Genomic DNA, 121896 nt, shown 5'->3' with positions numbered 1-121896 from the left:
CTCTCAGGTTGATATTATTTTTAATTGGACCCAATACATTGGAAATTGGGCCATGAGAGAAGGGAATAATGTTGCGGCAACTGGAAAGATGAACTTTTTGTCATTTTCGGCTGGGTGAAAAGGTGTATTGTAAGCAGGATTTTTCGGCTTAGTGATTGATTCCAGACCTCACATTTTGGGAGATAACCGATGTTGTACCAAGCACATGGACACCTAGTACTCAAACACTGACATTACTACCAGTGCAATATGACCAGACTTTTTTTCTGGTAATGAGTAATCTAACACATGACTATTTCATCAGATTAAAGTTTCTTAACCAAGTCACTGTGCGTTACTGGCGCCCCGCAGGATGAGTGTCTTGTCTGTAAAGCCGCGACGTTACTGAACAGGACACAGAGATTACTGTGATTGCTTCCATTTATGACAGCTGGTTTCAGATGTGCACAATGAGAGATCATCTGTAAGTTTAAGTAAATCAAAGTTATGCTCGTTATCAAATAGTTTGCCATTAGAGATTTGGACGAAAGAGAGACACTATTTAATAATATTTATATGGAAATTGAGCATTGAGCATTATAAAATCCCTACCTTTAGTTGATGTGGCAGTCTCAGGCTCCAGGTTTCCGCGAAAGGCCCGGGATGAAGTGTTTCGACTTGCCAATATACTCAGAATCAGAGGCCAGAGGTCTTATTACATGATACCTTAAATGGCTGTATACCTAAATGACATCCTGAAGACCTGTAAAAATGACCACAAACATATTCAAACATTTGTCAGGGTACTCAAGGGGCTAAATGTGTATTCCTGAGAGAAAAAGTGCCGTTCCTGTGTGATGAAGTGGATGCTCCAGGAGTGCATCCAGTCCATAATGAAGTGCAGGCAGTCAAAGATGCACCAACCCCTTGAAATGTGACAGAACTGAAAACTGATCTTGAACCGTTGAATAATGATAACAGGTCTTTAAAGAGCCTGTTCACTGTTTTGGCTTCAGTGCACAAACTGTTACGGAAGGATATCAAGTGACAGGAGGTTGAGGAACAACCGGATGCTTTTGAAAAGTCCGAGAAGAATATGCAATAGGCAGATATGTTGGGCCATTGTGATCCAGAAAAAAAAGACATTGTGTCATCCTGTGAAACCAAACAGCATAGAGGATGTGCCGTCTCGCCATATGCTTGGGTGAGAGAAATACATTGGATTCATGGCATCAACTTTAAACACAAGGACTCTTGCACTCTCAAGAGTACGAGAGCTGGAAGTCAAAGGACGGTCATCATAGCTGAAGGGTGCAGAACTTTCAGCTTATGAAGTGAAGAAACATGAACTCGATATCAAAAAATGGTTGTGTTGTGGAGATCTAATTGTGCCTAAGTTAGGGGAGGTTTACTAATATTTCTTGGCCAGTATAGAAAACCCTTAAGGGGTGAGGGATGTTGCATACAGTGTAATCACACCATCAATTCATGGGATGTCTCCTTCCTTAATTTGGAAATAAACAGGTTTTAACTGCACGACTTGTTGTCTATCTCAAGTCACCACAGTAGATATTTGTTGTTTTGGATAAAGTCTCTATGCTTCGCTCTTCTTGGAGTGGTTGTCTCCAATTCAAACCTGCATTAACCTTTAACAATTTATTGAACATTTTCATCCCCTCTGTTAAATACTTGAGGTTACCATTAAAAAGTACTAGTACGTACAGTTCTACTCCCATTGTATTAAGTTTAAGCACAATCACAATGAAGACAAAATCAAAAGAAGTAAAACAAACTTTTTCAACCGATTCAGACACAAAATTCGAACGAAGGCTTTAAAAAAAACATTTATTGTTATTTTCACATTAATTGTGTAGAGGCATGTACTTCATTCACAAAATAGGAACAGTAAAATTAATCAGACAAGAAAAATATATATGTCGTCTTTTTCTTACATTATCAATATATATATACACTCATTGTAAAATAGGACATTGTAACAAAAGAAAACCAAAATGTAATAAGCAAGTTATGATCCATTCCACCTGCAATGTGAATACAGATGTAGCAAGTTGTCGGTGTAAAATAAAACACAACAGAAACGAGACAGAATTTTTCAGATCCTTCTTCCATCTTCACAAGAGTTTTTATGGCTTCATTTATAAAGTTGAGACAGACGAGAGTAAAGCTAATTCAAAACATGACACCCCCAGCTATGGTTGAGAAGAAGAAGGAAAAAAAAGCTTTGTTATAACACCACAATCCTCATTATTACGGTAAAACACTTTTTTTTCATTCCCCCCATAGAAGTGAGGCGCCATCTTTCAGAGCATTACTCAGACAGTGGTGTATGTTCACAGACATGTAAAAAAATCTCATGGTTGCACAGAAACATTTCTCCCAAGACAACAAGATTACACCCCCCCCCCCCCCCACCCCCCCCACAAAATAAACAAACAAAAAAAAACACACTCACTTAAGCATTACAAAAAACACGCACACTTTAGTCTCAGGCCCAAATGACCTGGAGAGAGAAAATATAGGCAATGTGTAAAACAAGACGACGGGGCCCATCGTTTCAGAACCAGAACGAACCCGGGCCTCAAACATAATTAGATTTAACCGTTTCTTTAAATTAATGTTGATGTGGGAGCGTTAGAAAAACCTACATAATCTGAACAAAACGTCTGTTTGTAGAACAATCTGCAACAGTGATTTAACATCCTGCGAACGACAACTATGATCCAATCACCCGTTGTGGGGGGGGGGGGACGACAAGTACCTTCGAGGTGACGTGATTGGAAAGACGAGAACAGAGTTCTGTTTTTAACACTCCGTTATTCAATTACATTTGCCTTCCAGTTCGGGATACATCCAGCAACAACGGCGATTACTGAGAAAACAGCCACACCTCACAGCACCACCACAGCACTCACTCCACCAGACGGAAACAGCTGTAAACCCGCCAGTCATCACAGTCTGATGTGACCTAATCAGCCCGCACCACTCAGGATGTGATCAGAGATGTGAGTAATGAAGAGACATCAGGGTTTTGTTGCCGAGTCATGCTCCAGTGGAAAGCAACCTTCGGCACTGGTGAGACATTCCCTTGCGTTTCTTTTGGTTTTACTGACAAATCGGTCGATTATGCATATGTAATTTTCACTTTTGAGCAAAGAAAATGTCGTTTGCTTTTGCAGATTTTGTCACACAGGCTGTTTGACAGCGACCACGAGACAATTCACTGTGACGTTTCACAACCTAAGTTTCTTTTGAACAGTTCAAGGTCACAACACTGAGCCGATTCCACATCACACGTGTGTGTACAGTGACAAGGCGAGCAGAAGCTGCAGGTGAAACCGTTATTTTACATTTAGTCAGAGGGGTTCAATTCACTTTCATGTTCAAATCAAACGGAAATGAATTCTCAGAGGAAAACGGTAATGCATAATTGGCTGTTGAGAAAAACATCCTTGGTTTTTTTTTTGGAGAAAGCTGCACCTGCAAATCAGACTGAAAGTGAATTGAGCCCTGAGTCGGATGATGCAGCAGGAGGGGAAAACTCCCGGCTGAATGAGGGCAAAATAGCAAGAGACATGCATCCACCTGCTGGCCAGCACGAGTAATTCAAGACATCATGACCCAGGTAAGAGAGGCAGATCGATAAAGAAACTATTGCGCCGCAAACCACCGATAAATACGATTTGGTTATCAGGACATTGGCCAGTGAGGTTAGATAAAGCTAGGATGCTGTAAACACTTCAGAGGTCAGAGCTCTTGACAGGCCAGCCCTTATTTGGCAATGAGTGTTGGTCGTCATAGTAAAAGTTGAGCCGTAGAAAAAACACGCCGCGTGCGGAGAACGAGCGATGATGAATGCTGCATGTCGCCTTGTGTGAAAGACATCTCCCGGGTGAACCTGTCGGGAGCAGGTTTGAAAAAAAAAACAAACAAAAAAAATGTACATAAAGCTGATTTTTTTTTTTTTTCTTCTTAGTGTGAGTTGTTTTCATACATAGATTTTTAAAAAACCATGACTGCCACTTTAACTGCTACATACATCCCTTCTCACACGAAACTCTACGAATCACATGATCATCCAGTCATCCCCCGTCATACTTGGGATGAGTTGGGGGGGGGGGGGGGGGGGGGGGGGGGGGTTCTTTTAAAAAGCAGCACTTTTTTTTCTGATGGACATTGATCTACAAAGTGCAAATTCCATATCGTTGTGCTCCAATGTCCAATTTCTCACCAACAACCTAGCAACAGTCTACCCTTCGAAACACTGGTGGCGTGCAGTTCACCGAACCAGGAGTCTTCTGGAAGTTTCCAGGTCAGGTTTTGGTGTGAAAACATCCATCTCAAAAAAGTACGGACCATAAATACTATATCCAAAAAAAAAGGCAAATACATGAACACAACAAAAACACTCACATGGGTAAATAGATCCAACTCCACAGCATGTGCTGCCTTTCAGACAAAAACACAAGGGTGAAATGTTGAAACGCAAACGTACTGCAATAGTCCAGCTTGTCCCCAGATATTCACAGCAGCTTGACGCCGAGAAGACACGGTCTCAATTGCAGCCAAGAGGAGCTTTTGGCACGAAACAAATGCTGCCTGAAACCAGAAGTAGCTCTTCCTTCCCTCCGGGATTCTTAAGATCCATCAATAACTGCGTCGTTTATGAGAGGAAAAAAAAAAAGAAAAGAAAACAGCAAGAGGAAACATGTTTACAGCTAAATGTGTGTCAGCATGTGTGTGAATGTGCATTAGTTTGTATCACAGAGATTATGATGGGCGGTGTGGGATGTGCTTATGAACCTGCATGCAAAGAAATAAAAGAACCTAATCAAAATCAACGCCAGCGCCATAAATGCAATCCTGTGCTGCGAACCGCACTTCCATAGTTACTTTGAATGAGCCTGAAGGGGGGGGGGGGGGGGGTACAGTTGCACTGGGGGGAGGGGCTGTTGAGTTGCTTAAGGCATCGCAAGAGATGACTGAGACATGTTTATCCTGCGAGAGAGAGAAACACAAAACAAATATGTCACTTGAGTGTATTCAAAGGTGAGGAATCGGTGCACAAAACTGTGTGCTACTGTGTAACTGTGTCCATGTGGCCCATTAGCGGGGGGGCCGACAGCCGCCCCGGCGAGGTTAAGTGGCTCTGATTACCTGGTTAGGACTCGCTCTCCATCGAGATTGTAATGGTTTCACTTTCAGCTGCGGGAGTCAGACAGAGTTGAGGTGAGCCGTGAGTGCTCGTTTTGCCGGTGGGATCTTCACACCCCCGCTGGAGCGCACCTGATTTCAGGGTGTTATTAGCCAGGTGGTCGCCGACGTTGTTGGCGTGCTGCTCGTTGCTCAAGAGGCGATTCTGGGAGTCGCTGAGCGGGCTCACCGGGACCTCCGCGGCGCTGCGAAAAAAACCCAACATCCGTCAGCAAGCCTTCCCAAAACTCTTTCGGGCGTCACATTTGCTAACCAGGCAAAGACGGGTCACCTTTTACTGGGCTCTGGGTGCAGGTTGACGGTGGCCTGCTCTGGGTCCGCGTTGACCAGCCGAGTGGGGAAGGTGAGCCCGTCGCCCTGGCTGAAGTGAACGAGGAGAAAAGAAAAACATCGGAGCGGATTAACATTTTCAGCTCGACGGCGCTTTACGACGGCGAGGTGTCTTATTGACGCAAATGACATGAGGGGGGAAGAGGCTTCAACCTCCATCACCCCCCCCAACCCCAAACCACAGAGCTCCCTCTTCCCCTTCACAAAGGAAAACATCTCCGTCTCCAACAAAACACCGAGCACCCGCCTCACCCGCTCAATGGAAACAACCTCCGTCATTCGGAAGTGATAACGGCGTGCACAAAATGATATACAGTGATATACGTGCAGGATTGAAGGTTTTTCATCCATATCAGTTATAATTGATAATAGAAAAAGAGCTTCACATCTTAACATTCTGCCAAATGATTGTTTGTTTTTTTAAATATTCCAGACTGCACAGTCTCAGACCTGCACAATGTTGGTAATCACTCTTACACACCCCCGGTACAAAATAAGATAATTGATGAGTCTGAAATTGCCCGAAGACGCAACTATGACTGTGTGTAATTGCCTATATCTGAGTAATTAGTTGTCTTTGGTCTGAGATGGTGACTTTCTTTCAGTCACAGTCAGTCGAGATACAGAGGATGAATGGATTTCAGGTTGAAAACGCGGCAGCGAGTATTGAGTATTGCATTCTGGACTTCACAGACCCAGAGGTGTTTGCACTCATCTATTCCTCTTCTCACACATTTGTCACTGCGAACAAAAACATGCAGTGAAAGAATATGTGTGCTTCTTTGTTTGTGATAAAGCTCGTTTTGTTTGAGTTGCTGCAAAGTAGTTAAGTAAAAGCACAAGCTGAACTGAGGGAACAGAAATTCAATAGAAACAAATTAAAAAATAAATAAATTAAAAGAGGTGTTTGTGCTCGCGTCCCTGGAAAGCATTAAACTGTCCAACAGGCATCTTAAAATGTTTATATCAAGTAGCCAGCAACACCGTTCCTGTTGGGAAAATTAGCCCTTTATTGACTTTCACTTTTTTGTTTTTGTACATTAAACAGCTATTTAAAATCATGTTTTTCTTTCTGATTGAAAAAAAAAAAACCAAAACAGTGATTATTCAGATGTTTATGTAGGTAGAAAGATGAATTATCCAGCTGGTGTTAATTTATTTGACATCTGCGAGTTCATGATTCGCTCAGGGGACTTTCATGTTTGTGTGGTTTACCTGGTGAATACAGGGAGCAGCCAGTACTTCTTCTGGTCGCCGAAGACCTGAGTGATATTCTTCCGGAAACCCAGAGAGAAGCCGTTCTTATCAGAGCCCGTTCTGAAGACCGGCGCTCTGAACGCCTCTGCAAGGGAGGGAGAAAGTGAGGCAATACAAAATGCAACATGAATTCACAAGGATACAAGATTATATGTCAGTGGAGATTCTTCAATATTTCAAGCGCGTTCAGTAAAGACCATTTTAATTGACGGAAAAAGGGTATTAAGTTGTTGTTCTTCTTACTTCTTTATAGACATGCATGGCTTTGTTTTTGTTTCGATTATCTGCTAAATTGTCTCGCTATAATTCATGAAGTTCTCCCATATAAATTAATGTTTTAATTTCTTGCATATTCAAAATAAAAAAGGTTGTAAAACTTTATTTTTTTAAACTAAAATCCAAGAAGGAGAAGAATGTCCATGTGATTTAAAAAAAAAAAATTATTTCAACCTTTCTAAAAACAATTATATTTGACTAATTCCTCTTACCGAAGTTTTTGGAGGTATTTATATTTCATTTAAGATTTTGTCTTTTATCTTACCTTCAACGCAGCTTTTCAAAATTCCTTTGTCATTTTAACATTTTATGGATTCATTCGTATTCTGAAAGGTATTTCACATTGGAATCTCGGATACTGAGGCACTTTGCCTTTTCATAAAAACTTCAAACTTCGCAGATGCACAAGAAGCGAATGCTATCCTGTATATTCTCACAGCGGAATAGAACAAGTCAAGTTGAACCACATACTTCACAGCACTGAACAACAACCCGAGACCATACCCGATGGCTTTCAGCGAGGGTAAAACGACAAAACCATGTGAGGAACGTGTGTGTGTGTGTGTGTGTGTGTGCTTGTTTTACCTATCGTAGACCTGTTCTTCCCTACGAGCCACAGGTGGTAGCTGAAGAGGGACAAGATACTGATGCAGAACATGGCCGCCACGAAGAAGAGGAACAACACGTGGAATTTGGCAGTGTCGGGCAGGTCGTTCTGGGGAGGAGGCGAGAGGAAGTGGAGAGCGAGGCAGAAATCAATAACAATTCCGGGAGGGGGGGTGAGGGGGGGTGTTTACGGAGGACGGACAGGAGAGGAGCAACACTGACGAGAGCTTTGGGGGATGGCTGCGTTACCTTCGGGCAGTTCTCTGCCGATTTCCTCCGGCAAAGCTTTAGTACAAACAGAAATAAGACTGGGGTTAGCAACACCAGCAGAGACGGAGAAGGACGGGAACTGGCAGAAGCGTTTTAGAAGCCAAGGCAGGTGAATGCAAGTCAAGGAGAGAAGGAGAGTTGTAGCGAACGGGGGAAAAAACAGTGCCGGGAATGGAGAGAACAAAGAATAAAAGAATGCGAGAAAAGAGGAAACGAAAGTGGAGCTGCAACAAGACAGAAAATCGGGGGGGAAAAAAGGAGGAGGTGTTTGAGTGGTGAGAGTGATGGATCTGATAGTAGAGAGAGAGAGAGAAGAAAGGGTTCGGCAAACAATGAGCCAGTGTGTGAGAACTGGGGAAGACGGGGGGGGGGGGGGGGTAACAGAGAGGAGGCCAGAGGGTGACGGGTGAGAGAGGACAGAAAAAACAAAACAAAAAAAAAAAGACAAGAGGAACGGCACAGCAGCAGGGGAGGTCAGCGCCGTGCACAAACATCTCGAGTGACGCTCATCCCGGCTTCTGACGAACAAGCGGGATTCTCACGCGGCGAGCGGGCAGACGGTCTCCGGGTCGCTACTCACTGTCCAGAACTTGATGAAATACTGCAGAACCGTGGCGGCAATGAACAGGCAGTACACCAGCGAGTAGGCCAGGAAGAGGATGAAGAACTTGTAGTTGGAGAAGCCGACGCAGTTGTTCACCCTGCAAAGGCACACAGAGACGAGGCAGAACGCTTTATCGCGCCCGGCTGAACAGAAAGGGTGGAGGCTTGGCATCACGGCTAAAATGCTTTCTTTTATCCGTTAATATTTAATATGTGGCAAAAGGTGGTACCGGTGAATAACAGGAAAGCACGAACGTTGAAATTGAAGTACTCTATTTGGAAATAGAGGATTGTAATTGTATTGTGAAGATTGTGACATTGTGGAGTCGGTCTTGAAAAGCACGTAAAATGTTATTTATTTGTAATAAATATCTACTATGGAAAGCGTCAAACTGAATAAAAACAATACAGTATTTAACACTTCAAATATGCCTCATCCTGATCAGCTGTTTTTAAATCGGAAATGTGATGTGCTTTGTATTTCTTATTAAGTCCCAACAGTTGGTTGCTGCCATGTTGTTAAATAATAATAAAAAAAAAAACAACCCACTGAAACAATATTCAGCCTTTCGGTTGTTTGCGTTATAAAAACATTCAGAGTATGAAGACCAAATTTCAGTACGTGGGTGTAAACATGGATAAGCTCATTGCGTCTCGTGCAAACATTGCTCAGCATGAAGTGCGAGTCATCCCAACACGTCAAACAAGAAGTGAGGGTCTCACGCACCAGGGACAGTGGTGGTCCATCTTCAGCACACACCTGCCAGAGAGCAGCAAACAAACATTTAAAAACATACACTCGGGGCAAAGAGAAAGTCTTTTTTTTTTCCAAGAGAGAGGGAAAACATCAGCAGGAAAATTCTCACAGTTGTTACTCAAAGTAAATCGTCTTACATGTCACATGCCGAGCAGTGATGGCACCGGTCTGGCTTGATGACTTGACAGCGGTCGCAGTAACGGATTGCTGCATCATGCAAACAGAGCCGTGGGTCAGTTTTGTGCACAGGTGCAGTTCAATCCGCTCACGTGAATAGCAGTGCTCACAAGTATAAACCTTTGCATCCAGGTTGAGTTGCAACTATCGTCACTCCCAAAAAATCCCCACAACAGCTCTTGCGACACATATTTTGTGACCAAAGATCCACAACAACGCTGCGATGTTCAGCTGAACCAATGTGTTGGGGGGTGGGGGGGGGGCACACCGACGTACCTCCGGCACCTGTGCGGGTGTAGAGAGGCAGGCTGGCAGCAGCTCGCCACAGGATCTCCTGTTGAGACTCCGGTCTCTCCTCCTTCTCATAACGCTCCTTCTCAGCCTTGGGCAGGCAAAACTGGAATAAAAAAAAAAAGAAAAGAAAAGAAAGAGGCCTTTTATTGAAGCAAAATACTTCGTAAGCGGACTTTCTTGCAGCCATGTGGCCAGCGTGGGCTTGTAGTGCAGAATCAGGGTACTGTACCTCTTTGGAGGGGTTGGCAGGCTTGCTGAAGATGGTCTTCCAGTAAGACCATACGAACATGATGAAGGAGAGGTGGAAGAAGATCAGGTACACAACTGGAGGGTGTGAAAAGCAAGCGTGAGGATCAACAGTCCAACATGGGCGATAAGAAGGAACTGAGAATGAAATAAGAGCGTCAAGAAACTTTTAATCAATGAGAGAGGAGAGTTAATAACTAATGCAGAATGAGGAAGAGCTGCTGGGTCTGAACCATTCAAGCCTCAGCACTTTGAGAAAAGACATGTTTTCTGTGCCAGCCCCATTTTTTTCTTCTTCTTTTTTTTATAGACAAGGCCAAAGACTACATTTCAACAGACCTCGGAGATATTAAACCCAATAAGAGGGAAAAGTGGCTCAATTTAGGAAACCTCTATATGGAATAAATTCAGTAAATGTTGTTTTCAACCCCCGGGACACTTACTCTGTTCTCCTATACTGCGGATGGTGACTGCAAGAGATAAAAGAGAGAAAATACAAATGTCAGACAGTGAAATATCCTTTGCCAATTACAGGGACATTAAAACTGAATGTGCCTACATTTATGGATCCAACAATAAAATGAAAAGAGAGCGTCATGTAATATATCTGTATTGGAGGTGCTCGTAGGTGTGTGTTAAAGATTTGCAGCCTGCTAAATATTCACCTTGTCATACGTTTTACCAACTGGAGCTCATGTGACTAAAAACATTTGTTCGCAGATCTTGAAATGTGTAAAACAAAGTTATTTCTTAATGGTCTAATGTGGATATTTCTTTTAATTTTGACAAATGATTACAGGTGCATCAAAAAAAAAAACATTCACTGAGAAATTATATGTTGAAAAGACTGAAAAAGCTTCAAGATTAATGTTTATTTGGATTGTATGTATTAAGGCCTCTTAGAATAGAATAGAATAGAATAGAATAGAATAGAATAGAAATATCTTTTTAATATCTTTTTAATCCCAGAGGGAAATTCCTGGATTGAATTTATCACTACAAGTTGATTCTGAATGTGCAAACATTGTTTCCGATAACAACAAAATGCTTGGAATGAAAAGAGAGAGGAAAACCAGAGTTGATAAATGATTATATCTGTATATCTATATTTTCTGGATCTCTGGGTTCTCCCACCACTTCCGAGCCTGGTTCTGTGGGTTTCTGGGAATGGCTTTTTTTCATACTGAATTAAATATGTGGAGATTAAAATGATTAAATATTGTATTCGATCTATATTTTAAAGATCTGAATGTATTAGAAGTGTAATTTAGACAAATTAGGACTATAACACAAGCTTGGTGCAAAACACCAGTTGTGACTTACAGCCTTTATGAAGGCAATATGTATCTGAGGGTTTTTGTAACAAATAATTTGAAGTGCACGTTTATAACCTGGCATAATATGTGACCTAAATGAAAATAAAGTTTTAAAACGTTTAAAATATCCAAACTGCCGCAGATCACGTCCTGTCGTCGCTCCTTTCGAAGAGCGCTGACTCTCACTAGTAAAGGGGGGATATAAACCCAAATAGGAAATACATATAAAGGAAATTACAGATCTCGATCGTCCAGATGTAGAAGAATTTACCCGGCTGAGGTGGAGTTAGACCGTTTTAATTCTCGGTTCAGACCCCAGTCATTCATTTCGACATTAACCACAGAGAGGGCAAGATGCATTAACGGCGGAGGCGGAAAGTTTCCCTTCAACCCAAACAAATCGCCTCCTAATTACAGGCACCGAGGCGATGACAGCGGTGCAGACAATTATCTGAATCCAGCTGTGGACACTGGACAGGCTTGCCAACACCTTTGTTGAGCTGCAGTCCATTTACTTCCTGTGGACAGGCACAATGACAACAACAGCCGTTACCGGGCTTTAAAGAGCCCACAGCCGGCGGCAGCGCGTCTACTCACATATGCAGAGCTCCACCACGTAGGCATAATATGACCAGCAGACGACCAGGGCGATAAAAATCACGGGAATCCATGCTAAGCCCCGTTGACAGCATCTCAGGACGTGTGTGGGCGCCATTTTTCTCCCTCTGCTGGGGAAAAGGGAGTGTCCACCGGTGACGTCACTCCGTCAAGAAGAGGCACGAGGGGGGTCTGAATATTTTGATTAAAAACAAAAAACAAAAAAACCCCAATACAAACAATAATGTTATGATGGAAAATAAGTGCCGATAGTGCGGGTTATTAGCCATTTCAAATGTAATAAAGCAATGATGCAATTAGTTGCTAATACGTTATTTTATCAAGAGGTAGCATATTAAATAAATGTTATACTCTCAAAATGTAATAAGTGCATTAAATATTGTAGTAATACATGAAAAAAAGATGCATAGTTTGGAAATACAAGGAGTTTTTTTTTTTTTTTTTTTGCACGTATTAGATAGTATAGCAACCAGTAATGAAATAATGACCAGGAAAGTAATATCTACCAATAGGGTAATACATTTTCAAATGACATAAAGCCAATAATATAAGAGCTTTCCAATACTCATTACATTAAGAAGTAGCTATATATTAAAAATAAATCCACTAAAAATGTCATCTAGGTGTAGCCAATATTGTAGTAATAAATGAATAGGGCTGCATTTCTTAGAATTGGATTGTGTTGCAACCAGTAATGTAATAATGACCAATAACCTAATACGTGCCAATAGTTTCTGCTTGATGATGGGGCCGAATTAAAAGTTTTTTGTCGTCCGTTAGATCTTGTATTATTACTTTGAAAACAAGGGGCCATACAGTGGTGTAGTGGTGAGCACTCATGAAGAAGTCCCCTGGCTTTTGAGTGTTGAGGTGACGGTTATGCTTTTGTTCACTGGGATTTATTGGTTGGTCGGTTGGTCTGTCTGTCTGTCTGTCTGTCTGTCTGTATGTATGCTACCAACTTTTCGCAAAAACTACTGCCATCAGCGCGCCGGAGTGTGAGTGTACACAAGAAATTGTGGAAAAAGTGTGTACATCTGTGTCAAACAGTGATGACAACAAATCAAATGACCGTGACAAATGATGGGAGGAGTGGTGTGGTGCATCATATAACCTTGTAATCCATTGGTTTCCATGGTGACAAATGGGTCAAAGTATGCACTCTTCCAAGTACAAGGTCTGCCTATTTGGATGTTGGACAGAGTCCATCTGATATCTGGAACTTATACAAGCACTGAGCACCTTGGCCCTTTCCAACACTGCACTATAAAGTTTATGAAGGCAGTGCGAGTGATTTCTTTGTAGATGGACGTAGGGGAATATTTGTCTCGAATAGGGTTCGAACCCGGACCGGGGCCCACTCTGGAGACGCTGCGGTCCCTCCACACCCGTCACCTGCTTTCGGTGCCGTTCGAGAACCTCACGGTGCACAGCGGCGGACTGATCCGCCTCGATCTGCTTCTGCTCTTCAACAAGATAGTGAAGCAGCGTCGCGGCGGCTTCTGCTACGAGAACAACGGCCTCTTTTCCTGGCTGCTGGCGGGACTGGGCTTCCAGGTGACCCTGCTGTCCGGCCAGGTGAAGAACGGCTTCACGGGCTGCTACGGGCCACCTTTGGACCATCTGATCCTCATGGTGGTCGTCGAGGGGCGGCGGTGGCTGTGCGACGTAGGGTTCGGGAGTGCGGCTTTCAGTTCCCCCCTCTCTTTGGACACGGCTGACCCGCAGGAGCAGGGCCACCGCGCGTACCGCATCAGGGAGGACACGGGGACGTTTTATCTGGAGTGGCAGGGCGATGAAAACAGCAACGAACATAAGGACTGGGATGCGCTGTACAAGTTCACCTTTGAACCCCAGAGTTTGGAGGACTTCAGTGAAATGTGCGTGTACCACCAGAGCTCCCCTTCTTCCATCTTCTTCTGCAAGTCCGTCTGCACTTTGTTAAAACCGGAAGGGCGGGTCAGCTACGTTGGCCGCAGACTGATCACCAAGACCTTCACTACAGGAGCTACAGGAGGCGTGATGAAACACAGCAGAGATCTTAAAGATGAGGAGATTCCACTGGTTCTCCAAGAGGTTTTTGGAATTGTACTTCCTTCGCCTCTTACACCAAAAGATGAGGAAATCACACTGCCCCAGGTTAAATATTGACCATATTTAGAAGGAGAATGCATGATCAGTATCATACCATGATCTGAGGCCACTCATAAAGCTTGATCCAGTATGGCTGAATGATTTTTTTTTTATCTTTTTTTTTAAATAGCCATTCCTGAGACACACTACCACTTTACTTGTATATAGTCTGCAACCGTTTCTAAAAATCTCCCCGATCCACAGAAATTTTTCTTCTGCACCAAATGTGACAAACCATGGATCGAGGTGACAATTACCGGTACCCATGTGCAATTATTGTATTGTATATGCACCACACAGGCTGATCACGGACTGGTGTGGTTCAATTAAACATCAGCTTAAGTCTGAAAGCAGGATGAAAAGAAGTCTAGAGAAAGCAAGCACAGGAAGAGTTGGATCTCGAGGTCACTATTTTGTCATCTCTGTAGAGGTCAGCAAGTTCTGAACTGGTAAATATTCCACTAAAACAGTTCAAAATGGATCTGAGAGAAAACAAGTGTGAACTCTGCTTAAATGCATACAAGTATCCATGTAACCTGATTGTCTGAACAACACACACAACGAAGGAGATAAATTGTCATTTTGATTTAATAAATTATACATACACTTTTAAGATGTACAATGGTCATTGCATTAATCCACATCTGTCCATTTTTTTTATTTTTTTTAAGACAAAGTCTGCGTTCAAAGTATTTACACATGTACAATTATCAGGCAGCACTTTACAAAGCAAGGCATGAATGACAATACAGATGTTGAGCTCCAAATCAAACCTTTAATCCTCCAGCCTCCTCCATGCATTTGAGGGGATTACTCAGCTGTCCCGTGAATATAATACATTTTCCCATTCCATCCTCGGTGGGCATGACAGGAAACTGATAAAACATCCAATCCACCAAGATCCACAGAAGATTCGGGAGGATTATAGTCACATCATCGAGTTGGAAGTTGGAAAAAAAAAAAAAAAATGGGATGAGGAGTGGACAGGATGTACGCAGGGCAACAGGTGCAAAATATGTGGCAACTTGTGACACAAAAATTCACTCTGCGACTGGGTTGGAGGGGGGAACCGAGCTCGGTCGGCCAGCTTTCCGCTCATAGTTGACAAGCCTCTGACCAACCAGGTACCTACAAAGGTAAATCATTAGACGTTATGGGATGATGTAATGCTCCCTCACTTCCCAGTTATACAATGACAATATTTCTACGTTGAAGATATGTACATAGAATTGTTCATTTTGGGAAAGACATGATTTTTAACTTCTATAGGACACAAAGTAAAACTCAATTAGAAATTGTAAAAAAACGAATATGTTAACTCTGACATAAGTGCGTGTTAAATATCCTTACTTGTCATTCTTGATGTGTTCGTAAAGGCGTTTGAATTGTCTGATCTGGAAGGAAAGGATTCCAATAAGTGAGACAACCATCAGAAGGAAGGGATAGATCCTCCTCTGCATCAGTATCTCCATCTCAGGGGTAACTCCTACAAAATAAAAAACACAAAAAGCACAAACTTAGCTTTTTATAGCTTGGCAACATCGGTAAACAAACACACTTGACAGTGGAATGGTGGTTCTCTGGGGGAAATGTTGAACATCTTTAGCCAATGAGCTTGTAGTGGGAAAAAAAAAAAGGTGTGATGCTTCCGTTTGGATCTGAAAAGTCTTTAAATCAAAAAAGTGAAAACTTTAGACGTGATCAGCAGGTTCTCAGATACTCACCCACAGCAGGCACCACCCCTGCGGCAATCACATACGGCACGCACAAAGACAGCAGCAGGACAGAAATGACAGGAGCAGCCAGTTTGCGGATGATGAACTGGAGATCTATGTTTCGAATGCCATTTGCATACACCTGTAGAGAAGTTTACGGACATTACATTGGAAAGTTATTGTATCCATCCAAAAACAGTGACTCTTCGAGGACAAGCTGTCACTAGAAAAAACAATTCTGCACAAGGAGGCAAGGCAGAGATTTATTATCAAACGTAAAGCCATCTAAGCTCAAAAGTAAATCAAACAGAAGTGTATTGATATATGCCCACTATACAACCTCTCTATGCTTAATAATGTAGTAGATTTTCATCTATCAAGAGTCTGAATTATTGACGGTGCGTTTGTAATGGATGCTTGGACATGAAGGAGATCACACACAAAAGAATGTGTCCGACATCAATATAATGCCAACCTGCTCAATAACAGTCTTCAGCCACCACTGAGGGCCCATGAGAGTGATGGCAGCAATAATTTTGGCGTGGAGCACTCCGAGAGCCCAATCCTGCAGATAGAAATCGAGACTTAAGTGTTCCTCAATAACTCATGATGCTTTCCAACATCCTGCAAGAAAATGACTCACAGGGACACCGTGAGGTGAACGAACACACACACACACACACACACACACACACACACACACACACACACACACACACACACACACACACACACACACACACACACACACACACACACACACACACACACACACACACACACACACACACACACACACACACACACACACACACACACACGTACCTGCCACGGATAGAAGAGGGGTGTTTGATCCAGTGGGACCCTCAGTGGAGCCACAATGACCAGTTCAAAGAGCAACCCCAGGAGCAGTGGGATGACTCCGGCCACCAGCAGGGCCACGACCACGGTCTTCAGGATCTAAACACACACAATGAACATTATTAATGGTTGTACTGTCAGTGAAGTGAATAAGTTGTATTCCTCTGTGATTGTGGAAGATTTGCTTCTTCATGGGGGGAAAAAAATCTTCAGCACTTATTGATTTTAAGATGTAAAAAAAAAAAAAAAAAGTGACTGCAAAACAAAATAAAAGACAGTAAGCTCTTAAATACGCTGTTCTCAGGTCCAGCTCTACAGCCTAATGATTAAAAAGAAAGGGATTAATCACCACCATCTGAAGCCCCGCCATTGTGTTTGTGGAGTAACTGAGACGCAATAATGCAGTACTTACCATGAGTGTCCACTCCTGGACTTTATGCATGATGACTGTGCGTCCCTGTGGCATCCAGGCCAGCAGAACAGTGACTCCGCGTATCGACAGCCAGCAGACATACAGACCGCATGCTGCAGTGTACAGCTCGTGGATTTTGGAATTGCCCGTCCAGAAGGACATCAGCCAACGGCCAGTGAAGACTGAAACATGGAGGATAGAACGTATGAACACAGCTTTGACTCTTTTTTACACATTTAGATCACGGTTTGAATGATGTGTTGGTTTTGCTGTATGACGTCTCACCTGGGAGAGTTAAACACACCAGGCTGGCCACCAGTAGAGTAATGCACATGAAAGCAATCAGTAACACAATCTGGGGAAGAGAAGAAGATTTTTTTAGGAATAAAACCTCCCCGATGGGACGAACCGCAGAACATTCTTCCATTATTTGTAACAGAGTTGAGTTGCAGAGGCTCAAATGTACAGTAAGTGGTACCTCGAGTTTAATTTGGCACAGTTCTAAATTTGCCTTTAAACCTCAAATAACAGAGGACCATGAGTTGTTACTTTCTTTTTAAAGACTTCTGTTAAGTATAAAAATAGTTCTGTTTGATAATGTTGCGTATTCAAGTAATGCTGAGATGAGAAGTAACCTTCTGAGTGTATGACATTTTCCCTTTGTGTACTACTCTCAGCCATTCCACATCTCTGCCGTCTTTTTTAGCGGGCCTGAAATGTAAAAACTGCAGTCCGGAACACACTGTGACCATCTCACCCTAAATGGGAAGCGGAGGGGTCTGTGGTAGGGCTGGAACCCCACTGGTCCACCTTGCTGCAGGATAGCCTGATGGGCTGCGTGTAGCCCTTCGCCAACAGCCGGGGCGGGGTTGTTGTTGTTGTTGTGATGGCCATGAGGGGGGTTGTTGTTATTGTTGTTGTTCACGGGCTGGTTGGCATCATTGTCTTCCTGCTCGCCAAGGAGGTAGGAGTGAAGATCCCTGGAGATGGAGGCGTTTCATTTGTTTAACAGGGCAAAGAAAACACGGGGCCGATATGAAAACTGCGACGTGTGCGCACAGATTGTCGACTTACAGTAAATATCCAGCGCTGACAGTCCAGGCTCGAACTAAGCCTTTGAGCCACTGGCGAGTGTGTCCCTGCTCCAGCAGAGCTGGAAGAACAACCTGAAGTAACAACAGCTCCAGGGACAGCTCACTGACGGGGGCATCGCTGAAAGAGTGGAGAAGGTTGGGGGGGGAAGACACGTCAGCTGTGTTTTAATCACAAGACTCGACAGAACAGGTGTGATCCATGTTTCTGGTCTCAACTTAATCGAGACAATCAAGCTTCAGTTTTCTCACAGCAACACATGGCTATGTTGACTCCATGTTTTCACTCCTTATCATTTCCTTTCATTATTGTACAATAGTGTTTTCTTTAGATGGTTGCCAAGAGACGGAGCCACAGGTTGCACGTGGTTAAGTGTCCTATAACTGTGTTCCGCCTGCTGGTTACCTGTAGAGCATCACGTTGTATGGGAGGAAAGTAGGGAGCAGTAGTTTGATCAGCCTGATAGGCAGCCACAGCATCAGCAAGACGATTGAGCCAAAGACGACTACAGACAGAATGAACCGCCGCAGGTGTCTGTAGATTGGCAGGTGAATCATCTCCTGCACCGGGTTAAAATCTGGGTCATTGAGGTTTCTCAGAAACCACAGAACTCCAGGTCTCAGCACCTGATAGAGAAAGAGCCCAAGAGAAAGTGCTCAGCATTTTCATCATTTACAAGTACCTCAAACGTTGGCGTGCGTTTCCTAAATCATTCCAGGAAATGGGAAGTCTACTAGTTGTCTTACCTCTCGCAACAGGAGGATGAAAGAAGCAAAGTAGAAGACGTAGACCATCCCCACTAGCCAGTGAAGAAACATTGTCGTACCAGGTGCCGATTTAAAACTTAATTCTCTGTCTTTCAGCGAGGCATCAAACATTTCCTGCGAGGGGAGGGTGCACAAAAATGTGATTTGAGTTCAGTGTCTGGGTTTAGATGCTAACTTCCCCTTACATATATAGGTGATCAGCTTTATGACACAAAATGACAAACACTATAAAATAAAACTGAACTCCCGTGATTTACAGCTTAAAATACTCCACTAAGAGACATTTCAGAACCTGTACATATACAAATGTGAAAACGCTGAAGTATTCAGGAGGACACCAGCTTAAGTGGCATTTAAGCGCAAAGTGCTGAACGATGAAGACGACTTAATCCACATAGTCCCCTTTACACATCAATCAGCCTGTGTTCACAGAGCAGGAGACATGCTTATGGCTGTGTAAGCTGCTCCATATGGTCTGAGAGAGAGTGGCTCAATATGAACAGGCCCATGGATAATGACAGGCTGGATAACTGACAATTTACATGTTGGCAGAAAGGGGAGTCGGATCGCTGCAACGGTGCTTGTAAGCTTTGACGCATACAAACACCCCGACACACAGGAGAGCGTCGCAAACAAAGAGCTGGCATCACAACACAGAGCCATATGGCGCTCTCGCTCTCGCCGATCCTTCAACCCAGACGCCTCTCTGTTTTTCTGGGTGTTAATGAACGTATGAACTGTGTAACCAAGAACATCTGCTTTTGTCCATGTTGTTGACAGTGCTGCTGAAAGCCATATAAAGTGTGTTATGAGAGGCGCTCATGGGTAGGCATTACCCTGCTTCAAGTTAACACACTGGCGCACAAAAGAGCTTCACATTCACGCTGCCGGTCTTGCATACTATTAAGACTTGATCACATCACAAGCAATACAAAAGCAGTGTCTTGAAATTCCTTGTACATGCAGAAGACATGGTGTCAGACGCAGAGCACCATGTTCACGAAATAGGGACGCTACACAGGGGGAGTGTGGTAAATTGAAAAAAAAAAAAAAAGATTTGGAATCAGAGCCAACTAAATTGTTAAGAAATGACAAATAGAAAAACTCTGATTAATAAAACACAGAACACACATTTTAAAGATGGTGTTTTGTGGAGCAGTGACTGCCATGTCTGTATAGAACGTCTGAGTTTCATTCACTTTTTAAATGGGCTCTTAAAGCATATCGCCACCACGTCCAGCTCAGAACAGCAAAGCCCGTCTCACTTCAATGACATAAAAGTCAGATAAAATGTCCTTTCAGACTAGGATTGCTTTGAAACGCATCATATAATGCGTATCGGCTTTAGGACTACATATGAACGTAGTTGTCCCGACTGTCATGAGGAAATCTGACATGGTCACATATGAGCAGAAATTGGCAAAATCTATCAATTATTACTGTTTGGAAGAAGCATTTTGCTCCTCAGGGTGTTTTGTTGCACGATTTCAATTAGTATGCATTTTCTTACCAAGCAACTGAGAGGAGCAAGAGTTTTAAATGAGAGGACTTTGATAATATAATACAGATATTTAAAACCGGATTATGAAGAGAAAGCAAGGGAGCCTTACCAAAGAGCAGATGTCAAGCCACCAGCCGCAGATCAGAGGAAAAACGCCGATCTCCACCACAACCAGGAGAGAAACCTGAAGAGAGAATGGAGACCAACCAGAAAGACTTTATTCGCTATGTCAACGGTACTGCATGTTAAAATCCCCCAAAAATGTTGAAAAAGATTACACAAAAATGTAACATGTACATTTGTTCTTGGTGTGTTTATATTGCTGTACAACAGAGTTGCATTTTAAATCTTCGTTTATGCTTACTTGAAATATAGGAAACTATGAAATAGAAAAGACTGTTGATGTGTCGATGATGATGTAACCTATACATGACTCTGTGTTGCTTTTTTCTACTACCCTCTAATAAACACCAAGTCAAATTGTCAGATGTTCTCCTCGGGTAATAAAGGAGTGATAATATCTGTGTGTATTTCCGCCAAAGCCAGTGGATGAGTAACAGAGTAGGAATGGATTTCTGGAAGTTACCTTGACAACGATGTAGCAGACTCCCAGGAGACGCCGAGAGCGCTGGAACCTGACCAGTGCAGCCAGACCCTAAGGAACTTATTAAGGACCAATACTGTGTCCACATGCAACGGCCAAACACAATTAAGGAGACCTTATTATGCTACAAGACTACAGTCCACATGTATGAAACTGAACAACATTGCTCAGAGGTGTATGAGCTATTCATGCTGTGAGGTAGAAGGATACATGGCACAGGATGAGTGTCATGGCCAGCAGTATGTAGCCCACGATTGTTGTAATCAAGCCCTCAAAGTGAGAAGCTTGCACCTACAGGATACAAAATTGAAGTGAGTACATGTAACAATATTTCATGGTATATACATGTAATTGCAGTATCAAAATAAAACGATGCCATTCTTACATATTCCTCAAAGCCGAGACCAACAACAGAGAAGTGTCCGATGTGATAAGGACAGAATGCTGTAGACAAAGACAACAGAAGACTATTTCAGAACCAGGAGCATTCAAAACTGAACTTTTAATTGTGTTTGACTCGACAAAACTATCACGAGTGTGCAGCATTTTTTTTAATGCTTTATTGTTTAAATCTACTCACCAAACACGAGGATGAAGAGTGTGTTAAGAGACACAACCCAAAACACATGTTCCTGAAAGACAAAGACAAATCATTTGCTGGTAAGGTTTTAATAGAAAAATATCATGAGACATGACCAGAGAGTTACAAACGATTAATACTTACCAAAAACACCAGTGATCCATCCAACCCAAGCATCTAAATAAGAGATGGAGATATGAAGTGTGTGAAGGTGAACAGCAATGGCATCACATACATGTTAGAATGTAAAGCATGCATTATGAAGGAGGATCTTTGGACATCAGTAATATGAGTTACCCTTTCCCAAGTGAGCTCCTCTGCTGCTCTATCCCACTCCAGAGCATTCCAATTCATGTCATCTACGGAGACAGAAAGAAGCACGACATTAATTTAAGTACATTTGTAAAATGCCAATGTCTGTGGTTGATATTCTCCACATTTGCCCTGTGATCAGAAAAGACAAAACCTGCTGTCCAGACCTAAACCAAGGCCATTCTCCAACCAGGCCAGTGTGCTACCCCCAAGTTCGTCATTTAAAAAGCACAAACATAAAAAACAAAAAAAACAAAACTGTATTAAACATGTCTATGCACATCTTCATATGTCCAGGTAAGAAATCGAATCAGGGCAACAGGACTTGTTCTGACAAACCAGCCAAGTCAAGTAAAGAGTATGAACTGATGAAGCCAACTGGATAAGTGGCAGAACGTTGTTTTGGACACGTGACCAAGTCCAGAGGACCTGATTCAATTGCTTTGACATTATTCATCATAATAAAACAGAGTCTGTGTTGGAGTTTTTTTGTGCCCTTTGTTAGCAGTCAAGAAGCTGCAGTCTTGACTCAATGGACTGCAATTAGTGCTGAAAAAAATACCGCTTTAATTTAATTAATTGATTTAAAACGTTTAATTCGCTAAGCACTTTTACGTAATTAATGCAGTTTTGTTTACTTCCGTTTAGTTTTTTTTTACTCCCTCACTGGAGCAGCAGCATCTCTGGATGCAGCACTGTGACGACAGAGCAGCATAATACCAAGTGGAAAAATATTAACATAGAAAGTTTCTCTTTAAAAGTTACATGACGGCTGATTGAGAAAGTGAAAGTCATCAGCTTTACTTTGAAAAGCCGAATTTAACGACCACGGAAGTAAGTCTACAGCAAAACAGCAGGTTGCCATGTTGGCTGACCAGTATCCACCAAACTGTTCAGGCTGGACGAAATACTTGCAGGTGAAATATTCATTTCTCTTCTTTCTCTTGCTCTCCTGTCTGTGTGTGTGTGTGTGTGTGTGTGTGTGTGTTCGCGCTCTCTCTCTCTCAACTTTCTCTCTCTCCGGATATTACAGTAAATTATTGCCAATTTCTTCATGTAATAAGTTCAAAACCTTGTTTCTAGAAATATTCAAATTGTCAAAGTGCACTCTAACTAAACCCAGACTTATGTTTGATGTTTAATAATTAATTTATGTTGTGATTATTTTGCTGATCTTGCAGAGAAACAGCATTCACGCAAAGCTAAAAGGACATTCTAAAAATAGTCTTGGAATTTAAATATCGTCTTTGTGTGTTGAGTCGATATTAATTCCGTGGTTTTCCCTCATTTAATCTCATTACAAGCTTCAGTCTTCAGAACATAAACAATGCAATTAATTGCAACTAATTACAGAAAAATATGCATTATTTTTTTTTTAATCGATTGACAGCACTAATTGCAATACATGAATGAATACATGAATTGTGATTTCCAGGGTCTTCGGTAAGTGAAAGGAGTAGATCCCAGAGCTTTAATGTAAGTGATGAAAACAACACTGAGCAACAACTTTGATGTGTTAATTTAAATTCAGATTAGTATCGAGGGTACAGCTCACATTTCTGTTAAGCCACGTGATATGAGAGTGTGCCAATTTGCAATCAGCTGCATTGCTCTTGCATTGAGTATGGACTGATTATGATAGTTACGACTTGCCCTGTATTTCATTGTATTAAAAGCACATTACTGTCAACAGAGCTAAACGTGTATCTTTCTGCTCATAGGATATGGCCACAGCACCGCAGTGAACAACAATGAGACAAGGCATATTGTCATGTCTATGACCAGGCAATGTGATTTGATTAATGCTATATTTCTAGCTTGTTGCAATGGGCAGCTAATGCTACAATATTAATGTTGTACTTCCAGAGAACTGTCAGCTCCGAAGTGAACATGCTATTGTGTGGGTATTTTGTCTTGGTTGCATTCAATTCACATTACCAAACACCCTGAAGCAAGAACACTGTATACCAAAAGCATAATTTCTTATCAAGCTTTTTATGTCTTGCAATAAAATAAACATCATTGTTCATTTCAGCGCTCGAGGAGGCTTCTGATACAGTGTTATATGATTCAAAGAACAATTTGGATGTTTTGGCAGAGCACATAGATAGTTCTGCTTAATCTGTAAGTTTCGTTTTTGTTGAGAAAGAACTTTGTATTCTGTGCAATAAATGTACTGCCTCTATAATCTAATGGCTTGAAAACAACTGTTCAATGAAATCCTAAATCCTTATGCTCCACCTTCAGCCCGTTCAACACATGGGTCGGCAGTACAGACAAAGCTGTTTAAACTAAATAGACAGTTCTGTTTTATTCACCATAAAAGTGGTGATAATACAATGCAAACTCCAACCTTGTGCTCCATTGTTGGGGTCTGCATCTTCAGCAGCTGCTCCCTCTTCTTCCTCCAGCTCTGGGTCATCGCCCTGGTCTGGGGGCACATCGGGGGGCTCAGGCTCTGCCTCATTCTGGGCAGGCGGATCGGCAGGGGCAGGCTGGGCGGCAGGCGGCTCATCAGCTGCTGCCTGACCTGCAGCCTGTGCCTGAGGGAAGAAGATGTACGGCTTTAATAAAGGTAAAGCAGAACAGTGGACAGCAGTCTTATGCACTAAGGTGGTATTCAATATTAAAACACTGCATATTGCATTTTCAATTTTTTTCTCTCTCTGAAAGAATAGATTGATTGATGCATGCAATATAAAATTAAATACATTAATTTGCAATGCCTTTGTATCTTGAAAATGTATACCACATATTTCTAAAAATCACAAAGTCATGTTGTACCTCATTGGCTTGCCCAGCAGCATTGGGCGGTGGTGGTTGGTGCTGCTCTAACCACTGGGGGGCGCCACCATGAACTATCTGCTCCCTGAGCCACACCAGGCTGATAAATGCACACAGCGTGCAGGTAACAACAAAGCAACCCTGGAGACAATCTGCAAGCAGGTTCTCTCTGCAAACAAAAAATAAAAGGGGTTGTCCTCTGTAACTGACAGGTGCAGGAAACTATGTAGGAAAAACAGGTGTTCACGAGTATTATTTTGATAAGGGTAGCATAAAATGTATTTGATTAAGTGTGAAGTCTGATGGATGCGACTTACGTAGACAGCATGTCCAGGGGCAGTGTCAGAAGAGAGCTCACAGAGCCAGTAAAAAGACACTTGTAGATGCGACCTGAGAAGTGAAACAAGATAAGGCTTCATTGTGCACATCTTGAATGGATTGTGCACTTAAAGGTTACCTAATATCTCATATGTGACAACTTACATAATACGCACAACTGAATAGATCTGCTGGACATTTTTCTTTCTTTTTTTGGTTACCTTGACCACAAAGAGGGATTTACATATCTTGGGACACATGAGGCATTACTTGTTATGTAATAGTAGTAAAGCTGTACCAGTAATTCTCTTGATCATGTTAAACAACAAACACGAGCTAGTATAGGAGGATTACCTCATTGATATTCTATCAATAACTGTAATATAAACACCAAAAAGAGAGAATTGAACAAATAGTTTTTTCAATACGTGTGATCACAAGTGTATTTCTAATTTGGGTCAGCAGATAAAGATTACCCATCTGCTCTATTGAGCAATATTGTGAACTACACCAAAATAACAGAGTAATTCCGACTGCTTGGGCTGAATGTTCACTTCATCAAGAACAGATACCACATGTACATGTGCTGTGGAAGTAATCCTTGTGACTTTGAATATGGTTTGTCATTGTATTCTCTTTGGTTAATACTTACATGCAGTGAGAGGAACCACTCCGAGCCATGCAAAGGCCACCAGTGTGTAATGAAACCAGTAGCGAATGGCCGTGCCCACACTGGTTAGCAGGCCAGCACAGATGTCCTGAATGGGCAGACGTGAGGGCATATCTGGAGAGTAGACTGAAGTGGACAGATATTGATACATTATAAAAGTTGCCTATCAACAAAAGAAATCCTTAATTTCACTAATAACCACACTAAAAACTTGATTAGGTCAAATAATGACTCAAATAGAAACATCTGCAGAGTTAAACTCTGAAGCTGTACAATATATATTAAAGTGGATAATCATCGCAATTACAAGGACTTACTTGGTGTGAAAGCAAATCTGTGCTTGCATAATTCACAGTACTCCTTCCTGCTGTGTTTCAGCCACTGGACCAAACTGAAAAGTCAGATTTGAAGGATAAACATTAAAATTTTTTTGTTGAAAGTGAATATGCTTGCTAAAACAGGGTTCTGATTTGATTTTTTTAATCTCATGAGTTAAAACTCAAATTAAAGAAACAGTTATATAACAAAAAGTATCCAGGGTATATATATTTTCACACATTCAGGTTTGGTAAACAGTCCGAGAGGAGTTTTGCCAGTTTATTAAATGCTGACTAACAAAGAGAGATTAGCTTTCATCCAATACTAACAAACAATGCAACCCCATGTGTTTAATATTTAAAAAACAATCTGAGATGTAGACTTTGTCCCAGAAAGATCTTAAGAGTTGAAAGAGCACTCTTTATGGCACTTCTGCCATCACTAAACAATGTCACCTGTGATGCTTCGTCACAGCTCAACTGCGCACTTGTTCTTGGGTCATAACAAAACCCTCCTAATCTGATTAATAAACGACTGTATTAGCTCGTTTTCGATGTTGACAGCCCATAAAAACACCATCTTGGCACACTATTACAGAAGAGTCTCTGGAAATAACAACTGGTTACTTAAGGACTCATTACACATGCTGATTGCGACAATATGAAAACAAATAGAACTGCACTGAAATTGTTCCCTTATTCAAGCTGACTTTACATAAATATAAATTTCACAAGGGATGAAGTTTGAAGGTTTCCTTAGAAATCCAGGCTGCTTCATGCAAAGACTTACCAGAGAAGATAAAAAGCCCTTCCCAATTGCCTAGGAATTTCAATCCACCCCACTCAATACTCCTTTCTCCAAATACCAGGAGAGACAAGTAGTGGTGAGTAGTGGACCTGTCACTGTTAATCATGGGAATTTCTCAGTAGGTTGATGTATTTATACTGTACTGTAAATCTGTGATTACAACACTCTTTGACCAGTATTCACGAATGCGGGTTTCTCTTTCAAGGCTATGGATTCAAGTGTCACAGAGTCACAGCAGGGTCAGCTGGAATAGTGGTTCCATGAAAACCTCTGGACAATATCCCAGCTTCCAAAAAAGTAACGAGGCAACCATCATTTATTTCTTCCAAGTCAATAACAATAAGGAAGTATATTAGTGTTCTTTTGCTTGGTTCATGTGTAAAAGAACAAGACAGTTAGAAATATGTGTTTTATGTTGTATTATTATCCTAACAAAAGACCAAAACATTGGTTCAGAGAAAGCATGAATTAATGTGTCAAGTTAATCTTATATTGTTATGGTAACCGGAGTGTTTTTATCCAAAAGTAAATGCTTAGAAAGTGGGGTGAAAGAGTGTGTGTGGCGGTGGGGGTGGTGGGGGTCTCAGGAGAAAATGCAACTGCACAAGGTCACAATAATAACAGCTAGCCTTCAAAGGTGCAGTGCCAACCAAAACACACTTACCATTCCTGGTGGATGAACTTGATACTGCCTGTGCAGACACACGGGTGGTACAGGGGCTTGTCCGGGGTCCCCTCGGAGCGACACACGCGACAAATATCCGCTGCAAACAGGAAAAGAAAAACAAACAAAAAAAGAAACACACGCAACAATTATGTGGCTGTGTGTCACGTCCGGGGCCAAAAGTTAAGTAAAGACGTGTAGAAAATGACCGGGCTTGTGGCGATCTGAGGAGGGATATATTTAGCACTGAGGAATGTAATAGAGAGGCGTCGTATCGGTCACGTTAAATACTCATACCACCAGCAGAGTACACAGATTGAAGAGAGGTACGGGAGAAAATTCGGGCATTTGAACGAGCAGCACACAACAGGAGGCGAGAATGACATCAGCGGGCAACTTCTGGTCGTTTCTCCGCTCGTTTCGGACACATTGCTGCGAGTATACGCAGAATACCCTCACGTTGAGCTCTAACTCGGCAACATCGACATCCAACAAGCCCTGTCCCGTCCTCTTGAATTAACCTCTCACTACGATAACAGGCTATATTAAGCAACGCTATTAAGCTAAGTTAACCATTAGCAGGCCAGCTCGTCAGCAGCAGCAGCAGACTCGGCTAGCGGCGTTGAAGCTAACGCTGCACAGACAAAATAAAAATAAAAAAAACAACCTTAAAAGGGACGCATTCAGCCTCCTACCTTCCTCCGCAGTGTCCATCTCGTTTCCTAAGCACGGGTCGCCGTTTCTTCCAGGAGTTTCTTGCGCAGCGAACCCATCCACGACAGACAGCAACGTTTAGCCAGCCAAGTTAAGCTAGCGGCACGGCTGGATCCTTCTGTCTCTGATGCATCGGCTGTCATAAAATGGTCACCCCGCAGATTAACACTTGTTCCGCCGCGTCCTCTCGCTCCCGGCTGGTGCTCGCCGACAGACGGAGCGTCCTTATACAGACTGAGGTGGTCACTGTGAAACAACAAACGGTAGAAATTTCACATCCTCTGTGTTGCTGAGACGACACTTTAACTGTGGGAGACAGACGGCTAGGCTAGCAGTTAACCCCCGCGAACGCATGCGTCAACGTCACAGCTCGCTCTCGCGCAACCGTTTTACGGCAACACGGAGGGAGTCAACAACAAGGGCTCGGTTATACTTCTCTACCGTACGCACAGCCCTATGTGTAGCTTCTGCGTCGACTTTCTATGTGCCGCGAAGTAGTTTGCCGAGGAGCCAACGCGTATGGAGTATAAGTGACACTTGAGACGTAATATTGTAGGCGTTGTATATTTGACACGTTAGATATCATATAACTATGTTTAAAACTTACATTTTACATTGAGTATAATCTATAATATACATGAACAGTAATCCTTATCAAATTTGGAAACACATAGTTCAATTTTGGAGAGAATGTCTTCTCATAGTAATCTTTGCACCTTGCCACTGAGGCAGGCACAAGAACTAACTAACTTGAAATTCAAATCAAATCCCAATAAAGACACTTTTCAATTACTTCTCTGCAGATCTTCAGTTTATTCATCAGGCATCTTTTGATAATAATAATAATAGTCCCAGGTAATAATATTTCTTTCTTTTCATTTTCAGAACATACTTATTTAAAAAAGAAAGAAAGAAAGAGAGAGAAAGAAAGAAAAAGTCAAGTTCAAACATAATGCTCAACCCCAAAATATTTTGTCTCTTTGGAAGTACAAGAAAAACTTTTTTATATATTGAAAGGCAATGATGAATTAAAGTCAACTCACCTTTTATTATTATTATTATTATTATTATTATTATTATTATTATTATTGTAATGAATGCATTTGCTATTGTTATTGATCCTCTGCTGATAGGCTTCTCTATTTATTACAGTAAGTATATTTATTCATACCTAAAGAATCCCATGTGAGGAGAAAAAAAATAAACCCTTAAAAAAAACATATAAAAAAATGCTTAGAGGATACCATCCAGAATAGCAGCGCCCATAGGTTATTTGACACCCAGCATCTTATTAAGTCATTTTTAACTTTGCCTCAGGAGAAATATATTAAAAAAATGTCTCTTAAGATTGATCATCCGGATATGATGTGATCTCAATAAATTCCTGCGTTTGTCTTGTGTGTGGGAATGTTTTTTTTTTTTTTTTCTTTGTGTCATAAATTATATTAACTGCTCAGACGAATTGGATACATTTATGACCATAACACCAAGCACCGACTCGTGATTGGATTCTTAATATTGGACCTGGCCTCTCACCGGCGCCGTGGCTTAGTTGGTTAAAGCGCCTGTCTAGTAAACAGGAGATCCTGGGTTCGAATCCCAGCGGTGCCTTTTGAACGGACTTGATTCAAAGGCGTTAAAATCTGACCAGGCATTGCGAATAACCACAAATCGAGTAAATCAAGAATGTAACGATTACGAGAAATTCTCTACACATAAGTTATGTTAGGGTATAAGAAAGGCATTGTTTAATGCATTACATTTGCACACTCACAGTAAAAGACCAATTAATTTGCACCCACTAATCACTTCAATATCATGCAAAATGTCTTATTGTGGCCTCTGAAACTCTTACTTTCACTTTGTAACGTTGTCTGCTTGACGTCGTTTACGTCATCTTGACGCACACCGACGTGCTCTGCAAACTTTGCCAGACTTCGAGGAGCAACGTTACATTTGAACTCTGCACGGTATGTCTGATTTCTCAAAGTTCAGGCAAAACGTGCACGCTGCGTCTGTGATTTATCAAACTGAGGCACATGCGCCGGTTTAAGGCATAAAAAAAGTTAAAAGTATTAAAGGAAAAATGCTTCGTCACGGTGTTGCGCAAATGACCGTGAATATAATTTATATCCACCACATACACACGGTTAAATAAAGACCAACAGGAGATATGCTGCAGAACTTTTATTCAAAACTGTTAAATATGTTATTAGAGCGCTCTTATTCTCTGTCTAAAAGAGGTTCTTATTTTGAAGACTCATACAGGAAGTTGTTCTGGTGTTCCTCATGCGCTCATGGTCACGGCTGCTGTTCTCCCGTGCTACCAAGTTGTCCAACAAATAAATATGCCAAGCAAAGAGGCTGAAGATACCAACGTGAGAGCATCGTTTATTTTACTTTGAGTCATCTCCTCGACCTGCGCGCCTTAACAAAAACAAATAAAGAGAAGCTTCAAAGAGACAGGTGAACAAAGTGTAGAACGGCGAGGTGTGGCCGTGACGACAGAACAGGTGTAGAACAGCAGGAATCGGTGAGTGTGTTGGTGTGTATGTGTGGTAATCTGGAAGGGAAACACAATAAAATGTATATTAATAAACATGTAGGCAGACTGTGGTTACATACAGGTGTTTGATTGATGACGAGTACCAACGAAATCCACTAGTGGGCGCTCTAACTATAAAATAACTTACAGATTCAATAACTCCAAATTGTGGAAATAATGCCAAAATGGGCAAAATACACGTTAAATATAAGACATATAATTATTCAAAAGACCATAACTTAACTATATACAATGGATGGCAACTTTAAGAGCACATAAGAAGCACCGACGCAAACCGCTACAGTATACATTTCAGCAGAGTCTTCTTTAAATAGTGGAAAACGGCTTTGAAAATCCAGATTTATTGCACCATGATTTCATCTTAGAGCAGTGTCTTATTATCTGCACTTTTACATGTACAATTCACATAATGTATCCTTTACTTATCTGAATCCACTGGCGAGTGTGGCCACAGTGAGAATTTATATTCAGATCTTTTGTTCTGTGCTTTTGTGGTCACAAATTCTATTCATTTTAGACTGTCAAATTCCTCCTTTATATAAAAATTTTTTTGTCCTTTTTTTATATATACGTGTTGTTAATAAAAAATACTTCAAATGTAGATATTTTATACAGGTATACTGAATTCGTACAAGTGAATAAAATGCAGTTATGTAGCATGCGAAAAAGTACCATTTACTTTTATTTGGGTACTTTGACATGTAACTGAAGCTACGCAACAGTAATTGTATTACAATAGAGGTTTTCAGTATCCTGTCCACCTTTGATTGAAACTGCCAGTCTTTTCACTGGTAACTATAATATTTTATTGCCAACTCTCAGATCCTTCATTTGTTTTTGGTTTTGTTTAATGGAAATTCATTTAGATATTTGTCAGAATTAAAAAAAATATCAAGAACATAGCTACTGCTATAAGCAACACACATATTAAAAGGATACTCTCTCTTTCCTGTGCCATTATCAAGTTTTGTTACTCCAACTGCCGAATCTTACGTTCAGAACTTCCCTGTTCATCTTTCAAACGCTGCATTGATTCTTCCTTCTCTTCACGCACTCTGAAAAACAGGAAACAGCAGCATTAAGAAGAAAAGTCAGTGACACTGACAAGGTTGTAACTACATGATTTAGATTTGTAATCACTGTTCAAGACATGCAAGAATAACAGCGTGATAATAACAATGTGAGCGTATTGTGGTCGTTACCTGGCTCGTGCTTCTAGAAGGTTTGCAGTCCATCGCATATCTTCTGGACAGAGGTCTTTCAAACAGATGTCACTCTTCGCTTTGCTGTTGTCTGACATCGCCTGATGAATAGTAGTTGACAACACTGATGTGTTATTGGCAGAGTAACTGGCAAAAATGTATACTTTAGACTTCTCTCGGCAGAGCCTTCATTCCACACTCACATCCAGGAGAGTTGAAGACAAAACACAGCCTGGGCGACTGGGTGTCTGGGATTCCGAATTGGAGATTAGGTTTGTTTTCGTTGAGGCGCTTCAGCTTTATCTGTCGACCTTGAGTGTCTCTGGTCTCCAATGCTGCTCCAATTGTGGCAAAATTTTAGCTTCCCAACCGAGTTCGAATATCCTCCAAGATCGATCCAATTTCGCGTAAATGTTCAAGAGTCGTACTCTTGAGTTCGTTTATCGCACAGTCCTTCAGTGACGATAGGCAGCCTTCCCAATGCCCGCGTCTTCTCAACTTTGCGATAGATCCCCAGATTTCTCTTGCGGTTGTTGCCTCAGCCTGGCTCTTACTTTGAGAATTTAAATTGTAACATAAAATTATACTATTCAAGGCTTACCAAAGCTTTTCAAGGTAGCTTGTGGTCGAATATTTGCAGGCTTGAATCCCGCCGCTCAGGTCGAGGCCCTTGACCCCAGCAACTGTATGCGTATGCGTACTTAAGGTTAACTATAAGTAAGATGAGCCCAGCAGTGAACTCTGGTTCCTCGATCGCTCATTGTGCTGGCATTTTCTGACGGTAACATTTACGTCCTACTACCGACTGATGATCACACACCTGGGTCTGCCTGAGTGGCAGTATGTCTTCACACCATTTGGCCCAAGCCCCCAGGCGAAGGTACCAAAATGGTTGATTGTCTTAGTTTCTGTGCTGAAGAGCCCTACACCGTTTATATTTGCAGAGAATGACAATGTCATCCCCCTGGACCAGGTTATTATTCGTTCTATTAAAATTGTAGTATTCTGTTCCACAGGGGGAAAAAACAAAAAAACAAAACAAAATCAAAGATATGACACCAACTTCACTTCAAAGTGTCAGGGGGTAGTAAATGACCAGAAACATCTTCTTGGCTTTCCAGGTGAACGTCCTTGATGCCAAGTTGAAGGAGGAATGCAAAGTGGATTATCAGGTGAAAATATTTCCCTGCCAGACTCATGGGTTTGTTCACCGCAAGAGAGAAGACATCAACCTTCAAGACGAACCCAGCATCCAGGAGGCCAGGACAGACATGATCAACTGGCTCAACAAGTGCATGTAGCCCAAAAGGCCAGAGGCAGCATGTCCACATGTATGATGAGCTGAAATGAAAACTGGCTTTATTCACTAATCAAAACTTTTCCACAGGCGGTGATTGATACTCATTTGATTGACATTCCAAACACCGGTGAATGTTACATCTCACTGTAAATTTGTATTTTAAGGAACTGTGATATTCACATGTGCCAAATGTTTAATTTTTGTTTTGTTTTTGCAGACCCTTGATGCAGTACAATGTTTCTTGTTAATATAATTAAAGACTAAAAGCATTAAAAAAGAGACTCTGGTTAACCTTCTTCTTATGCATGTTAATTTACAACTTAATAGTTATTCAAATTCAGCCTTCATGAAAGCAAAAGTCAAGAGTGTGGAGATTGCAACAGACCAACATTTTAATGGGGACTGATAGAACAACAGCTTGAACATCATGTATCAAATGATAAATAGCAGTACACAGTGTGCTTTGAACACTGAGCTCAGGGAAGTGCTGCAAAACCTCTACCATCTGAGCCTTTATGTGGTCAAATCAGGCTTCAGTCTTCGATCTCTCCAGGGCTCCTGATGTCGTCTATCTTCAGGATCATCTTGACTACTTGAGTAGCCAGAAGGATTTGCTGCTTCTTGCCAATCAGGGTCTCGATCACATGCTGCTGCTTCATATCTGTGTGGGAACAAACAAACCGCAATCAATGAATGATCGAGCTTTGGTACAAGACAGGTGCACTGCTGCCGAAGAGATACCAAGTTTCTTACCATTGGTGTTGTTGTGCAAGCAGTCAATGCCAAGGAAGGCGTTGGCCTCTCTGACTTGTCTGGCTCTGACCTCTGTCATGGTCTGGATGGGATTCAGACCACTATTCTCAGCAAGCGCCATCGGGATGACCTCGAGAGCATCGGCAAATGACCTCATGGCGTACTGCTCCAGTGATGGGCACTAAATGGGAACATTCAAGCAGCGAATTAAAAAGAAGAAGAAAAAAACAAAACAAAACAGGTTCATCCTAATGTAAAGTGAAAAAGAGCCTTTTGTGGTTCATTACTTTAATTTCTCTCACCTTATCTGCAGCTTGGTTGACAGCCAGAGCACAGGCTATCTCGGAAGCGCCCCCTCCGTACACAACGCGGTTGTCTCTGACCAGATTACGAATTACGCACAGCGCATCATGCAGAGCACGCTTGGCCTCCTCAATGATCTATTGGAAGATGAAATATAGTTGAACCCAACAGGCAACAGTTGAAACACATCAAAAAGAAAATCGCATCTTTTGTGTGTGCTCACCATTTTGTTGCCTCCGCGGATGAAGATGGTTACCGCCCTGGTGTTTTTGCACTCCTGGATAACCAGCATGCGATCCTTGGTGGTGCCGAAGGAGATCTCCTTCACCAAGCCAGCTGTGCCGAGCTTCTCCGGTGTCAGCTCGCAGAACCGAGGAACAATTCGGCCTCCGGTGGCAATGGCAATCAACTGATGGAAGAAGGTAATAGCAGTGATTGAATAAAAAAAAGATCCAATAGAAATCATACATTCATCAGCCGACCTTCCTCTCTCACCTCAATCTCAGGCCCTCCGACCCAACGCACAGCAGGCAGCTCATTTTGTAGCAGAAGGTGGTTAGCTTCATCATCAAAGCCCCACTGACAGATGGCCAGATTAGCACCGTTGCTCTTGACCTAAGGAACATTTTAAACGGTGAGTGCGTACCTGCAATTCAATTTCCTCGCTGCTCTTTTCATGCCGCTCAAGTAATTCTTGACTGAAAAGCTCCGGTCGCCAAACCAACCTGATGGATCATCTCCTCAAACTTTTCTTTTTCATACTTCTGAAGGGCCTTGTAGTCCTCCACGGAGGTCACGTCCAACTTATGCTTGGTCTTGGGCTTAGGTGGCTCGAATGGGCAGGTGAGGATCGCAATTTTAACATCTTTCAGAACCTGAGTTAAAACAAAAAACCTTTCTTTTTAATAAAAAAATTGTTTGAATTCTAATTCAGTCATTACACAAAGACAGTCCAACCAAACATCTCGAGTTAAAGTCCACACAATTATCCAACACTAATTTTCTTCAGTCAGTGCAGTATTTACAAATAATTTCTCCTACATAAGAAGAAAAGAAATACACACAAGCCAAGTGCTGTGGTATTAAATGCCAAGGGATATGACACACTTGTCATTGGCCTTTCTGAACTGTGTGATCTTTTACTCCAATCATTCAAAAATTTAAGGGGTGACACTTCCTCCTGGATCGCACCTTGGGCATCTGAGGGTGGCTGAACTCCTTGTCGACGATGACTCCCTTGACGAGCTGCGTGTCCTCCAGCTTTCCTCCCACCTTGCCCTCCATCTTGATGAGCTCAAAGTCAACATCCTTCCTCTCCAAGTCAGCCACGGTGAGGATGGCGTTCACTGCAATCTCTGCCATCTGCCTGTGGCACCGGTTGATGCTGCAAGGCAACAGAATCTTTACATGATGGATTTTTTTTTAGCACACCTGGCTTTGTCTCCCAGGAGGAAATTAATAAAACTGGTCAATGCCAAATATAGATACTGGAGACAATTTCAACAAGCCTCCTAAAACATATTGGTAGCATAATTATTCTTGACTGCACAACAAACAGATACACACACACAAAAAAACAGCGGTAGTTTTCCCAAAAGACTTACACTTTAGAACCCAATGTGGTCATGGCTGTCTGAATGAGTGGTTCTGTGTTGTTGGGGTCGTAGGGGAAGGTTTCTGCCATTTTGTCCAGCTGCTCAATGGCAATGCGTGCAGCCTGGTCATAACCGTCAGCGATCCTGATGGGGTGGATCCCGCGGTCCACCAGGTGCTCGGCCTGCTCAAGCAGAGCTCCAGCCAGCACTGAGGAGGCAGAGGATAAGTGGAGGTAATCAATTTCTGCTGGAATAATGTTACAACTTTGTCAAAGATGCAACAGTCCTGGTGATGTTAAAAAGACGACATTTTCAGTAACACACTTCTCTTTTAATGTCTGCCATAGGTGGGGGTTCTTTCAATACTCACGGCAAAGGGAATAAAAAAAAAAAACACACCATAAGTCTCCCAATGCAGTTTACAATTTCAGTATATAAAGACTTAAGATGAAGTGCAGAGTATATAAAATGTTTTATCCTGAACAGAATACACCATTTGATCTTATGAATGTAAAATCGTACCAGATCTACTAAAAGTGATGTTTAGTGAACCACAGAGATTTAGAATGCAAGGAAACTCCTGGTATTAAGAGGATGAATGTAGCAGGAGAATATAAAATAGTCACAAGACTCTGTCTTTAAGAAAAAACTCTTACATGCAAATGCAGCTACATTTCACTGTAGACACTGTCATTTTGTAATTATGTCTCTCGTACCAACAACTCCAGTGGTTCCATCACCAATCTCATCATCCTGGGACTTGGACAGCTCCACCATCAGCTTGGCAATCTGATGGTCAACATCCATCATGCTAAGAATAGTGGCCCCATCATTGGTGACAGTAACTTCTCCATCCCTGTCCACCATCATCTTGTCAAGACCTGCATGCAAGCACAGCACAATAATCATAAGTTGACAAAAAAACGGTATGTCGAGGACTGCAAGTGAAAAAGATGCACACTTTATTCATTTATACTCACCATTTGGTCCCAGGGATGTTTTCAGTGTTGACGCAACAGCCTTCGCTGCCATAATGTGAGACTGCAATAAAAACACATTTCCATGTCATCTTACGTAGATTTAGGCACTTGCACTTCCTCTCAAATAGCAAAAAAAGAATACAAAAAATGCAATGAAGAAAATTATAAAACTGGACTGAAAAGATGTTCATCGCAGATGACCATTTGGGGAGCAGCCCCGGCAGAAACACCCACTGACGGGACGCATTAGAGGAAGCACATGGGCCTCTGCTAGCACGACGAGCTAATCCTGGCCCGAAAACCAACGTGATTATTGTAGAGACAATTTAGTGTTTTGGTTGAGAAGACGCTCATGAATCATAACACCGTCTAGAACACCTATCGCGTCGACTTTACGTATTCAACCCATGCAAAGAGCAAGCATGTTAGCGACATGCTAAGCAACGTGCCCAAGTTGCAGTTGGTGAGCTAGCCCATTGTACCTTCAGTGCGTCAATGCCCGTTAGCCGTGTCTTCTTATCCTGGTCTTTAATGATGATGAAAGGCCTCCCATACTCATCAAACGCGAGTGTCCCTAAAGAGGACATGTTGACCGAGGAATCGAGATGGGTAGTCGATGTCCGGCGCGGAGATTGTGAGTTTTAATGATGGAAATCTGGAGTGTTGCGAAGCTGCGAGCCGCACGGATCTGCCGGCGACTTCTGGAAGGCTCCACGGGCGGGGAGGGCGGAACCAAGTGCAGTTAACTGTATCCTATTACACAGTTGCACTTTTTTTTTTTTATTCACGTGGACAGTCAAGTAGTCACAAACATATTATTAAACTAAATCGGAAGACAGTTTTAACACTTCCATCCCGTGTCTTTTCAAGATTGAAGTGAAAACATTTTTTCTCTGCCATATGGATCGTTCCGTTCACGTTCAATCTCGGCGCGTGCAGCGGTTATCGCGAGATTTCAAGCAGTCGTGAATTTTCTCCGAGTCGGAAGGAGTTGGACTGTGAATCCCCAGAATAGACATTTCAGGTAATGTTTCACAAACGCGATCCACTGTAAATAACTTCTTGTTGTTTATGGTTTTGAATATAAAACATTTCTGCTGGAGAACACCCCGATTTATGTATTAGAAGCGTGAAAACGTCACTTCGCGGGGTAAGTCAGATGTAGTCGGTAACTTGTGCAACGGAACTATTCTTATGAAGTGTTTGCGTTTAATTTTGATTCATAAAGAGATCGCATTCACATGTTGTTTAATGGTCATCGCTGTCTACTCAAAAAAATGACGCAACGTCGGCGTGTTTAGACAGTGGCTTTAAGGGCTGCTGCTCGAGGCTATCCGTGTGGTATTTGTGACTCCTACAAGTATGGAGGTGAGAATATGTTGTGATACTCACTATTAATATGTTACTTACTTCAGCCAATTCCCCATGTTGTGTAAATTCAACGATTTACCGATTCCATGTTGCAGTATCTTGGGATCTCTACTCTGTACCTCCAGTGCATTGTTGAAAGTTATGACAGCAGAACAATTCTTTCTTCAATATATTAATTTGAGGGTGCATGTAAATGCCATATATTACCTCGTGTCTTTACTTCATTAATAAGGTGTGGGTACATATTTATGATTGCTGGTTAGTTAAAAGAAACAAATCTGTACAGATGAATTTCCCTGTGGAATTACTTTTTATATTAGATTAGGGAATCTATTCTATTCTATTCTATTCCGTTCGATTTTATTATAATCTGTTCCACAACATCAAATCCCATGTTTGTTTGCTATGTTGTATCGCGGTTCGTGTGCATTGTTGCATTCCTCACGCAAGACATTTTGACATGTGACAGCAAAGGAAAAACAAGATTGTAAACAGCAATGTGTGTGTGTGTGTGTGTGTGTGTGTGTGCGTGTGCGTGTGCGTGTGCGTGTGCGTGTGTGTGTGTGTCCTAAGTACTTAACATTATCTATAGCTCAACAAGTTTGTTTGGTTAACTTGTGACTTCTAAATTCCCTAATCTGTGGAAGATGTAATTTGAGATTCACTGATGGTCAGCTGGGATCAACTTTAGAATTCCCCAATCCTATGCTGAATCAAGAGGTTATAAAAAAATACATCGATTTTTATATGGAGGGATAGATTCAGGCTTCAATTTCAACTACATTTTCTGAGTCCTGCTTGTATTTATATCTGACAGGAGCAGTTGCACAGACGCATGAAGCTAAATATGTTCTAATAATTAACAGTTCTGCTCCCCTCTTTTACATCTGTGAGACAATTACAATATGTCATAAAGTACTTAAGTTTGCAAATTCCATATTTTTTTCTGTCATTTTCTAGCATGCCCTGTGATGTAAAGCCTCGGTTTCTTGTCCTGTATGGATCTCAGAAGGGACAAGCCCAATCCATAGCAGAAGGTATCGCTGAGGAGGCAGAGGAGCGTGGCCTTGTTGCTGATCTCAGCTGCATGGATCAGGATGAGAAGGTAAGTATCAAGAACTATATTCACATAGAGTTGTCGATTAAGAAATGCATACCCAAGGAAACATCAGGCTCAGGAAATAGGATATTGGCTTATGATTGTGTCTATATACATGCGGTCCATTTTTGGCTGGTTGGTCAAAACAGACACTAATTATTCATACAACTGGTTCCAGTACAATTTGGAGAAGGAGAATGCCCCAGTGGTATTTATTGTCTCTACCACTGGAGAAGGAGAGCCGCCCGACAATGCCTTACAGTTTGTAAGGTACATCAAGAAGAAGACCCTCTCCAATGATCACTATAAACACCTATGCTATACACTTTTAGGTAAATCCTTCTACGAGGGTCTGTATTGTTTTTTATTTTCATGGATTTTCTGTTAACATGGGGGAATTTTCTTTTCTTTCTTAACAATGTAGTTGTTTGTCATTATAATACACAGCAGAGCACATTGTTTACTTTCTGAGCAGTTGCTTAAGAATCTTCATCTGTTCTCCTCTGTCTGCTCCAGCTTTAGGAGACACAAATTATGCAGATTTCTGTAACTGCGGCAAGACAATAGAGAATCGTCTGAAGCAACTTGGAGCCAAACAATTTTATGCGACAGGATATGCAGATGATGGCATAGGGTAAGTTCTGCAGAGAGTTAACTCTCAGATATCCAATTCAAATCGGTTGATATTTCAATTGTGCTTTTTTTGTTATTGTATTTACTATGATTTTTGTCATTGAGTGAACACTTTTGTTTTTGTGTGCAGTCTCGAGGTGGTTGTGGATCCCTGGCTTGAAGGATTGTGGACTGCCATCAAAGGAACCTTATCAAACATGGCATCTGATAGGACTTCTCACTTTAAAGGGAATGGACCGGAATTACATGTGGAAACCTCTGATTCAGCCACACCGGATGACCAGCTTAACCTCTTAAGCATCGCTGACCATCAGAAGTGTGAGGCAGTCAGCACATCTGTGGACAGGGACTCCAAATTTGCATCTGCTACTTCATCTTCAGCGTCTGCTGTAACTGATCTCAGGCCAGCAATTTCTACAGAGAGCCCTGATTTGGCTTCTCCACCCTGCGTCGGTGCCAGCGTTGCTACATCAGCACCAAACACACAGAGCCAGGATGCTGGAGTTCCCCGTGTGGCATTGGCAGCCTCGCTGACACACTCCATGCTGCCACTGTCAGAATCCTCGCTTAATGTTCCCGTGCTGCCTCCCCCCTACTTGGATGTCTCTCTTCAGGAGGGGGATACTTTGGAACAGGTGATGAACGTTTGCTGCTGATAAAACCCCCCCCCCCCAAAAACACTAGTAGTAGTACACTTCACTATTCATCTCAATAATGTTTTTGTTTCAGATGGCTGGACCTCTGAACAAAGACACTCTTCATCACGTGCCCATTTCCACGGCAGTTCAGTTAACCAGAGGAGATTCGGTCAAGACGGCACTGCTTCTCGAGCTTGACATTTCTGTACGCATGCCAGGATAACGTTTATTTTAAAACAAATATTGATTTGAAGCAGCGACTTAAACGTTATGTGTTTCTCTTTTATCCCAAGGCTTTCCCAACAATGACCTACAAGCCAGGGGATTCCTTTGACGTTTTCTGCCCAAACAGGCCTGCAGAGGTGGACGAATTAGTCCAGAGATTGGGCCTTCAGAACCAAAGAAATCATCGAGTCATTGTGTCTCTAAGAAAGGACACAAAGAAAACAGGCAATACTGCAGTGATGAAATATATTTTAGCTTGTGAGAAGTACATTTTACCAAAGCAGAGCTGACAAGAAAATATCTCCATTTTGTGTTCATGAATATGTGCATTGTTAAGAAAATCTTCCAAAGTTTTTATTTTTATTATTCTCTGTTGAAGGTGCCGTGGTGCCACCCCACATCCCCGAGAAAGTTTCTCTGCTCTTCCTGCTCAGCTGGTGTCTCGAGATCAGAAGTGTTCCTAAGAAGGTACCGTTCGTCTGAACTGAGCCATTCACTTCTTTGTAAATTGCTTAAACCAAACCACTTTTTAATTTGACACGACTTGTTTTGTAAATGCGTCAATTTAATAGGAAGGGTATGTCATCCCCCCCCCCCCCCCAAAGCTGTTTTGGTATGTTTTATCAAAGCTTGGAGGAAGAGTATTGTTTTTTATTATCCCACATATTTCTTTTTACTGAGCAAATCGGCTGGCATTAAATAGTGTTTGTCATCACTGGGTCTAAACCCAGCAGATTCACTATGGGTTATTTTCAGTTTTATTGAGTTCAGGATAGACTGAATTTTCAAAGTCTTGAGTCTGAGGTTGCATAATCATTGAACTTAATCGACGCTCTGAGGAAATGAAGAATGAACGTCAAATTTAAGGTGTGAGAATGTAAAATGTTTGCATACTGATGCTTTAGCAGTCCCAGAGCTTTTACCGCAGCTACACCTCCTTGAGATTCACCCGATTCTTTGAAATTTGCATAATTACCAGTACTGCACGAGAACAGTTTTGTATAACAAAGCTGCCCTGCTTATGGTGTATTCTCTCAAAGAAACAAGCAAAAGCACCAAAACCCAGCCCATGTATCCAGGCTTAATACAAATTCTGGGCCACATTGGCCTTCATGACGTCACGTGAAGGCTGGGTACACCTCAGACCAGTCCATCACAGGACAACCACACAGGGATATGAGGAAACTCATTCACATTTATATTTAAAAACAGTTCAGATGAAGAAGTTAACATCAATTGTATGTATTTGAGCTGCAAGGAAGCCATAGTACTTCGTAAAGCCAGATTCGCACCATCAGGACATGCAAATTATACACAGACAGGCTCATTGTGAGAACTACTCCACCGTAATGCAGCCTATAAACCAACTCGCTATATGATTTTACAGCCCGAGCCATAATCCCACAGGGGAAGTCTGACATGTGAGTGTTTTTGCCCTCTGTGAATCTTTTATAGCAACTATTTCAACTCTCTCCCTTTATTAGTACCTTAGTTAACAGCATGTTGGCATCACAATGGTAGGACGACTCTGACCCCCGTTTCTTACTGTGCCATTTAAACAGACAGTTCAGCAGAGCAAAGGTGCACCAGCCCAGCGATAAAGCAGTGGGAAAAATCCATCTGAACCTCTCTGCAGTGCTTGTCCTCCTTCTAATTGCTCTCTGAAGTAATTTTGTCACTCAATTTTGATTTATACCGGAAAAGCTCGCTTTCCCAAAAACATTACAGTGTGAGTTGGAAACCATCTGGCGTAAGCTGCATCAGCAACTTGCGCTTAATTGTAAACTGCACGCTAAATGGCAAAATGAAGACAATAAATGGCAAGGATCCAACAGCTCTAATTAAAACACTATTTGAAAAGCTCCGAACAGAGTGCACTATTGTTTACAATCCTAAATTATGCAATATTTATGACACAAGTTCTTTTGAGGATAATTGTGCACAGGATGGGGCCATTTTTGAATTGCATCACACTTTTAAAGTCATAAAAAACGTCTATCCGCACAACAATCTGGTGTGCTGTTAGGTATTGCTCAGTGAAGAATGATAAATTAAAAGGCATTAGGGGAATATTGGGCTTGATTGCCACAGATTTTATAAAGGGAAACTTTTGAGATGCCAAAATCCAATTGTTAATGCATCTGAAACAATAGAACATCAAAATTTTAAAGGCTCCATCAGCCTGGTTTCATGAAAACTCCCCATAAATGGCAGACGTCTTTATTAAATCCCTGCACAGAAATGGGTTGTTTTGAGCCCAACTGTTATCTGCAGATTTACACGGTGATAACCGTTTTATTTTACAACACCTGCCTGTGTAATCTGGGCAGTTAAATTGTTTCCGTCAAGTAGTAACAATGCCTATAATTTATTTATTTATTTTTTAACACCATGTAGTTTTTAGGATAGTGAAGTTGAATCACCCCGTTACCTCATAGTGAGTATAATGCACATTCATATATGTGGCAGCTTCAAATATAAGAACACCCTGACTCGAAATCTCTACTGAGATCAATATTCCAGACTTGGATCGTGACAGACTTGGGAACAGGTTTTTTTTTTGTTTTCAAAGACGGTTGTAGAGCTGGTAACACGGGAAATACTAAAAGATGGAGATAATTGATTGAGTGTAAACTGCTTGGCACCAATCTTTGAAAACATGCACACAGACTAATGAATTGCTGAGATTAAACAGAACATTTATCAATGACAAACATTCAGAAGTTATGATTAGCATATTGGATTGAGCCAAGTTAACAGAATAAAGTGGAGTCGCTCTCAAAAGTTAAGCATTTTAATATTCGATAGAATCCTTTTAGTCTTCTCATTTAAATCACTGTCTGCCATTAATAAAAAAACCCAAAACAAAACACCCAATCAGTCGTTAATAGAATACCAATTCAGCTGCAGCGTGTCCTCTTTAAATTCAAACATTAATTGATTGTGCTATTAGTGGTTGATGAATTTGCTTTAAAATGAAATGATTGCCTTTGCTAATTTCCCAGCAGCGTTTAAAACGTTCAGATACCAAATGACTTTAATAGAGGCACAAACTGCATTCTGCATGTTAAAATAGCTGCGTTACATAACAGAGTTACAACAACAAGGTTTATCTCCACTGTTTTCATGAAGTGAGACCTGCCATTCTACCCCGTGGACGGTGCGGCATTGAAACGTGTCTCACCGCAGAGGCTGAATATGTCACTGGCCCTTTTGTCCCGGTAGTTCGGGGAATGGAAAGTTCGGAACACTCCTGACCACAGCTCCCACAGTGACACCGCCTTTGATATGTGTCTCCCGGTCAGGCTCTCGTGCGTGCGCTGGTGGAGCATACAGGGGACGGCGCACAGAGGAGGAGGCTGCAGGAGCTCTGCAGTAAACAGGGCGCTGCGGAGTACAACCTGTACGTGAGAGACACCAGCCTCGGCGTTCTGGAGCTCCTCAAAGCCTTCCCGTCCTGCTCGCCTCCGCTCAGCCTCCTCATAGGTCGGTCTCTGCCGTTTGCCCGCTCACTCGCCCAGTTATGAGAATTTACACGGTACATACAGATGAGTGCCGCGAAATCAATACTTGTGAGGTGTATTGCAAAACAAGAACTCTGAAAACCAATCTGGAAATCGGGTCACATCTTCATCACCTGAATTTATGCTTTGTTTGAGTCACATTGCCACATTTTGTATGTCACATTGATCTTGGAGTGCAGATAAAGACTCATATTCTGGCATATTTGTAAAGATGTTTTGTTTAGTTTTTTTCCCCTCATTTTGCTTTTAATATGATAATGAATGCACACTTAATTAAAAGCGGATTTTTTTTTATGTTGCCTGAAGCAGCTGGGGAATCACAATGACAGGCACAAAAAGTAGGACATGAATGCACCTGTGCCAAAATCTGAGTAGATTAATTAACTTCATAACGCTCTATTTTACTTTTCACGAAGCATAAACGGCTCACGTTATAGTGCGTGTCTCGTGTGTGAGTGTGCGTGTGTGTGTGTGTGTGTGTGTGTGTGTGTGTGTGTGTGTGTGTGTGTGTGTGTGTGTGTGTGTGTGTGTGTGAGAGACTCCAGTAGATTTTGTCCAGTAGGGGTCACTGCAGCCTTTCCAATGTGCTAGAGCTCCTGGGCTCTTTGCTGAGTTTGTCAAAGCTTTTAATTACCCAGAATGGTCAGGCAACGTGCAGCAGAAGTCCTCCCAAAAAGCCAACATTCATTTCCTCATTGTATTTTTGAGTCCATGCAGCTCTGACAACGATTGTAAATATGATGTCACCACGGTAGTCCTGGGTCAAAATCTACTTTGCAGTTCATTCGAGCCTTTGCTCACTATGAATGATATTATTGATCAGTTTTTGCCGTTGTCTTTTGTTTCCCTGACCCTTAGAACCAACTTGAAAACTAAAATTTTCTCTCACCTCATTAAGCTTGTTGGCTTGCCATTCACTATAGATCTAATAAGCTTTGACTGAAACTTACCAGACAGTGAAATTAGTTGGCTTCAGCTTTACATACAAGTGGACTTGTCCTCTAAAACAGCTGTGTCACAGCTCCTGGCCTTCCCCAATGTCAGTTATTTTAGGCCCACTTGCCAACCACAGCATCTTTTTTTTTTCTCATTTTTTTTTTTCCTTCCAATGGTGAACTGATGCAGAAATTGGCAACCCGGACAATCGCGCCCTCGTGAAAAATGCAGCGTTGGAGGCCCTTTAGGGTAGCAGCTGTTATCTGGTTTACTGGTGAGCCACCAAGGTCTGCAAGGACAGAAATGTGCAGGGTCAGTGTGGATCGTAGGTTAATGGTGATCTCTGACTCAGTGAGTCACTGTTGAAATGACAATGCTGCATTTTTGCACAGTTCTTGGTTCATTACCCCGGCTGAAGGGGAGGTGTTTGCTGATAACGGGTTTAGGCTGTTAAACACAAACTGTAAATAATGAGGCGCGATGTGTATGGACCCACATGCCTTTGGCCAAGTGCAGACTGGGTAATAAAGTAAAAGCTTGGTGTGTATTGAGAATGATGGCTGATTGTTGGAGTCAGCGCTCTTGTTACATGATGCATTATTTCATATAGAGTGTCAGACGAAAAACTTTGGAGTCATAGCTCCAGGGAAGTAAATGTTGTCCATGAACATCTTTTTCAATTTACTGTCCTAGTGGGCTTAATAAACCTTGTGCCATGTTGCAGTTTTATTATTATATTTTTAGCTTGATTGTGACTTGTGGAAATAAGTAAATCAAACTAAAGTAAAGTGGATTTTCACTGTTTCCCGTGTGGCCAGAGCTCATTCTGTCTGAAGGAAAAGCATGAAATTTAAAATGAATTTGTCCTGGTCGGAGAGAAAACACTGCATATAACACATTTTGACATTTATCTTAAAGATAAAGCCGGAACGGCCAGGTTGAGATCGCTTTGTACATGTGCTGAGGAGAGATAGTGGATATGGTGGACATGAAGCTGGGAGGCAGGAGGAGGAGAGGAAGAGGAAGAAGATTCATTGATGTAGTGAAGGAGCACATGCTGTGGCTGACACTGAAGGGAAGACAAATGGAAAGAACATTTATCCATCACCCATCTTCTATACCGCTTTATCCAATTCAGGGCTGCAGCAGGATTATGGGACAAGGGTTACACCATGGGTGGGTTTCCGGTGCATTATGGGGTAAACACGCAGAATAACAACTGCATACATGTTTACACGTTGGCCGCAAAGATGTGTCTTTGAGTGCGACAGGAAATTGGAGTACCCGAAGAGAACGGGAACACCGTTTCAAAAAGAGGGATTATTGTACACAAAAAGATTTTGTAATTTATAGAAATATTTAATTAGACTGTGATGTGAGATTGGTATTCACAGCACCATTCCACTGTAGGTTCAATAAAGCTAAATCAAAATGACATGGAAAATGTTGAATTGATGCAGCAAATACAATAAGCGTGCAGGTCCTTTTCTCAGACGAGAAAGAGGTTATTAAAAATTTGTAAAACGTCCCCACAGAGAATTATCACTTAATGCCTTCATGCTAACTGCCACCCTAATTTCACGCGAAGGCAAAAAACTATCCATAAATCACAAGAAGTATATAGTTTTATATTCAACTCTATTGCTATCTTATTTTTTTCCCATCTAAAAATGGTACCTCTGCATATAAATTGCAGTAGAGAGAGACTTTTGAGATGGAATAGATTATATTGTTTTGCAGTATGATCGATGATACCCCCCGAATATGATCATTTCTGAAAACACAGTGGAAATCTTAAAACTATTTCCTTTTTTTTTTGCAACAGACAGATTTTTGGGAAATACACATTTTAAGATGTGCCCTCAAACCCACCGCAGTAGAAAAGAAAAAAGAAAAAGAAGAAGCTTTAAAAGTGATATATCCTTTGTATCTAACAGCAGTATCATCATGGTGCAGTGATGTGAGAAGATGGATTGATTGTCCTCTGCTTCAGACATGTGCTGTCACTCTCTGATAGAAAGGAAGCAACCTGAGTGCCGTGCAGCCACAGCGGATAGCGTTGCCATACATGATACACCTGCAGATGGAGAGGCGTTTGCGCTCCCACTGATGGGAAATCTCACCACACACGTTGTATGTGATTATCTGTCCGAGGAGATTTTGCGCCTCGTGCGACGGTTCGCTGCTTGTCCTTTCGGCTCACTTTGAAAACATGAAATGTTATTCTTTTTTTGATCCAGTCGTTTGCGGCACACCCTTCATTATTTCGGAAGACTTATTTACAAATGATTCACTGTGAGAATGCACCTTCAGTTAAAGCTTATTGATCATAGCAAAGCAAGGCCAGCTTGTAATCTTTGCTCACATTGTACATTCTCTGTCTTTTTTTTCCAGCCTGCAAGCCTGAGTATTTGTACTTTCATGCTTTGCCATCATAATTAGTTGTCATTTCTATGGAATTCTGAGGATTATAACCACCCGACAGAGGATTATAAGACATTGCTTTTCATCAGACTTCACCAGAAGCATTTTAAATACCTGTACGTATGTATATTTATTTAACAATGAGCATAATTCCTAATGAGTTCAGCTGGGTGCCTAATAGACATCCTAAAAGAAAAAATATAAACAAATGTTATAAAAAAACATGTGTTTCGTCTCTAATATGTAAGTAATGGATAGAGCAGCTAATCAACATAGACAGTACTATAAAAGAGTTGGACTTAAAATTAAAACATGAACAGTCCATTTTTTTTGTAATATGTTCTGTCAGTAGCTAAATTCTTGTGATTTTATATATGTGGCACTTGCAATCTTGCAATTTTTTTTTTCTCAATGCAATATTTCTTGATGGCACGTCGAGGTAAGGCTTGACCTTCAGTGTGGACAGTCTAGGTTTGAATCCATGGTAATGCAGGTAGAGCATGTACTGTGTCATTCACTGGCCCAGTCCACAGTGCAAGTTTGAATGATTTGGTGTAGTGACCCCTGAAAAAAAATCATCATCATTAATCATCGTCATTATTTCTGGAAAAGTTTAGAGATGTGATATTGTTAGATATCTTATGATCCGTATTATTATTGTTGGTGTTGGTAGTAAGTTAGTTTTTAAAGAGCGATTTAAAAAAACATAATAAAGAAAAGACAAATGTGGCTCTCGATTTCCTCTAGCAGGTCATTCCAAGTCATCTTGGCCTTTATAGCAAAGGCCCAGTCACTATTGGTTTTTAATTTAGAACTTGGAATCATTACTGTGGACCGGCCAGAGGAGCAAAGGCTACATTTAGGGTCAGAAGGAATCAAACATTCATTGATGCACTCGGGGGGAGGGGGGGGGGGGGGGGGGGGGGAGTCTCGTCCTCAACTGAGGAGTGGTAATTAAAGTCTTAAAGGATTCTAATATGTACAGGCACCCACTGCTGTAAAGTTACAGTGAATGAGATTTCCTTCTTTTGTTAAAAGCCGTGAGCGGTAGTTCAGCTGAGTGCTGTTCTGCTTGTTTGGATTATTTTAATAGCCACAGTATAAGGAGTTACAGTAATGAATGATTGGATAAATGTCAAAGATCATGGTGAGATTTCTGCTGAAGAGAAAGAAACTGGAAGTGTGAGCTAAGTTGTGAGGCGACATGGTGATGTGCTTAGTCTGAGCAAATTATGCTCCCTGTAGATTTAGTTTGTACTTGGCTATATTAAAGGCATATCACTGTTGAAGCTAAATCTTCATGATTGTTAGAAAAGGCCACCGCATTACTGTAAATAGTCTAAAGATACTGATGCATGGTTTGAGTTGCAGCACGCTTAACAGATGAGATAAAGGCATGGAAAGCACACAATTATATTAAATGAAATAAAATAAACAAAAAAAACTTAACAACATTTTTATCAGAAAATGTATTTTCAAATGACCACTTGAGACAAAATATATAGAAATAGACAAAAGTTGAATGTCAGTATAAGAAAAAAATATAGGGTTTTTGAAAGCCATGTTTATTTGAAAGCTAATTTAGCCTTTTTAGTTCTGCTGCTCATTCCCATGACGTATATTCCTGACAGATCTGGTACGACAAACAAGCACACACATTCACAATCACAACTGCCGGCCAATTTAGGCCAAGTCACTCAGAAAGGCCCAGCCTGGATTTCACCTCCAACCTTAACCCACGTTTTGCAAAGTGTGTTTGCTGGGCTGGAGGTGGCTGAGCCGAACATATTGAAGTTTTCACTGGGAGTGGATGGGGTTAAGTATGAGTACCCGAGACAGACCGCTCATGTCGGAAAGTTCAAGAGATGAGGTTGTTTGATGGCGATGCAGTTAGAAAGATGCTGAGGACGGAGCTGCACGGTGGAAGAAAACGTGGAAGGTCAGAGAGGAGGTTCACGGATGCAGTAATGGACATGCAGGTGATTAGTGTGAGACAGGATACAAGGACACAAAGTGGACCGGAACAAGATGAATCTTTAATGGGGAAAATATCTGAAGAAGAAGTAGGTTATTTTCCACGCGTGAGCCACGATGAACAAGCTGGTGTTCGAAAGCGAAGCTCACTGTGACCATGGTTTAAGTAAATGCAACATCTGAAGAATGTCTATATTTATTATGTTCATTTCATTACCGGTCAAAAAAATTTAATCAGACGGGAACTTTATTTGGCTTTGGCACCTAACAATAACACAAATAGCACCATTGTAGTTTAACTCTGTGTTTATTTTTGTTTTGTTTTTTGGTATCTGGCTACTTGCATCTAAGAAAATAATTGTTCTATCCCACTGAGATACTTGAAAATCCTCTTTTCTTCTGTCTGTGCTCACCATCACACTGGCTTTATTGAAACATGGTAAAATCCCAAATCTCTGCTTTACTTCTTCAGAAATGTTAAAATAACACTATTGTTCCAAATGTTGTAGAAATAGCTCTTCTAACCTTCCGCAGTCTTTGTATCCTGTCTATTATTGTTTGAATTGGGTGTGATCGAATGTTGCCGTCTGTTGCTATAAAAAATGAGCAATAAGTTTGTAGTAGGAAACTGCTGTGTCAGCGATGTCTGTTTGCCATCTTTCTTTTCCTCCCAAGTTGCCTCCAGCATTGCCATTATTGAGTAAAATGACAAAAATCATTTCATCGGGCAACAGGTTCACACTTTGACGATCATTTTATCTCCGACACCGTGAGCTGTTTAGTTATCAGAGAAATGGAGAAAGAAAGCAGAGCTCGGAATTTACTCCATCTGTTTGAGTCACAAACCAGAAAAAAAAGTGTTATTGTGAGGCCTCAGCTGCTACATATGGTGCAGCTTGTCTTTTCCAGCCTCATCTATCAGCAAGGCTACGATCACACTGCAGGGAAATGCAACTTTTCTTGCCCATGTGTGACCAATATCAGATTATATTTTTTACTACGTTCTAAACCACACAGATACACTTTTATTTCTACACCACATCCAGTTCCTACATCAGATCCTGTTCCGATCATTTTCAAAGCAAAGTCATATAAATTGAAATTAGGAGTGGAGACCTGCACCGCGAACATGTACGGGCTCCGCGGGGCGGGGAACCGATTTCCAACTTTTCTTGATTTCTTCGACACCTCCTCCGACACACACTCGCCGTATTCCCCCAAAGAGGGCACCTTCAGGGCTGGCATTGAAATAAGGTCTGCATAGGCAATTTGTTTCCTACTGGCTCCACATCTGGACACTTGGGAATCCATAACCCTGAGTTTGTAATTTCATAAATATAGAAGTGTGTCCTAGAAACAAGACTGTAACCTGGGTGGGAGTTACTAAGGATAGATTGGTCGGTAAGGACGTCTCATAGGACCAAGATGACTTTCAGGTGCTGCGTCTCCTCTCTGGCATGGGTGTCTGTGTTACCAAGTCTCGGCAACATGATGATTGACAGTTGTGCTTGCCTTTCAGAGCACTTGGCGAGACTGCAGCCCAGGCCGTATTCAGCAGCCAGGTAAGGTGGCAGGGAAACATGAGCGAAGACTCTCTACCGCTCTAAACTCTGTGCACGTGTGCGCCATCATTTAACTGGAATAACAAGTTTTCATGAATATGGATGCCTTTGTATTTCTGTTTGCATGTCTGGAGGCTTAACTGTTTCCCAAAAATTTTTCTTTGTTTTCCGAGCTGAAAAATAGGTGAAAATCAAGAGATTGCACAAAGGTGGAGTTCACTTATGCTGAAGATCTGAAACTTGAAATGTGTTAACTGTGCAAATGTGGGAAAAAATGCTGATAAACAATATGACTGTAATCAGTACTTGGATGTGGAAATGAATGGAGTCTTTTTTTTTTTTAATTGTGCCATGTTTTTTTATATAGTCTGGGAACAAGACTGTGATTATCATTCTTCTACTGCAATGGAATAATGACCTTTCTTTACATTATTTCCTCTTAATTCCAACCTGAGGGAACTGTGTTGGATTTACACTTCGGTGTGCATGTGGACATACTGTTAAGCCCTAAAGATTTTATTAGGTAGAACAAGACAAGGACATCTCAATTTGCATGACAACGTATATATTGATCTCATACTATTGGCGGTGGGATAATCCCAAGTCGTCCTCTGGAGATCTGCTATTTTGCCATTTCCTCCACAGAGATGGATTTTTAAAATTATCTGACATTCAACAGAGTTAACGTGGGATTTCAGAAATTAAATGGGATCAAATAGAAGCTCTGTTAAGTTTATAAAGTCTGACGTTTTCATATCTGTTCAGGTTGTTCGAGGTATTTAGCGCCACTACTAATAAGACAAACTCTGTTATATAGACCTCACAGTTTTAGTTTGTGGGATTGAATGTGAATTCTCTCCACACTCCCTTTGAGAGCCGTGTTTATTTTTGTTTTTACCTTTTGTTTAAATGGGCACTTGTAGATGTCATTTCCTCATAAGCTCAGCGCAGCAGGAAACTGCACTAATGAATGGACTGTAAATATTGTATAGCCTTTAGCTGGTTGCGCTGAGTTTTAAATAGGCCTTGTGTTCCTTCTTTTTGCCTCACTTAGCTAGTCATTGATTTGCTCTTCCTTTTAAGCTAGCGCCCATTAGGTTGGCTTTAAAGCGCATGTGGAGCAGCAACATCTAACGCAGTGTCAAAACTTATCTGTTCCTCTCATTAGTGTCTCACTTAGCGGCGTGTGTGCGCACGGCTGTGCTTACGTATGTGTGTGTGTGTGCACTCGCGGAGAGACGAGGGACGGACAGCAGAGACGGAGCCTGTAGTTTATCAGATGGTGCAGAGACATTAGAGAGCTGCATTATTGATGCTGTGGTCAATAGAGGTCTCTAGTGGCCCACAGGAACTGGAGAGTGAAGGATGAGCGAGCGTGTGAGTACTTATACTGGCAGGGAGGGAGGGAGAGAGCGGCGCGGAGCGGGACGATTTCTATTGGAGCAACGACGACACAAACTTTTATTCATGGGGGTATTGGTGGGAGATGCTTGTAAGGTTGCCACGATGCATGTTGAAGGGTTGTAGGATTGTGGAAAAGCTCCAATAATTATACCAGATGATAATACTCCCTGGGGACAAAAAATCACCAATTTGTGTCATAGTGTTAAAACAGTCAATGTGTCACACGAATCCTATAATGATCAGAAGTTGCTTATTTTGGCAGGGAAGCATTTTAGCCATCATTAGAATTAATTAGTAAAACAGCGGGATGAAAACATGAGGCTGAACAAGCGGCTCATGTGGGCTCATGTGATTTGTACCCTCCAGTACAAAATACATTATACAAGTACATTAAGTCCTTTTACATTTCCGTGCCCACGGATTCCGAAAATGGAGTGCATGAATGTCAAACGTGTAGGCATGAATTGAAAAAGTAAGCGCATGGTGTACAAATCTGAGCACACACATGGCTCTTTTAATTTTTTTTCTTAACTGGCACAATGGAAGCTCAGTTAATTTTTTCTTTTAAAGGAAGATAGTTTATGCTGTTGACAAGAACTTGGAACACCTGATGAGTTGTTATTAGAGGCATGTGGGGCTCAGATGTCTTTCGATCCAACTGTTTCTGGTTTGAGTTCCCCCAACTTACACTGACGACGTGCCCTCGGGCAAGACACTGAACCTTAAGCTGCTCACAATGCTTCCTTGATGTGTGTGAGTGGGTGAACGTGACTGATCATGTGAAAATACTATAATGTGCAATGTATGTAAAACTGCTTATGCTGTCATGCCATTAAAAAAAATATATATATTTTTTTCACCAAGATGTGGTAGAAAAACAAATCATTACATGGCACTTTAAATCTTATGATGAAATCCTTTAAGAATAAATTAAGACTGAGACATTTGCCCAGTTTTACCTGGCATCCTTGATCCTGCTCAGGATAAAGCAAGCCGTTTAGATGCGATGGAGGATTTTGACTCTTCCAGTGCAAATCGGTATGTTTTGATATCAGGACCTGGCAGCCGCTGTTGCACTTGAGAGCTACTGAAACTGAAGTGTGGGTATGTAGTTTTAGTATAATGGGTGTGTAAATTAAAAAGGGTATAACAGGTGGTTTTGTGTCAGAATACTTGAGCAAAAGTAATAGGGCATGGGGGACAAAATAAGATTAATTGCAAATATAGAATTTGCCATTAATGCAATGAACCGTGTCCGTGTTATTTAAGTCGGTCGAAGCAAATCTAAATCTCTATGAAGGTGATCTTTGTTGTAGCCATATTCTTGAGGATTTATTTTCCATCACAAAGCTCCTTTTTTTTTTTTTTTTGCTTACTTTTTGCCTCCATGTGTCTGTATTTCACTCATTTTCAATTTCAATGCCTATTTCTATATGTATGCCTTTCTTTCACTCACACTGTGATGCACTGATGTCCCCCCCTATCTATGTTTTTTTTTTTCCCATCTGAATCTCTCTGTGGTCTCAACTTTGTAGCTCCTGCCTCAGACACCCAGGAAAGCTACGTTTCGTCTTCAATGTGGTGAACTTCCCAGCATGCTCTGGGCGGCCTGCAGGGAGGAGAGGCTTGTGTACCGGCTGGCTGTTTGACCTCATCAATCCCGGCCTGGTTTTTCCTGGGAAGGCTGACTCCTCCGGCAGCCCTGCTCTGCCAAAGGTAATGAGTAGTGCGAGAAAAAGAACACTGAGAGTGGATTGCGAACTTTTGTAGTCTTGGTCCTGTTTGATGCATTTTTAAGGGCTGGTATTTGAGTGTACAAGTGTTCGAGTTCTGTAGTGGATGTAACCCAATATGCTTGACTGAGGGGAAGAAAATTGATGCATCCCTTCTGGCTACACTCGTGCTGCACATTCCTCCGCTTTTCCTACATTGTCTTTGTTTCGATTTATTTTTTTTTCTCCCAACAAGTGGACGAGAGAGTGGGAGTGCTCATTCTCCTTGAAAAATACAGTTCAAGAGGTTCTTAAGTTGAAGAGTAAAGCACATTGCTATAAAATCATGCCGTGTCTGGCAGCCAGGATTCAACCTGATTCTAGTGCATGTTTTATGCTGCTCTGGATGCTCAGCTTTCATGTATCAGACATTTAAAACCACAAAAAAAAAGAACAAACCAGCTTTGGACCAAGCTGTGTGTGGTTAATTAAAGAATTAGCTGAGGCTACAGCAAGCAAATCCCCTGTACCACAGACTATAGATTCCTGTTGAAGCTCATGGATTTTCTCATTAGTATGTCTTCGTCCAAGTCAATCAATAACAGATTTGCGGGCCCACGGTGGACTGTAAGCCTTGTGATTACTCTAATTTCTTTTCTTTTTTTTTGTGTTTAAAATCCTTTTTATTGGCCTTTTAACCCTAGATCCATGTAAGTTTGAGACCCAGCTGCTCGTTCCGGCCTCCCTCTGACCCGTCTGTGCCTTTTATAATGGTTGGCCCAGGCACTGGAGTGGCTCCATTCATTGGCTTTCTCCAACAAAGGTAAGGCAACGTAGGTTTTTACCAAGCGAGAGACGCAAAGTCGAAGCTGATAAGGTCACGTGTGTGAAGTAATGTACTCAATCCTCTGCCAATGTTGCCTGCTTCAAGATGTGTCGCTCCAGTAGAGCAGTGGACGGACTGTGTCTAGCGCCATGTGGTGCGCTGATTGCTACCACAGATTATCCGCGCTAAACTTGTGCCCCCCGTAGTAAATATTCACAATTCTGAAGTGATATTTGGAGACCTAGCTTTAAATTTGCGGAGACAATTAAAAAGACCTTCCTCAAAGCTGATGAAAGTCCGTGTCTTGTAGATCACATAAAAGGTAATAAATCTGGCAGCGAGGGCTATGATCACGTCAGGGATTATTTCAGATGCTCTCCTCATCTCAGCAGGAATAAATTAGACAGTCTTAAACACTCACATTTTTATGAGTTCTGTAATAAAGAGCCAAGAGTCATGGCAGCACATGGGGCGTTATTGATTTGGAAGTAAAGAGTCCAGTAGGTGGTGGTCATGTTGTTGGTGTAAATCTTTGCTTGTAATTGCTGAGGAGGTGGTGTGAAGATATTGACTGCTAACGAAGTAGTTTGTAGTTAAGGACTCGCTGCAAGTCGGCGATATGAAGAGCGCTATCATGCAGAAGCAATCGTGTTTAATTTCCTGGCGCTCTGAAGTGACGGCTAAATCTCGATGGCGGGGAGATGACCTGCCAAAAGGATTTAAAGTGAGCGAGGCTCGTGTTCGTGTGTTTGACCAGGCTCAGAGCCACAATGACATGTCAGAAAGCGGAGGGTAAGCCTTTTTAGTCAGACTGACATGTCTAACTCTTGGGTGGCTTTGTGTAAATGAGGTTGTGCCCCAGTCAAGTCCAATTGTCTCTAAATCCCCCGGATGTCTGCTCTGTTGTGGCGGGTGGCATCCATGGGTGATTGCTCTGAGAGGTGACATGACGGCGGCTGAAGTGGTAGCCATGGTGGATTGTCTGGAGCAGTTTCAGGGAAGGATGAGTGGTCATCTGGGGCATGGTGGTATTTTCTACCTTTTGGGACTGAGGGACACTGACTGTAGTAAATGTTTCTGAACTGCGCTGGTCACATCATTGGCCCTCAGACTCCTGAACAGTTAAGGTCCATCCAGAAGCAAGACTCTGTTTTGAGGCTATTATGGGAACAAATCTGTTATAATTCCATTTGTAAAGCCCAGCGCAAATATCACTCTGTAGAAGTGGAGATTAAATTATACACATGGAAGTGTTTTATCAAAACAACCACACCGACCTTGTTCGATTTGCAAGGCATTGTGTTATATTTTACAATAACCACAGCCTCTCATCAGATGCCTCCTTGAAACTTTGCTTTAAATTTCTCCATGTTTTACAATTTCCCCTATTATGTCTTTCTCTTTACTTCAGGGGGTTCGTCATTGTTCCAATTTTTAACTTGCGTGAATCAATTCATCAGCTCAACCGCTTCCTCGCTTTCCCTTCCCACTTCTGCGTTTGCCGTTCCGTCCCCCGCCAGCTGCGCATTGTGCTGGAAGATTGTAAAAAAAAAAAAAAAAAAAACCTGTCATGGTGTGTGGCATTGTGAAGGATCTGACTTGAGATTCCAAACAAAGCTTTTCGGGCTGATGCTGCACCGCGATGGGAGATAACAATCACCCGCTTGTCAACGGGACGCCGTATCTGCCGCGAGGCCCGAAAAAAGGGTTGTGTTAACAACAAAACGACGCGGGGACGCTTTGATCTTGCCACCTCTCCCCTCTCCCACCCCTACTGTTAATCGATGGCTGTTTTCAAAAATACTTGGCACAAGATTGTAGTGCTGGTAACAAGTGGAGGAAGACTCTCTAAAGGTCAGAGGCTCACTTGGTGGTAGCAGGAGATTTTAATAAGGCTCTCTAGTAGCCTGGTATTGATTGCTGGGGTCTGTGTGGATAGATTTTCTGGAGAACGGGATTCCCGGTGTCTTTTTGGTTAGCTGTGACCAGTGACAGTTAAGCAAATATTGCATCCTAACTGAGTGGTTAGCCTTAATCTTGTTAGCTGTTCTAATAAGGCTTCCTTTTTTTTTGGGGGGGGGGGATCAGTTTGCTCAGTTTAATGCTTAGGTATGCCAGTAGGCAGACATGGCACAGTCGGTGTGACATCTCGTATTAAAGTTTGTGTGCTTGTGCGAACAAATACATTGCTTCCGTTTATCAGTCTAACCAGACGGCTGACTACAATTAGGCTACTTCGTCTTGCTGCTGTGTTATGAAACCATTTTGAATTCAGCGTCTTGAATGTATACGGGTGTAATTCTGCAATGCAATTTCAGTGATTAAGCCTGGGGCTGTTGTTGGATTTAGGATTTTATTTGTTTTGGTTGTGTTTGAAAATGTAAAAAGCTACTCAGCACTGCTGTCATGGAGTTGCAAAGATGAAAATGAGAGATACGAGATAATTGTGATGTTTACCCAGTCTTAACCTGAGCGTCTCCCACAGCCCCCCCCCCCAACCCCATGCTGATCATGCGAATGCATCTGAAAGGGAACCGCTTCTGATTTCGACCCCAAATGGAGTGCTCTGTGGATGCTGCCTCCCCCCTGGGATTGTATTGCAGGCAGTTATAGTGTGGGGATGTGATGTGATGTAATTTGTATTCAGGGAAAGGCGCCGGCGTGGTCTACTCAGAATGGAATCCAGGTTTTTCATATTGGTATTGATCCCTTTAGGGCAGGCAGCGAGAGGAGAGAGACGAGCCCACTAAAATGAGTTTACTTGAGGCTGTTTGCAGATCACAAGATTCTCATCCAGGATGCTAATGGATGGGATCTAAGCGGTCAAATCAAGTCATCGCCAAATCCTGTTACTGGGCCTCATTCACAGAAACCTGAATCATGCTTGTTGAATAGTCAACTTGGCATCTCAATAATATGAGCAAAAACTTTCCATGCTAAAGACTTCACTCTTCCCACTTACTGATTTGTTTGACCTCAGAACTAATCGACATTAACGCACAACAAATGATGGTTAAAACTGGTTCTTATATTAAGAAGAAACACACGATGAGTCAGGTAAATGACTTTGTCGTCATTTGTATGAAATCTCCAAGGGGATATTTTTGCATTGCTTATTTTGCCCATCCAACCATTCAGAGCCTGAAAGTATTCATTATACATTGACAAAAAAGCAGATTGGTGAAGAGAAACCAAATAAACTTCAAAGTTATCCCTTGAAAAATCTGCTTAAACCAGTGATTTACACATTCTTTTTTTTTTGGGGTTACAATTCCCTTTGAAGGGAGAGAACACAGTCCTGTCCTTGATTCTCTTGTGACTTAATTAAAATTGTTCCCAGCATGGAGAATATTGGGCAAATTATCACATGAGCAACATGGTTGTGATTTAAAGAAGACATGGTCTGTTGGAGGTCTTTTTTTTTATCCTGACTTTGGGAATATCTGACATGTTTACTTATGTTTGATGGATGTCACCTGTTTCATGTTGTTTTTCTTGTCAAATACTTTTCCGTGTGTCTTTCATCAAATTGGATAAACACTGTCTCAGTAACCTGAATCTTAGGAGCTGTACCCATTCAACAAACGATCTTGTTTACGCATTGTGGCCTCCAAAGGTGCCTTATGCTCAAATTTAGAACTGCTAACAAAGTCTTTTTCTTTACTAAAATATGATTTTGCCATTGTTTCTTTAGATGCCTGGAATTAATTTGGATTCATTCACAGACTTCTTATTCATCAACTTTTCTCCGTGTTTCACGTGAATCTGCAGTGATTGGGGAAACCCGTTGTGTTTCAACAAGTGGAAAGTTGCAGCCCTCCAGCATGGATCTAGACGAAGGACTCTATTTAAGGAGGAAATGTCCTCTATCTTGTAGTTGTGGAGGAAAAAAACTAATTATACCATTTTTGGAGGTAATCTTGTATTGTTGGTTTCTCTTTGGTAATTCATTTCTGTGACTCCCAACTATTCAATTAATCAACAAATTGGTTTCAGACAGAATCGGTGTATTAGAAAGTAATTTTTAAAGACTGTCCAAGCCATTAAGCTCGATAGTTAGGTGCTGTTTTAATTTTGCGATAGCTGGAAAACACGGCAGGATTCAGGCTGGTAATAAATATCAAAGTTGGTGATTTTTAGGGAAGCAGCACCTTATTTCTAGTTTTCTCTCCCTCTCTGGTATTTCTCGACCTGTCGTTGTGGCTGGTGACTTCAAACTCCCACAGCCACGCAATCGCCACACCCCCAACGGCGGGGAGAGCAGATCCTCCTGGGCTCTTTAGACAGTCAGCTGACTGATGGCATCGTGAAAGGTTGGAGGTCAGCTGCTGCTATCAGGAAGGGAGCTGTCACCTTTCCAGCAGGTGTATGGCACAGATAGCGATGGCACCCTCAGACCTGCTTTGTGCCGCTGCGTTACCGGTTCTGGCAAAGGGTTCTGGGAGGATTGCCAAACTCCAGAGCTACAAGAGGAACAGTTTTGTGTGTGTGTGTGTGTGTGTGTGTGTGTGTGTGTGTGTGTGTGTGTGTGTGTGTGTGTGTGTGTGTGTGTGTGTGTGTGTGTGTGTGTGTGTGTGCGTGTGTGCGTGTGCGTGTGCGTGCGCGTGCGCTGAATGACAGACGGGGGCATTAGTAGAACATGCACACATACACACACCAACTGCCATTTTCATTCCCGGCTCCCTTTTTATAGTGACGCAATCTATCCTTCTGTTTGAGTGAAATCTAATAATACACGTAATGTCATTGCTTCTACACACGCAGTCGCATCCCCACATTAGGCAATTGCGGTACTCCGTGTACTGTCACTGCAGACAGTGCTTAATCGTGTCACTTCTTTCCTTTAACCTCCGCCGCGAGGAAGGACTTCCTGTCTTCCATCTGTTCTGTTGTCTGTTAGTATTGATTGACCGCTCACATCCACCATTTGACTTTCAGGGAGAACGAGAGGCAGAACGACTCCAAGGCCGCATTTGGTGAGACTTGGTTGTTCTTTGGTTGTCGCCACAAAGACGGAGACTATCTTTTCAGGTAAGCAGGGTGTTTTGCCTTTTCAGTTGTGCAGTTATTCAAAGTCCATGCACTCGTACAGTACACACTATTACAAAACGCACTTTTCCTCACCTCTTGTGAATCGGATGTCTCAGTACCCACATCCCTCTTCACCTTGCCACAGCACTTTGTATGTATTGGAAAATGTGACCTCCATAATGAACGTCTCGGTCTGTGCGCACAATGTGGGTGTCCTTACTTCAATCCCATATATGAGTATTGTGAGCATTGCATATTCACCACTCTGCTCAAGGATATTTTTGAAGATGTATGAGGCCTCACACTCTTCTGTTGTTGGTAATAACCATCACCTTGTTGTGTTAGCATGCACTTGTGTCTCAAGGCAACATATGGAAATCATAGAATTACTGCGACGGTGACTGAAAACATTTTACATTATGACTACAGTACTGAATATAATGTGTAATGTAAGCAATATGGATATACTTTTCTAGATTCCAGATTTTCTACATTTCCACTCAGTTCTACAAGGTTTTTTTGTCCTATATTACTTTGTTGTATTGGCTTTTGGGTCAAAACTTTTGACGTTGACAGTTGTAGAACATCAAGCCGTCCATCTTCAATACCTCTTTGTCTAACTTCAAGGCCATAGGTGCGGAAACCAATTCCAGTTTACGATGAGTAAAGCCTGGATATACCCGAGGCCAGTGGTTCCTAACGTTTTTCTTTAGGGACAGTAATTTTAATTAACCTCATGCATGTTTATGGACCGTGAGAAGAAACTCGAGAAACCGTAGGAAGGTCAATGAATACATACATACACACATGCGAGTGTGAAACCAAACAATAGCCATCAAGCTTCTTGAAATCCACTGTACACAAGCTGTACAGCACAGATGTAGAGGGAAAACAGTGGGCAGTGGAGCATGTAGCAGCTAACAACCTAATATTTTGCTCAGAATGCATGCAGAAACCAAACAGAGCTGAAACTAGAGATAGTATAATGCTTCATTCTGTCAGCTAGACACGGGCTCCACTCCAAATAAATACCATTGTAGCTAAATATTTTATGGATTTAGTTTTTTTTAATATATTTCCATTATAATTTTGAATGTCTGCAGTGTTCACAGCTGCGGTTGTCGAAATGTTGGGCCTAAATAAAATCTAAGAATGTAATCCAAGTTTCACCAAATTGAGGGCCTGCTGATTATCAGTGGGTGTTTGGAGACTATATTCTTGCCGTCTCCCCCATGTGAAGCTATATAATATTGTGGAAACATAATATAATAAAATAATAATAATATGGTGACACTATTGTCACAGTATAAGTTTCCACTTTCTCCACCTTTCAAATGTTTTCTTTATGACTGTTAAGTTAATTCTGAATTAAGTATTTTAAAAGTTTATCTACCCTTGTTAGATTGTGAGTTATTGGTAACCCACATCCACCTGCGAGTTGATACGCACTCTGATTCGTTTGCTTTGGCTTCATTCTCTCCTGCCTACCTATTAATTGATCAGCAGTGGACGTGTTCTCAGCAGTGGACGTGTTCTCAGCAGTGGACGTGTTCTCAGCAGTGGACGTGTGCTCAGCGCTGACGCCTTGATGGAGCTCGTTTCCAGGATCAAATAGTGCGAATGGATTAGCATCCTTAATCACATGAGAATAGATCACAGAGGATGTTGTTTGTTCCCCTTTGTTTCCTCTATCCCTTATTTAAATACCAACTTCCAGCCAGGTAGTAGGAGGTGTTTGTTCACAGTGTGGGCTTCTCTGATGAATACCCCCACCGTGTTGACCAAAGTGATTAGTCTGTGTTTTATGAGCCACCCATGAAGAGCTGTACTCAATTTAAATAGGTTAGCAGGATGAGAACAACATACCTTCAGCTCAATTGGCTGCTTGCACTCCCCTCTGTTGGATTTCTCTTAAATTAACTAGAATCTCATGTCAGGCAGAACCTGCTCATAACACTAAGCTGTATTTTTCTTTTTTTTTTTATGTTATATAATTCTTGAGAAAGGATTTAATTTCAAAAGTAGGCACAATCGTTGATCTTGTCTAAATGCAGCATACATGTTATAGTCCTTATTAACATTACAAAATGTCAAGACTGGACTTAACCAGCTTGTCTATTGTGCTATGAATCCAAAAACAAATGGGGCTTTTAATGTGCCTCAGTCAGCCACAGTTTTTAAGATCTTCTGCAGAGATCCCCCGCCTGCATGTCACATCCAGCTTCTTACGTTTTCTGTTACTCTGATTCCTTTACCTCTTTATGGCATGGGATTTCACACGACTGAAGGTCTGCTGGGTTTACATCGGGGTCCAGGGTGCTGCCACGGGCACGTATCTGTACAAACACACCAAGGAATCTGTCGGGTTATGACTCTTCATAAACTCCTGCCTGCTTTTGTCGCTCTGAGAAGTCAAGTGTCCTTTATTGCCCGACAGATTCAGCTCACACGGTTATCAGTCTGAAATGATTTATATTCAAGCGTCCGACAAACACACATTCTCCTATTTAATTCACGATGTTGCTCTTGTGTTGAAACAGAATTCGTAATTACCCATCTTGGAGAAAAGAGTTCTTATCTTGAATGTCTCCAATCAAAGGTTAGATGGTGAACAATGCATGAGATGACAATTCTGGACATTTAAATAAGAACGGAGACAATGTTGGTTTATCGCTGTCTTTGGTATTCACACCTCATTGTCTGCGTGTTATCAAAGTAATACTCTATTTTACTATTGGGGTTACTGCAAAACACAGACCCCTGAGGCGGAGACCTACACCCATGATGCTGGAGCCAGAGCTTGTTATTAGTGCATGTCTGTGTGAGCCTCGACTCAATCCGTCTGCTTAACTTTAAAGAAGATGCTCTGAGCCACAGTAAACCGTAGTCCCTCGCCTCTTTTCTCCTTCCTTCCCTTCCACTAGCACCCCAGGCCCTGTAAAAACACTGTGGCAGAAGAAGGAGTAGCTGGCAAACCAAACACAGATAGGGAGCGAGGTTACACTAAATGCATGGCTGGGAGGATTGATTGTAAAAAAAAAGTTGCTTATAACAGTGACTCGACCTTGCTTATGAAATCCATTTTTTTTATTTTTTTTTGTGCTTCTCTTGTTAAACAAGATAAATTGGTTGTCTGGCACAATTTTGCTTAGACCTTTTGCCCATCAGTGTTCAATTTTATCGAGCTTGACAGGTCTTTTTTTTTTTTGTTCGTCGGAAATGTTTGGGGAGTTTTGTGTCTGGTGAGGTGGTTCAAACTACTGCTAAATATCTTGAGGGAGGGTTGGATGTGAGACGATAAACAACCTTAATATAAACTGAAAATCTTGTGGAATTCTTGGCATTTTTGGTCTGCAGTTTCTACTTTCAGTTCAACACAAATATGCATTTTCTTTCAAACAAAGCCATGGGTATCGTACAAAGATGGTTTCTCGGTATCACATTATGTTTGTCTCAAAAGACGGTGCCTGCACCAGGTCTCCTGACTAATCGTCGGGCATGCACATCCATATGATTCACCTCATCGGATATTCATCCACCAACACTAGAGCTTGACCATCCATCTGCATTCTGCTTCATACAATTCCAGGTGACTCTGTTTGTACACCCAGGACAGGTCACCAGTGCATCTCAGAGGAAGAAACAACCACACACATGCACATTTACTTAAACTTTGGGGCAATTTGGAGTCATCAATTAACCTCATGTTTCTTTTTTTGGTCTGTGGGAGAAACCAGAAGAATCCAGGTTGATTAAAAAAAAAAAATAAATCAGCACACAATCTTCCCCCACAATGGCTCCGAAACAGATTTGAACTGAAAAATTCACTGGCAACCAATCTTTTTGTCTCTGAACAGCCCATGGTTGGGGTCTAAAATTTGATTTTCCAGAGCATTAATATGGTGCAAAACACTGGCAGATATTTGACATTTGCCTGGATAAAGCCCATGCATGCACAGGGAGACCATACAGACTGGAACCTGGAATTAAACTTTTACATTCTCTCAGTGGGCCAAGAGTACTCTCCACCGCACTACTGTGCGACTCTAAAAACAAACTTGACACACATTTGTGTTGTTGTCACAGAAGCAGCAGGCCTGGGAGGCATTCTGCATTTATACTGCGATCCACAGTTTCGATTTAAATCTCGAGTCTTTTGCTGAAGTCAAAGGTTTCTCGAGGATACTTCTGCTCGCGGAGAACAGACAGATCAAATCACTGAGCTGTTGAATGGAGAGTGTTTCCGTCTCTGGTTCAATTGCTCTGCAAATGTAACAGTCCTGTATAGGTGGAGTTAAAGCAAATCCGCTCGGAGCGACGAGTTTGAAATCAAAAGAAAAATAAAGGTTTATGTCCTTGTTTCAGAGAGGAACTGGAAGGCTTTGTGTCCAGTGGTACCCTGAGCCACCTCAAGGTGTGTTTCTCCAGAGACTCTCGGGAGGATGAGGAGTCCATCACTTCCGCAGCACAGCCCAGATACGTCCAACACAATCTGCTTCTTAATAGCCGACATGTCACTGACATCCTGCTTCGACAGAACGGTTGTCTCTACGTCTGCGGGTAAGACTGACGCTGATTTCATCGGAACATTTATTCATCCTGAGTGATGCTGTTTTCACTCTTTTCTACTCAATTTGACATCTGTCCTGGTGTCCACCTGGTGCGGCTGTGCCATGTTGTGGCTGCTCTTTATCCTGTATCAGAATCGGCTGTGAATGTTCAAATGCTGCAGGGGGTACTCTTACATTTACCATTCACTTTTGTCAGATTGATTTGTGTTCAAAGCTTGGAATTGGCTTGTAAATTAATGCAGATTCTGTTATTTTGTTCCAATTTGGCAAAAAGTACATATTTATTTATACATTACCCATGAGGTCCATTGAAATGCAGTATTGTTTTTCACAAGGAAGCCCGGAACGGCAGTGCATGGCATTTTTTGGTGATCGATTTTTTTTTTTTCATCCAAAAAACTAAAATCAACAAATAAAAGAAAAATGAACTATCTCAAAACAATCTTCATACTTTAAGCTTGCATTATGATGAAATAACCTGCAAACTCTGCACAGAAAAGACACAAGCCCCAAATCGAACTCAGAATTGTCCTGTTGTGAGGCCAGAGCATTAACCACTACAGCACCGCTTTGCCCCGCTGGACTTCCTGATGCTTTTCAAGTTCTAAAATATTCTGTAAGTGATGTTAAGATACCTTATATTAAGTCAGCGTTGACTATAAAGATGACAAAGCACATATCGGTCTGTGCTGCAACATTTCCAGCACTCTAAAACTCGTGTGCCGGAGCTTTAAAAACAATGCTGGGGATATTTTTCTCCAGTTAATGTCACACAAAGTGTAGTAAACAAGAAATCCCAAATTTATTTAACTCTCGGCACCCTTTGAGTTTAAATCAGAGTTCACCTGGGTCCGGTATTTTAAGGCTCTTGGCAGGTGGGTTGCATGGAACTTGTCTGAGAACTTGCGTCAGTCCTGTGGATTTATGTTGCCTCGGTTGCATTTGTCTACTCCCTGACTGACTCCATGTTGAGACGAGGGCTCTGTAGGCGCCACACTATCTGCTGCAGGACACCTTGTTCCTCATGTTTGTCAAGTTAGTCCTTCGTGACTGTGGGATACAAAAAGTAAACCGAGAGGATATAAAAATGTTAAAAGCATATGATGTAGAAATTGAATTTTTGTTTTTTTTCCCTCAGTACTTTTCTCATGAATAACAAGCAATATGTACTGATACAACTTGTTGACAAGCAAAATATTACCTTTTCCTGTTTTCATCTCAAAATAATGACAAGGACCTTTCTCATCACAGCCTCATTTATCTGATTCATCTGTGACTGCTGCAACATTTTATATCATTTATGGCGACATAAAATGTGTTTTAGCAAAAAACATCAATGTCATGTCAATGTAGTCGAGCTGCACATCACTTTTGTGGTAATGTTTTCCATTGTCAGGCTGTTTTACTCACCAGTGAGTACATTACTTTTGAAGCATGAGAACTGGGCGTATTTTTCAGAGTCAAGAAGAGTATCTCTGCTGGATGATGAATCTCTCAGTATGCTGCAAGAGCAAGATAGATATTACAGCCATGTCCTTCAAGGATCCAGTTCAGGCTGCATTTAGTGGGAAATTCTTGGTTTGACGGATTGTGTATACTTAAATAAAATCACTGTCCATTGATCACATTGTCCCCTCTCACACAAATGCGCTTTTCGTCTCCAGGGATGCAAAGAACATGGCTAAAGATGTGAACGAGACACTGATGGAGATGATTAAAGCAGAGCTTCAAGTGGACCAGCTGGACGCCATGAAGACACTGGCGGGGCTCAGAGAAGAGAAGCGCTACTTGCAGGACATCTGGGGTTGAAACTGGGTGTCGAGATAAGGGCATTTTGCAGCATGTGCTGGGCTTTTTTCCCCAACCTCAGAAAGAAATCAAATCAAATCAGCATGCTCAGCTGTAACCTCTAGGACCATAAAATTGTGGAGGCTGGAGCCTGGAGGCAGTTTACACCACCCAACGCTACCAAGATGGAATGGAGCATGCTGACCCGGGGATATCGGTTCACTACATCATCTTAGGCTTTACTGTTTGAACAGAAATGACCTTGGTCGGGGCAGGAGTGCTGGAGATTGGTCCTGCAGTGTGAAAATACTTTTAGTGTAGACAAGCCTCCTCCGTTTGTCCTTTCTGGGGAAAAGGCATTTGCTTCCGTCGGCTGTGATGGAGTGATTTTGATCAGACTGAGAGCGGGATATTGCTCCAACCTCGATGGAAACAACTCTGCAATCTGTAGTTCTTAAACGACTCGCACAGGAAATTGTTTATTGTCATTCGGGGAGGAAAAGGCATAATTTTTTTTACGAGTTATTTTTGTTCTGGAATATAGTAAACTGCCACTGCCTGCTAAATGCACCACGGTTCACCTCCGCTACTGTGATCAGATATAATTCTGAGGAACAATTTTTGAAATGACTTGGTTTTACTCATATTTTCTTCTGTCAATATACTGTTTATCATTTGCACTTTGTCATTATCGCAAGTTGTTGGGTAAGAGGTCCTAAAGAGACCAATTTTCTGGGTTTTGCCCTTACAGTGTACTCAAAATCAAGCACAGAAGATGGAAATCTTACCAATACTTCTCTCACAGCCTGGACTGAAGAAATGCATCTGACCGACTTTGTTTGTGCCCGTCTGCCCTCGCACACCCAGCACACTGCCAGTTTGGAGAGGACCAACTCCAACTTTTCTAAGTCCTCCAAAACCGACTGAAATCTCCCCAAACTGTGGGGAAAAGCAGGCCAACTGTGCTCTGTGTGACTGAGAATTAAAGGACAATTCACTGCGAGCTATTGTCGTGTCTTTTTAAAAAAATTATTGGGGCCACACTGAGCTGTTTGTACATGACCTTACATGCATGTGTTTGAAGCGGCGGGGGGAAGGGGGGGCTGGCTGAAAGCCTCCTCTGCATGTTTGAGAGGCAATGGGAATTATTCAAGAACTAATGAACTGTGATTGATTGAGGGTGATTGTTTTATTTAGATTTAGAGATAATTTGATTGTTCAAGGTGACTTTGGTCAGAAGATGAAGGCGTTCTCTGCTAATTGAAGCCCCGATGCAATGGGCTTCTTAGCGCGTCTCCGAGCCCCAGAGAGAGGCTTCTCAGAATTAAATCTTCTAACAGCAGTCATTTTATTTATCCTCTTGTAGGAAGGGGAGAGAAAAACATGTTTACATCCCCGCTGTCGGAGCAGAAGATGACACCGCATTTGCTATGTTTTTTTGAGACGAGTAAACAAAACATTCACTGAAAACAAATGCTGATTGTGAATAATTGGCGCTATACAGAGTCGTCCAAGGTAGAGCTGTCCTTGTGTTTGTCCAGGCACAGCGGGCTGAACCTCTTCACCCTCATCTCTCAGTGTCCTGCTGCTCCACAGAGTCACAGGCACACAGGAGGACCGAAATCAAAATAATGACACCGTGTGTTGTCGCCAGTCTCGTCTCGCCCTCACCTGCACGCGTGATACATGGCCTTTATTTCACGGTAAGCTGCCATTTTGTTGTTGAAATGACTAAAACTTACGCATGTATTGTAATGAGAAAAGGAGTTCAGCCCGCGTTACACGACTGGGATCATTTTTTGTGATTAGGTTGCGAATCGTGAAGTACACTTTGGGGCGATGCTGCCCTTATTTACCAACCCCATTAACATGCCCCTGTCTCCTTTTAAAAAATGACCCAGGTGGAGACTGCAAAGCCACCGGCTGCTTGTGTCACCCTGTCCGGCGACCACCTCGGACTGATGGAGTTTTAAATTATGTCTTCATAATTAAAAAAAGCTCGGAGTGGCAGTTTTGTCCTGCAGCCAGAGTGAAAGACTGAGTGGAGAAGACGGTCCAGAATAAATCAGACCCCGTGGAGGTCAGAGCGACCGCACAGCAGCAGCACCTCGGTGATAGATGCCCCTTGTTAAGAATGGCTTAAATGAAGCAGAAAGATGTGTGCTGAAGATAATGAGTGTTATTATGGAAGTGTTGAGAGAGCCAAGTGGGGAGATGCACCTTATGTCAATGAGCTGAGAGATTTTCGAAAAAGACCTGCTTAACATTCGGCTACTCGGTGCAGAAAGTACGCGCCGTGTTGATGAGAAGAGTAACTGGAACCTCCCACACTTTCCCTCCTCGTGATCTGCTCGCGTGGCGCCTTAATTAGGCAAGTGACAGTATGTCCAACTCATTTGGCTAAGGCCTGTAGATAATATGACTGCAGTTCAAACAACAGTGGTAGTTTCAAGAGTAAACAGCAAGTGGAAACCAAGTTTTGTCCCTCATGACAAAACTTTGGAGGATTCAATTTTGCAGAAGTACGTGCGTATTTGTGTGTGCATATGCTGCTGCTAAAGTATGGGAATTGGGGATAGTGTTGTTTTCTTATTTTCTCCTCTCAGTTCAACTACAAATGAAAGTTGCCTGGAGTGGCTGGAAATTTCAGTGTTTTTTTGTTATTTTTCAAACCAGATTTCCAGCGAAAGATGACAACTTAATACATCCATATTTTGCAAAGTTTCTGTGGTGGATTCCCAGCACTGTAGTTTCTTTTGGAAAGCAGAAGTTTTGATTTAGTTTCAAAGCTTCGGAGAGTTCCTCTTCCTGGCTTCCTGCATTAGTGCCGAGGCAATTCTCAACTTCTTCCAGCTTCTTCTCAACGGTGTTTTATCATTAAAAGGGACATTTCCACTCTGTCTCAGACGCTTTCGGTCTGCCGTCAATGACCCAAGGATGTCAAGTCAGATCTTTGATGAGCCGTTGATGACAGCTCTGCAAGTACACACTCACACACCCACCCAAATATAGAAAGATACACACTGCGAGCCACAACCAGCCTCCTCTCCAGTGTCCCAGCTGTGCACAAACACTTTAACTTCAGCATCTGTCAGGACTGCTGGAAGAAAATCTATGTTTCTCTAAAAAGGCTGCAGAGCTGCTATTGAGTTTCCTGTTTCCACCGTGAGACACCGGTGTTGTTCTGGTGTCTGTTTATTGATGGAGCAGGAGAGATACCATTGCTTCCGATTCAGCAGAACAAACATTTGCTGTAATTGATGCTGGCAGGAGGAGAAAAGTGTACAATAAGAAAGAACTCTGCTCCCTGTGGATTTAGGGAAATAGCTCTATATTTGACTCACCTGACCAAGGAAAGCACAGAGGAGAAAGATTGCCTGAATAATATTTTTTGAAAACCTAATCGTGGACACCTGAGCTTCAATCCGAGTCAGATGCTGTGTTTTCCACATGAATTAGGTAGAAACCGCTTGGCTCATCAAATGTATTAATGATGTTCCAACGATGGATGCTCTTTCTGTCTCCATTAGTCAAGGCAATGTAAAAACTGGTTGCGCATTTTTAAACTTACAACGATAGATGAACACTTAACAGAATTTATGGCCTCCTCAGTCCCGACAACCATAATGACTTATGTAAATCGGAGGTTAAGTGCCGGGATGAGGCTGTTCAGCAAAAACAGGGATGCACGAACAAGCAAGGAGGGCTGAAAGGTGGAGGAAGAGGCAGATGGAAGGATTAACTGTGTGCACTTGACATTTGTCTTTGTCTTTGTTGAGTGCGATACTGAACTTGAATAAACCTGGTGGCACGATCAATACGTCCCAGTTCACGAAGACACTTAAAATGCACACCATGAGATTAGGTTGAAAATTAAACAGGTTGTGTTCACAGTTCGTCTGAGCAGTTATTTGTGGAGATAAATATAAAAAGAGTGTTCGCGTGAACAGTCACTCTAGATTTAGTTTGAGCTCAGTAGTGATACTTTAGTCAACAAAACAGAAAGATAATTATGGGAATTGTTAAAAAAAAATTGACTTCCAGGAGGTTTGATGCATCACCGCATCCAGACTGATCAGTACAATCAAGCTTGAAATCAGTGGTGTCTAAACGCTGGCCACTGGGCCAGGTATGGACTGTGGTTCATTATAGATTGAAACGCAGTAAATTTGCAAAATAATATTAATTGTAGGTTCAGGTTAAAGATGCTAGCTTGTCAGCAAAATGAAAATGAAAAGTAGTATAACTACCGAAACGAAATATAGCAGGTTACAGTGGCAATTCGCATTTAATCTACATATTTTCCTATGTGTATGTATATATATATATATATATATATATATATATATATATATATATACATATATATATATAGAGAGAGACACACACACACACACACACACACACACACACACACACACACACACACACACACACACACACACACACACACACACACACACACACACCTGTTACATTGTTTTGAATTCTACTATATTTTAGATTTCCTTTCTAAGACTTCATTCAATGCTCCAGTGTTTAGTGTTTTGGCTTGTTTTGTTTTTATGGTTTTCGTGTCTGATTCTCCAGTGTCTGATTCCCACTTTGTTCCTTGTGTTCTGGCGTTATTGTCTCATGTCTTATCAATTCCTTCATGTTTCCTGTTTTCTGTTGTGCGGCTGGTGTCTTCTCGTCTCTGAACTTCTCTTCCCTTGGTCTCAGCACTTTCCTGTCAGTCTCTGTCTGATCTCTTTCCGTCACACCTGTGTCTTGTTCTGCTCCTAGTCTTTGAAGTGTGTTATGTGGTCTTCTGTACCACTGTTATGTTGATTTGCCCCATCCCTGATCTTGCCAGCTGTGTCTCATTTTCCCTCTCCTTGTGTGTGTATTGAAGCCTGCCCTGGTGTCTCTGTTGAGCTGTCGGCTACATTACCTGTAATACCGCCTGTAATGTGCCCAGCTTGTTTTCTCATCCTGGTGTTTGGATCTTATTTTTACTCAGCTTAGACTCTGGTTTTGGTTAAACTTCCAAAGACCTCCGATTGGATGTATTTTTAATGTGTCTTTGATAAAGATAGTCTTTTCCTCTGCATTGGGGTATTCCAATGTACCACACAGTTTTTTTTTTCTGTGTGTAATTCTGTAATCAGTTTTTAATATGTACAAAAAGTTGGTGAATAAATTAAACTGATGAAGCACATTTTCACCCCTGTGGTCTCAAAGCATTTTAGAATTTCATTTTCATTCACCAGGGTAAGCAGCTTGGAGTTTGCAATGTTTTACCTGAAGAGATTTTGACACATGATCTGGATGATTGAACCTTCGATATAATGAACGGAATATGACCGTGAAGCATAATTCAGCTCAACAACAAAGACTTATTGTTATTGTGCTTCAATATTTTTGTTGCATGGGAATAGATGATTACATACTACTTTGCTTTACTTGTATTGGCACTGATTATACCTTTGGGAAGACGAACGGACTCACAATGAATCCTTATGACTGATCGTGTTGTCTTTTATTGATGCATCTTCAAGGTAATGACAATGGTTTTATGCGAAGTCTTTCCTTCGTCCTCTTGCTAAAACCTCCTCAGTGGCACCAGTGGCTGTCCTAATCTTACCCAAGGCCTGATAAGCAGCCATGGGCTGTGTGGTGAGTGGGCTCATCAGTGGCAGATTAATGTCCAGCTGCACTCCCTCCTGCACCATGCTGTGAAAGGGATGAACAAAGGGAGGCAGACAGGGGAATGACATTGTAAAGGGGGGGGAGATGGACTGGTAAAGCCGGGAAATTGGGTAAAATGTAGAGAAAGTGGGAAGATTGACAGCGGCATACAAAAACAATTTTCCTCTGAGGAGAGAGGGATGAAAGGATAAGGGCTGGTGAGGATAAAAATGTGAAAGACAACAGGTAGATCTGCGATGGGGAAAATGTGAAAGGTCCCTGACACCGAATTTATTACTGTGCTTTCAGTGCAGTGGGGGGTGAAGCAGGGTGAGTTACAGCATCACCTAAAACATTTTTTTTTCCAGATTTGCGTCCTGTGGAGATGGGCTCAGAGTCACTCCACCGCACATACACATTTTGTACATTGATTTAAAAGATAAAAAAAAACACAAAAAAACCCCCACGCTGGTTGTCCTTGTATCAAAGGTCCAAAAGCCACGTCGAAAAGTTTACGCCTTCAAACTCATGAAAAGAAGTGATATACAGCCCCAGAGAGGAAAAACAATGCATTAAGGTTGTATTTAAAGATGAGAAACTGTTTGTGTGATTAATCATCATTCTACAAAATGACAGCAAATGTGCATGTAATGGGGCAGCTGGGATTTTGCACCATAATTACTGTTATATTGAAAAATCCATATGTACGTTGAGCAATTACAAAGGTTACAGCGTAAAGTGTTTGCGCGGCAATGTATCACTGTTCAAGGTAAATCATGCATCAGGGCAGGAATTATGTTTTCTGCTCATTTGAGATATTAGGCATTAACTGAGTTTGATGTGCACAGATAGAAACAGGAATTAAGAATGGAGATTAAAAAACTGGGAAAACAAAGTGCTTGTGGGGGTAAGAAAAGAAATCACATTCTCAAACAATCTTCGGCTCACGTAAAAGTTAAAAGTTGTAAACAATATAGGAACAGTTGTGTGATTTTGAGAGTGTAGTTAAATGTTTCCTCAGCTGGCTGTTTGGCAAACACACTGATGTCAACACTTCACTGCTCCCGGGAAAAAGCAGAGCTGGCGCAAAGAGCAACTGTAAAACTACAACTTGGCCTTTTTGTTTTAGTTTAACAGATTGATGCACACAACATCGAGTATAGCCTATAACTATTATGCTTTAGAAAGATACAGTAGAAGAACTTTCTTAGCATTTCCTTCTATTTGTATTCTATATTCCACAATCAATTCACTTGCACAGGTAGGGGGGCTATCAAACTCAAAACATCAAGCTCAAGTCTTATTTCACTTGGCCACCTGCACCCCTTCAGGATAAGCTGTAAATACTAAATTGTTAGAGACAAAAGGCACCTTAAACTCACTTCAGCTTTCCACAATATGCAGAGGGAAATATTAATCCTATTGGACACTAAATTTTCCTTTACACTCATCTGTCAGCAGCAAAATTTGTCTGTGTGCCATTTGAGCAAGACAGCTTATATAAAGTGTATGTGTTTATGGTTTTTTTGGGGGGCATCCTGTTCTTGCTAGAATAGTTGACAAGAGTTCTGAGGGTGTAACAAATTGATAAATGTACAGAGGCTAAAACAAAAGCTGGAAGAATTTCACTCGCGTATTAATTCCCAGTATCACTTAGAATCAGTAATATGGTTATATATTATCATTACCATCAGAATGATATTATACCATGGGGGTTTCGTGATACATCAGATGCTAAAATCAAAACTGATTGCACTCATTCATCCATCTCTGCATTCATCCGTCTGACTTCCACCCAACTCTCATAACAAAAACGTCATACTGCCCACAGCTGTCACAGCTCTATTAACCATGTCTTTTTTGAAAATGTCTGTATAATCTGATTTGAAGTTGAACTTTAGAGCGCTGGGACACTCAAGCATTGCTTCACCTCGACCAACAACATGTCTGTTAGATCTATAGTTATTGTAGATGGGTTTCTTTGACGACAAGGCTGAGGGCAGGGTACACCTGGACATGTCGCCAGACCATCACAGAGCAAACACATGGAGCTAGATAATCATCCACACTCACATTCACAATTTAGGGTCACGTATTAACTTCACATGGAGTAACGGGATTACCCGGAGTAAACCCATGCACACACAGGGAGAAGAAGGAAACTCCACACAGTGTGGTGAGAGTGCTAATCACTGCACCACTGTGTGACCCTGATAAACAAGTTGCAATGTAAAAAGATGCACCAAACGACTGCAGCTCATTGACAATTTAGTCAACACCTGGTCCACATTAACTAGTGTGAAAGCACCTCTAGTCCATTCTGTTTAACTTCCCCAGGTTGATTATTTGTTTAACTCCGCCTTTTTATTAAAAAAGCGTGTTTGGATCCTCCGTACTAGTCCTCGACACCCAGTATGGGCTTTAAAGCAGGTTCTCCTCATTTCCTCTCTCTGTCCCAAAAAAATCAAAGGGAAAACTGCCCAGAACTGTGAATGTGTGTGTATGTGACTGTCTGACCCTCTGTGTCAATTCAAGGCAGCTTGAATTGACTCCAGGCCCTTGTGACTGTCTGTCAAATAAAAACAAAAGGTGTACAGATAGATGTATGGATTAGTGCCTTGTGTTCCACTACTTAGTGGTAGGGCCCTCAGATTTTGACAACAATGCAAAGGTTGGTGTTCAAGAGAAAACAGGGGACTTCGCCATCACGGAGGTCCTAAATCCAGCTTGGGACTGCAGAGAGAAGGTCATATTCAATGAATAGATTCCATGCCTGTAGTGTGGTTTACCAAAACTCTACTTAGTGCAGAGATATATCAAGTGTTTAGCTTTAACAAGCAAGCGACACAACAAAGCAGAGCTTGAAAATCGACATGCCTTTTTATCAAGAATCACAATCTACCCAGTTCATAATCAGATCTCTTATATCTGAAGAAGATAAAATAAACATGCAGAACATATGTAGAACTCTTCTGATGTAAAATGAAACTGAACGAAATGAGCCTTTTCTTGGGTGCAACATTAGAGGAAGCCACATGAGTACCATAGTTTGGACACATAAAGTAGAAAACCAAAGCGTTCACTCAGTTAAAGGTTTCATTTTCCCCCCCAAAAAAACCTTTTGATTTGAATTGAATCCTGAGCCAGTGATTACAAAAAAACTTGAACATGGCACTTTTCTTTTGGGAGCTGTGATATTGGTACAGTACATTTCCATGGCGGTTGCTAAGTAACTGGTACGGCGACTAATCTTTTCATCACTGCACTAATATTAGAGAACACTTTATTGTTTGGAGTCAACACATTTTTGTCTCATTTGATGGCAGCAATGAAAGAAAACAGGAAGGTCCTTATTCGCAGGCACTCCATATAAAGTTACAGCTCACAGCTATAGAGTAGATTTTTTTATTTTTACAACAGCGTATAAATAAATTATTGCGAAGCGACTTATACAGCTCATTTTTGACACTTGTTTTAGCAGACCCAAAGCACTTCACACAAAGCCATTATCTCTTTCTCGCTGACATACGAGCGGAAGCCAATGTTCACGCATCAAGTTTTGCTAAGGTCACGTCAACATTTGTGCAGGTAGACCCGAGGCTAAACTGCTTATTAGCCCAAAAAGAACCCCCCCGTTATTTTTTCCTCCAGTGGCTGTAGCCATCTGCTGATTTGACCTATCAAATAGCTGAACACGCAAAACCTTTAAAAAATAAAAAAGTAAATAACAAGCATATAACATATACTGCAATGCATGAAAGATGATCTGATTTATTCTCAGTTTCACGACACGTTGTGTAGTTTTTAATTGCGCAATTATCACAATGATTTAAGAAAAAGTTAATGAGCTTGAGCAAACAAAATATGAGCCTGAAACTTGCCAGAAGACGTGATTAATAAATGTATTAACACTCCATTGTTAAAGAAATTGAATTTCAAACACATCAGTGGATGATTAAGCTCCTGCTTGTTAAATACAAATAAAAGCTTCAAGTATGAGGTGCTACTGAAAAGCTTTAACGCCACACTCTTTTCTTTGACTGAAGACAGTGGTGCCTTTATGGATTTGTCTGGTCATATCTAAGAACATTTTTCGGTTAATCCATGAAGCCTTTGAAACTGACTAATACATGGTCTCTCTTTTAAATGGTGGGGCTGTTATTAGTGCACTGTAAAGTGCCATTGTGTTTGTTGTAACAGACATGATATATTTAGAAATGATAATTTTAATGAAGAACTTGAGCTTGTTACACGTGGGCCAAGCTTTTGTTTAAAAAAAAATAAAATTGCCAGATCTCCACATGGCACACACACATATTTACACCTATGGGCAATTTGGCAACATCAATTACCTTTTTGGACGGTGTTAGGAAACTTTTTAACCGCTCCACCATCATGCAACCAGGTCCACAAGTATAAAAAGATTACACAACCCCACTGTATTGTCCCGTAAAATACCACAAATGGCATCAGTGCAGTGTCATATGGCCATTGGCGAGCTCCAGTATGTCCAGAGCATCAGAGCTGCGTTCAGAAGGATAAAGCCGCGCCATTCATTGATTCAGTGCAGCCTGGATTGCAGCGCAAGGGAGGAATTGGCGGCCATACCCCAGATACAGATCAGACTTCGCTGTCTGCTCATGAGCTGAATTTGGGCTGTTATTGGATCGAATGGCATCATTCTCAGTACTGAATCAGCCGAAATGTCTGGCTTTCTGTTTGTCACCATGAAATCTCACATTGCTTTTTTATTATTCCTGTGTTCTGTTCAATTAATGTGTTTTGTTCTGATTTTCGATTGTTGAACTTATACACCAACAAGAACACACACGGTTTGAGGCTTCAAACAAAACATTTCAGATATGTCTACAAAAGAGAAAGGGCAGAAATATCATTTTTGGCAGGAACTTGGCAGACCCAAAAGCTAACTAACACAGGAGATGGGGTGCAAAAGTTTATTTTCAGAAAACTGGAAGTTTTTTGAAAAAGGCTAGGCACAAGAGGGCCCAAAAGCAAGCAGAAGTGCAAGACACAAGAAGATTTAAAAACACGAGGAAATGACACAGGGAGGGAATGTCTGAGTAAATGAGATGACCTGGCAACGGACACACAAGGGGAAGAGGAAGGAGAGAGGAAGATGTAGATGAAGCACATAAGGGTAATAAGACACATGAAGGAGGGGTGATGCAGTGATTGGATGAATGGACGGAAGATGAACAGGATGTGCACGCACGCACGCACGCACGCACGCACGCACGCACGCACGCACGCACGCACGCACGCACGCACACACACACACACACACACACACACACACACACACACATCGGTAAGACAGGTACAAATAACACGGACAGGAACAACAGTTGTCTGACACCGACTTCGTGGGGTAACAGACGGAGACCTGACAGTTTCCACAGGGTCTTCTTCTCTGCAGACATTCAGACGACACATTGTTCGTGTCCTGGTAAGCCTGAAATGACACTGCACAATACCCGGAACCTGAAATAGAAGTAGCTAAATTAAACCCATAAATTGTTTTTTTCTTTCTTTTTTGACTATTTCTGTGGCCTTCCTAGTGTGAAATTTAAAATGTCTTTGAAGGAACAGGCATGTCAGGTGAAAAGAAAACTTGACAGTGCTTTGACAGAGGAACACTTTTAATCCATTTGCAGTTGAAATGCTATTCAGAGTAATAAAGAACTTCTATCAGTGGTATGTCTGTGACTTGCAAAACAGCTCTTGTTCAGTTATATTGAGTTTTTATTTTCTTCATCTGAAATTAGGTTATCAGTAACAGTAGACCAGCGACAGATTGAAGTATTTGATCTGCAGTCACATGTAGTCACTCTTTCTTTCTGCAGTAAAAGCAGTCTGAATAATGCGTTTGTGTTTAACTCAAGTAATCAATAATGATACGGCTCAGATAGTTTTCTGAAAGGAACATAAGACTTTAAAACTCTCTTTTCATATCATCATAATGATTTTGATCCCAGTAGGAAGAAATATTTTTTTTTTAAATTACTAGAAACATTTAAGTTTGAGTTGCAGTCTCGAGTTATTTCTGCCTTGCAGACTTCCAAACACCTGATTCAGATCAAGAAGCATTGAGATGTCTAAATCATGCAGATGCACTCTTATCACCGAGACTGAAAAACACTGCTGCACACTGTATGCCAGACTGTGGAACTGCATAATTTTCATTTTATTTCATACATGATAATTGTTATCTAGATAATCAGATGAGAGGTCTGTTTTCACATTTTCACAGTTCTCTGCCAGAAAAGGTGTAATTTTTCATGAGCAAATTTCATGTTTCTGCAAAGTGCCTGCAGCTTCACATTCTCATCGGGAGATTTAGTGGAACTGAGATGAATATTACACCTGTCATATCAAGTCAAAAGCCTAAAAAGAGGTTTGTTTTTAAAAGGCCTGCATGCACACTGTGATTTTCTCTGATTAACCGTCTGCTCAGGTTGTAGCTGCAGGAGTGCTTTCACCACACACATCATGACATGTCAGACCACAAAGGGGAACAGAGCAATCCTTTCTGGTATTGATTCAACGTTTTGTTTGTTACGTTTAAATATGAAAGAAGTGTCACATTAATAAATTGCACTGGAGTCAAAGGGAGTGGGTTGATGTGGATGTTGGGCAAAGCTTTTGAATCTCACACCAGGGACTGGGTGGTTTGTGGCAGCACTGTGGTTGAGATTGAAAAGAGATTGTGGTTCTGGTCAAATGTAAATAGACATGTTGTATCGCTGCCCGTGGAGAATGCCTTTCCCCCTTGTGTAACACTATGAATCCTCAAACAAAAACAATGACAAAGGTAACACAATTACTAAATACTACTGTGATCACTGCAAGTACTGATAAATGTCAAATAGAAGAAACATTTTCTGCTGGATGAAGCGATCAGTGAGATTAACTCACAAAATAAAGGTGTAACAATGGTGACAGCTGCCATCTAAGCTGTTTGCACGCCACAGGGAGAAACATGGTTAGTTTAAAGGAAAAACCTTCATCCTTTCTCCAAGTGGATTCATCAGTTGATGCTGAGGCTAGTTGTCTAGTGCCTACACTAAAAAAAAAAAAAAAAAAATCAACTAAGCATTTTCTCAGTTTACATGTCAGAAATACGTTTGATTAACTTGAGTATGGTGAGTTTCTTGTTATTTAATGATTCATTCTAATACATGTTCAGATAATGTGATTAAACGTGATTAAAAGGGATTCTGCTTAATCTGAATAGATGGAAGTGTGTGACATGATTAAATTACATTAACTTAATAAATTGTTTTTTGTGTGTGGAAATAGCAAAAAAAAATTTTTTGCAGTGTCGGCCAGCCAGGAAAGGCAAAACGACTTCCAAGACATACGACCAAGTCAAACTGACCTCATTCAATTGCTTTGAGTTGCCTTGTACTACGAGAATATGCAAATATCCCTAATTTCAGTTTTGCCATTAGTTCTTTTAAGAAGAATCACTCTGTACTTTTCTTTCAATAGTACTCAATAGCATCAGCATAGGCCTCAACATCTCATGATGGAGCACATAAGGGGCATTGCACCACAACTCAGATTGTTTGTATCAAATGTTTATAGATTTATAGATTTCAATCATTAGAGGAATCAACACAAACTTGGCATATTCAAAACAGAGCTCTGAATTTCCTGAGCTTTTACAAATGAAACATGTCAGCAATTTCCACAGTGGTGATTGAACAATCCTGATTCACACGTCAATCAATTCCTTGCATATTTTCACAGGTTTTGCTTGTAGAAGGTCATCCTGTCCTCTCGTTGTCCTCTGGTGATGTTTTGTCCTTCTTGTATAGTGAGTGTCCCTCAACACCTCGTTCAAGCGCTTGTGTCTTTGCCGTAGAACTGTGGAAGAATTAGTAGACCCTCCAACACCTAATTTCTGGGTTTGATGCAGAATTTGATGCTTTTTGTTTTTTTTGCTCGAATTCGATTTCCATTGTTAAATTGCAGATGAGCACGTGTAGTAAACTCTTTATCTTGACAGCTTGATCTGATGCCACATACTGAGAAAACTACTGCTCATCACTGCTGTGCATGTGTGCCTGTCCTGTCTTTGTTTATTTACAATGGATGTGATCTGTGAATATTTGTATTGTTATTGTACTTGCAAAATGCCAATCCTGCCTGCAGTATCCCTTATTAAGTGAATGTAAACATAATAAAGCTGCAGTTAGGTGCACTCCCAAGAGCTACTTGTATAATTTGGTTGGATTAAAATGCAAAATATTTCCTGCAATGAAACGTGAATATCTGTTGTCGGAAAAGTCAACAATGTTAGTACGATTAAGAATGATGAAGGTATAGGTTGTGCTGCAATAGAAGAGCGAGCAATGTGGTGACTGATGATATATTTGGGTCAGACTTGAATGCAACCACATGCAAGCTGCAATATCCAGCCTATCAGGATGATTGATTTCTCTAGTCAACATGCCCACGAGCTACCAATTTTTAGCAGCAGCAGCACTGACTCCACACAAATATATCACTTGTGGTTGTGGCTTAGTCTCACTTCACTTGCAAGCGGACTGTGTTTTAACTTTGGTAATATACCATCATGACATGCTGCTGGCTCATTTTATTGCAGTTCCTACTAGTGCTGTCCAGGCCAGTGGTTTTAAATCCTTGTCATTTGCTCACTGCACTGCTGATCTCTCCAATATAGTTAATTACAATTAATTGTGATCGCCACGGGTTCCAGGTGTAACCCAGTCTTTGATTATTTAGGATCGGGTTCCAAGGTCACGGCTCTGAGTGTGCACCAATTTCCTTCAGTGTACAATATTTCATCGAAACTGCTGCTCTTCTAACAGGCCTTGTAAAAAAACCAACCTGAATCACTATAATGAAAAGTCATCTGCTGTTAGAATATGTGATATATTTCCCTTGAGCACTAAAGCACATGCTTATGCATGCATGTTTGCCTCCCATATGCACACGCATACACACGCACAGGCCTGTGGACAACTGCTGAAGCCTAAATTTTTGCTGTTTGTCTGCAGAGTGGTGTTAGTTCAGTGATAAATCACAGTCTCTGACAGATATCGCTGTGTTTCATGCAAGCTCATGAACCTCGCTGTGAGAAAGAAGCGAGTGAACGAGATGTTTTAAGCCCCAAGAATACTTTCCGTAGATCTTAAAGACCCTTCTACAAGAGAAATTGGAGTGAGAAAGTTGAATAAAACACAGTGGCAAAAGGGCCTGAGGTTAGAAATTAAGTTTGAGGTTAACATAACTCAAATGTAGAGTCCATCTTTCAAGCCACCTGCTCATTCATTATTATAAACAGATAGCACATTACTGGAAGCATCACAGCAGTAGTACGCAAATATTTGCATAGCAACTTCGGGAACTTCTGAAACATAGCACTTTCCAGCAGTCAACACATAAAAATGCAAAGTGCACTTTAAAACAGCACAAGACAAAGAACAGTCCTTATCAAGGTCCTGACTCTTTCTCTTCGCTCCAATTTTAATTGGAGAGTACCTCTGGTGTCTTGTGCTCCCTGATGCTTACAGGAGCGTCCTTCAGGACCGTGTAGTGTAACTGTTTTCGCCTTGAATGCTGCGATCCTTAAGGGCAGAGCAGAGTGCTATCCTTTGTTGCATTCAGCAGCGAGGAGAAAGTCAGAGTTTCGTTTTCTTTGGAGAGTGGGAGAAAAAGTTGTCACATATGTACTTAAGACATCCCAAGTTCCTCACATTGGGTCTACATAAGCTACAAAGTCTGTGATCCTTGAATTATATGCATGCCAGATCTTGGCGCCACGCCTTCCCAGTTTACTCACCATATGTTTCTAAAAGGAGCAGCAGCTGTTGAAAAGGTCCAGTCAGTCATCAATCACTTCACAAGTCAGTTTTTAGATAAGAGCCAGTTGTGCTGCCAAATTTGTCATCTCTTAAGTTTGCTTCAAAGAGTATAATTTTGTCAAAGCACACAACTCTTGAAACTACATGTTAGAAGTATGGAGTGATGAGGCAGCAGGGGAAAATTACTCCACCTGACTCCGCATGCCACAAGCCAGCAGTATGTCTCATTTCTTGATTTGACTTAAATGCACCTGGAGGTTTGATGTATCTGCTGCTTTTCCATGGCTGACAAACACAATTCTCTCTCATCCATGTTTGTCAAGTTAGGTTTTCCACTGGCAGGAAGAACGCATCACCAGCACTTCTAACTGTCTAAGACCCCCCCCCAAAAAAAAAAAAAATACAGTGAAATTAATTGAGCTTGACATCAAGTAAAATGACAAAATTACCCCCTTATTGAGTTTAACTTCATAAAGGTGTCACTTTAACTTTACCACACAGGTTTAACTTAACAAGATAAGTGAACAAGTCATGCATCAGAAGGGGAAACGCTGAGCTGAACACCACACTGACTTTACAACTCAGAGTATAAATCCAAGGGGCAACTCTGTGGTATTAGTAACCTTGGGCTCGGACCTGCAGTGGACCGATAGGACTAATCTTACCCTGCCCGAGTTGCTCTTGCACCATGAAGCATGCAGAGCGGAGACAACTCATTATATATTCCCCCGAGTGGCAAGCAAGATGAGATGGGAGGTGCAGATACACATAGTTATATCCAAATAAAATGCCACCCTCTAAAATGCCTGGACCTTGGACCACCCCAGCGGCCTGTGAAGTCGTCTTGTTAAAATTTCAGCTGCACTTTTGGTCATGCAGGGGAAAAGAGGGCAATGCAGATGAAACTATAAATACCCCTGTCATGCCTCAAATGGACAAAAATGGGTGAAAATTGGGCCGTAAGTTTTAATGAAGACTTAGTTTCAAGACTCACTGGAGGGGGGTGTGGGAGTGGCATAATATATAGTAGTTCATATTTGCAATTAGTTGTAATGATCGTCTATACTCTGATTATCATACTATATACTGTATGATAATGTGGACTATTTTGCATTTTTTTCCTATATACATTATGTTCTGTCCTTGATCTTTTCCAAGTGGTAAGATAAAGAAAAAAAAATCTCCAGCAGCCTATTATTAATCACCTTAGACTGTCTCACATTCTGCTAAATCATATTCAAAAGAAATGAGTGCAGTCCTGCACTAAATTAAACGATTAGAATTCCCTGTCATTTGAGGGCTTTTTGTCAAAGGATCATAATGCTTCTGAATACAAGTGTTATTTATAGAAATGAGTGCTGTGCCCTTTTGCAGGGTTACTTTAACTTTATGCAATTACTGACACAATCATTATTCCAAATACTTGCGAACTGACTTGGTGGAAAAAGTGTTATGGGATTATTAGCCACATGCTAAAAGGCTCTACTGCAGGAGTGAACTGGAGCACAATGCCAGTTTGGCTAATACTAGCAATTAGTACAGGGCACTCTTAGGTTAATTGAGCCTGATGACTTTACCCCACTGGACCCAGTCCTCTGCTTCTATAACTTAATAAGAGTTTGTTAATGAAACTTTGTTCCGTTATTCCACACAGTCTCAGCTATGTTTCTTTGCAGCCTCTCTGGGGGACATTAATAAAAAGCATGTGATTATATTAAGTTGGTTCAGCTGATGTGAGATAACCTGGGCCTACAGGGCGTTCCACAGATTTGGAGAAATGAAAATGGCAAGAAAAAGAAAATGTTAAACAGCTCCCTGTTCTTGGAGAATAGCTGCAACTTTTTAGAGCTATGGATCCCAATGCTGAGCAAAATACAGGACTTGGTAGTTTCACTCAGAGACGCCAATTAAATGTTGAAACATTCACCTTTTTATAGGGCAAAACAAAGTGGTAAGGAGCTGAAGCCATTATGCAGGACAAAGTCAGTGTACAAGCAAAAAGAAACAGGCAAATGACCAAAGCCCAAACTTACAGGAGGTCAAACACAAGCAGGATCAAAGAGAAGCAGAGCTGGCACGATGTGCACCACGATGTGGCGGTGAAGGGCAAACCAGGGCTGACCGATAAATATACACCGCGGAGTTAATGAGGGGACGGGGAACAGGTGAGCAGATGGGTGCGAGGAAGCAGGTGACCATGAGGGGCAGGAATAGGTGGGGCAAATGCAGGGCAAGCGTGAGGAGCTGAACCAGAAATGACAAAAAAACAAGGGGAGACAGGAAAAGGCAAACAGTGGGAGAGAACGAATGAAAGACCAAACATTGACATTCATTTGATTTTTATTAATGACGTCATCCTGGGAGAATAATCAAAAAATCATCATTTAAAAAAAAAAAAACTCATTTCAAATGGACATTTATTAATCCACTAGTGAAGGAATTGAACAAAACTAACAACACATCTTTATACAATAAGTACATTAAGACAACTTAATCTTCCAATGAGTTTAGCCATTATTTCCATGAATTTCACTTCACTCAAAAATTAACTTTTGCCATTGTAACTTATCGGTTTTACATTTGAGACCCATTGCAGTTTTTCGATTTTATGATTTGCTGAAATTTGCTGAACTTCTCTGAAATTGAGTTTACTGTATATCATCACAAACAGACTGACAATAGTTTTCCTTTTCGCAAACTACTACTCATAGATTTTTGATTTGTGTTTGATTCCCTTTTGAGAAACCATCCACATTTAGAAATTATATACAAATATATCTGCAAGGATGAAATATACTTATTGTTATTATTTATTTGTTTATTTGGAAGGGACAGCGCATATTAAGAAACTGGCCATTTCTTCACGACGTTACTATAAATATACTGGATTCAGCACAAGGCTAAATCCACTTAAGCAATGGTTATAAAGGAGAATGTACCAGGTCCACTGAAATATATTTTTTTGTGTTGATGAGGAATAAAGCAATGAGTCCACATTGCATTTTTTGATGTTATGTGTAATGCCACCAAATCTGATCCACTTATAAAACAATGTGGTGGAGTAATTCTTTAGTAGTTAGAATACTTACTGATAAACGGACTCATGAATGTTGGTACATGATGTGATGCATTATTAATGTTTGACATTCTACTAAATGAATTGCTCCAGTTTCCATTTTTATCCCTTCATTTGATTCTGAGGGACAATTGAAGGCTTGTCAAGCAGCGTAATGTGACATATAGACAGACAGGATACATCATAACATCATATACATCAAAAACCATAAAATCAATATATAAACATGTATATGAATATAAATATCCATATATTAAAAATATAGATGTGAAAAAGAAAATGTCTTCTTTCATACAATATCTCAAGTGTAGGCATATATGCAAGGAGGTGAAGGAGGAAAAGATATTTCAGTCTTTTAATGAGGATCAATATGTAGTTGTGTTTTGCTTTCTTATTTGTGTTACAACAAGAATGGTAAAGGCAATCAGGTTCCTCGAATGAACAGTTAGTCCAGAGAGCCTTGTTGTTACTTTGAAAAATCGGTTTCATTTATTTCAACAATTTCCAAATTAGATTGTGTTTTATCTGAGATGCTAAAACAGATATTGCCATGCTGAGGGGAGAGATAAAGTGGGTGAGGAATACAGGTTTACAAGATAAATGTCGACATGGAGGCTTAACCTTGGCGTGGTCCTGCGAGGGTTAATAGCGAGGTCAGCGATGGAGATCAGGCGTCTAATGAGGTAAGTCACTAATTAGCCACCAGTGTCGATGGCTTTTCTACTTTTATACACAATACCATGTGGGAGTGCGTGTATGTGTATGTGTGTGTGTGTGTGTGTGTGTGTGTGTGTGTGTGTGTGTGTGTGTGTGTGTGTGTGTGTGTGTGTGTGTGTGTGTGTGTGTGTGTGTTATAGAGATAAAGAAGAGGAAAAGAGTCCTACTAATGTCACTTCAGGAGGCATGAACACACACGTATCACCCATTCAATATGGAATAAATCCAATTTAATGCCTTATTAAGGCACAATATAGAGACTGTAGCAGATCTCTAGATTTCACATGGATTTCGTAAAAATAGAGTTTGTCAGTGAATTTACATTTTCTATGTATTCAAGTCTGAGTTGAACAATTCAACACCAATAAATGAATAATTTAGGTTTATGGTTGGTAGTTGTTAAGCTAAAACTATGCAGTTTTTGGTAATTCATCCACAGAGTAGGCTACCGATCCATCCATCCATCATCCATCCATCCATCCATCCATCCATCATCCATCCATCCATCCATCCATTCTGGACAGGTTGCCACCAGAAACTGTGTTTTAATACAATAATGAATAGGTTTTCTTTTTAATCATGATTTAAAAGGTAAAATTGGGTACACCTCGGACAGAGTACTTATCCATCACAGGGCTAATAAATTAAGCAGCCAATTACAGTGCAATTTTAGAGCCACAAACCAATGTAATAACCACGATCCCAGTGTCTCGGCCTTGATAGTAATCATCCAAAAGAACGAGGCAGATTCTAATTATAGCATGCCATTTACATTTATACGGTTTAACTGCCATTTCCTCCACAGTCCTGCACAGAGTGCAGGAAATTAAATGAATGTAAAGCCATAGTGAAAGGAAGAAAATAAAATCAAAAAGAGCATCTAAGCATCTAAACATCTAAACGGTCCCTGCCAGAGTTCAGTTAGCTGGTAACTTTCATTCGTTTCCTCCTAAAACTTTTCCTGTCAGGGTTAAAGCGGTGAAGATCGATGACGAGCGCTCGGTGGTAGTTCTCTCTCTCCAGGGATCATCTCAGACCCGTCTCCCTTCAGGTGAACAGTATAGCCCGTCTCTATGTAGAACAGCTTTAATGTCAGCTGCTATGATGACAAACGTTTCCCTTGTGGTGCGTCATCTAACGTTAAATGCCTGGATGAAACTGAGAATCCCGATCAAAAACGTGCTTGAAGTCGTTTCAGGTCCCAGATTGAACGCTCTCATTGTCTCCATTCTCCTCCTCATTACAGACAAACGTATGCACCCGCCGTTTCTCTGCCCGGCCAAAGGAGTGGACTGACTATAAATTGGAGTCTCAACGTTAATACTTAACCAACAGACAGAGTCATGCACTGTGTGAAAAACAAAAGTCTTGATTTTCAGGGGAGATCAGTGACACACTTCTGGCTGTGTGTATTTTTGGTAGAGGTAAATGTTCTCCCCCTTGGTCTCCTGTCTCACAGATCCTGTCCTGAGCCAAGGTTAAATGTTACATTGGTGGACCTTGGCTGACGGGGAAGGAAGAGACTAATATATAAAGACCTTTCGGCACCATGGGGCTTTAACTTCCTCCCCCTCGGCTGCTTGTCGAGGGCAGAGGAAGCAATGAGACTTCAGTGTAATTGCTATAGAATAGAAAATTGGAGCACTGCCAATCTAATTGCTTGCCATTCCTGCATGCCCATCAGTCAGTGGCTGGTGAGGCTCTCAGCAGCACTGGCTGTGATCGTGGTGGTTCACCTTTGTTTGAGTACAAAGTTTGTCAGTGACAACACTTGCAATTAAAATTGCAATCATTCAAAATCACGGGCTTAGAAGAGTAAAGAAAATCAGAATGAAAGTGTTCTTAGTGCTAGCTACTGCAGGTCACACAGGAGGGTTGTGGTTAATGAGAACATCGCTGGTTCGAGTCTGGTCTCGAGGGCCGTTCAGTGTGGAATTTCTCGTAACATAGCTTTTAATAATAAAGTTCTTTTTTGTGTAGCTTAGATGGTGAATGGTTACTTAGATCGCTATTTCCAACATGGAGCCCTGGACTTCTTTCGGGCTTAAGGTTTTGTCTGTTCTGAGGTTGTCCAATTATATTTGCACATGGTAAAATAAAACTATAATAAGGCCGTTTCGAGAATCCAGAGCAAGCCCACCAGTATCTTCACTGTAATGCTTTGGAAAATCAGAAGCTGGAAAGGGGGTCCTCAGAGACAATCTTGGGGAGCTCCACAGAAGAAAAGATTGCGTGGAAGTAATTTATATCAAGGTTACACAATGCTGCAGTGGTTAGCACTCTGGTGAAGTCTGGGCTTGGGATCCTTTCTCAGTGGAGTTTGCAAGTCCTTCCTTTGCGTGTGGGTTTTTCTCCAGGTACTGTGTCCCCCACCCCCCACAGTTCAAAAACATGTGCTTGGTGACTCAAAATTGCCTGTGGGCGTGAATGTGAATGTAATTGTCTTCCTTTCTTTGTTTTCCTTGTGTAGACAGATGACCTGTCCAAGCTAATAATAGGCTGAGATTGGCTTCACCACCTCACAACACTGTGCCCGATAAAGCAAGATAGAAGATAATTGGATGGATGCTGTTACTGCTATGATTTAGAACAAAAAACAAAAAAAATACATGAAATTAACTGGATTTGTACTTCATAGGAGACAATATATAACAAGATGATTGGAATATTTTCACCCTCATTTCAGACACAATTTGTCTTTCTTGCATAGATGTACCATTCCCCCTCTCCAGGTGTTGCTGTCTTTCTCAGTAAGATAAATGACTTGATGATATCCATGGCACTGTCTTGGAGATGTTTTAGCACGATGAAGATATGTGAGCTAATGAGTGTGGCATTTCTCTCCAGTCCCTCAGCTTGAGTTGCTTTGAAATCCATGTTGAGAGTACTTTACATCAAAATTACCCAGTGCCTTCCGTTCTCCTTCAGCAATGCAATACCGGGCCTTCTGTTACCTTTTGTTGGCTACACAGCTTCACCTCATATCACTGTACTTTGTTGCATAAGCTTTGCCTGACACGTGGAAACTTTGAGACTGTCCCACTGACTTCTCGGAGTGCTGATTGATTGGGGTAGATTTGCAGTACTTTCACAGCCGTTTCCCCTCACGCCTCTCACTGTGGCTGGAAAATGACTCTTTTTGAGTGAGTGGTTGAATACCAAACACACTGAAAAGGTCAGTCAATAGCTAATTGCTTTGTCAACTCAGTCTTTATTCATATATTAAATATTTAATATTGTCATTAAAATTTCAGGGGCGGGGCAGTCGAGTTTCAAATCACAGGGAAAGATCTCATTAGACGTTTTTCATAATGAATGACATCTTTCCTGTCAGTAACAGACTACTTAATATGGGAGCTCACACTTCCAGGAGAGATCACCTTGTCTCTGAATGTATGAAATGTAAAACAAAGGAAATGAGAAAATATTTTATCTCATCAATGGGGATCAAAGATAAGAGGCCTTGCAGCTGCTGTAGGCATAGCAATCCCGCTCTGGTCTGCCTCCAACAGGGAAAAGTGATAACATATTTAGTTGATGAGATTTGGGTTTTTTAAAAGATTCACCATACTCTGTATCTCACAAACAAGACGGGGACTTTGTGTAAACAACAGTTTTGGGACCTGCTCTTTTTCTCTTTCTTGAGATGATAAGTTCTTTTTTAAAGTGTGGTTGCACTCCATATTCCAATCAGCTGTACAACAAAACTGCGGCACGTGCCGCAGTAGTTCTACTGGCAGGGGCAAAAACCAAGAGAGCAGATAATACACGGGGCCGTGAGTCACGCACTGGAGAACAAACTTTGTCAAGCTGGATTAACACTCACAGAGTCCTGAGCAGGAAGGCAATTACTTGTGTTAACACTGATACCCACTGTAACGCCGCTTGACAACTGACCCCCCCTGCGCGCGCGCATGTGTGTGTGTGAATGGGAGTGACAAAAAGATAAAAAGCTCTCTGGCCTTGTCTGACATGGTGTAAATATATGTATATATATTTATTTCTCTATTTATTTATTCCCTTGAGGCTTGAATGCAGCACAGACAAACAGTAACGAGGTGACACACAAAAAGTGTGTGTGTGTGTGTGTGTGTGTGTGTGTGTGTGTGTGTGTGTGTGTGTGTGTGTGTGTGTGTGTGTGTGTGTGTGTGTTGTAATAAAAGAGCGACAATTTAATTTGCACCTCTGGAGCACTCTTTAAATTCAGTTTAAACTTCACTGCATCTGAACTATACAGCATAAAAAGATATGAACATCCTTTCAATTAAATAGAGAGGATGGGGAAAAACATTGCAGCCAGTCATCATGATGTTGAGATTCCAGGTTGTTTTTGGCCAGATGACTTTTAGAGTTCATCAAACAGGAGGATTTCCAGATGAATGTATGAAAATGACCATTTGCTTATTTAAAGTTTACACACTTTAAAGGGACACAATGTGAAATTGAAGTCATGCCTCTTTTGTCCATTAGGTGGAAGAATTGAGTCACTTTAACACCCATCTGTTCGTCACATGGCTGTTACAATCCAGTCTCACAGCAGTTCGTTACATAGTCACGACATTTAATCTATTAATTAGTGTTCTTTGACACATTTTGCCCCTTTTTTTCGTGTTGCACATAATGTATTACAATTACATATATTTCAATTGGACTTATCTTTCGTGTCGAGGTCACACTTTGTTCCCTATTAGACAGCATATATGCTGTGATATTTTTGTCCTGCTTTTCTTCCGACAATCAGGCATTAACAAAGTTTACTGTATGGCCCATCCACACTAATGATCATAAAATTTCCAACAAAGATGCGTGCATCCACACTGACGAGCATTGACATGTTGTCAACACCTGCTCTCAGCAGGTACCGTGTGTCAAGAGAGATAGAGTCAGAAGTACAGCAGCCTTCAGTGGGAACAGTTTGTATAGTATTCGCTACACTGCTGTGCACCGAAATCGCTGCAGGTTCTGCTGCAGTCGTAACGCTGTGTCTTTCATTACAATGGAGATGGAGGGAAGTGCTTTTCTGAGATCGCTCTGGAAACTATCCCAAAAATATTGTTCATATCCATTGTTCATTTATGACAAAATCTATGTTCTTTTACTCCGTTCCATTGGGCCACATGCTCGTTGTTCCGTTCATTGTTCTGTAAATGAATAAAGCTCTGAAAAGAAGAAGACATACAGGAAAACCACTCCTGGAAGATGTACTGTCATCACAGCAATGGATGATCTGATTTTTGGAACCGAGTTGTCAGCTATTGACAGCCGACAATCTCAGCTCTTTTCTTACTTCCGTGTGTGTGGGAAGAGTGCTTGAGGCATCATCATGGTATACACAGGCAACGCGCTCAAATGTACTAAAAAATATTTTGTGTAGTCGTAAATCATAACATAGGATGTTATTTTGCTCTATATTCATGTGTTTGTCTTATTTTGCTTTTACACTATAAAGTTTTATAAGAAATTATCAGCAAGTTTATTAACTGGAAGAACTACACATTTCACAGGCTCTGCCTTCACAGAGTGAAGAGCGGCTTTAGGGAATAGTAGTTTAACTTAAAAAAAAAAAGAAAAAAAAAGAAATGGCTGTTCTCATAAATGGGGATGTGGTATATAAAAGTTGGGGTGCCATGAAAGGATTGGCTGGGTAGCCATTCACTCTGGCCATGTTAGCCCGCCTGCGCAGCTGGAACTCCTAATCAATTTGAGCCTGCAGAAGGAAAATAGATACATATTTATGTATTCTGTAGACCTCAAGAAATGTCACAGTCGGAAAAAGAAAGTAAAAACATTTACTATTTTCAATGAGGCAGAAACTTGTGTGCATGGGTGAATGTGACAAATGTTGTAAAGTGCTTTGGGAGCTCACCCTGAAGAACTTTGGGATCTTGCTGATGTCGATGTTATTCTAGTTTTTTGTAATAGGCTCACAGTTCCAGGTCTCATTGTCCCGCTCTCTCTCTGCCTTCGAGGAACTATGGAACACACCACCACGCAGTGAGAAATTAGCTTTATAAAGGTCAATTTTTATACAGTTTTTCAACACAAATTCCCCAAATCCAGTCTTGGTCCTATCTTGTTTAAAATATTGTGTTTCTGAATATGTTACTTAGTCTGGTCATCTGTCTTGTTAGGTTACTACAAGTACCGTTGCGATGGTTAGGCAGTCTGCCTGTACGCAGGCTTCCTGAGTCACTGTGATGTCATTCTAACCCTTAAATAGGATTTGGATGTCTGGCCTCACCTGTCTTTCTCTTGTTGTTGTCAGAGAGCTGCTAAAACACTTTTTTTCTGCTCTTCAAGCTCTTCACACTCAGTATCCATGTTAATCTGTTTGATGATTTTTGGGCCCTGGTCAGCTCTCCCAGGGACACAGTTGTTCTTATGTCAAACAAATGTATTTTATTATTAGTGTGAATAGATGAGGTGGAGTTTTGTCAGATTCTACACTTTCATATCAAATAATCAAAGCATATTCTGAAATATATTCAGAGTTTTTATGAATTCTACCAATTCACCAACAGCTCATAGATTGAAAAAAAGATGTCAGTCATAGATGGAAATTCAGTGTTGAGATGTGCTGACATTTTCAACTTATATGACAATCCATCACTTTTGCCAGGTCACAATGCTCAACATTGAGGTTTTAAAAATAGATCCTTGCAAAGACTGCTCAAAATAAGCAACACAAAAATCAAATTTGACAGGAGTGCAGCGTTGCAGGGCTCAAATCAGTGTTTTGTTTTTTTGTTTTTTTTACCATCCTGGACAAGACAGTGTCATTGATTTAAACAGCTTGTGTTGAGTGCTCAGGTATTTGACAGCACAGATGTCTCTATTGAAATCATTTGTCCACATATGTGTATCAGTATTCTGAGGGCTGAAAATGTTCATGTGTTCACAATTGTTTTGCGTTGGATTTTAGGACTTCAGGCTCTAACAAACCTCTACACCAAACACTCACCAGTCTCAAGTCAAAGACGTCCAGGAGCATAAACCTGATTCAGATGACGTCTTGTTCTCCGAGATGATATTCTCCATTTGCCTGAAATGCTTGTCAATTTGAGGCTGATCAAAAACACATAGAGGAGGTGAGTATTATTTTTGTTTCTCAATTTTACAGCAAGTTTTTAGGGATTCACAACTTATTTCATTCTACTTAGAGCAGGTGCTGCCATGAACACTCAATGTAAAATTGGAATATTTTCTCAATGTGAATTGGCACCTGGTGGTTTATGCATTCTCGCTTTCTTCAGATAAACTAAGCGACCATACTTTGCGCTGTACTTTCATTCACTCCATTCAAGTTTGAACCTGACAAAAATGTTCTCTCTTGTACTTTTCTACAAGAGAGCTAAAAAGTGTATTTTCCCCCCAAAAATCAATCTGGTGCTTTTACCACAAACATCAATGCAGAATCACTAAATCAGCTTTGTCAGTCCCACTTTGACCTTCCTAAAGTCAAAGTCTTTGCCAACGGTGGTGAGCAGCTTGCACAAACAATCCAGTGACTCCTTGTGGTTGTTTTTCAGCAGCTTCATCACACATTCGTTCATGATGGGCTTTGTCAACAACTTCAGTTTGAAGAGCTCACCGATGAACTTTATGTTTCCAACGGAGTGCTTTTGGGCCTTGTTTGTGGCTTCTTCCAGCCCCTCATGAAGCTGCTGGCACTCTGTCGACTAAAGAGGTTGAGGTGAGGAGAAGAATCAGGATCACAATCTAACTGAGCTTAATCGATAGTGGTGCCTTTGCTTGTTATTATTCAGCAGTTGTCATCTGCATATTGGATAGATTGTAGTCAAGACAACACACCTCTGGTGCAATACATTCAGTGGGAATTCAGGAATGCTGGCAGGAATTTTCATGTAATCCTTAATGCATTTCTACAACATTGTTCAAGAACTTGTAACACCAAGTTCATCCAAGCAACTTGATATTCAAACAGGCAAATTTACAACTATAAACCACATTTCTTTTGTTTTAAAATGTCCACAGTGAGGCTTCTCTATATTTGAACATCCTTACAGCCGCAAGGGAGTGGCACGTCTTCCCATAGATCACAGAGAAATTGATTTTGGTGACGGCCTTCTCTAAGATCAGGTCGGCGACCCCTTTGAGCCTCTCCTCTGTCATTGTTCAGATCAGTATATGCTCCATCAACTGCTCAAAATTCTGAGGCGTCAGCTTGTTCAAGATGCTCTGGACTTTCCCCAAGAACTCCTGGGAGGAGGAAACCAATTAGAAAATGTGGTTTATCACTGAGATCACATATCAATTAGTATGTATACATGCACATGGAAATCCAGTCAGCCAACTGAACTGAACTTGAACTCATGACATTTCTGAAGTGCTTGTAAGCTTATCAGAAATTATTATTACAATCATCTGATTATGTGCTTTTTATGGTCAAGTAAAGAGGATTCATCACTCTTATTGGGTTAGTGTGGATGAACCACTGAAAAATATCTTGTTTAATTCAGATCTAGTGGTTTTATGAGATACAGGTCCTATTCAGAAATATTAGAGTGGTGTAGGCAGTGTGTTTGCCCATACCTGTGTTTTCTGCACTTCCGGATCCTTTACCCTTGCCCTCTCCAAGCCGGGACACCAAGCATTCTCAGATGTTTTTCAGTTGAACATCATCATTCACCAAGACATTGATGAACAGCTTCCCGGGTGAAGACTGCTGATGCAGTTCTGGCTTCTGTTCCAGCTCAAGCTGCTGTAGTTTATGATGTTGCTGTAGCTGCTATACTCTCAGGCTGCTGTAGCTTATATTGCAGTTCATGTGGCTGCAGCAGTTCCTGCTCCTGATCGTGCTGTGGTCCCTGAGGCCCCTATGGCTTCTCAGGCTGCTGTTGCTTATGAGCTGCTATGGTTTCTGAGGCCCTGTGGCTTCTCATGTAGCTGTTGTTGTTCAGTCTGCTGTGGCCCCTGAGACCTCTGTGGTTCCGTGGCTCTTCAGTCCTCTGTGACACCCCGGGCTTCTGTTTTCTTCTCACGCTGCTGTTCAGTTCAGGCTCTAAGGCCACTGTATCTTCCCAGGCAGCTGTACCTTCTCATGCTACCGTTGCTATTCATGCTGTGACCAGACCCTCCTGGATGACCAGACCCTCAATCAGCTGCAGTGATTCACTTGAAAAAAAACCCCAACAGGCTCTCTCCTGCAAAGTAAGCACCAATATGTGCATGAAGAAATGCAGTGGTAATCTGTTCAACAGCTAGACGCTTTCCCCTCTTGCCTGTCTGTGCTGTCCCAACACGTTGATATAGGTCTGGGGTTTAGAATAACTTTAACATGCATTTAGCTGTACTAGCTGTCAACACTGACAAAATGTTGATGATTTTCTAAATTTTTTGTGATTTTGGCTGTCATTTGCCCCACTTTACCACGACTTCCTCAATCGCATTGAATCTAATAAGGGGTTGTTCTCCAACATTGGGGTCACTAGTTGCCAACAAAGGGACTAGGAGTGTCTTTTCAGGGTAGTTGTCACAATCCAAATGAAACTTTGCCTCTATCTGTCCATCATATGTTATTTCACTCCCATTAGCAGCTATTGCTACTCGTGATTCTGTCCTCAAAGGCTTGGAAAGAGACTTGACAGTGCTCTGTGGGAGGGGCTGTTTACGCCATTCATTGTTGATGAGACTTGTCTGAGCTCCAGTGTCCCATAGAGTCTCAACCGGGATGTTGTCGAGTTGGCACTGGACATGAACTCAGGGTGGTTTGGCTGCTTTGTTTCTCTGAAGTTTGTTTTGTCACTCAAACTCAAGACTCGTAGCTTTATTTATCTTTTCGATGAGAACTTCATCTGTGGGTTTGGTGTTGCTAACGTGAGGTTTTAACTAAAATTTCACTGCCTCACTAAGGAAACCAGTCTTAAATGAGTGCAGGAACTTATGTTGGATTAAATCTAAGCTGAACTGTTCCCATCACAAGAGCAGTTTTTCCCTGAGCTCTATTGCCCTGAAGAGAAAGTCTTGAGCGGATTCCCTAGGATCTTGGGAAATGTTCATGAGTCTATGAAGAAGGTCATATGATGAATCGACTTTATAATGTCCTCTCAGTATGGTTCTTAATGTATGAAGTGTGAGGTCTCATTTGACTTTCAGCAGATCTCAAATGTGATGGCCAGGGCTCACTGCTTTAATCGCAGGTTCAATGATTTCACTCTGAGTGGCCCTTCTTTTAGCCCATGCTCCATCTGGTTGGTCAGGGTGGTAAAAGATGATTTCTCCTTCTGCCCAGCCTCCGCGATCTGACCCCAGATCCGGAAATCTTTTCTCAATGGCACTTCTAGCACAAGGGGTGGAGGCTGACTAAATTGTCCTTCTCTTGCAGTTACGGTCCCCAAATCTTGTCTTCTAAAATACTACGTGCTTCCACCTGAGCCAGTTTGTTGTATTTCTGCCTTGTCGGTACACTGTCCTTTAAATGACTGCATAAATAACTGTAGATAAACTAATGATGAACTGATGATCAACTGGAACACACGAGATCCCTCACACTCTTCAATTCCATACAAAGTGCTCTCCACGAACTGAATCAAGGCCTGGCAGTACTTTCCTTGGATCCACTGCTGGTTTGCTGTTATGAGTTTCAGTGGTTCAGATTGAGACCAGTCGTGTTGTCAGAAGCTTCTGGCATTGTTGTGTTGCTATTCCTCTTGTTGTTTATTGTTATCACAGTATACACACATTGCAAACCTTGCTGTATATGTTTCTGTATGTCCAGTGGCACCATGTCATCTGCAGGTCCAGAACTGCCTGGTCACCTTCAACTCTGAATCCGCTCACTTCAGGGTACAAATTTTCTATTTATGAAGTCAAGCAGAGCTTTTCAGTCAGTTCCTTATTTATTTTCTTGGAGGAACACAAAATATTTAAATGAGCTGTGGGAAGAGGACTTTGTCACTTTAGGGATGACCTCAGGACTGTTTTGGCTGATTAGTTTTTTTTTTTATTTTGAGTTGCATTAAACAAACCAAAAAAAACAACCAAAGCTATTTTGAAGACCTTCACACTGTGTGATAGTGAAGTAGCTATTGCTCTCACATCAGAATGAGTATCTGTTTATATTTGAGTATTGGCTTTTTATGTCTTTGTGTGGAGTTTGCATGTTCTTCCTGTGAGTGTGTGCATTTCTCAGAATACTCCAGAACACATCCAGGTCTGCATAGCAAGGTCACCCGACCAGCACTTTCACCTTTATTTTCCTCTTTTTTGGCCTCTTATTGCCAGACCCCACCCTCTCACAACCGTAGCCCCCTTCCTACACTGGCCACACAACACATCTGTGCACGCAACTCATCACCCTCTCGAATCGCTGCGTGCACGCCCACGCCCACGCCAGCATGACTGACAGCAGATCACTGCGACTGACCTTGGCGAGTTACACATCTGACAAAGTCTGACAGAGACAGAGAGGCGGAGAGAGCGGCGAGTCCGTATATAATAGAGACAGCTACAACCACTGAGGAAGAAAAACAGAGTGTGCAGACAAGAGAGACAAGCAGCATGCAGAAATAGGGAGACAGAAAGAATGCAGGACCCATAAGAAAGAGGATGAAAATAAAAAAAAGAAGACGGGTGAATAGAAGTGCAGATAAAATCAGAGACGACGTGTGCATTGTAAAGACGGCACTGGTTTGTGTGAGTGGTTGGATTTTAAAACTGAGCATCAGATGATGCAAAGAGTCGCGACAGGAGCTGCAGCTTCACGAGTGTGTCTGAGGTCAATGGGTGGAAAGTCATTGTGAAAATGTTTGACCACAGAGTCATTAAACACCGCAAAGCTTCTTCATCAGCGTGCCTCCAGTGGACAAAACATGCAACCTCGACCTGGAGAAGCCATCAGTGCCCTGTCACAGCACTCACACATGCACACGTGTGCACATACACACACAACTAAAAGCCTCATTTTTAAAAGTGAACCTGAAGGAAAGGTATAAAGTTGGATCAAGGTGAGAGATGAGAGGGCAGAGCAGTGAAAGCAACACTGCTTTCAGGGCGGTTGGAGGCAGCTGGCTGACGTTTACAAGATTTCACTTGAATTATTAAGAGTTTTTTGGATAAATATGGTGAGCTGCTTCATCATGAAGGAGTCAGAGCCCAGCGTGTAATGGCTATTGAAAAGCTGTTCATTGACCAGACGAGTTTGAGTCCCTGCGGTCGTGACAAAACACATTTTAGACTCAACACTTAACGAAATTTCCTGTGGGGAAATTGCCTTTACAGAGCATTACACCAGGACATGGTAGGTTCTCAGGTCTTGTATTGTCTGTATTCACACTGCCAATGGAAACTGGGAAAACAAATAACACGACATTGGCCACTTTTATGGCTCATTAAGAAAGACCTCAACAAAAACTATACTTGGAAATTAGTTGCCGGTGTTGTTGGTCTGCAAAAAAAAACCCCATTACTTTACTTATTTTGAAATAACTATTCTGGCTTTAATGACAATGACATCAACATTGCCATTTGTTTTACTCTTCTTTTATTTATTTAGTTTTACTGTCATGCCCTTTCCTGTGTAAAAATTTTATATTTATACTGCCAAATTCTTACATGTATATAATGATACTAGCATTTGACTAATATTTTATCTTATTTACTCTTAATAATTATTCCTCGGTGTGGAGCACAGTAAAGAAAGCAACTTACCATTTGATCTGACCTGATCACCTTTGCAGGAAGTGAAAGACCTTTGTGAGGACAAGGAACCAAATATATCCTTATAGATAGGCTGAGAATATGCAAGCTTCCCCTGAGACCAAGCATGCAGTAAAACGGTAATGCTCTGTAAAGGGAATTACAGCTATTCAGGAATTACACCATGAAACAGTGTGAACCCTCACTGACCTCCAACTTCAAACTGGACGAACAGGTACGCAGGTTTGGACCAAAACTAATAGTTTTGGAAATTGAATTACAGGTTGGGTTTACATGGGGCGATCATTTATTCACAAAGTGAGCAGGTAAAGCTCACAGGCACAGCCAAGACACCAAGGGTTCTCGCTGTGCATGCTATTCAGAGAAACCAAATTATACGAGAACATGTAGCAATGCTTAAGACAGCCGAGCTTCTGTCATAAAAACAGCTTTAAAACCTAATTAAGCAGTGGTATATGAGTATTATATAAGTGTATGAGCGTACAGTGAAATGTCAGACTCACTAAAATGTTAAATGGTAATGCTCATATGTCTAGTAGATAATGTAAATGTGCTGTATTCGTAGTGAGTACCCTGCTGTGTGAGTTATTGTTTGTGGCTGCACCTGAGAGATTGATCAAAAGTATGTTCATTCACAGCACTTTGATAGCACAAAAGATAATGTACTCTATTTCCAAAGTGGACCAAAGTGTTACCATGTAGTGATGTCACACAGAGATTATTTGTTTATGTAAATACACAACAAGTGGAATTAAAGGGAACTGTGTTTTAAATGTATGCACATCTGGAGATCCCCTTTGTATCTCTAAATGTGCAACAAAGGCTTTCCTGCTGATTTTTAATCACACTCTACTTGTCTTTTTTTCTTCTTTAACATCAACATTTTCTGCTTTAGAAAATAGAAAATTGTATGCACTGCATAAAAATGTGCTACTTTTATGTTAAAATGTCTATTTCTGTGTTTGAAGTGACTTTGTCTGAGCCGGTTAGCACGTCACCTTCCAATCTAAAGGAAGGTTGGGGGTCCGAGACACTCTGCCTCATCCCCGTATTGAAGTGTTCTTGAGCAAGACACTCAACAACAAGTGGAACCTTGCGTGACAGCTGCTGTAATTGGTGTGTTACTGTGTGCGTGAGCGGCGAAGTACTTTGAAATTGAAGCAGTGAAAATGTATAAGCAAAGTCCACTTAATGTTTTCTGTGCTTTAATGACTGTGATTAATGTCTTGCTTGTTTTATTCAACCGTTTCCTTTCATGACTTTCTACTTCCTCTTTTCATGCTTGCATCTTCTTTCATATATTTGTAGCTCAAGCTTGTGGTCTTTGTCTTCGTAAGTCACTTGTCATGCATTTTGTTTTTCCTCTTTGCACTCTTTGCCCCTTCAATGGCCTGCCTGCTTTTAAATGTTTGCTATTCTATTTTTAATGTCTTTCCTTTCCCCTCATGATCCTAAAGCCTGCTTGTTAGGTTAGTTAGTGACTGTAAATAGGCTGTGATGGACTGGTGAGCTTCCTCAGGTGAACCGTCTACAACGTCAGCTGGAATTGGCTTCAGCAGCCAGCAACCTCACGTCGGACCCTGCGTTTCATTGACTGGGTGAAAAGATAAATGGATGGATTGATTCAGCTACGTTTTCACACTAATTGGTTCTCTTGTCCTCATCAATATTTCTTGTCATTGTTTCTCGATTCCACATCAAGGCTTCATGCTGTAACCCTCAAGGTCTTGCCTGTTTGTTTGTGTTTTGCTTTGCCTGTTTATTGCAGTTAAAGATTAGCTCATAACCATGCATCCATCTTTATTTTTTCCATTCAAGTCAGATTCCTGATTCCTGTCCCGAAACAGATTGCTAGTTCTTTTTTGCAGGAGCCTGTTACATATTTCATTCAACCATGACAAAATATTTGAAAGATTAAGAGAAAAACAAATCATGTGTATTGCCATTTTCTCCTGTCAATAACTATATACAATTCAATAGAAGAGAACTTGAAAAAAAACAAACAAACATTGTTTGGTGTCTACTTTTTTATTTATCACCTTGTCCAACAGTTGTCATAAAAAGTTATCAAAACAAGTCTGGAAACTATTTTTCACACACAACTTTTTCAAAATGTTGGCTGAATACTTACTGTATTGCATGTCTAAGCTATGCACACACATACTTTATTATCTATATTCAACAAAAGAAGCTCACAAAGGGAAACAAAAATCATTGGATGAAATGAACAGACTCACAAAACCCACACAGAAACATAATCCCTGTCTGGTCCTGAACACCAGAGACCGTTTCGGCTCTCCTCAGATGTTTGCTGTTCTGTATCGATCTCGCTCTGCAGGGAAAGGTCCTGCTTCTCATCTCGCTTGTATTCATGTCTGAGCCTGGAGATCTTTCTTCGCTATCGACAGTTTTGCTTCAAGGAAAGTAGAAAATGGTTGGACACGCCTGAGACGTATCTCCATGATGAGATCAAGCCGCTGTTTGACCAATGTCTGAACTGTGCTCGGGTAATTGAGATGTTTTTTGAAGGCAGTGACAAAACTGAGTTGATGCATTTGTGTCTGTAAAGCAAATCATCAACAACAGGGTTTTATTTTTTTTTTTGGGGGGGGGGGGGGGGGGGGGGGGGTAGAGGGGTTTACGATAGACACCATCCTCCCACCATCACGTCTGACTGTATTTCTAGATGAGGATGTGTTTCCTGTTCTGGTCCAATTATTTCCTAATGATGAATCTCTGCTAATGGTTAGTCTCCCCTGTCCTGCTCCGTGGTGCTCACAATGGGCTTCTTGTTAATTGGCCTTTTGACAGTGATGCCCACCCACTGGGGGCCAACTGGGGTTTGATAAATGAGGTGCTCACGTTACTTGCACTCCCTCCATGCTTCATGTTTTGAGAGTTGAGTGAAGTGGGCGTTTGTTTTCTGCAGAATTCCCTGAGAGGTAAACTACGCATTGATGCTCACGGCCTCTCATAAGGACCACGAGATTGAACTGTGCTTTTTTGCTTTGTGTGTGTGTGTGTGTGTCCCGTGCACTTTCAAGAGAATCCAGCACGGAGATGATCCACATTCAAGCCTCCTAACATTTTCTATGCATTTCTGATTCTACTTTATCATTTGGTAGTGTAACAATCTAACCCGGTTATACAGAAGCTGAGTTAGACAGTCATGGAGAGGTATTATTTTTCCTCTACGCTCCTGTGAATAATAGAGTGTTTTCAAATCTCCAACAATCAGCAATCCAACAAGGACACACACACACACACACACACAAGCGCAAGAAAAACTTTTGTTAACAAAAGAATGAGATGTAGCAACAAAGAGTCTTTTTCTTGGCTCAGGAAATCTACACATCAAGCTCACTTTCAAGGCTGTGTCACCAGCTCCACACTTCATTACTCGATATTTTAACCTTTCATTTAAAGAAAATGTCAACTTTCAAGTGTTTTTGAAGAATATTTCAGGACTAACTTTTGTGCTTCTGGTTTTATTAGTCTCAAAAAACTCAACTAAGTGTTAGTTATATATTTAAAAGTTCTATTGGAAATGTCACGGCCTCTAGTTAGAAAAATATCAAAATAGGATATAATTTTCATATAAAAAAAGATTTTCACAATCCAATTTCCTCGCCTTATAAACTTTCAATTACTGCAGGAAATGTTATTTTTCTCAAAGAGATGTCAAGGCAACATATATGGCCTCTGTAAGCATCAAATAACATATGAAATGTATTTTTCTCGAAGCACAATGCTGATTATTTCTGAATTAGTCAGGCATATTGTCATTTCCTACAGTTTAAAAATACCACACAGTAATTATCTAACTTTGCCTTGCCAGTAATGTCAAAATGTATTTCTAAATAAATTAGCAAAGTAATTGATACTGTCACAAGGTGCTTGCAAAGTTTGAGTTATTAAACTGCTGAAATGCAGGACTAACCTCTAGGGGGCAGTGAACTACCAAATTAACCCCGGGTCAACATAATTTATGAGGCAGTGTGCACAGACTCCACCAGACACTCTCTTGTCATTTCAGTGCTCTGCTCACCAAGGTTGCATTACTTCATATTTTCTGGAATAGGTCCAGCTACAACTAGAAATGCCTCCTCAGTCCTCACTCTGTGTCCCTGCATCCTGAGGAAATAATATCTGAAAAAAATCCAGCTGCTTTTAAAACTTTGCATCTGGGGAACATAACAAGGAGTGGGTCAATTATCATGCTGTGCATTTTTAGTCAGATGTTGTTTTGGCTCTGTTTGCTTTCATGTTTCACTCAATACGCTGGTATTCTTCACGGCTTCCTCCTCCTCCTCCTCCTCCTCCTCCTCCTCCACGTGTCTCTTTCAGTTTACTTTTAATTCCTTCTTGTATGCGTCTTTTTTTCTGTACACTGTGTTTATTTCCTCACTCGTGCTGCGTCTCAGCCTCTTAATGGATTGATCTAAGTGCTCTCCCGGTGCTTTGCAGCTGCTTGTTGTTCTTTATTGCAGCAGAAGCGTTGCCTTAAGGCGGTGTAGTGTCTTCTCTTGTCTCGCAGTGGGGCAACAACTGATGCCCTTGATGAGATGGCCCCTGTTGCAGTCAGACTCATTAGCCGACAGATGTGAGGTGTCACCAGACATCACAGCATCAGGCTCCAGTGGATAACTTTTTGCCAAGGTGTGAATAAAATATCAGATTTTGTTTACAGTTTCCTCTCCCCTCTGACATTATGCAGTCGGTGCCTGTCCTGCTACCTGGCGCCGTGCAAACTCAAGAGTAACCAGCTTGCCCGAGGACATATAAAACCACCAGAAGATTTCCAGAATGTTCTCGATCACCTTCACAGTTCATGGTTGCCTCACTGAGCATGGTGACACTGCCCTCTGCGAGACATGCTGAGTTGGACATGTTACAGTGTGCGATAATATCACAAATGACAATCCAAACAAAAGAGGGGGCGTGCGTCCTCTGGCCTCTCTCCAAATCCTATTTGAACGGGAAAACTGATTAGAGCGTCCCGACGTGAAGGAGCCAAATCAGATCATGTTTGCCGCTCCCAGTTTGATTAGGGATTAATTGAAATAGGAACCGAGGCTCCTGGGACTGGAGTGGAAATAACGAGGGTTAGACACACGACACACACACACACACACACACACACACACACACACACACACACACACACACACACACACACACACACACACACACACACACACACACACACACACACACACACACACTGACTTTATTGCTATCTTTAGTTCATATACCTAATCTAATACGCTGCTCATCAAAGGTGGAAAAACAAAACAACTCGCGTGTGCAGTCCTTCATACTAATTGCTCGGACTAATAAAGGACGCCGCTGACTTCCTCAAAAGATGCCCGATTTTCAAAGTCTGTTTGTTTATTTCTGTGTTTCACAGAGAAACATCTTCCCTCAACCGGGAAGGTTTTTGAATTGTAAACAAAGCCGATTTGTTTTGCAAGTTGTAAGACGGCTTCACTTCAACACAGATTAAAAGGAGAATTAATTGAATAATTCAATTAATTGACCATCCAAAGGAGGCTTTAGGTTCATGCATGATGAGCTCATATCAAAGTTAGAAGTGGGACAGTTTAGCTGCTAATAATGTAGTTTTTGTAGTTGATAAGTGGTGGACAGTTGAACCTGTTTTAAAGGAAATCGTTGTAAAATATAGATAACACTGCATTTAGGCATGATGCCACAGTACTGAGTCATTGTGGTCTTCAGTGCAGCGTTTTGGGATTTTCATTAGTGTTTTGGCAACTCCAGCCACTCTTTTGTTCATTATCTAATCTATCATTTTGCCTGTTGGACATTCTTGATGTTCTTCTTTAGTTATGCATACAGCACTGCACACAAGGCCTGATAAGATGATCTGTTTTTGTATGATTTGTGAGGGTGATCAGCTCAGAATAACATCAATAATGACATTAATAGCATATTTACACAGTGATGTTCATTTATATTAGGTCCTGTTCACATAAGGATGATCTGCTAGACATGTACCAGTTCAATGAGTGTTTCTGTTTTCTTGTTTTAAAAGTTTTGAAAAATGCTTTTTGTATCTTTTGATGAAATGTAACATATTTCTCAGAGGCTAATTTATAACCTTTAATTGTATTGATAGCAAACATAGACAAAATTAAATTACGATATTTTAATCAAACATACAAACCCAAAGATAAACATGGATGATTGGCAGCTCAGAGTCAAAAAAGGTTAATGCAGGGAAAAAGTAAATTAATCACATTTGATTAATTAATCACATTCGAACTCAATATAAATCGCAATAATTTCTTAAATATTGTGAAAATAAATACATTTGAAAGTGAAAATGATCAAATGTATGTGTTTTGATTCTATAATTCTAATTAACAGCCAAATAATTATCTCTTTATGTAGAAATTGTGTGGAAAATCTTTGTGTAAAAATCTGTAATTTAGTACACTCACAAATAATACAAATCAAATGTGAAGCATTTTCTAGGAGGGTTGGCCATCTGCTTGCCCTCTATGTTGATGGAACATCATAATAGCAATAGTCACTTCAGTAGTTCAGTAATATACATATCTTTACAGGTCAGCACTCATAGAAAAAAAAAATCAAACATTTATGAAATCAAAATAGTGAAAGTGAAAGCCAATAGCGGTCACAGCAAAAACACCCCCCAAAAAAAGGCAGCACAATTGCTCACACATTAGTCTATTTCACCCTGCGGAGAGGATCAGGCTTCTCTGGCAGCTCATAATCCTGATGGTACAAATTAATGACCCAGTCAGATTTATACAGATTTAATGTACTATAATTGGCTGGTAGCCTGGCTGGTCTTGACTGTTCCACCTCAACTGCACCTGTCCAACAGCTCCCCAAATGCACCTGTTTGATAGCCGGTTGGAGAAGCATGACGTTAGCCATCCAACCCCACCAATTCCCGATTATCAGCTGACTCCATCTGAACTTAATTGAGGCAGCTGAACAGTTTGCCTCAGTCCCTCTAATGGTTGTATTTGGCACCGAAGTTGGGAGCACTTATTTTTCTGTTGCTCGATGCACTTGTTTTCATGTGTTTTGGTGACATTCACTTTCTTCTACACCACACAGACTTTGTTTTTTGTTAGATATATTTCGCCCAAGTGCTGAAGGCAAATGCTTTTTTTTTTGTTGCCATATTATTTATTGTCACTGTATATTATATTAATATGCAGAATGAACTGACAACACATATTATCTTCTGTCCCAGTTTAATTAAATAATTTTCATCTATTTTGGCCAATTGCCAGTTTTAGACATTTTACATATTCTAAATGGAAACTACATTCTTTAAAATAATTATTATAACATTTTCTATTTATGCTATTTCTACCGAGTATTAATCATACAGGTAATTGCAAATAAAGCAAATTTGCCTCATTTTTATTTGGTGTTTGTTTTTGTTTTTGTTTTTTTGGGGGGGTGGGGGGTGGGGGGGGGGGGGGGGGGGGGATTATCCAGGGTTTGCGTTCCAGGACAATGGAAAAAGCATTTATTAACAGCTGTAGTGAAGTGAACATCAAGGCGAAACATTTTTTTGTTGAGAGACTATTGCATCTAATTCAGCTGCCAATTTGTCACTTAACACTGTGAGTTAAGAGTCCCTTTCAAAGAATGCTTATCGTATAACAAAACTGAAATAACGTAGAAATGTTTATTCGAACATATCTCTGTGAAAGCTGCAGGGATCCACATCAGTGGGGCTGAAAAGCCCCATGTTGCTCTCAAGCCATGGGTTGGAGACCCCTGGCATAGATGAAAAGTTTTTTTTCCAAAGTGCGACAAACAAAATTGACCATAAACACCCTCCAGCTTTGCACAGAAGCACATGGAGCAGTTGGCACACTTCATGAAGGCCACGAATGGAATGACATGATAACACAAAAAGCTGCAGAATATAAGACTTCATGTTTTCTCGGTTGGAACCAGTTGAATCAACCACTTAAAGGGTTTCATTTTCGTGATGAAGGATGAATGAATTACATGCACTATTACATCATGTGGGACCTCTTCAGCCAAATCACATCATAATTATATACTACACACTTGTGTGTAGTAACAGAAATCTGTAAATTTAATTGTTGTATAAAAAAGATAGAAGCTAAATAAAACTGAATAGTTACTGGAAAGTTTACACAAGTGTTCTTCAATAGTCAGTGAATAAGTTGAATCTTGTTTGACTTGAGTTCAGCTCTGCAGCGGTATTACTAGCACAGTGAAACACTGACTGAGCTGCTGGATGTTCAGCCATTGTAAACGGCTTGATTGCTGTCATGCCTTTTTCGATATGAGCCTACTACCGCCAGGGCCGCTCCATAAATCTCACTCCTTCTGCTGCTGCTCCTCATCGCCTCTGTTCTCCTTTTGATGGAAACCATTGACCAGAAACATTAATAATAAGAAGAGTTTTAGTCACGGCCCATAAAGTTGCACTTTGCAGTCATTAGAGAACAAGGGTGGGAAATCATTTGTCGTGTGTTTGATGTGAATTGTTTCAAAGACAACACGGGGTCTGATGGAAGCCGGGGTAAGTAAACAATCGGAGCTCAAGAGTGCGCCGGGATGCCAAATGAATGTTTGAAATTTTTGTCTTAAGACACAAATTCATCACGCTGTCTTTCATCATTCATCATGATTACGTACAGTACTGGTTGCTGCCTGCAAGGCTGATACTTTGCCATCTGCAGATTAGCATAGGCATCTTCTGTGAGTAGTGAGACATTTGTTGTGTTAAGTATGTCTTAGGCAGTGACTCAGTGTCAGAGCTTTTTTATGATGCCAGATAACTTTGGATTTACATCCTCAATAAAGGTTGTCATTCTGAATACAGAGTATGAACGTATGTATCTTCTCCAGAAATAGTGGTAATTTACTCACTGGCTCCATCTTTCTCATCCCATATCTGTGCCTTTGTGTATACCACGCATGTGTTTGTGTATAAAAGAGTGTCCTTGAGGCTTATGCACATGTGAGGCTGTGTATTCATGCGTGTGTTTCTTTTCTCTCTCAGGAAGAGCAGCCCCATCCGTCTTGCCCGCTCAGTAATGGGGCTTCAGAGTGGCTTTCGCTCGGCCCCCTGATCCGTCCTCATTTGGTTGGAATTTCGTTACAACCCAGACTACCATCCTCCACCTGCCATCTTTGCCTCCATTTCTCCTACTCTCAGTTCTTTTTCTTGATGTCTGTCACTCTGCCTGCCAAAAATAAACTGACATGTAGAGAAACACACATTTTTTGTCCCTTGTCTGCATCTCAGCTTTCACACAACTACCACAGAATGGTGCAAAATGAGGACAAATTGATATGACTCCCAAGAAAAAAACAAAGCCTGGTGGCAGGAAAAAAAAAACACCCCAACAAAAAAGGATATGGTGCCTGCTGGCAAGGCAACTGTAAGCATAAATCCACTGATATATAGGTATGGTGTCCGCTCTGTAAGTGCGTCCATTCCTCACTATAATGTCTATAATGGTCCCACGGGAAGAACTTCTAGGACAACCCAATGTCACACCAGTATTGGACAGCGTAGATTAGATTCCAAATTTGCCATCAATAGCAACAATTGCAGCTATTTTCTTCAGCTTAGACCCACATGCAAACTCTAGTGGGCTTTTAAAAGGGGTAAACTATACGAGTAAAACAAATGGAGTCAACCTGAGAGGAGAGATCTGCCTCTTCTCGCTACAGGCCAGGGACAATGCAAACAATTATCCAGTGATGTGCTCCAGAGCACGGTGAATACCACGTGGCTTCAAAGTGTGGGAGCAAGTTGAGACAAACATCTTCTCAGTTGAAGGCAATTCCCCGTCTGGCACTGGGCTGCTGGGCCCAAAACGAAGCCAGTCAATCTAATCACGAGAAAAGGTGAGTGGGGAGAAAGAAAAGGAGGAGAGGCTGAGAGAGATACCTTCTGAGTGTACGTGCATGTCTGTGCATGAGACAGAGTGAGTTAGCGCCGGAGCTTCACAACATCAATCCTATGAACTCTGCAGCCCCTGGCTGGCTCTCAGAAGTGTTTATGTGTCTAAAACCCAGATTCATCCTGTCCATTGCTTTCACTGTCCAGGAGAAAAACTGCAGTTCTCCAATCTGATTTTTTTCCCCACCTTACTCTTTGACTTCTCTTCTTCAGACTTTCACAGTTTTTGTATGTGGTGCCGATGCACATAAAAACGTGCATTGACACAGCTGCCCTTCCAACCAATACCTTTTTATGTGGTCTCATGCCGTAAAACACATGGGTACAAGTACCAAGTGTGCTCACAGAAGCACACTCGTCTTCAGTTTCCTCTGCAGCACTTGGGAATAAAGGTCCATTGTGTAGGTGTGTGCGGTGAGGTGAGCTCTCAAGTTTAGTCAGCACAACATGGCTCCTCCAAGCTGCTGGATAGCCCAACTGCTGAGCACTGCAAGTACAGTACATCTCAATTTGTTCTGGGAGAGATCAAATTCTACTGCCTTGCAAATCTTGCCCAGCAGCGAGCGAGGCACACGTCGAATAAACGGGGAACTGCAGGAAATATAATAGAGCCACGTTTGAAACGCTGGAATAAAAGTCAGGATATTTGTATCAATAAACTTACTGTGGCGACTCCGGCTGAGCTGGATGTAATGTAAATCGATAGGATTCAGGATAATTACAGGCTGCAGATCAGCCAGACATGCTGATCATATTGCTATCTGTTTGTCGAAGAAAGGTACATAGACTGTAAACATGACCGCAGGGCTGAATATTAAAAAATGTTGGCTTCTCTTGTGAGGACGACAGTTCCTACAAATGTGCAGCCCTTTTGTAATGATCACTGACTTGTGATGGAAGTTATTAAACTTTCTCTTTCTGAAGTGGAAAATAAAGTCCTTCAGAGGTTCAGAGAAGGTTGAAGAGCAGAGGTTGAGAAAGGACAACGTCGTCTTAATTACCGTCATCAGTCACTCTGCACCTCAATTTATCTGATAAAATGAAAAAAACCCATCAGTAATTGTGATGTGCAAAGCAGTTTCTTCTTTAAAAAGTGACTTACAGGATTCTCGTCATTAAAAATATTTGCTATATGGATCTGTTAATAAAAACATGAGCTTACTCAATGAACTCAAACGTAATCGGTTTATTTCACTTTTACAGACAAGAAAATCACATTTTGTAGTTCTTTTTATGTCCAAAGTTGGTGATAAACACTAGTTTTATTGACATTTCAGGGCACGTCCAGGTTTGTCATGTTAATTCCGGTTGAAAAAACCTGATACAATTGATTTTTTTCAGTTGCTGGGTCCATATGTGGAAGTGCAAGCTCCCTCCCAAGCTCTCAATAGTCTGGCAGATGTATTCTTGTGTGGTTCGATTAAGCTTTTGATTACCATACAGCTGTCTGAGGACCAAACACAGAACATGACAAATTTTACAAGCAACACATCCTCACAGTTTATTATAATAATGTGCAGAACTTTCCTGCAGCTTTTTTTTGTGAGTGTGTCTTATTGTCTGTCTCAGCAGTACAGGAATTGGATGAATGGGTGGTTATTTTGTCTAATTTACACAATTTATAGGCTGTTAGTTCCTCATTAAAAATCCTTTGCAATATCCCAACATGTATTATAGTGCAGTTCACAGTATGGTCACTGAATATACATCACAACAACTGTCAAGCATGTATGCTGAACAAAGTCTTGACTGACTCAGAGCTTGATTACACCACATAATAATCCAATAATCCAGTTTCATCACCCAAACTTAATGTGCACATTACAACAAGACCAGCTCCACTACGCAGCTGAAAAACACTCTTGGTTTCTTGCTGGTATCTGATGGTATTTATTTTTCTTCAGTGTTGTCAGAGGTTAAATTAATCATTATTTGTTTGCCGAAAGGAAAGGGCATGTTGAGAAACTAGCTCTCATGCTAAGGGGATTAATGATCGATTAACATTCATTTAGAAAGGTAAGCTCTTCTCATTTTGACCTTTTCTTTCACGTGGTCAGTTTAGTGTTGAGTAATTAGTTTGCCAAGGGGCCACAAACAACATCTGGAGGCATTTTATGTTGACTTTATACCTGCAAAAAGTGACTCTATCTGGCTTACTATAACAGTTTGAGCAACATTATCTTTCGCAATACAACAAAGTAAATTGTGCCATCATTACTTTAGCTTTATAACGAGAGCCTCTCCTTTATGCTCTGTTTGATTTGTGAAAGTTTGCAGCTCCTTGAGCTCAGCTGGGAAAACTTCTGACAGAATACAGAAAGAAAAAAAAACAAAACTCAGTTTTTGTTTACTTCTGTGTGAATTCAAAGAGCCTTTATTTCAGGAATTGCAAGTTTTTTTGTTGAACAAATGTGCATGCTCTGCAAGAAAGAAAAACCCGACAGGCGCAGCCACGGTAACAAAGGGACTTCGCAAATATTGCATTATGAGCATTGAATGCAAGAAACTTGCAATAAATAGGGTTATTGAAAGGCATGCTCTATCACTTTGCAGATTACTTCCCTTCTTCGGTGTTGTGTTGGTATGTCCTTTCTCTTACTTCCGGGGACACCTTGCTGTAGATCAATAGCTCATCACAGGGCCCATTAGCAGAGAGGATGACTCTAATGAGGTGGTGAAAAGACGAGTTGGTTTAATCCAGATGAGTAAAGCCTGGCTCAAAGATATGGAGAAGGATGGGCTACTGGATGTTCTTTAAAAGGTCTACAAATTAACACGGATTAATCCACTGAACAGCTTCCATGATTGACTAACTGAGGGCCCGAAGGCTTTCCTTTCAGCGTGACTGCAAATGTTGAAAGTCATGAAAGAAAGGAGAAAAAGAAAACAACACAAGTCTCCCATCTCTGTGGTATTAATGTTTCATTTCGTTGTAGCTACAATGTTGGCAATCAGTCTTCTGAGCAACCAAATAAGTGCTTTTTTTCCCCCTTCAGTGATGTTTTACTCGCACAAACAGCAGCCATTAATAGCAGAGTTTCACAAAACATGGTGATTGCTTTCCCGGACCCTGTAATGATTGTGAAGTAAAACAGGTGCCCAGTCATTATACTTTCTCATTCTCCATTGTTTTCTAGTTAAAGGTAATCAATTTTTGTATGAGCATGAATCCCTTGCGTGTTCACTGCCGATGTTGAGTGCTTTCATTAATCAAACAGACAAACCATACCTTGGAGGGATGCTTGGGTTCTCTATTGTACATTTTTTGGCAGAAACACAAAAAACTTCATACTTCATGTATAAAAATGAAAGAAGTTTTCAGCGAGAGGCAATAGTAAGAAAAATCCCCCCCGTCTTCAGTTCCTCTTGGTTGTATCCGTCTTGGCTGTTTGTTGATTTGTCGACTTCCTCCTCTCCTCTCCTCTCCTCTCCTCTCCTCTCCTCTCCTCTCCTCTCCTCTCCTCTCCTCTCCTCTCCTCTCCTCTCCTCTCCCGGCTTGTGCAGGGCTTCATTTGTCATCCTGCAGATGATGCGTGCAGTGTTTTCCACCCTGACCTCTCCTCCGTCCCTAATGAGATATCAGCTATGCTGCTTCATGCTCCTGTAACCACGGCTGCAACCTGGCTCAAATAATCTTTGAAAACACTCCTCGCCGTTGGTTTAAGCCAGGAGGTTTCAAAGTGGGGGAGGATGATGTTTTTCAAGCTATAAGATGTCACTGTGTGTCCGAATCCGTGGGCAGTGAAAGATGCTTTCAGTCTGAATCTGGAAAGACTTCAAAAACAGCTTTCCATTGTCACAATGGTTAAACTTATTGGATTTTTCATTATATGTGGAATAAATTTGGTTTTGAAATGTCCATCCATCCATCCATCCATCCATCCATCCATCCATCCATCCAAACAAGTGGGGGAAAAAACCCCAAAGAAGGATACTTATATTAAAGGTACTGCAGTGCTTATTATCGGCCTTGTGAAGATTTAATACAGTCACTCTAATGTTGAAGGTTTTCCATGAAAAAAAGCAGCTCAATCGTTGAATTTGCGTCATCGACCAAACACCTTCAGTTCACCTCTGTCTTTGTCCTGTTGTCATCGTGTCTGGAACGATGTGTCTGTAAGTCAGAAAAGCTGAATACCGCAACCCAGAAACCCTCCTCAGCCAGACACCTTGGCCTATCACCGTCACACCCTTCACGGCTTTTGTTAAAATCCTTGGCGAACTGGTCTTTGCCAGTCTCCCTGGTTTCAGCCGCTCGCTCGGTGACGGCAGAGAGCAAAGCAGCAGGACAGCAGGAATTGTAAAAGAATAAAAAAAATACAGCAACTCTTCTGATGTAATTAACTTTTTGTGTGTGTGTGTGTGTGAAGGATCATTATATTCATTAGTGGAACTTTGACTTTGACTTTGAAACATTTCTGATGAGAACAGCAGGTACAAACTTGAACCATAAAGGTGTTTTCAACAAAAGGGGGTTATCGGAACAGAAGTAGGTCAGCGTTAAGGGATTCTGGGGGAAAAAACGTCAGGTGAAATCTAATCTCCGAGCTGAGCACAAGTTACCTGTACAGTGGAGCGTATTACTGTGTCATCATTTACACCTGCAGGGTTGAAAATCAAATCTTCTCTGGAGCTGCAATCGTCTGTTTGCGCCAGGAATTATGTCATGAAACTATATTGGTCTGTAATGTCTGCAGGGGTGGAAAGTTACTAAATACATGCTTGTTTTTCATCTCCAGCTATAAATCTTCTCTACATTAAGAATAGAAACATTCATCTTCACTGCACTTTTTCTGTTGAAGCTGCTGCATTCATTTCAGAGTCAGTTTTATACAAAGAAAATGAGATGATGCATTTTCATAGGTGAAACTCCCCAAACATGTTAATGTCATTGGTATGTAGACCCTGAGTACTGTTTTTTTGCACACTTAAATGCAAGACTGGAGTCATACCTTTACTTATTATTGCTCGGAGCTCATACAATAAATTAGATACATAACAATTTAATACATTTAATACATATTGAATATGATCATCGTATATTAACACATTAACACATTAACAAATTTTTTTTGTCTGTTAATATGTTGACGCATGTGAAGCATGTTAAAATCCACTCCACTAGAAAGGTTCATTATTATTATCATCATCATCATGATCATCATTATTATTATTATTATTATTATTATTATTATTATTATTATTATTATTATTATTATTATTATTATTATTATTATTATTATTATTATCCTTGTTCTTATTAATATTATTGGTATCATCTATTGAATGGTGTCCTCTCATTTTTTGTTTTACTCTGCCTCTGGTTCCTACTAAACAATAGAACTAAGTAGATTTCATGGATTTATGTTAAAAGTAACTAACAAAAATGGCAATAAATCCAAACAAAACATAAACTTGATGACTATAGTTGGCAACAACTTCTGGTCAACATTCATCCATCATTTCCAACATGGTACAAGCAATGATTGTAGGAGGCAACTAATAAAGCTATTTTTTTTTAGAACACACACATTGAAAAAACTTAAGAAAGAAATAAAAACCCACTATAGCAAAATTGTAAAGGCAACAGATAAGACAAAATTAAGCAATAGCAGAGACAATAGCATAACGTTTTTTGGTCTTACAGTTTTATGTGTTCATGACATAATTTATTTGTTTTTCCAAGTCTCAAAATTGAAGTTGTAAATCTTTTTGTATTGATGAAATACAATTTTCTTGTAGATTTCACTTAATTTCTACTCGCTAGTGAAATGTTGCTCGCTGTGCTTTTCAATGATTGTTGATGGGAAACTGAGCCTTTTGTGTTATAGTGTATCTTCAAGGGCAATGACCAGCATTTGGACACAAATTAGCAGTTGTTCCCTATAGTTTTAACTTTTGGAGGATCATAAATCAGATTCAGACTCGACCATGGTAAAGGTCATGAATAATTTCTAAAATATTGGTTATTGTTCCAACACTCTATTTTACCTGACAGTTTCATTGTTGTGTACCGTATGCTGCAGATGCTGGACAAACTTTCAACGCTAAAAGTTTTTAGGATGTGCAAATATTGGCTTTTCCACATCAATTCTTCAAACTGTTTTTATATTTCAGGAAAAAAAGAACTTTTCCTTATGTCACAATATAACCAAAGTGCGTCCGCCCTGTTCAGCTGCTATTCATTGTGTATCGGCAGTGAGCTTGAAGCAGCAGAGTAGATGTTTAATTGAATGTACTAATCTACTCTTTGACTTATTGATGCGTTGTCTGACCGAGGTTTGCTCCACTTGAAATCCACTTTAAAAATATCAAATGCTCAACTGTGCAGCCTGTTGATAAATCACATTGTATTGATTAACGTTCAGATTGGATCATCCCACTCTGTTAAAATAACAAATTATCCACAGTTTATGACCTTGTGGCCTCCTGAAATCCATCTTACATACCAATGCAGACAGTCTCTTCAAAAATAGATGGAGCTACCAAGACAGCTCAGTATATGTTATGCTTCAGAGAACTTGTTGTAAAAAATCTATGATACAGAGGGAAGATTTGGTTCAGTTTAAGTGACTCCTGGAAATGTGAAATGACACCACATTTACAAGCCCACATAAACAAAGGATGTGAAGTATATAATTAGCTTTTTTCAGCACCGGCAAAAAGCTGGATATAGTTACAGTGAAGTGCTGCTAAGTATACTGTAATCTATGTTTAGACAAGTGCAGGCAGGGCCAATGTACATATTCCCAGACCTTGACATGGGTCTTGAAATCTGCAGGCTGTGCTGGTAATGTAGCCTGAAACTGGCCAGGATCCACCTGCATCCACCTTCAAAAATGAAAAATGAAAAAAAAAAGAAAAAAGGCTGCGATGTCGTGTTAGGCCTTGTTTAGACGCATATATTGCTTTGTTGCGGCTCTAAGAGAAGATCAATACAACCTTCATGATTCAGTAAATAAAGCCAGTTGAGGTAGTGAAGTATAAATGCTACAAAGAAAGGCAAACAACTTATGTAGCTTTATTTTAACCTTCCATGCAAGGATATGAGAGTAGCACACACACACATAGGCCAAAACATTAAATATACCTTGTTTTTCTGTTTGTTTACCAACTTTTACTATCACAACCGTCTTTATTGTTGATGTCATAGATTCAACAAGGTGTTGAAAATGATCCTTAGAGATTTTAGTCCATGTTGATGCGACAGCCTTCATACTCTGGTGAGTATGAAGGCATTTTGAGTCCAGTTAACATTCATAAAAGTGTGGAAGAAGCCATCAGAGGATGGTGCACAGTGGTAATAAAAGGATGGATTTGGTCAGCAACAACACAATGGTAGGCTGTAGTGTATAAATAATAAGTGGTTCTAATAGGCTGAAACTGTACAAAGAAAATTTCCAGTTCACTCTAAAAACCAGCAGCAGCAGATTAAACCGTTAAAACAGGGCAGAATTGATCAGTTCTTTCTTATTCGCGACGCATTCTGACTCTACCATCTGAATGCAGAAGCAGAAATTGAGACTCATCAGACCAGGCAACTTGTCTATAATTTTCCACTCACTCTTTGGTGAGATACCTGAGTGTTGTCTTCTGCTACTATCACCCATCAAGGTTTGTCATGTTGTGCAGTCAGAGACAACATACCAGCGTTTGTAACCACCGGTTATTTGAGTTACTGTCACCTGTCAAGTCATCCTCCTTTGACCTCTGGCTTTAACAAGGACAGAGAACTGCTGCTAACTAATTTTTTCCCTTTATCAGAGCATTTTTCTCTAAACCCTGGAGATGACTGTGTGTGAAAATCATGGCAGATCAGCAGTTTCTGCAACACTCAGTCCAGCCCATCTGGCACCAATAACCACACCACAGTCAAAGTCATTTAAATTGCATTTCTTCCCCATTCTTATGCTCAGTTTGAACTTCAGCAGCCACCGTGACCATGTCTAAATACATTGAGCTGCTGTGTGAAGTGCCTGTGTGCAAGTGGCTGATTAGCTATCTGCGTTACTGAGTCTTATTATGAAAACAAAGATGTTGTTGTAGTCTGATGGCGTGATATAGCACTGACTCAGTTGACTCAGTTGAACTTGGTCTAGATCCGGTGCCCCATTCAGAGCACAACCACAGGTATCCTGCCCTTTTATTAATAAACAGACAGAAAGCAAAAACACACACTGAGAGAAGGTCACTAAGTACATTGGAAGTCACATTCATGGTGTTGGGAGTGTGTGCGGGACATTGCACAGTCCATAAAACAATAATGAACAATGTCTCAAACACACATAATACAATTAAATTGCACTAACTAGTCCTTGCATGCTACCCAAGGCATGCTGGGATTACAATATCAAATATTGATTCAGTACTGAGGCTCCATTGTGGTGTAGTGGTTGGCACTCTTGTGTAATAGCGAGGGAATCGTTGGTTTGAGTTCAGATTGCAAAGCTTGCATTTAAAGCTCGTTGGTAAATCCCCCCCTAGTGCCGTCACCCACAGTAAATTGTGATTGGCTCCAGCCTATAGTCTGTTATGATCTGCTCCTACACCCCACAGGCCCAAGAAGGAGTTAAACATGAAGAGATATTTAGCTCTGAAATGATTATCAAGCCTGAATATGTGTTTCCAATTAACTGAGCATATCACCTAACATCCACCCAAAAGAAACCTTGAAATAAACTTTTCCTCAAATCTTCTTTTCCATTAAGAGACTAAACATATGCAAATAGTAATCAGCTCATCCCACAATTGTGAGAAGCTTCTACTTCTATTTGAGATCCTGTTTGATTCTCCTCTAAACACCTTTTGCATTCCCAATATAGCAGTTTTAGTGGATTGAGTGGTTGAGCTGCCTGCGCTGCTCTGATAACATGTAATTCTCAGTTATGGTACGTAATCGAAAAGAATAGTTCGGTATGAATTATATGCTTTTTTTTTCTTTTCTTTTCTTTTCTGGTTACAGATGTCTGACGTGTCCACTGCAACTATTTGGAGTGAGATAAAATTGACAGTGACAAGGTCTGTGAACTGGGCACCATGGTGATAGAGAGTCTGAAGAGGAGTGTTGGAGGCAGTGAGCTTTAGGAGGAGAAGCAGAGACGTGTGTCACAGGAGATGCTGGAGGTGTGGGTGGAAGCAGCTAATCGTTCTGTTTAGAAAAATGATGTACTATTTCTTGCCCAAAAGCTATTATTATTATTGTTATTGTTATTATTATTATTATTATTGCACCACGAATCAGTTGAAGGAAATGTACTTTTCATCTCTTCTGATTATGATATATATATAAAAATTCGGACTCTTTGGATACAGAAATAATGCAAAGAGTGATTCTCAATAATATTGGCTTATTTCTCCCTTCATAGCCATGAGCTATCCAAGTAATTTAGATGTAAGAGACTCAACTGCCTCTGTGAAGTCAATCTCTTAGTTTGTTCAAGTTTAATTTAAAAGTTCACATTTGTATGGCTTCCATCTATGTGTATTTAAAAAAAAAAGAAAAGAAAAGTGACTCAAATGTTATTTCACAGACGCAACAAGCAAATTTTGCTCAGGGCCATACTTTGAATAGTTTCCTTTGATTTGTTTTGATAGCATTTACAATAGATTGGATTTTGTGGAGAGTGTTAAGAAGGTCTGTCGAATACATAATAGCGACTTGGGTTTTCCCCCCCTCCTTTTTACTATTCTGCTGCTAACAGCAGAGCTGTCAGCAGCTGGACAGAGACTGACAGCCAATGAGACCGACCTGGACAATCGGAGCAGAGAAGTTACCACTCTGAGTGGAGTACTAAGTACCTCTGAGACTCAAGTGCAACTCCTGAGAATAATTGCACAGAATATGGAATAAAAAAAACTAAACTATTATGACACAAAAATTCTCATATTGATATGTGGATAAAGAAAAAGCATCTCTACTTAATCACACAGAAACTGTGTTTTTACAGAATATTCTTTCTTGTCACAAGACTTCTTGGTAATAAATGTTTAGCTGTTGGAAAGGCCGTTCATTTCCTGTCCATTTTAAGCACCGTTGTTGTTGTAAACAGACACCCAGACTGCAAAGGACGTTTTCTGTTTTCAATATGTTGTTGAGTAAATGGGGCTTGAGTCCAGTAAGAGTTGTTTTGTATTTATCAAAATGTTCATAGCTTCAATCCACAATATAATGCTCATCTGACAAACACTTGTTCCTTTGAATGTGTTACCATTTCAAAGGGGACTTTACAATCGTATAACATTTAAGAAGCATTATCACAGCAAATAAACAATTCATCATACACTCAAATTGAGTACTTACTTTTTTCCAGACTTTATTTAAGCTTGTCTATTCCACTCCATCAACTTCTTGAGCACACATTCGCTGATATTTAATGTTTCATTTTAAACTTAATATCCCTTTCTGCCTTTTTTGTGTCCCTAAACTAAGTCATGTCATCCAGTTAGTAAGCTGCAGTGACTTGTTATTGCAACCCTTATAAAAAATGACCAGCAAACAGTTATTTACAACGATTTAGTGAAAATATTTAAACCTTACAATCATTTCTCTACATGCTGCACTATTTCAGATTCTGTGACTGTAAAGCACCGTGAATATCCTTGTGCAAGTTTCATATGTAAAATAATATATTAATAATACTTCAGTAATATGAACAAAGCTCAATGTTATTGAAATACATGCCATTAGAACTTGTAATTGCTCATACTTGGTGAAACCAACACCATTTAAATAGCATATTATGCCATTTTAAGAGAGTGATAACATTTTTCTGAAATTCACTTTTCATTAAATTAAAGCTCATTCAAGCAAAAACAGTTAGAAATCCTTCACACATTGAGGAGAAACCGCATCATTATTCCAAAATACCTGCTAACCTTAACCTTCAAAATTAAAGCTGACCCGAATAACACTGAGAGCAGCTACAAAAAAAAATGATACAAGGTAAAGTTGATGAATGATGTTTTACAGTCTGTCCCATATTGTTTGTATCCATTCCAAAGAAAATGTTTTGATCTTGTTGTTTTTCACATAGTTTATGTCAAAAAAACTTTCCACACAATGTTCTTGCTCAACATCACAGAGTCATAATCGCTGTCATTTTGGCTCCTTTAATCTATAAAAGGTTTTTTTTTATTTTTATTCCTGATGCTCACAGAATTGGCTCTAAATAGAAAAATGCTCAACCCTGTGCAAATGTCTGTAAGTGATAGACAAAGACAAAGGTTATTTTCATCAATCCAGCCGTCCGACCAATTCCAGTCGCCACCCTAAAGTTATATTGTGGGCATGTATTTGTGAAAATGTTTATTTAAATGACCTTTTATATTCAACGACTTTTACGTGCCGTCAAATGTTGCCATAGTCTCCTCTGCTCTTCAGTCACTCCACATGGCTGCTATTGTTTTCTATATACGACTTCTCGATCATGTTGGCTGCATGTTTGCATCATTGTTAAGGTCTGTGGTTTGAAGCAGAGTGTGTTTGCAGACTGACAGTCTTTTTAAATTCATGAACCTTTTTACATAAAGGCCATTTGGCCCACTGGCCAAAACTAGAACCACAAAGCACCCCCCCCCCCCCCCCCCCCCCCCCCACCCCCACCCCCCACTGTGCTTGACTGTTGGGATGCTGTACTCAGGGCTGCATGCTTGTCATGTCTCCTGTCAGACAAAAGCAACATGCTTGTGTCCACGCATCCTATACACAGAGCACGTACTGTACAGGAGGCCTCTCGTTGTTCTGGGGACCTCATTTTGTGCAATCTACAGATTGCTCTACCTCCAGTTGCTCTTGAAGCAGATATATGCCAAGACTTTATTGTCAAATTAGGGTATGCCGCCATGCACAACATCTACGTGGCTTTTGCAAAGCATGGAAAATAAATGGGGTTTAATGGAGTGTGTGAATATGTGAATGTCCAGGACCAAGAGTGAGAAAGACTGCACTCTAATGTTTGTGCTTTATTGGTGTGAGAAGTGGTCAGATTAATCAGAAAAACCTCAATGGTGATTTGTGGACAGCAGCTTTATGGACACTTCAGATAAATGACATGGCTCAAGGCTAAACACAGAACGACAGACAATGCAAAAAGTGTTTACCTAATACAAAACAAATTGTGAACAGAAAACAAATGGGCCAACCACTTTATTTATGAAATTGTATGCAGGAGTTTAAGTGTTGGGTGTTCATATGTGGATTTGCACACACAGACACAAAAACTCCACATTTGATTATTTAAGCACATTTTACAACCAAAGTTACTGGATTTATTTCGATTTCATTGCTGTAGAATTGTCAAAATGCCCACTGAGTGTTCTCTGCCATTTCCCAAGATAACTTAAACTTAAGATATCTTATAGCTATATTATTATTACTGTGTTGTGTTATTTACTGCCTGAACTGAGACGGTCATGCATCAAATGTGTGTTGTGCTGTTGAATCTTTTCTGTGACTGGTGACAATGAATGTGCACACAAAGCTTATTTATCTATAGCTAGATATTACAACGAACATATAGGTTATGGTTATGAGAAATACAAATGCCAAATCCTGTCTGCAAAGACAGGTCAGGAGTACAACAGTCTTATGCTGGAATAAACTATTTTTGTTCTGTGACATTTGCATAAACTGCATGAATAAAAAAGGAATGGGACAATCGCTGTGGCCTCTTCACTTGTGCTCCAGTTTATGGCGTGAGAATACATATTTCACAAATCGAACTATAGACTATTGTTGGATTCAATTTTTGAATATGTTAATTTTGTGTGTTGAATGGGTAACGTAGCATTTATCTTTTTAATTGGAGAAGTTTTCTGTCTCTTCTGAATATAATAATAATTGGCCAGAAAGTGGGTGCATGGGCCAGATAAGAGGGAAAGCCCAACCCTCAGTGAAATCACACCCTTAAGCAAGCAATGTGTTGTTTTTTAATTGTAACACACAAAGTCAAATCATGCTTGATCAACAATTGATCCGCTATTCTTTTAGTTCACTGTTAAATACTCGAAAAATGAAAACAGTTCTAATGCTTCACTTGGATGAAAGAACCTGAACTGACCCACGTCTGAGCTGTGATTAAGCTTTAATCTGTCTCGTATGACCTGCAGGTCCAAGTTGTGTCTGTCAGCTGTAAAGAGACAACCAAATAGATCGCCTCGTTTAGATGGGTTCACTCTAATTGGTTTCATGGAGTCATCTCGAGATGAAAAACACTGATGCAGGCACACCAGATCAAAGAACCTGTAAGTGAGCCCAGTGAGATCTATAGTGAGCGTGACGGCATATAACAAAGTCTTGTAAATGTACTTTA

General features: G+C 41.0%; 5 protein-coding genes across 5 annotated transcripts; 2 read left to right on the top strand and 3 right to left on the bottom strand.

The window, feature by feature from the left end:
- Positions 1-2478: 2478 nt before the first annotated feature.
- On the bottom strand, positions 2479-12058 carry zdhhc20b (zDHHC palmitoyltransferase 20b; the record flags this gene model as incomplete). Its single annotated transcript, XM_080515295.1, has 12 exons — positions 2479-4995; positions 5155-5396; positions 5483-5572; positions 6757-6883; positions 7660-7789; positions 8531-8651; positions 9281-9313; positions 9448-9517; positions 9764-9884; positions 10011-10105; positions 10471-10497; positions 11941-12058. The coding sequence occupies 11 exons, from the start codon at positions 12056-12058 to the stop codon at positions 5159-5161; spliced, it is 1170 nt and encodes a 389-aa protein (XP_080371421.1). The 3' UTR covers positions 2479-4995; positions 5155-5158.
- A 1208-nt stretch (positions 12059-13266) lies between these two features.
- LOC308144329 (arylamine N-acetyltransferase 1-like) lies at positions 13267-14112 on the top strand (the record flags this gene model as incomplete). Its single annotated transcript, XM_080515425.1, has 1 exon — positions 13267-14112. The coding sequence occupies one exon, from the start codon at positions 13267-13269 to the stop codon at positions 14110-14112; it is 846 nt and encodes a 281-aa protein (XP_080371551.1).
- A 558-nt stretch (positions 14113-14670) lies between these two features.
- On the bottom strand, positions 14671-28540 carry LOC308144101 (E3 ubiquitin-protein ligase MARCHF6-like). Its single transcript, XM_080515144.1, has 25 exons — positions 28195-28540; positions 27500-27599; positions 26028-26101; positions 25693-25836; positions 25040-25112; positions 24723-24891; positions 24292-24481; positions 21924-21985; positions 21771-21803; positions 21627-21678; positions 21432-21490; positions 21257-21337; positions 21029-21097; positions 20552-20626; positions 18921-19055; positions 18580-18800; positions 18157-18294; positions 17840-18062; positions 17368-17437; positions 17083-17264; positions 16635-16769; positions 16285-16374; positions 15819-15951; positions 15445-15580; positions 14671-15222 (listed from the first exon to the last, which is right to left on the bottom strand). The coding sequence occupies exons 1-25, from the start codon at positions 28211-28213 to the stop codon at positions 15135-15137; spliced, it is 2751 nt and encodes a 916-aa protein (XP_080371270.1). The 5' UTR covers positions 28214-28540; the 3' UTR covers positions 14671-15134.
- A 5109-nt stretch (positions 28541-33649) lies between these two features.
- cct5 (chaperonin containing TCP1, subunit 5 (epsilon)) lies at positions 33650-37616 on the bottom strand. The gene is made up of 11 exons (XM_080514918.1): positions 37395-37616; positions 36913-36973; positions 36649-36813; positions 35942-36140; positions 35529-35721; positions 35063-35212; positions 34833-34952; positions 34561-34746; positions 34337-34474; positions 34035-34215; positions 33650-33942 (listed from the first exon to the last, which is right to left on the bottom strand). Exons 1-11 carry the CDS (start codon positions 37497-37499, stop codon positions 33815-33817), a joined length of 1626 nt encoding a protein of 541 aa, XP_080371044.1. The 5' UTR covers positions 37500-37616; the 3' UTR covers positions 33650-33814.
- Positions 37617-37867: 251 nt separating this feature from the next.
- Positions 37868-67615, top strand: mtrr (5-methyltetrahydrofolate-homocysteine methyltransferase reductase). The gene is made up of 15 exons (XM_080514684.1): positions 37868-37936; positions 39244-39388; positions 39561-39714; positions 39899-40016; positions 40146-40650; positions 40745-40858; positions 40947-41103; positions 41258-41346; positions 44184-44364; positions 51256-51298; positions 54238-54418; positions 55119-55237; positions 60179-60271; positions 64637-64831; positions 66507-67615. The coding sequence occupies exons 2-15, from the start codon at positions 39245-39247 to the stop codon at positions 66649-66651; spliced, it is 2238 nt and encodes a 745-aa protein (XP_080370810.1). The 5' UTR covers positions 37868-37936; position 39244; the 3' UTR covers positions 66652-67615.
- Positions 67616-121896: the final 54281 nt, after the last annotated feature.

Source organism: Blennius ocellaris, assembly GCF_963422515.1.
Source record: "Blennius ocellaris genome assembly, chromosome: 19".
NCBI lineage: Eukaryota > Metazoa > Chordata > Actinopteri > Blenniiformes > Blenniidae > Blennius > Blennius ocellaris.
Note: the sequence above shows the minus strand (reverse complement) of the source record. Positions and strands in the feature narration are given on the sequence as shown.

Coding starts and splice junctions, on each gene's coding strand:
- cct5 (XM_080514918.1), bottom strand. CDS start 37,499: ATGTCCTCTTTAGGGACACTCGCGTTTGATGAGTATGGGAGGCCTTTC. Junction 35,722..35,941: donor ACCACATTGGGTTCTAAAGT/GTAAGTCTTTTG, acceptor GTTGCCTTGCAG/CATCAACCGGTGCCACAGGC. Junction 34,475..34,560: donor TCCGCGGAGGCAACAAAATG/GTGAGCACACAC, acceptor ATCTTCCAATAG/ATCATTGAGGAGGCCAAGCG.
- LOC308144101 (XM_080515144.1), bottom strand. Junction 21,338..21,431: donor GTCTCGGCTTTGAGGAATAT/GTAAGAATGGCA, acceptor TGTATCCTGTAG/GTGCAAGCTTCTCACTTTGA. Junction 18,295..18,579: donor TACAACGTGATGCTCTACAG/GTAACCAGCAGG, acceptor CCACTCTTTCAG/CGATGCCCCCGTCAGTGAGC.
- mtrr (XM_080514684.1), top strand. CDS start 39,245: ATGCCCTGTGATGTAAAGCCTCGGTTTCTTGTCCTGTATGGATCTCAG. Junction 41,104..41,257: donor AAAGGACACAAAGAAAACAG/GCAATACTGCAG, acceptor TCTCTGTTGAAG/GTGCCGTGGTGCCACCCCAC. Junction 51,299..54,237: donor AGGCCGTATTCAGCAGCCAG/GTAAGGTGGCAG, acceptor TCAACTTTGTAG/CTCCTGCCTCAGACACCCAG.